A 144,179-nucleotide genomic window follows, 5' to 3' on the forward strand; every position below is an offset into this window, starting at 1 on the left:
CCGGCGCCTGACACGGGGCAGGCGCCACGACCACGGCCTGAGGAGAAGAAGAAGAACGGGGGGGGGGGGGGGGGTCACGGGGGTAGAAGGGGCCGCGCCCTGCGGCCTGGCTTCCAGCCCGGGCTCCCCCGGCTCTGTTTCCACAGCGACCGCGGCTCTGCCACAACACCGCCCCTACAGCCCCGTACACACAGGGCCCGGTAACGCCAGGCCCCGCCCGCCCGGTGAGCGCGGGGCCTGCCGGGAGGCGCCGTTTGAAGCGCGCAGCGGCCGTTGGAGGCGGGCGGCGCTGAGGGGCGGCCATGGGCAGCGCCGAGCGGGCAGGTAGGGGCGGCCGGGGGAGCCCCGCTCCCGCCCGCGGGCCCCTCCTGAGGGGGCCTCGCGGTGAGGTTGGCCTCACGGCTGAGGCACCACTAGGCCTTATAGCAGCGCCTTCCGTTCCATTCAGACGTCACGTCGCTTAAAGTTTTTTTTTTTTTTTTTTTCCTTGTGTCATGGGTTTTTAAGCATTTTTTAGCCTTCCCCCCACCTTTCTCTGGCGACAAGTTCAGACAGATAAAGCTGGAGGTGAACGGTAGCTGAGGCTTTCTAGGGCTTGCCCGGCTGATCTGGAGATGCTCCTCGAACCTCTCATTATTATTTTTTAAAAAGTTATTAAAATGTTACTGTAAAGTGATTTCCGGAACTATGTGAAGAGACAGAAAAGTTGTTCTTCTTGCCTCTATAAGAAAAACAGTACAAAGCAGTCTGTTGTAGTAACCCTGCACTTTCTTTTTTCTTCAAAAAATGTCTTACAACTTTTCTGGTAACTTGAAGTCCTTGACAGTACTTACTAAAAACACTGTATTGTTTGCAAAAGCAACAACTAGGGAAAAAATCTTAAGATATCATAGAGATAAACAGACAAGAAGACTTTTTCTCTTCCAAGGTGATATTTGAATTGGGTGGTGAGGAAAAAAATCTGTAGAGAAAGCATGTCCCTCAGAGCACTTTGAATTCAGTACTCAAAAGTTGTGGAAAAATCCAGCTCTATGTGCATCCATCTCTTACTGTGCTCACTGGAGTGAAGTAGCTCCATATTCTTGTAATCCTTAAACAGCGAGCTGATAAAAATGGTCCTTGAATTGAAACTTCCATGAAAAATACATACGTTCGTAGTGTTATCATAGCCTAAGGATGTGAGAAAAACTGGGTTTATAGGATGTGTGCTTTTTTTTTATAAGTGGATGTCATTTCTGATTCTTTATAAAGGAACATCCGTGCTTATTTTATCGTGTTGTACAAGGTTTGAAATTCCTAGTTACTCATCCAGATCAAAATTTGCTTTTCTTTATTTGGGAGGAAAAATGCCTGCCTAGTCTGTGGTACTTAATACATAAGTACCCTTTGGCTCTCTGCTCCAGCTGTGCTCCAGCTGTGTACTTGAAGCAGATAGTGGCGTGTGCCATCCCTCATGCTGTGTGTGGGTGGAGGAAATCGGGTGTGGGACAGAAAGCATAGCACTGGTTCAATACTTTGGGTGATCGAGGTAGTGTGATTGTGATCAACCATGTATGGTGGAGTCAAAACCACTTCTTTCACTGTAACCATGTATTTATTTATGTGTCTTTCAGTTCTGTTGTTAATCTGTTTTACTTCTTAATAGATTGGGTTGATGTTGCCAATGAACTTTTAAGGCGCTGTCACATAAACCAGAACATAAAGCATCTCTCGGAATGTGGTGCTGATGTGTTTGTTCGTCTTTATGAATCAATCTTGGGGGAAAAAGTACCAGGTGGGAACATTAATTTCTAAACATGCTTTTTCTTGTCTCTGCATGTTTTGTAATGAACAAATTCAAGTTTGCACAATGTATTTATTACATATATAGGGTTTTTAAAGTATTGTATCATTTCTAAGACAAACACATAAGACTCACTCTCTGAACAGATTTAAGTAACACTTTTTTTTTTTTACTGCTATTAACAGCAGCTGCAAGGGAAGCTCAGTAATACAGCTACAGTAGAATGTTTTCTAATGAAAATTATGCCTTAAAGCTAATACCTGTGAAGGGTGTGAATTGACTCATTTCTGTTAAAGCAGCATTACTATCAAATCCTGTTCTTATAAAATGCTTAGTACCTAGTCTGCTAAGAGAAACTGCAATTTAACTCTTATTTAGCCCACGTCCGTTTTACTACAGTGACAATTGTTCAGGAGTTATACATTTACATATTTGCTTGTTTTATGGTAAACTATTTTGTTTGGGGAGCATTAAGCATCTCCTTGCTGCAGGAGATTTAATAGCACTGACCTACATGCCAGCTGTTGGAGGTAGAAGTTCTGTTAATATAAGCCCAAAACTAAAAATAATTAATGTTGCTCCCAATTAAGTAGAATACAAGACCGTCCTGCTAGTTGCTGACAGAGAAGGAAAAGACCTTAAGGCAAACTGTAATTCAAATTTAATGCTGTTCACTAGATACGTGTGCTAGGAGTGAAGGAGAAAAACTATATAACTAGTCCCTATTTTTGAATTCAGTATCACAGCTGATAAAATCCTCACACCTTCCAGTGGATATTCCATGTTTGTGCTCAGTTTTTATTAAAGATTTCATACAACCATATGATTATTGGGCTTTTTCACCAAATACACAAGTAATTTTTACTTACAAGTTAGTATTTTAAAAGTAAAAATATTTTAGTAAAAATATAAGCAATAAACTATCTATTTATGTGGCCTAAAATGTATGCATTTGTTTTAAATAGATTTCATAGCTACTCCTAGAACTCAAGAGGATGATGCACATAATGTACAAGCAGTAATTGATTCTCTAGCACTGGACTACTTGCAGGTCAGCTTGTCGCATATCACTGGTGAGTACTCATTTTAATATTGACAAGCACTAGCTGAATGTTTGTTTTAATTGAACACTTTATAAGAACCATATGTTACAAAGCGTGCTATCGTACAGCAGGATCTTTTCACCTGCAGTGACTGTCATCAAAACACTGAATCCTTCCTGTGGACATCAGGTTATACACTTAGACAGAAAGTCAAGAATAAATATGAGTCCTCTTGTATAACACAGATTTGTAGGAAACATGAAAGTTAACAGTAATACTCACTTTGTCTGCTAAAGCACTACCTGAAGTTTTTACTGGCTCAATATTTTCACAGAATCATAGAATTTTACAGTTAAGCTTGGAAACTGAGCTTTAAAACCTGAGCCTTGAATTTCGAACTTGATATCAAATTCTAATATTTGATGTGTAAAAGATTTGGACCACATCGTGTCTATCCTTTACACACACAATCACTTCGAGTATTCATATGTATAGCCTTGAATAACATAGCCTGCAAAGAATGAAAACTGCTTGACATGCAGTACCTCTTTCTATCTTGGTAACTGTACAGTACCGTATAGCTGATATTTGTAATCCTTCTTGCCAGTTCATAGACGTGGTTGATGCTGTCGCTAATATGCCTAAGTGCATAGTAATAGCGTCCCTCTCTGAGAATATTCCTGTGTATTTTAGATATATATTTATGTGTGTGTGTGTGTGTATGTGCTATTATTATTTTTTGTGGAAGTAATTGTAGCATCAGTAAGCTTTTGATTAGTAGAACTGAAAATATGCAACTTTAGGATGCTTTTAAGATATATTAAGTTTATGCATGTAGCCATACACAAGTGACCAGCTTTTCTTTGAGCTGACACCTTCACAAGAATTTCCAGTCTTCAGAATTATTATTATTATTATTATTTTTTATTTTTTTTAAGAATTTCAAACTTATTTTTATTCTAATAATTAGTAGAAGTACTGATTATTAATGTGTGGCACTACCTTCTCTTAAGGTGAGAACATTGTGAAAGGAGAAAGGGAATCTATCAAAAACCTCCTTGAAATATTTGATGGCTTATTAGAGTATCTTACAGAAGAAGTCAGTGAATCCTCTTCTCAGAACGGAGGTGAGTGAATAGACAGATGTCCAAATTCAAGGTATCGTGTTCTGATAATACAGTATTATGGACAGCTGCTTACTTTTTTTTCTGTTTGTCTGCTATCAAGTCAGCTTGCCAAGGGCTTGAAGTTCTTGTGACCAGAGTTCTTCACAGTTCAGTACTCATGGACAGAATACAGCTCCCAGAGTAGATAAAAACCATTCCTTTGCTGTTCTCCTCAATAGCACCTACAGGGAATGATTACCACTGGAAAATGCAAGCTTTGTGAAGCCTTGTTTTGGGGTGCCCAAGATCAAAAAAAAAGTATTTCCAATGTAACAAAGATTTCTTTGGTGTTTTTGCCATCTTTATGACCATGGCAACGCAGAAGAGGAGAGAGACTGACACTGACCACAGGGGGGAGGGCTGGAATTTGGAGGCCAAACTGAGTAACTACATTCAGTGTTTTCTTGAGCAGTAATTATGAAAAAAAATATATTTTTTCCAAAAACTTGTTAAAAGGTGAGAATTGGAGAATGTAATCTTTCTGCTTCACTTGTGTGGTAGGGGTTCTGATTTTTCTAGTTATAAGTACAGGATTTAATTTTGAGGAAGAAGAAAGTTCATCATTTTAGATACCATCCTTATTATGTTTTATTACTCTTAAACTATTTTGATAATATTGGTAATAATATGTTAGTTTATGCATAGAATTAGTTTTCCTGAAAATTAATGCCTCTTTATTATTAACAGTTGAGATAAATGAGCCGCCCAATAACAAAATTCAAATCGTATCTCCAGAGCAGCTGGAAAGCAATGGTGGTCAATTTACGCTGCCTTCAAAACTTTCATCAGTTTCAGGGTAAGAATAACTTTGAACACTTGAAGTATTTATACAGTAATTGACTACTGTTTTTGTATATCTATAGAACAGCTAGTAGTTTTCAATACTATGCAAGTAGGAAATGTACTAATTACATCTTTCTGGTTAGGCAACAAGAGATGTCTAGAACTTTTTTGTCTATGAAGAATGCTGATGGCATTTTGTTTCCCTTAATCTTACTTTGCATGTGAAATGAGACTGGTTAAAACTGCGACAAAGGTTTGAAATGATCACATTTTAGTTAAACTGCATTAGATCTATCTTTATGACTTCTGCATTGGTTTGTTTTGTGGAAGCAGGCCTCTGATGTCCTGTGCTATAGAAGCTAACTGAAGTAGAGCTGGGACTCTTTTGCAGCTCCACCTTGTGGACTGAAGAGGCAAAGACTTTTAGAGTAAATATTTTACCACTTCATGTTCCTTTTAGTTCCAAGTCAGAACTTTTCATTCCGTCCCGTGATGTAGATGGATCAGAATCTACCAGTGAATTAATTAGACTTGGAGATACTGCTCATTCGTTCTCAGAGAGACGGGAAGGTGAGTTTGGGTAAATATATATTTAAAAAAAATAATCTATAGTAATATTTATAGGCTTTGCAGATAGTAAAACTGTTAGGCAGTTTAAATATGTCAATGAATCACAGTAAATAAGTAACAAAATCAAACGTCCCTTTCTTTTGAAACTTCCCTCAAATTTAAGTATTTATGCTTCTGATAAGTCATACTTATGCATATATAGAAATACACATTTAAAGAGCAATGCATAGCCTTTAAACAACTGTTATGTAGGCTTGAGGTACCAGCACTTTTCACCTTTTTATTTAATGTTATTCCAAACAAATACTATCTTAAATTCTTATTTTTCAAAAAATAAAAAATAAAAATCATACAGTAAGGAAAGTACCTACCTGCAGTTGATCTTGTTGAAGTTAGAATGTGGATTTCCTAGAGTAGGTATTTGAGACTTTTTCATGGCTGCTGAGCTACGTTACCTGAATAAAGGTTTTGTTGTTTGACTTCTAATTCAGTCTTCCCTACAAAGATTTTTTTTTTCCCAGAAGATTAAGAGATTTCTGAAGCTTTTAATTTGCAGTGTAAAGAGTATTATTTAAAATTGTAAAATGACAATTTTAAGTTCATTTTTAAAGGAGATGTTAGAAGTGTGGGTCACTTAGTAATATTATGGATGGCTCTTGAACAAATAATATGCACATCATTTAAATGGAGCCCATTCCTATTTCAGTGACATTCCTATTGGTGACTAATTTTTCCAAGTGGAAGCATAAAGAAATATTATGAATTAGTATTAGAGAATGAAGGTACAAGTAGACATTAAGTCAGACTTATTTTAATGCTTGCCATTTGGTCATAGTATGGATCGCTGAGGTCAAGTTACTAATTATACCTAGTAAGAAAGTTGTCTGTCTAAACATCTCATAACAAAATGCTTTATAGTTTTTAATTTGATCTTTTTCAAACACCATGTCTAGAATTCCAGTTTCCTGAATTGTTATCAGCAGAAGTGAGGAAGGATATAGAAGAACTAAAAAACTCAGAGGTTATTGCAACAGTATCTAGACAGTTCTCTCAAGCTGAAAAGGCCATTGTGAAGGAAAAAGAAGATGGTAAGTACCCAGTCTCCACATCTAACCTACCTGATTCTGACTAAGGGAACATGGAGAAGAGCTTTACTCATGGCTAGAAGCACTCTAGCTATATTTTTAAAAATAAATAAATAAATAAAGTTCTTCAGAAACATTATGCTTTATATTTTATTGTCCCAGAGGCTGAAGTTCACATAGTCTAGGGTATTTCTGCTTAGCTAGGTATCAGCTCAGCTTCAGCTCTTTTTTTTTTTTTTTCCTCCCCTTTTTGTGGTTCAATTTGTGAAATACAGAAAGTAAAAAGTTCTCTTGGAAGATTCTAGCATCCAAAATCATGTTCTACAGGGGGATTTCATGCTGTTCTTAAGGACAGTGATGAATAGGTTATCTTGGGTGAATCATTCTGACAGATGGCAGCCATCTTCAGTTGTCCCTGGCCTCTAATGAGTATGGCTCTGTCAATGCTCAGAATTCCTGCAAGTTGTTAGGAATTCCCCAGCATGTGTCTCAAATGACCATCTTTTTGGGGAAAATAACACCCAATCAGAAGGTATTTACCAGGTAGGCATATAGCTACATTCTGAGAACAATATGTTCTACAGTCATGGAAAAACATGATGCTCTTTGTGAAGTGGTAAAACAAGGAGGGCCTGCAGTATGCAACTTTGTAAACAGAGGAAAAAAAAAAAAGTACCATAGAAAGGCATAAAAATCTTACAGTGCTATTCTGTATAATCCAACAAAGATTGTAGTTACCATTAGATACTTAAACATCCATCTAATATATGTAGAATATATTAAAAATAACATTCTGCTTTAATAGATTAGATAATGCTTCAAGTTCTTTATATTTGTCTCTTAAGGATCAACGGAGTTTGTTCATACTGATGAACTTCAAAAAGACGGTTTGAGTTCCAGTGCTAAGAAACTTGGGGAGCCTATACGCCAGGCTATTCCCTTGCTACCACCGTTTCAGCCTGCTGAAGCCAGATCTCATGATCCTGTGGAGAGACGTTATCAGAGCTCAGACAGCCAGTCAGCAGCTTTGGTTAACTGTCAAGAACTGGAAACTCCTACTGTAAGTAGAAACCCATCCTTTGATTTTTATTAATTAATACTGCTTTCCTTTTAAAACTGTCTAGTATATTTGCAGAATGAGAATAATTGGTACCTGAAAAACATTTCTGAATGTATCTAAAAATGGGTTTTAAATTAATTCGTCACTGAGTGGTCCAGACAGGAAGTTAATTTGAGTGTGGGGGTGTTTATGTTGTATGCATGGAGATACATATATATGCACCTCCATAATCATACATGGAGTTATAAGTGTATGTCCAAAATCAATGTAACTGCACAGTTAACAGTGAGGTAAGCAATAAAATGATAGTTGCATTTTCTGTATGGCTACCAATAAAATGAGCATTGCTTGCCATACTCAGACAAATCTAATGTGCAGCTTTCCTGTCAAAACTTTCCTGTAAATTCATATAAACCAGGTCAATTTTTCTTTCAGCTTGAAACATCACTTACACAAAAAACTGAAGATGTTTGTAGTAGTCTTCCTCTATCAAGGAAAATCCCTGGTGAGAGAGAATTTTGCTTCCCATAGAACAACTCTGTTTTGTCAAACGTTGCTTTTAATTTTATTGGCACTATGAGAAACATGGTTTTGAAACTACTAGTGCATCTTTTTTAAATTCAGCCACAAGTTCATATTTCTATCTCTGTTTTATATAGAGAGAAAAAAATAGATTACTTTCAAACTGTTCATTCTGCTCAAGAAAAATAACTTGTTCCCAGTACAACTTCTTTCTTAGTTAATCCAATTAGATGTGCCTATGCTACAGAATTTGCTTCCAGCAGATAACTCCTACAGCTGAGCTTACTCTGAGCAGAGGAACATGATCCAAATATAAGCCATTTTCAGCTTGAAGAAAAAGTTCTAAACTGCTATTGTATAAAAGATTTAGAAACTGGTTTTCAGTGCTTATTTGCTCTGTTGTCTGGGAGACACCAGATGCCTCTTTAGTTTCCATAGCATTCCCATGGCACTGAAAATCCAGAAATTGAGAAATTACTGAAACGAAAGTCACAACTCTGTAAACACAGTTGCCTTGTTCATTATGTTCTCTTGGACTGATTTGGTTCAACAAGCTATGGATTACATCTTTTTTGTAGTTGTTTTACACATTAGTAGGCACAGTGTGGTCTACGCTATCAACTAACACTTACCTGTCATATGTTTCTGCAGCAGGAGACAAGATGGTCTCAAGTGGTGCTGAAAACAACATGGCAAAGGTAAATGTTGCATCTTTACCATCTTTGTGGAAGTTCAGTCAATGCATTTGGAATCACACAGTTCTTTTGTTATTTTGTGGCACTTCAGAGCTTTCTTCAAACCTGCTTTTGGGCTTCTCGCTTCATTATACAATTAGTAATGCAATGTTGTTATACTGCGACCACATAGTTTTAAGTCACATCAATTCTTTCAGGAGTTGTTTGCTCCAAGAGGTATAATTGCCAGTACCTATTGTGTTTCAATTCATAAGAAACAGCTACTAGTTATCTTGTTTTTATTCAGAGACATATAAAACACAAGAGGACATTTCCTTTCTCTGAAGCGTATCAGTATTCTAAATTAGTAAGAATTTTTGTTTTCTGGGGTTATTCAGATGCCAGTAAAATTTAGATTTTGACCCCTTTCTTAAGCTCACTGAGCTGCCTGTTTGGATACTTTTTATTTCCTTGTATTGTCCCCTGCTTTTCAAAAACCGAATGATGCAAAACCTACAAACTCATCAGCAGATGCCATTCTGTGCTTGTAGAAGCATGTCTGTGTAGGAAGTTGCCTGCTCTGGAAATTTTTTTTTTTTTTTGCCTTCTGCAGCCACAAGAGGTACTCGCACACTTCATTTGTTCCAAAGGCTGTTTTCAACAGTCTTTACTTTTGCATTGTCTGCTTAAAACATTGTCTTTAAAATTATTTTTCCATTGGTGCATTTCCATTGGTACAAGTGTATGTGTGCTAACCCTGAACATTCCAGTTTGAACAGATCAATTACCATGCAATACCGAACTGTTGTAATTAAATGGCATAAGGGCATAAGTACATAACTGATTTCTTTTGGTATGTTTGCAGCTTAGACCATACTCGGGGAAGTTCAGCTTACTTGCATTACTTAGCATTAGTTCCAAGCTAGTGAGGTAGTATACAGGGGTCCTGATATCTAGACTTCATTCTTCTGACAAGGTGGTTTAGCTCCAGATGATTCTTAAACTAATCTATATTTTTGCTAGCTTATTTCTTTAAACATCTAATTTTCTAAAACACAGTATCTTCAGTCAGGGGTCACGGACATGTAACTACTTCATTTATATTTATATATAGCATATATAAAATGCATATGCATATATATATATTATGTGATTATATGATTTGAGATGGTTCTTTTATAAAAACTGTTGTAGGGTCTCCCTACCACCATGATCTATGGTATTTTTGAGCATTATTGTGGAAACCTTAATAAAATCTTAAATAATCATTTTTCTAGGTTCCTTGGGTATATGGGACTTCTACATCTGCTTCCCCCTTAGATCAAAAATTCTCACTACATACTGAGCAAGTAGCACAAACTCCAAGACCTCAATCAAGGCATCTGCCTAGAAAGAAAAGGCAAGTTCAGTTTTCCTTTTACTGATCCAAGCAAGCACTTTCCTATACAACGCCCACCACTTTTTTTTTTTTTTTTAATGCAGTCTCTTCCTTGGCTGCACGACAGTGAAAGGTTAATTTTAACAAATATCCTTCCTACTTCTGTCACATACACATTTTCTTAAATACAGTTATTTACACAACCAGATTTTACTTAATCCTATAAAAATGTGCTCATACAAAAAGTGAACTGGAATTGTATGAGGTAATGCTTATCTATAAGTTTTTAGAATAGAAATGAAATCTCTGTTTTGTTTTAGCAGATATGAAAATTCTACCACAGATTCACTTGAAGAGTCTCTTTCCCCCAGAACAACAAAAGAAAATCTATCTAACCAAGAGCTTCATCAAGTATCAGAAAAACTTTCTCGCAGGTTAAATGAACTAGATTTAGTAAGTGAAATCTTTGTTGTATCCAAGCAAACTGTCCTTAGAAGTAACAGCTGGAAACAAGAATATACATTTAATATTAATGAAAAGAAAATCTTCAGTTAACACCTGACTTGACAGTTCTAAATTTTGAATGAACTATTGAACCTGAGTCCTGCCACACCCTCTTACCCCCAAATCTATCCAACAGATGTTAAAGAGAGCTTTGGGTGGGCATGCCAGAGAAGAGGAGTTGACAGACGAAGACAACCTGTCTCAGCACAGTGACAGTGTCATGGATTATTGCAGAAGGAAAACTAAGCAAGGTAATGTCTCTTATGATGCTTAAGTATTAGGATGGAAAGGAACATCAAAAAAAAACAAAACACCACAAATCCTTCTCGTCAAAGCCGATGCATTGAACTACACCTAGTTTCACTAAGTTTTGTATTGTGCTCTTTGACTTGTATTTTCTGTTTTAGATCCAAATCTGAGCAACAGTAATAGAATTACAATTAAGTTCCCATTTAATGGTTTAAGTAGCTATGGTAAAACTCCACAGAAATACAAGGCAAATACAGCTGCAGTGAAAAGCGTACAGGAAGTGGGGCAAGAGACAGAACACACAAGTGCATTTGACAGAACTGTGACTTTAAAGTGAGGGCTTGTTCACAATACTGTGCTTTCTTTGGTACTGAACACAACATACACATCTAGTTATCTTACACCAGGCAGTGTGTGTGTTGGTAGCAATACAGTTATATAACTACCCTTATAGGTACAGGAGATTAAGAAAAAAAAAACTATCACATAACTTGATCTAATCCACATGTACAACATCATGTTGCAAGATGAAGCTGTTTATGACCCTTGTCAGTCTCTGACCTTGAGTTACTTTCAAATGTTTTTGCTGCTTTATCCTTTCCTATCTTGAATATCTCCTGGCACTTCTGCTATTATACACGCCCCAACACATGTGATTCAGGGCAGGGATAATCCTAAAGGCAAAGGCTTTAGATTTTTATGATTTAATTTGTGCTAAACACTTGAACTTTTCTGCTGTGGAAAGATTTTTGGTGTGTGTGCCTTTTTTAAAAAACAAACCCCCAAGCTTTATTTTTCCTTACACATGGCTGGAGGCTTTTTCATTTCAAGTTAAATAGTTGATGCAACAACTCTCCTTACAGACACACCACATGCGAAGTACCCAGTCAGGCCACGATCCCTGTCTCCGTCCTCACCCTCATCTCAGCGTCAACTTTTTTCTGAGTTAGATGTACTTCACAGTAATGGAAAAGGGCAAATGAGGAAAATACGTAACCAACTGCAAAAAGAAAAGGATGAAAGAACACAAGAAGCAAAGGTAACTTCAGGGTTAGACCTATCGACTATTCTTACCAGTAGTTATACTAAAAGTATTAAAACTGAATGTCCTTACCGCAGACACTTGGGATTTTGTACTGCTGTATTGGTAGACTGCTAAGAAGAGATGTAGACCCCAAATCTTGCCGCAAAAAGAAAAAAAATAAGCGGAAGAATCAACTTTGACCCATACACTGAGAAGTTAATGACGTAGTCATATGGATTGGTCATTTGCTTTGCAAATCCTCTTATTTTTGCTTTCTAGGTGGTTGCTAAAGCTTATGAAGATGAACTCAGAATTTATGAAGCTAGGGAGAGGCTTAGAATTTCCAAACTCAGAGAAGAAGTCAAGGAAATGGTATGTAATGCACTGTGGTGCTCGTTATCTTAAAATTTGTCTAAATGCTCCATCTAGACACTGTGCATGGCATGAATACAGAAACATCTTGACTCTAGTGTCAGTTACTGTGCTGTATGCTGTTCAAATAGTGAGCAGAGGGACATCTTTTCAAGTTTCAACATGTGTAGGTATTATTCTTAGGGGTAACTTAACCACCGTACTTTTTACATGAAGTGATAACTTCAAGAGACTGATTTAAAGAACTGAAGCAAAGTAAGAAGATAGTTCAGGCTAGTCTATGGAAACTTCTCGTGATGATTTGAAAAGTAGTGTTAGTGCTAGTGATCATTCCAAGAAAACGTTTGAGTAGTGAGATATTGCAGGCCTTCTCAGATAGGTACTTCGTCATACCTGCCCCCAATCCCCTTAAGAGCTAGGTTGATCTGGTTGGATCCCCCATACATTACAGGTAATTACGGCAAAATATTGTCATAATCTTTTTCCAGCTACTGTAAAAATCATTTTTTTTTGTGCAAGGATGATTCTCTGCTGCTATGAATCTGGCAAAGGGGGGTCTTGCTACTTACTTGCATACTACTGGAACAGCAAGGAACTTAAGCTGGTAAGCTGTGTCATCCTCATGTGGGATGCACTGGCCATTTTCACAGCCTTTGCAGAAGTGATCCATAGGCTGCTGCGGTAATGCTAAGTGCTGCAGAAGAACTGAGGTTATGCAATAGTGAGATTTAACCTTTATTTGAACCCTGGCCTGCATTTGGTAAATTCTCGACTTCTGGAGAATCCAATTCAGTATGTCCAATTTCTCATTCTACAGTTTCAAAGCCATTTAAGTTCTGATATCCAAACTATGTGATCTATCAGTCTTTCCCTTCTCATACCTGTTCTCCATCTGTTTTACATCTGCTCCTAAGGAACAAGAATACAAAGAAAACATCTTTAAAGAACCTCCAAAAATGCCTCAGCCAGTGAAAGTTTATTCTAGAAAAACCACACCTCGGAATCCCAGATACAGCCAGTGGATTCCAAAACGAGGGACTGTGAAGCCAAAGAAAGCAGCTCCAAGTAAGAAATGCAAAACTATACTTGGTGGAAAACTGGCATCCTTTGAAAGCATTAGTTGAACTCCAAGAATAAAGGCATTGGTCCAACATATACCAGTCAGCTGTAGCATTTTCCCCTTCTTATGACCTCCATATGTCTGGATTTTTGTTAGGGAAGATAATGCTTTAAGTAAATGTAAACCACCCATGCACAATTCAAAACTGTGACCCATTTGCTACCTCCTTAAAATCCCCTGGATTACTTTCAATGCTTGTTTCCATTACTGCTACTCCTGTACTTGCTCCACTATACTCTGAGCTCAGTCTTTTTTTTTTTTTTTCCCCTTTTCCTTTTTTTTCCTGAACATGTATTAAATTTAAATTTGGGCCTGTAGCTTGAGTGGGCTGGTGCTGAGCCATGTGCAGGTAATAGAGCAGAATGTTTGGTAGGAAAAGACCCTACTGTTGTAGCAGTAACACTGCCACTGGTTTTGCTGAGCAAGTGATGTTCCAAGAACAGCCAACACAAATCACAGGCTCAGTCTGTCAAACAGCATTATGCATGCTTATATATAAGGTCACGGTATAATCTCCAGTGTACCCAAATGTTGCTCAGGTATACTGTTTTTTTTCTTTTTGAGTGTTTAAGAGGCATGTACTTGATTAATACCCAGTTGTTTCATTTCCCCATAACTTTTTCCTGCCACGAAGATCAAAGAAGTAATGAATGCACTGGTTGCAAAACAGTTTGGAGAATGACCTTTTACTCAGGCATATAATGATAGGACTAAGGGAAGTGGTTTTAAACTAAAAGAGAGGAGATTTAGATTAGATGTTAAGAAGAAATTCTTCACTCAGAGGGTGGTGAGACACTGGAATAGGCTGCCCAGAGAACTTACGGAAGCCCTATCTCTGGAGGTGTTCAAAAACAGGTTGGATGAGGCCCTGGGCAACCTGATCTAGTAGGTAGCATCCCTGCCTGTGGCAGGGGGGCTTGGAAAGAGATGCTTTTCAAGGTCCCTTCCAACCCAAGCCGTCCTGTGATGATTCGGTTTGTTTTCCACCTATTTATTTGATCTGGCTCTCTCACTGCTACTGCTATATTAGCATTAAGTTGCTGCAGCCAGTGAGAGATGGAAAGAAAGTAATTGCTAATTAGTGATCATCTGAACCATTTGAAAAAAGAAAAGGGTACCTGTCTAAATCAGATTAAACATGGTAAGAGGGAGAGAAATCAAGCCTGAGCTATAAAAGCAATTCTTCACCAGAAAAAAAAAAAGCCACTTACTTTCTCAGCTGCTGTTCTGACAGAGTGATGCTATGTCCTCCTGGGTTTAAGTTGACATCATAGTAACAGCATGGTAGTTGCATACAGTGTTCAATTTGAAATATTTTGTAACTTAGGCTGACACCGTCTGGAAGACTTTACCACTAAATGTATTCTCCAGGAATTTATTGTTTACATCTGTCTTTACCTTGTAGTGGAAGTAAGAGATGATGACCTCCTGCTTCAGCTACTGGAAGAGTTTCCCCACCTGCATATTTCCAACCACATGATGAATAAAATGTGGCGTCAGCAGCTTGCACAGACTGAACAACTTAAGGCAGCTTCTGGCAGAGCTAAGCTAAAACTCCAAAATGAGGTGAGCATTCTTATTCTTACCTTTTAAGTGTTAGCAAGGACAGAACTTCTCACAGAACAGTAGTATTCATCAGTTTGTATTTCATAATAAATGATATATGCTCTCTATATGCAGCATAGCTAGGGTACACACACATCCAAAGCACAATGTGAAAGGATGTATATCTGAGCTTTGAGATACAGAACGTGGATACTGCTTCTTTAGACTTGCATTTCTATTACAAATATGATATGAGCTAGGTGCATTTTAAAGTACTGTTATCAATGCCATCAGTAATGTAGACAAACTCTGCCTTGAAATCTGAGCAAGCTCAATTAACTGCGTACAGTGTCTAAGTAAAACTGCTTTTACTACTGTAACCACAGGTTTTACAAAATCTCTGCTAAATATTTCTTAGACCTATTTTCTGACAAGACATCATATGCAACTACAGTGAATAAAGTTAAGCCAAATAATACTCATTTAGTCTTAGAAGCAGTTGTTCAAGAAATATCTTCTTCCTAAGATGAGGAGGTTGGTTGAATAGGAGATGTACACACGTAGACAATTGGGCTCAATTTTTTTTTTTTTTTTTTTTTTTAAAAGTCTGTAGTTTTAAGTACAAATTCTCAACAGTCTTGTAGCTTAAAAGGTATCCACAACATTAGTTGTTTACCTTATGGCTGGTAACTCTCAATATAAATAGCATAGCAGAGGGGCAATATTTATCTTAAAACTCCTACGCACAAATGTCTGTTCTTCAGAATGATGGAAGTAACTGGTTGGTTTTGTTTGTTTGTTTTTTAAAAAAACACTCCAGGTTCAACAAGCCCTGAGGAAGCATGAGCTTCTTGTTGCAATTATTAAAAAAGATCAAGACCATAACAAGAGACTGGTATGTTCTTTGAATGGTATTTATTACGTAATTTGGAAACTCGCATGTTGAGCTAGCTAGAATGCATACTCCCTGGTCCATGAAAGTGGTTTCTTATTTTATAACTTTGTCTCTTGGGTAGCTGTGGTCTCAAATGCCACAATCTGCTGCTTGCTGTGTGGTCACTGAGGTCATGCGAATGGAATACTATTATTACATTGCGCTGTTGCCTTACAAGTATAAAATTCTGAGAACATGCAAGGAGGAAGAATTTCAGGCTCCTGGTATTGTTAAAAACACCAGCAACCACTGCAGCGTTGGCTGCTTAACTATATAGTACTGTTCATGGCAGCAGTTTGCTAAATCAGTGTTAATTACACTGCATTTATAGTTTAAAACTTTAAAATTGGGGTAGGGAGACAGTCCTTCAAAAGGGACCCAACTTATTAGAAATGATTAACAAAGCTTTGCTTGCAGAAAATCTATTAAAAGCTTGGTGGTCTTACCTCTATTTTCTCCACTTAGCAAGAATTTAAGCAACGTATCTGCCGACAGAAATGGGCTCAGAATAAGGTGAAAGAAAAACGCCAGCAAATTGTTAGAGCCAGGAAATACTATGAAGATTACCGGGTCCAGTTGCGTGCCAAGATGATGCGGGCTAGGACACGGGAAGAAAGAGTAAGTACAAGATGTCTGTCTTGCTTTTCAAGTGTGGAATTCTTCTCTATTGGTTGGACCCTGGTGCTGAGAACTGGCGTTATTGTAGTTGAGGTAATGGTACAAGTAGACAGAGAGCAAGTTAAGTGAACAGAATTTAGGAGCCTGGATTAAGTGGTTAGGTAGTCAAAGCCACAGCTGAAAAGGTTCCTTCTTTGGAAACACTGATACAGTTTAAGGCAGGCCACTGTAATACAAGAAAGGATGGTTGGTGGGGTTAAGCAAAGGAGAAAAATGGTCAGTACCCGTATGGAAAAACAGGGCTGGTAACATGACAAATTGGGGAAATGAAGTTTCATGAAACAGTACAATTAAGAAGTTCCTATAGCTACTCCCCAAAGAAAATATCCTAAATCTTCAGTTAAGGAAACTGATCAAAAACCACTCACTCATGTTTGTTAGACAAAGTGGACTTCTTGACAGATGATCTCTATTCAGGGCTGCACATCAGAGAGCTAAAGTAAGCAAACGGTATATTTTACAGGAGTAAATGCACAATTCTCACATTTTAAATTCTATAAGTTTAGTGCATAATCCATTTTTAGCAATCTGAGACCTGTGCCTCTCAAGCTCTGCAGTAGTGCAGCTGCTAAGTATTCTTTTGTATGAATGGAAAGCTTGAGTACAGGCTGGATTTCCTGTTACGGGAAATCTGGACGAAGGTCCCAAAGTTAGACAACAGAATACAGGGTGGGCTGTATTCACAGTGCACATTCAGAGTTGGGCTTATATTGTCATATCTTGTGAAGTACTTTTAGAACTCAATAAATATTTGCTGTTCAAGTCACTTTCTTATTAATCTAACTGAACAGATGAAAAATTTACTTTTATCTAAAAATTCCAGCTAAGTTAATACTACCAGTACAACTCAGCTTGTCTGTGCCACCAGTACAAGATACTTACTATACTTATCCACAGGCAATGACCCTATCTTGTGATCGTTCTTTCATCATGAGATAAAGCAGCTGAAAATGTTAATATATACTTAAAAGCATCTTATTCAAATTAAATTGGTTGATCTAAGCCTTATATTCAGAAAAGCTTAGTGCTTCCAAAAACAACCAAGCTTTTGTAAGTTTCTGGGAAAATTTTGTTTGCTTTTTTAATTGTTGGCAGATATTTAAAAACTTATTTGAAGAAGGCTTAGAAATTCAGAAGCAAAGACTAAAGGACCTCAGAGCATATGCTCAAGAGATGCGTGCTGAGCAAAGAAGAGAGCATCAAAATGAGTTAGAGTCCATGGAAAACTATTACAAAGATCAGGTAAGTTTAATCAGCAAAGATAGCCAGTTAGTATTTTAAATACTAAAAGCCGTTCCTTTAATTGGTTCAACTCAAACATTCTTTATGCTTAAGTTTTCCATGCTAGCAGAAGCTTTATCTCAAGAACGCCAAGAAATCCAAACCAGAGAGAAAGCACAAGCACAAGTAAGGATTTCAATTTTATAGTTACTTTCTTTCTTTCTTTCTGTGATATGGTTAATACTTGTATTTTCTTCAGATGCTGCAGAAAACAAAAAGAGAATTGAGATCAAGGATGGAAAAGGAAATACAACAACTGCAAACTGCAATAATGCAAAATGATGATGACACCTTTTTTCAAGAACTAGAAGCAGACAGACTGAAATCTCGACTTCAGATGGCTTCCTTTCAATATAGCAAAAGCAATTTCTCATAAAGCATGGTAAATATCACTGCAGCTGTCTGGCTAAGCTGGTGGGAATCTTTAAGAACTGCTGTAACAAGAAGATGGTGTATAGCTGTTGTTCTCTAAGACCAGATCTGTCATCTTGACGGGTCGGAGGGGTAGTTGCTGGTGTCTGGAACTTTGAGCACTTTTATGATCATCAATAAAGTTTTAAAGTACTTTCTATCTTCTTAGAAAGGCTGAGATAATGTTGAACTCAACACAGAAGTAGGATGAAGTCATCCTAGGATGGCTTCATCACAGGATGAAGGCCACGTGTTTTAGTGAAGCTGTCTCTGAAACAGTTGATGCTAACCTTCCTATATTCTTATGCTTATCCTACTGCTGGAATTAAAAAGCCATACTAACAGTATTGATCAGAAGTAACTGGGTTAGAAAGCTGACAAAAAAGACAAGTAGATCTCGAAAACAATATCAACACTTCACATTTCCTTTGGAAAGATGAGATAGAGAATGCTGCCATAAACCTGACAAACATCAGTAATTTTAATATATTACTCAAGGGAAGGCTACCTATATTACAGAATACTGTTTGCAATGAAGACCATATTTTATAATTGCTGTTATTTATAGCAAACCGTATAAAAGACTATTATGTAAACTATAAATATATTGGAAAAAACATTGCTTGAAATAGGAAACAATGGAAATTCTTATGAAGCAGTGATATACAAACTTCCGCAAGAACCAAATCCTTTGAGGGACCTGTGGATGGCAGTCTTAAATGGTATGTCCCCCCTTGAGTGTAATTATGTACATATTTTTAAGTCTCTGCAATTTTTTTCTTACAGTAACTGCTGGGAGAGGGCTACATGTTAGGTCACCTGTATTTGCTGTGCTGCCTTTTAAGGCCTTTTTGTAGGTGTTTTGATCACTGGATTTCACACCAGGGTTTCAAAACTACAAAAACCAAGGCACAAACAAGCAACATTTTGCTTCACTTGGTCTACTTCAAAAGGTGAGCATGGTAACCCTACATACAAATAGACAACTACTAACAACAATCATTTTGTTGTCTTAAAAGCTGATTGTTTGGACTAAAGCAATGTGTACTTACATTATTTTTCTCAAAAATACCCTATGATTTTGTTTAGGTGGAGGCAGAGTAATTCTAGTTCTGTCAGCCATAAGATGTTAGAGCCAGTAGCAATTTAAAATTCCAGCATTCAGCTTTTACCTTACTTCATGGTTATAAGGTCTGTTTTTAACATTGTCACTGTAACTATCTTCACAGACTCATCACTTACTTCTGCTCTAATACATTTAGTAGAAAATTCAGGTTTCAGCAGCTATACCCTATGAGATGGAAACATATGCAGGTGAATGCTTAAACTGAGAAGTAATTGCATAAAGACAAACTGCTAATTAGGAAAGCTGATTACTGATATATTCTCCTCTGCTTGAGGCAATTGGAATTTTATAATAGTCTCAGTATCGAGGCTGACCTAAAGAGTAGTTCAGCTCTAGTACAGGAGTTCTTGCTCGTAATTGCCTAGTGCAAAAAGTGATATAAACATAATGGAATGGCATTTTATAGTCAGAACCTGCCATGAGATGGTGTCTCTTACGGAACTGACAACAGAGTGAAGTCTCATGCTTGGAGGGAAAAAAAATCTGCCAGGAAAAAAAGACAACTGGACATGTTTCCTTTACAGATTAAACAAAACAGCTGGTAGTTTAAGCATGATATACTTCACGTAAAAAAACACACCCTGACTTTAACAACCATTTGCAAGGAGTTACTAAAAACTAGGTTAATTTCAAGTCTCTCTCTATTTAAGGGACAATATTTACCAGCTAGGTTAAATTTTAACAAGTATTTACAAGTTGTATCCTTTTCTTCCCATAAGGAAGGTGGTTTAGCTTTTGCTGACTTTTTGGAGGAGACATCCATTCACTAACACTGAGATGAAGTCCTTTCCAAGAAACACACATACCATTAACATGAAAGCCAAAAGTAAGACTTTTTTTCAACCAGGACATTCAGCACAATTTAGCACAACTGTAGGTAGCAGCCTGTAGAAAGACACTAAGAGTTGATTTTTTTTCTCCTGAGACAAAGCTGAGTTACTGAAAAAAGCTTTTGTTACATTTTAATGTTTAATTAAGAAACACTTAAAACTTTTTAAACCATTGATGCTGTGACAGTGCAAACAGCATACAATTTATTGCTCAACTTCTGCATGGGTACATACATTAAGTACTTAAAAACCATTTTATACAGATTTTTTTTTTTTTGTTAAAGCTCATGTAACAGCTGGGTGAAAATACAATGATATCAATGCTAAAACACTCTGTAATAAATACAATGGAAATGATAAACTAAGAACGGTCAGTTTGTGGAGGAGTAATTACACTTGTATAAACTAATTACAGCTACAGACAAAGCTCTGAGGATGTGGTAGAGCCAGAAACCTACTACATAGTGTAAAGTACAACAAATGGCACCTGTTAACTATATGGTGCTGTTTAAAATCTGAAGCATGCTACATTAAGCTGTATGATGCATACTTATGATATAGAAGCAAAGCTTTTACTTCCATCAATGCAGCTAGTTTAAACGCACCAGAAGTTCAATACAGATGTAGTGTTGTAGAACAAGAATTTAAAAACAGCTTGTGTGCTCTGGACTTTAGTACAACACAAAAATTTGGTAAAAATAAATCAGTTTAGGGAAACTGAAACTATGTGCAAAAAAATTAGAATACATACTGTACAAAGCACCATTACAAAACTCTTTACACCGAGAAATTAAATCCTCTGAAACTCAACTGTGTACTGTATATTTGAAATCTACAAAAGTCACTGTTCATAATTAAACATTCATAATGAAAAGCAACAGCATAAAACCATGATGTGACATCTCTCTAAAACAACTAAAGACTGGATAAAGTAAAACCCAGTAAGAGGGACACATTGAAATAAATATTCACATTAATCATGGGGTGAAAGTCCAAGGTTAAAATGCAATATTAGGCTTAGCACCTTTTTGAGGGGAAAGTAGTTGACATGATCTTGAAACAAAATTTTGCAAAGGAATGAACCTTTTAACATTTTCTGATAAACATGCGACTAGGTGATGAGGTGCTTTAAGTTAAAGCTCTCAGTCATGAAGGTAGAAAGGCACTCAAAATACTTGGTATATTCAACCTCATCTGTCAGCTATGGGAAGTCAAACGTAGATTTATCTAGTTTTGCCTATAATATATTAAATTTACAATATTTATCTGAGACAACTAAAAAAAAAATCTCTATGCCATACCAAAATGTTTGGTAGAACAAACAGATGAACTGCTAAGGCTGCTGTGAAAATGAATGGTATTTATCAGCTGATCTCCACTCCATTCTGCAGAGCGCATCTCCCCCCTCCTCAGAAATGCTTTTTTGTCACAAGGGTGGCCATAACTATGTGCTCAATACACTTACCAGCCTAAGCAGGCTGACAGGGAAAAGGTTCCTAGGAGGTGGGTACAGGTGGTGTGCTCAGGAGACACTTAGAGAGATGTTTTTTAAATAGTGCTGAGGTGGGCTGTCTGGTGCCAAGGGAACAGCACACCTTCTCCCTGGAACTGCCAACTGAGCCCTGACTTCTCCCAAAGCCTGGATCAAACTGAATTTTCATGCTTTCACGATCAGGGTGGCTGCAGCCATAGCCTGAGCAAGAGCAGAATGAAATCCCTTATGCAACAGTGGAGACTTTTAATCCTGTGAACAGTGGTAAAAAAAAAACAACTAGTCTCTGTAAAGAGTAATTCATGTCATACCTCCAAACTTGGGGTGATAAGAGGTCTGTGGGCATATCTAAAGCAGTGGTCCCCAACCACAGGCAGCAGTAACGAATAAAAACACACTGGGCAACATCCTACTTTGCTCTCCCGGGCAACCTGGACAAACATAGTGGTAGCTTCTCTGGTAACAGTATTACCTGAAAGCCTTGAATTAGGGATTCCGACTATAAGCAAAGGTACCAGCCATCGTAAGAGTGCAATAATCCCTTGAAATTAAGAAAGAAGGGTCTGATATATGTCAAATCTGGCTGTCAAAGCAAGTTTCTTGGCTTTAAGTTTACATCCCTAAGTAGCCTCTGCTCTGCAGCCAGCCCAGAACTGGGAAGCAACAGCTGTACAAAAATATATATATAATCAAATGAACATGTGGATTTGGCTCACCAGATTCCTACCACAATTCTAAAAAGTAGTCTGTTGCCCACTATTCTAATACACAACATCCAGTAGTAGTTTACTCACTGTGGCAGTCAGATTTGGCAGAACAAAATTAAGTTCAAGCTCCATAGAACAAATAGAAAATTAGCTAGTTCACTGTGTGGCCTACACTGCGGAACAGAACAGCCATTTACGTCCCATTCTTTCAGCATTTTCTGTACCCTTGACTTTCTTCTTATTGGCAGTGTAAAAAATAGTGCAGATTTGATGGTCAATTGTAACCCATGTTAAAAAAACAACACTGATTGGAAAAAAATGCTACCTATTCCAGATATTCTCACCACTGATAGGAGAATGCCACTCTCTAGTAAGTAGACTGATTCATCTACACACCATGAACAGATCACATAGACCTTAACTGAGAATTCCCAAACTTACTTCAAAATTCAGTTCCCTCTACTGGTAGTGCATTTTATTCCCCTTTGAAGAGATCAACCCATGTTATAATTCATATATATACTTACTTCCATCCCTACAATCAATAAATTATGTGCTTTTGAAGCCTTTTTTTCAAAGCACATCACACATTTCAGATAATACATCATTTTTTATCGCCTTTTTCCTTAGTTGTAACAAACCCACATGTCATGAGCAGCTAGACAAAGATTAAAATATGTTTTACCTGATAAATCTTTAGCATCAACAAAGATATAATGTGATTTGGCTGCATTCAAACAAACTTTGGTCGACTGGACAGGATGGGTTCTGAAATGAACTGCAAACAGGTTTCTGCTGTCAAATATTACCTCATCAACATGCTAAAAAAGTTGAAAAATGCAGTGTTTAAAGTCAAAAGCAACAAAAAATACTCTTGACAGACTTATTAGAAAAATGCTGTTTAAAAAAATCAGAATGTCTACTGTTCATTAAAAAAGGCCTATTCCACATGTTAACACAAATACTGTACCAAATACAGTATGTGTCGCTCATACTAGAAATTTTAAGGAATCTGACAAGTGATATAAATAGGACCCCAAAACATCATTATTTGTAATTCATGCTTGAAAAAATATAGAAAAAAAGCCCCCTGTGGTAACATTTAAGTTGAATTTACATTGCAGAATATAATGTTTTACTATAAGAAAATGCAGTTAACATGTAAGTGGCTTTAATTAAAAAGATTAATGATTCTTTCAGCCAATTTTATGCAAAGTTAGAATAATCCAAAATATTTTTTTTCCAAAAATAGCAGGTATAGATGCTGTTCAGTATCATACATTTAAAACAGGCTGAAACGTGACTTGTACCGACTGCTGAAGTTGTGTCTTGGTATCTGAGAATAGAAATCAGGTAGGCAAATATAATAGATTACCTTTTACAAAAATAGTAGTAGTCTTTAAGTATAGAATACTGCTTAACTGTTGAAATGTAGGAAAAGTCAGCATTCTGTATGTTCAAGATATTAGTTTTTAATAGCAGCTGAATGATCCTATGGCAGGAACCACAGAATCTATTTTCTTGAAGAAAAAAAAATTTCCAAAGTTGTTCTTTCCCTTACAGTGTCCTAGTGTAGAAAAGGGAAAGTTTCCTGTATTTCAAGCATTTCTTGAGTCTTGGCGAGGGAAGGGCTTTCTGGCTGACAGGAGTATAAATAGAGTCTCAGGTAAGCCTGTGAAGGGTCATTCCACGGCAAACCCACATGTTTCTTCAATGGCAGTTAGCAGCTTCTCATATAGCTTGTCATAGCTTTCATAAGGAGGAATGTCTATTCGGTTAAAGCTGCAAAGAGAAAGCAAAAGTTTCAATTATTTGGAACTTCAAGCCTCACCTAGCAAAGTTCTGCTATACTTCATTTTAACCTGGTTGAAACAAGGACAAGGCAATATTTAACGAGGTCAACTTCAAAAATCAATTTGCAGTTTTCACACCTGTACTACTCTGTAATGGACAGTATTTATGACATCAGAAAATTAAGTTCAAAGTATAGAGAGAGCAAATCTATACATCACAACAGAGACCTGAAGCAGTCTTACCAGGTATGAGCTTTTGGCAAATTGTTAGTGCTGGCATCAATCTGGTGTATTGTAAATAGTCGTGGGCCTGCAGCACCTGAAAATCCAGAAAAGGTATCTATTACTACTGTATCACATAATACAAAATTGCTTTGTTGCACTGCAACAAAAAAGTAAATAAAGCAAGAAAAAGAGAAACTCTGCAGAAAAAGTTGAAACCATGAACAACTAGCAAAAAAACCCCTCACAGTGTATATCAGACAATTTCTTCCCATTCACCCCCACAAAATAACCATGCAGTTATTTATGTCACTGGAAGATAAACAATAACAAAGCATCAATAAGGCAGAATAAAATACCCGTTTTACATTGTGCACTATATAATTATAACAGTTCTGAATCTAACTTTTCCCACCCTTCCTAAAGAAGGAAACTTAACACAGCTCTATTGGTCCCCATGTTGTAACAGCTGTTGAGTAGTGGACAAACTGGACAGAAGAGTCACAGATACCAACTTCTATATTTTTGTGAAATTATGACTGTGTAGCGATCCCCTTAATCTCTGCTAAATGAAAGACTGCAACACAGCAGCCTTTTAGACAAAGGCCAGAAGAGCTTACAAACGCCCTACCCTTAATAAAACCAGAATTTTTGCTTGTGTAGACAGACATTTAAGAATATAATCTACAGTTTCGAATCTTTCTAATGGGGATACTTTACTGTCAACTAGGAGTGTAAGCAAATAAAAGCGTACTACTGTGTTAACACAACTCCAGTCTAAAACCTGATAAGGTTTTATTTTTTTTCAAATATGTAGGAAAGCAGGCTTTGTTTTTCACAGTTTTTTTTTTTCCCCACTAGCATAGTCATATTAGAATATACAGTGCAGGTAAAGTTAAACTAGCATTACCATACTCCAAACAATTTGCTTCACAATACTAACAGCATTCACATTAGTAGTAGGGTATTCCTACATTCAGCTATTCTCAGGCCATTAACAGTTACACAGTTTGCCTGAAGAAGTCTCTCCCCAATATTATTTAAACACTTAAAGTAACGAGGGCCTTCAAAATGTCAATCTTCCTGAGCTTCTAATGCTCCCGAACATTTTAGAGCTTAAGAAGTGAGGAAAAAGAAACACGAGGGCTTCCAGGTGAAGAATGGATGATGGAACTTATTTCTATAGCAACTCACTATTGTTTGTAGCAGCTATTATCACTGAACGTGTTCTCTCGGGATCTTCTACCTATTAAAACGGTTCATGGTCAACACTTCCCCTGGGATGCTTTCTCTCATCTTGTGAGAGAGTGAAATACGGTAACTAGTGCATTAACAGAACAACAAGGGATGCAGCAGAGATCCAGAGTTTTGACTGAAGTTCAGAAAACAGGTCAATAACCAAATGGATTGTTTCTGTTGCCTGGGATGCTTGTGATTATGTTATTCTTACAATAAAACCAGTACAGATTACTAAGTGCATCTGCTGTCAGAACCACAAGAACACTCCATGTTGGTGTCTTCTGCCACAGAGCTGTACAGATGATGAAGGCTTACAGAAGAGAGAAATGAAAAAACAGGAAAAAACATAAGGAGAACCCTGCTAGATCTCCCCTGATCAGAAAGTATTGCTAGAGAAGGAAGGAAGTGCATAATTAAAACAAAAGAACCATTTACATCTGATTCAAAAGGTAACAAACGAACTGGCAAAAAGGGCATTTCTGAGATTGTTACTCATCAGACCATTAAAAATCCCCCTGAAAAAAGTCACAGTACAGCCAACCAGCCTTATATTTAGCTAATGTTTCTGTGATGTGTCTCCAAATACAGGCATTTGCAGTTAATCCTGGCAAAACATTACCTTGCAATGCCTTGAAGCCCTGCAGAGGCACTCTGGATGAGCCAGTCACAAACTGGAGAAGTCGTGCTCTCCTTTCTTCATCAAAGAATTCCACAGCTTTCCAGAACCATTTCACAATGTTGCTGTCTGGTGTACAGTGTTTTAACCTAGTATTTGCCTTCCAGTCATTAACATCAATTTTTCCAAGTCCACAAATGATGAGCTGTAAATTTAAAATATAATTAATGATTTCATAAGTGGGATGGGAGCTAGGAACTATCCATCTTCCATTGGGAAACGAAGCTGGGAAGGGTCTAAAGAACAGGGCTTATGAGGAGCAGTTGAGAGAACCGGGGTTATTTAGCCTAGAGAAAAAGAGGCTCAGGGGAGACTTTGCAGTGCTCTACAACAACCTCAAAGGAGGCTGTAGCAGGGTGAAGGTTGGCCTCTTCTCCTAAGCAACAAGTGATAGGACAAAAGGAAATGGCCTCAAGTTGCACCAGGGGAGGTTTAGGTTGGATATTAGGAAAAAATTATTCACTGAAAGGTTTATGCAGCATTGGAACGTGCTTGCTGACCAAGGAAATGGTTGAGTCACCATCCCTGAGGTATTCAAAAGACATCAGTGTAGATGTGGTATCTAGGGACATGGTTCAGTAGTAGACTTGGCAGTGCTAGGGTAATGGTTGTACTTAGAGGTCTTTTCCAACCTAAATGATTCTGTGACCATTAATAAAACAACAACAAAAGATTTGGAGCTAGACAAATGATGAATTACTGAGTCTGAAAAATTGACAGATTTTAAACCAAAGGAAAATTATAACTTCTCACTAATATTAGGCGATGTAGAAATGCAACATTTTTCTTTAGAAGAGCCTTCCTTACCTTTATGCACAGTCTTTCAAATATCTTAATTCAAATAAAAAAAACATTTCATAAGCTTATATGAAAACGTCTTGACCTGCCCATCAAATGCTAGAAGCATAGATTCCTCCCCTTATGTGAAAGTGCACACATGATTCCCATTTGAATTCAATGCTTCTTTGTGGAGCAAAACTAAGGGTGAAGTTTGACTCATTCAACTCTGGACCCCCAGAAATAATTTTGTTGTTGTCATACCATACAGGTAATACAAATAGGATTTCTCTCCTGAAGATGAGCTTTTGGCACTTCTAAACAGAGAACCACAATGGATTGGCTTAAGCTCAAAAGGGATATGATTATAAAGACGTCTGCTTGTGACTAACAACACCAGACCTTCACTGTTCTTCCTCTGTCTGCAAAACGATTCTGGATTAACGGGCTGGCTGGCTGGTTGTTGTTGAATGAGAACATTCAGGATTAAGGAATAGCACTCATTGACATTCTAGTACAGGGAACAAAAGAAAGCATTAATCATTTACCTTGTGGCCATTTTATATGGCAAGAAGCTCAGCTCTGCAGCTGACAGACTGTATATTAGACTTCAGTTTTAAAACAAGCTTGAGATCTATGGGATTTGAACTGATATTGTGAGGATGCTGATCTTGACATTTTATAGCACATTTGTTGGTGACAGCACCTTTCCTTATGCTATATTGCGGAGCCAGTTTAGTCTGGCATAACCCCGCTCTGCAAAACTGCATAGCTGTCTGACACCAATCTCAGTGCAGTACACTGGAGGGGCTGGGAACAAGGTGGGAGGGAGTGACAGAGCATTTTCCTGGCAGCACTTATATTTAATATCATGAAACTACACTGTGAGAAATATGCACCACTGCCTCTGCTGGAGTAACACTCAGTGAAATAATCCAAGGTCACTGCAGATCACACACTCAATGGGTTCAGCAATTTGTTTTTTTCTGTTTTGTTTTGGTATAGGAGAAGGTCTCCTCTTCTACCACTTACACAGTTGCTATGAAATGTCACCTTGAGAAGCGCTCTCCTAATTCTCAGTGGAAGATGCATGCTGTCCATCTCAGAGACTGCGTGACCTGGTAACCTCTTATGCTAACTGTATTTTTTGCAATAGCACACCTGCAAAACCCCTAAAGCACTGGGGATACAACTTCACATGTTCCTTAGTCTCAGAAGAATGCCTCGGGCTTTTATTATTACACTTGACGACATAACATAACATTAGTGTACTGACCTCTAACTCTTTCTCATCAAATGTCTTCAGCAGATGTTGTGGGATTACTTCATTAAATCCCTTCTGTAGAGCCAGAAACTGAGCTTCAATTCCTCGTAAAAATCGCCAGTTTACATAAAGCCTGTAAGCAAGTGCAAATTGGATTTGTGAAAGATGTATTCAAATATAATAAACCTGCAATTTATTCAACCCAAAAAATGGCCTCACTGACAGCAATATGTAACAACAAAATTATTACACTACCATTTAGGAATAAAAAAAAAACACACCATAACACTTAATTACTTCAAATAAATACCTGACATATTCCTTTTTGTTCTCTTCTGTCACTGGGATGCTTTTGCCATTGGGTTTCAGTTCATGTTGAATAATTTCCCCATATGCATTGTGTTCTACACAGAACGTATGGTCTAAGACTCCTGTGATATCATTCTCACTGGTGGAAAGAAATAAGTAAGTGACTCAACAAAAATCTATTCTGCAAATATATTACAGCCATAAGGCTTTTGACAGACATCATGATTTACTTTTTGAGTGACATTTAAAATTATTGCTTGGAAGCAAGAGATGAATACACATTTTTGTTACATTTTAAACCGATTATCAAACTTCCAATGTTATATTTCAATAACATGCTGTTTATAATAGGCAAAAATCAATGAACAAATACAACGGAACAACAGAATACTTTACAGCTCAGTAATCTTTCATTCCCTCCAAATTTGAATACTTTGAGCATGTTAAGCCTTTAAAGAAGACAAATTGTGCATGTAAGAAAGATGTTTCTTAAATCTGCCAGAGTGGGAGATCAAAATATACTTAATCTCTTTTCAACAGGATTTAGGGACATATATCATGTGTTAAACAGAAAGAAATCTAACATTGTAAAACATAATGCACAGTACATACAGTATCCAAACTAAGCTGTTATGAAGATCAGGGTCAACCAATTCCATATCATCCAAAGTAATTGGCTTTCCTAGCAACTGCTTATAGAAAGGCAACGTGAAGCCCCCGTCAATATAGTGTCCGTGAAATACAGCCATCCCCATTATCCGTCCAACAAAATGGAAATATGATAAGTGTTCCTAGAATTGAAAAAGACTAAGTCATTCAACTAAACAAGACTGCTAGATTGTATCTGCTGAATATTAAACAAAATTTCAATAAAACTAAAAAAAAAAAACAAAAACATAGCCAGAACTTTTCTTTTTTGTTTGTTTGTTTTTATACACAGTACATTTAGTATATTGCTTCCAGTCCAGAAGTCTTACTACTAAGAATCAAAACAAACAAAAACAAACTTCCAAAGGAAATATGAATTGCATCTTAAAGAAAATTAAGAACACATTTGGGAGGTTTCTTTGATCAGTTCTAAAAAGAAATTATCATATTGCACAAATTCAGTCTCTAGCAATACTAATGCGAGAACTAGATTCTTAAGTCTAGAACGTTCTCTGCACGCATTTAATTTCTAGGTCACAAAACTCCTGTTGCCAGTCATACCGGGTTAACTGCAGAGTCTGGGTTGATTTGCAGTGTATAGATATCATCTCGGGAATATTGGAAGAGACCGTAATATGGATTCAACATTTCATGTGACAATAGGTAGAGCCACTCCCTGAAGAAAAATAATAATAATTTATAGTGTACTTTAGACAAATGCATTCATACACTAAGAATACTTTCAATCTTTTCAAAAGGAAGTTGGCTATGAACATGTTTAGAGAAGGTTGAAATCAGAATTATTTTTTTACTGATTCAGTAACTGCACTGCTCCTGACAGCCAACAGAATTCCTAGAACTGGTTTAATACATGAAGGATCTCTTCATATAATAAAAAAAAGTTCCTTTTTATAAAAAAGTCAAGAGTAACCTCACAGACAACTGACATATTTTAGTTGCCTTCCAACTGCTAGTTCTTAAAATATTGCTTCAAACAGTAGTGGTAACTTGCAATAAAGCATATTTTTGATCAGAACTCCTCTGTAAAGTTGAGTGTTTAGTGGTGCAAATTCTCAGATACCGAAGGCTTTACAAACCAAAAACAAATAGTGTAATTTTGGTAGATATCAAAAGAGCATCTCACACGTGATAAGTCTTTGATGCAATCTGTAACGCATTTTGATTTATTTACAAGGAATTAAAAAAAAATCAAATCAAATCGAATCAAAACAAAACCAGAGCTGTTATAAATCCAGTCTTGGATTCAGAGCAGTGTAACTGGTGAGGCTGCAGGAAGAGACAGAGGATGCACTGTTTACCTGGCAACACCTCCATAATCAAGGCCTTCCTCCCCACGGAATTTTATCATTAATCGTTTCCACAGGTCTTTTGGCCTCATCTTCATGACTTGCCTGTAGGATTCCTGTTAATACACAACACGTTCTTTTATTAACTGCTATTTACAGACAAGAAGAAGCTACTACTGTTTATTAGAAATGAAGGGAGTCTCAGATTCTAAGTCCAAGGGGGATACTATTTTCCTAGATACTAACCACTGCTTCTCCGACCGCAGATGGCTACACAGTGTTCTACAAATGTGATAATGCTTGTCAAATAAAACAGACATGAGAGAAGAACCACCTCTAAACTTCCCAGGTTGTACAGTGATCATATTTTCTGTCATTCTCACATAACTTTACCCCTTCCCCCCAAATCTGTGTCAGTAAATTTTTGTTTTCAAAAAAATTAAAATAAAATAAAAAATCATAATAATGAAAATGATAATTTTCACTGCTGTATGGCAGCATTTTCCCCTTTCTTTTTTAGTTGATTATGAAGCGACTTGACAGTCTCCAAAGGGAAGGCCAACACAAATCTTTCTTGGCTGTAAAAACGGTGACAACACAGCGGGCTATCATGTTTGTGGGTGGGATAAAAATGCAACAGGGATGGGTGGGATGGCTGATAAAATTTTCAAGACATACTGTTCTTCAGAAAAAGTCCATGTATTATAACTGCATTTCATCAATTCAGCAGAATTTTTCTGCTAAGCAATCTCACAAAATAAGACGTAAATGACTCAAATGCAGACATCTCTGGTCATTCAGAAGCCTACTGAATGCATAAAATGTCTGATTCTGCAAAAATATCAGCCAGAACTGAGATAGGTGCTAAGCAATTTTAACTCCAAAGATAAATATTATTCAATAGTATTTTTACTTAACTTACAAAAACATCAAAGATCTTTTCAGATCGTTTAGTTTTCAGATTGCAACGTCCCCTCTGTAAGAGACACTGCCTTAAAGTGGTGGAAGAAGTGAGGAAAGTGTCCATCTCCTATCACAGGAGAAGCTTTCCTCCTTTTTCTTCTTCTTCACAGGGTAAATACATCTACTTTACATACACAACTGTTCTGATCACACACACAAAATGATTCCTGTCCTCATATACCACTGGTAAAATTTCAGCTTTAACTCCAGGCTTCAACATTTCAGCTACCTGAGTGACTTCTTCAGACACTTGCGGATAACCCTCCTCCCCTTCTCTCAACGTTAATAAATGGGTTAAGTTCTCAAATTACCTCAAAAATCTCTTCTCTGGAGACCTCAATACGACAGTGGCCAGCTTGAGGTTGCTGCTGTGACAGCTCTTGCCTCAGGATCTTGAGTTTCTGCACCAGGTCTCGCTTGTACCTTGGCACAGTGAGACACTCCGCCTCATCTGGAAGCTGACACAAGGACACTACCTGCTGCTGCTGCTGGTGCTGCTGATCTTTAAGTTGATTCTGGCGGCTAGAAACAAACACAGCTGTTTGCAGATATTCAAGTCATACGTCCCGTGTTTTCTTCAGATGTTTCTTAACGGTTAAGTTTTCGTAACTGAACTACTTACATTTTACTATGATTATTACTGTGATTACACTAAAAACATTCAGGTCCAGTAAAAAATAAATTCAGAGAGATTTTATCCTGACTAAAGACACATGTTTCTGTCTTTCTTGGCAACTATCAATTGTTTTTAGGGTTTGTTATTTCTATTAGTACTACTCTACAAAGTATGTAAAAGGTTACAGCACTATATAATAAGGTATTAGCCATACAATTTTACTACTAAGCTGCTGACACTGAATTTCTCAGATACCATTTCCATATTTCCCTTGCATGTTTTGCCTTCCTCCATTTTAAAATTCAGGGGTCTGCCAAACACTATGCCTCTAATCTACAGTCAATACCATAGTCTGTTTTAAATGGCTTGTCTGAAAAAGAGTAAGCTTACAAAAAGATGTTTGTACTGGCAGCTTGGCAAGGACCTTGTCCCTTGTACCTGGCCTAGTCTGGACCACAGGAATGTGGGGAGTTCACATGTAACTAATTGGCACAGATAAACAAGTATTTTTACTAGCAATTCTAAGAGATTTTGTAAATCTAACTTCTTACTAGAAAAAGAAAATTTATCTTGAGCAGAAATGCCCTCCCTCGTGTCATTTCTTGTAGACAGTGAGTGGATATTTTTGTATTTCGGTATGACATCTCCAAACAAGCCAGGATAAAAGTTGTATTTTACAAAAACCGTGGGGAAAAAAAAAAAACAACACCACCTCTCAGTGTGGGACACATGATAATGTCCTAAATTTGTTGGATAAATAGAAAAGGTCATAATTTAGATTTTTTTTTTCATTGGAATATATGTTGTTTTTTGCAACATAAAGGACCAAAAATATTAGATAGGACCACACACAACTTTAATATATTTTACATTTTCAGTCTTTTGCCTGTTTTGAAGCAATGTCTATTAGAAAGCTCTCCTGGCCAACCAAAATTCATTTCCAGCAGGCTTTCACCACAGCAACATTCAGATTTGGCAATTAAAAAGGGGTGGGGGTGTTCCCAGTTTGCCATGTGGTTCTGATAGCTATTTTGTTATTTTCAAACATTTTATTTAAAGTAATTTTGCATGAACTACCCTCAAGGGAAACTAACAGCAGTTGACTCGAATGTTTTACCTGTAGTCCTACAAAACCTACTATTTAGAAACCTCTACAATGGCACACATTTTGGATCACTTCAGCAATAATTCAAGGCTTACTATTAATAATATCTCTTTACTTCTGGACTAGAGGTAGGGAATAATGCTCACAAATCTTATTCTGTTACTGAAGCCCTGCATACTAGGGCATAGAGATTAGTTTAACTGATTTTGCTAGATTCACAGATCTTTGTGGTTTGTTTTTAAATAAGGCTACATTAACTTTATTCTCAAGCTGATGACATTATAGGTGATCAACTACAATAAACTGCAGTTACTTAAAAATTAACTCCCAAGAAACTAAGCCATTACAGTAACTCAGAGATACTTGATGTGGTTCCAGAGTACGGTTCAACATTTATCATGATACTTTCAAGTGAGATTCTTATTTAGAGCTAATCACAAGTAAAAGAGTATTTAATTGATACACAAATTAAAGCAGAAATCATAGAATCAGACAACCATTAAGGCTGAGAAAAGACCTCCAGGATCTAGTCCAACCAGCAAATGTTATTGTGCCTTCTGCATTTTCTGATTCCATAAGGACAATCTTGTGAAAATAACCAGAGAAGGTCATAATTACATACTAAAGTGAGCATACATTCATACTGCCTTTATGTATACTCTTTTAGTATAAAAACACAGTATCCTAGACATAAAACTAGTTAGTCAAACGAAACGTAGTCCCCAAAATGAGCATGAATTTAAGATCTGTGCATCAAATTAAACCAAACTAAAATACAGCAGCACTAGAAGAAGAAAAATAAAATGCCATCCTCCATATTAGACTAAAAATAATCAGTGTAGTATTAGCTAAACAACCTGCCGTACTTAAAGTAATTAAATGTAATTTATTAAATTTGTTTTCACAGCTGAATGTATATGCTTGATTGCATACTGTGTTTTGAGGATATAGCTAACTACTTTTCAGGTACCGTAACTATCAAAACCTAACATGAATTTTTGGCCAATATTTTAAAAACGGAATTGGTTAACAAGTTCGATTATTTTCATAACGTCTAATTTCATCACTGAAAGAACAAACTTCTTTACTCAGCCCAACAGAAGTCAGTAGCACCGAACATAAAACCTTTATTACAGTTTTGAGCCTAGAACTATCACACCCATTCCACCCAAATACTAAACTTATTTCTCAGATAATTTTTTAAATGACAAGCCTAAGGCGTATTGCCTGATTCTTTTTTTCTGTTGTTGTTATTGTTTTTTAAAGAACAAATGATGAGGTGGGTTTCATTTTTTCACATATCCCATTTTATGCAATAAAAGAATAAACACCAGAAAAGATTTATCAGGCAGCAGATTTTGCTGATGACACTGTTGGTTGAATTTCTGAAATCCTTCCCTAATGAAAGACAGATGTACAAATGAAAAAGAACTACTACAGTGTGCTTAAGTTTAAAAAAATGCGAAATGGTTCTGGAACTTGAAAGCCAAAGTGGATTTTCTAGATGAAAAGCTACCTATGTATTGTCCTTCACAACACTTGTTGACCTAGCCACTATGTGCCTACTACCATTTAAAAATAAGCATACCTGTGAAGGACAGTTTATTTCAAATACAGACCAGTTAACTAAATGTTCTACAGCTAGGAATTATGTTGTTGTAGTTAAGAGGGTCTGAAGTTTTTTTTATTGGTTTACATATCTAAATCTCATTAACTGTCCGGACGATGGGAACTTTTACTAATGTTCTGTAATATACAAAAATAAAATCAATGACTCTCTAAACAAATATTTGTCAATATCTAGACTTGCCTCCCTCTTGGGCTAGTAACTTCAAATGGGCATTGGGCAAAGGCTAGCCAACTTTTATGCATAAAATTACATGCAACTCCTGGATATTTATTCCTTGGTTCTGTCTTTTCAGTGCTTGCTGCCATTATTGTTTCCTTCAGCTTCTCTTCCCAAGGATTCACTTCCTTAAAAGGACTATTCCTCACATTTATTCCTTGCCCAGAGCTGCACATGACTTTCTATCTTACCAGTTCTTTATTGTTCCTTCCACTTAACACCTACTTAATAGGTTACAGGTGTTTCCCAAGAGTATTAAAAGGTGTTAATAGGAGAAACAACAGAAGCAAATTCCCGCAGAGCTTGGACAAACTGATAGCCATGTCGAGGCAAAACAGAAATGTTTGCCCACTTTTTGGTTTCCATTTTCAGTAGAGTTCCTCAGTATGAAGTGAGTACTTGGGAATGAAAACAAAAGCCAGAATCCTTTTTGAGTTTCCCTTCCTCTTTTTAAAATTGTGATATTAAAATGTGATATCTGCACTAATGCAGAGGAAAGAGTGTTTTTTATTGTAACAAATCCAATTTAAATTATTGGTGTCTTATTTTTGAGAGCACCTCAACTAGTCTTACTCTAAAACTGAATGTAGGGGCTGAATTATTTCTCTTTCTCTCAGCAAAATAGTTGGGCACTTCTGTACCCTTGCCTAACTCAATTGGGTATTGAATGCAATCTGATATTTTTAAAGCAAGCACTCCATCACTGAAAGTAGTACAAAGCAAAAAGAAAAGGAAAGAAAGTCCTCTCGCTGTTGGAATGAATTCCACAGGCCAGTCTTTTGCATGGGAAGGCACTTGCTTCCTCCCTCCCTCCTGGCCCCCACACCTGGCATCACAATAGCCACATTCCTGTCTAAATGCTGCTAGAGGTTTTTTTTGTTGTTGTTTGTTTTGTTTCACTTTTTTGCTTTGATTTGTTTTGTTGCTGCTGTGCTTCAAATACTACTGAATGGCGGAATACATCTTGATATAAAATCTAGTACCCCTTAAGAGTCACTTTCTTTCCTCTATTACACTCAACATGTGCTGGAGACTTTAGACTTACTTTAATACTAAATGCAAGTTAGCAGAAAGCCGTGGATCCGTAAACTGCGTTGTCCTGTTGTTATGGTCAACAAAATAAACTCTGCCTGTTGCTGTATTTCGGATCTCCCATCCAGGAGGCAGGGGACCAAGCTCTTCACAATTGATGTTGCTAAGATCCCTGTGAAAACAAATATAAAATGAAAAATACCTCAGCATTTGGCCTCCGAGCCAAACAAGCGTAAATGTAACAGAACAATTCCATGAAGTCTGAGAAAATGTATTGTTTCAGAAACTTGATCTGTTCAGCTGGAATCTTTGCTCCCAAGGTGCAAGCCCACCAAAGAAAAAACACACACCCCAGAACACATGCCGCGGGGAAAAAAAAATTCTTATCAAATAACCTTCATTTTTACAAACTAACTTCAGATGTTAAATTAATAGAGGCTTAAAGCAAAAATAAAGGCCACTGCCATATTTGCCAGAATGGAATTGCAGTTCTACACCAATTCTGACAGAAAACATTTTTAAAACAACATTAGTCATGTAAGGAACTCTGAATCACACTTCTAAAACTCCTACAAAACAAAAGTATATTTCTGAAGAGTTACACTTTCCATGAAGAACTATACATAGAATATGCATGAAGGCCACAGCTGATTTTTGCTCCCAAACCCCAAGTGCCAGTGGGAAGCAAACAGGTCTCTAACAAAAAACAATGACTCAGCTCTGCACTGAGCAGTGCAGAGAAACCTTAATTGGTCTCAAGAAAGTTCTGCTGAAATTAGGATTACACAGATTTGTTTCAGAGGCTCACTGAAGAAAAGTATTAGTTTTTTAAATGTCAATAAATGTATGCAATTCGCACCTTGGATACCTCACCCTGTCAAGAGCGTTATTTTTGAAGGTGCAAGTCTTCATATCATGCAGTACCATCAGAGTTGATGGGAGTAAAGAGATGAGCAACAGAGAGCCTGAAAAGATGCACTCTACAGGGACTCAAAAAGCTTAACAGCTACTAAAGGAAATACAGGCTCTGGGAATGAGCTTCAGCTGATATTACCCATACACACAGTGCTGCTGAACTGTAGGGTTTATTTTTACTAGCTAAATGTGGCATATTAGCATAAAATACAGTGTTTCTTAGAAATGACATAAGCTCTATCCCCTGTCATCGTGGCTGGTACATGCAAGCAGCCAAATTTTGTTCTCAGAGACACTCACACAGTTTGTTGCCACACCTAAAAGCAGTCCTAGCTTGGATTTTGTACAAAATCGTTACAAAACAAACTTGAGGAAACTTAACTTTCTTCATTCTTAATATGACTTCTTTTTAGAGAAGTCTAGTTTCTAGTTTTATATAATACGTAAATCATGTAAACAAATACTGCCTAATACACAACTGCCAACTCTATTGCACTCTCACGTTTCAGGTAATGCATCATAACAAAGGATAATTTTGTAGCACAAAAGGACTACTAAAAGCAATTAGAAGAATCATTTGAAAATGCAATGAAGTTATGGCTACGAGGCACTTTATCCTTCCCAGGAGAGTCAAAATCCATTTCCATGGGAATGAACACCAGCAGCAACTAACAGAGTTTTTACAATTCTCGTAAATGCCAATACTGGCTGCCAATTCCAAACTGCACACATTAAGAAAAAAAATCCTTTTGAAAATTATTGTCTTCTAAAATCTCAGGGTAGTATTGTAAAGAAAATCAAAAACCAACAATTAATTCCACGTTTTCTTGCTTTTCTTTCATATACATCAGAAATAATCATGTGCACAATCATATGCAACGTTTACACACATACACATTGTATAAAGATACTAAACTAAAAGGACACTTCAGATTTATTTTCTCCTAAGTGTTGAGATAACTGCAACAGAAATAGCAGCTTGAGTATTTTAATCATAGGTCAACCTCTTTCAGCTTCTCTATTTGCCTCTCCCCAGAATTCCCATTTATATAGTACTAATAAGATTCTTGAAAGCATACACAATTTCTCTATGAATATACATGCTAAAAGTGTATATAGTCTTTTCTGCTCTGTATAGGGAAAAAAGCTGTAAAAAAGCCAGTGCAGTTTTAGATATTTGCTACCATACCCAAGTGGTAAAAAAAAAAATAATTGTTGTTGTTCTGTCTTGTTTCAGTTGGTTGGGTTGTTTTTTATTTAAAAAAAAAAAATAAAAAAAAAATCCCCGCACTTTGAACATTGCTCACCATTTCAGCTTCCAGGCTTTTTATGACCCAGTGTCTCCAATTAATTTCTTCAAAATATACTACACTTCCCATTCCTTGAGTTAATTATATTTGGTAGTCTGAACATTGGACAATAATTCTCACAGCCAAGTAAAATTAAGTGAATTTTTAATGATGAGTGCTGTTCAGTACAAATGCTGCATCTTAAATATACATGACACCCACTAGATTTTCCAAAGTTTTCTCCCTTGTCTGCTCCCTATCTAAAATGATCACATTTTACTATCACATTTGTCACACAATTTGTTCCTCATAAACTTATATTGCCAGTTTCTCAGGTCTTGTTAATTTCAGAGTCTGACATTAAAAAAAAAAAATCTCTACATCACTGTAGTTTGTTTCTTGATTCTCCATTGCATTAAATTAATAATCTGAAGAAGTGAGGAAAATAGACCAATTTATTTTGACGAATGACTTGTTAAAATGAGTTTTTTAGAACCAACAGTAAATATTTATATATTAAATACTATAGAGACAACTATTAGAAGAGCACTGGTTAAACTATTTTAATTTGACACCTTAAGGATACTTTCATCATTTTCTTACCTAGGTACTCTTGGATCATGCCATGTGCTAACACCAGTCTGAGTATGCAGAAAATAGACCTGACCTTGCTGAGTCGTCCTTTGCTCTGTGAAATCAAGACAAATTAATAACAATAAGAACAAAACATGCAGCACAAAAACTCACAAAGACTGATTCTCCCAAACTAAGTAATCAAAAGCATTTAATATATGATGAGATATAACCCATTTTCCCTGCTCCCCAGGAGAAGTACAATACATTATTTTTAATTTACATACCATAGCCTTCAGGTAAATCAGGAGGAGTGTGCAAGTGTGTCCTGCTCATGTAATTCCTGTGCCTCTGTGACCTGACTCTCCTCTCTGCCAGCCGGGGATCTGATGATTGCCCACATGTTGCACCGTTTGTTCCCGTAATTGGAGTGTTCTCATCCACAAAGCAGCTCAGCGGTCTGCCTGGACTGGAGTATTCAGATGCTGGCCTGTTGGGAAAAATGTGAAAATTATGTGCTTCCTCTACCAGAAGCTTCTGTCACAGTTATCCGTGGAGCAGGATGCCCTGACGATGGACAGCAAGCTGCTGTTCTGTTCAGCCCAAAGCAATCACTAGACCTCCTCATCTGTGCTATGGTCTGACCTGACACGTTAGTACATGATGCTGCAAGATCAAGATCATATCAAATGCTCATGTGAGCAGTTCCCACCCTAAAAAAAACAATAGTAAAAAACAGAGAGTGAAACTTATTTTATGAGCAGCATATAGCTCAAGATTTCTCACTTGCCTTCATATGGCTGAAGAAGCCATAAGGTCTAATTAGTCCTTTTAACTTTTAAGGAAGGTTATTAGGCGAGGATGGTGAAAACGGGCTAAGTGAGATAGAAACAGTTGTTCTCAAGAGCTTGACAGCAAGAGGAAACACTGAATGTTATGGTTTCATATCTCAGTGCTGCTTTTAAAAGTATGTAAAATGGATTAGAGGGATTGATAAGAATGCAGGAAACCCCCTAACCAACCTATGTATTTTGTATTTATTTTTCTATGGTGAACATATCTAGTGCTTAGAATAGGTGTTTTAACATACCAGAAAAGAATAGACAGACATTAAAAAGCTGTTCAGTACGTTCAGTCACTTTAAAACTGCTAATATATATCAGAGCTGGCAGCATTAACAGTTTACATTATTTTAAGTCAAATATGGTTACATACAGAGACTGGAATAATATTTATCGAGGGTGCAAGAGAGAGTTACTAGGCACAGACAGTCTGCAGAAGAGTGAAAAACATGCACTGACACTGTCCACAGTTCAGATAACAGCAAAACTGGTTTGAAGAAACGCTTTGCAATGCATATTTTTGGTTATCAGAGCAGGTGATTGTAACGATTTTAAAACATGTTCTGTAACAACCATTTTTTAAAGTTCTGCTTTACACCGTCATAACATGCACATAGCTGAGACATAGATCACGATCTTTATTCGCCTCTTACAATGTCAATGTCTCCACACTATAATGGCTGTATTTATATGGTTCTACCATAGCAGCTATACAGGAGAACAAAGATGCTAGTATTTAGGGAGAAGAAAATCTAGTCAGAAGGATTATTCTGAAATAAATACTGGACAGGATGAAGAAGTAAGATGTTAGAAAATAAAAGCACACGGCGTTTGTACAGGGACTCTAAGGAATGCTGAATACTTCCTGGTAGAGACACTTAGACTCCCTTGCGGTCAGTGCTCCTGGTCAGCAAACAGACTTCACCACATACACAGTCTCCTGAACAATTTCTTACCGTGTTGGTCGTTCCCACTGAGTTGTTCGTGTAATATGATTTAAATACTGGATCCTTCCAGAAGCAGTTCTCCGTTCCTCCCACCTAGAATTCAGACATTGAGAGATAAGGCAATGAGTGGTATTTCCAGGAAACCAGGGCACTAAATGTTTCCAACATAAATGCCAACTCAGGAAGACGTACACTATTATGAATCATATTAGCTGAACAAGGTAACAGGAAACAACTGAAAGTTCAACTCTCAATTAATTTTACATGCTTCTCTCCCTTGGAACTAGGCATATCATTAAAAATATCATACCATGTTCAATAAATATTTGAATTCTAATTAAATCCAATTAACCATAAACAGAAACTTTTTGGAAACATCATGTTTAGTTTTCTAAATTTAACTTTGTTTGTCCTTATAAGTCCTCTTGTAGTGTTTTCACCAACACTTGCTTCACTGAAAAAAATCACTTTCAAATAACAAGATTTTTTTATTCCTATTTTTGCACTTCAAAATACATGAGACAATACAACTGTGAAGTTACGCAATTATGTAAGCAATATTTACACAATTAACATTTTAAAGTGAAAATGCAAAAGCATTTTCAAATATGCTTTTGACTTCCTCAAACCACAAACTAAAAAATTGCTGTTTAGGACTTGGATGATAATTTACAATTTAAAGCTCATCACCTGAATTATCAGTTTGTCTTGTCTTTACCTGCAAAGAATCACATTCAAAGGTTCTATGTTTGCTCTGAAAAAGTTGATGACAGCACCACAACCTAAAATAAAGAGTTTTTCTGTATTTGCAAAACTTTTTGCTAGGTGTTAATGATGTCATTAACTCTCACAGGGATAAATCAAAATCCCAAACCCAGCATTTGGCAGGTAAATACAGCAAGAACTCAGGCTCCATTAGCTCTTCCAATCATGTTTTATTCACAATTTACATGGAAGAAAAAAAGTGATCCATTTTTTACACGGCTCTGTAGAAGACAGCTAAGCCTGTGTGCTCACTACATTGCTACAAAACTACTATACGGATGAAGCCAATCAGCCAGCAGTGACTTAAGCTTATAGTAGCTTATCAATTCTATAATGTGGAAAAAAAAGTGTATTTTAAAACTGCACTTATGTTTATATGCCACCTCTCATTTAAAAAAAAAAAACAAAAGAGAGAGTGACACGGGTCAAACTCTTAAATACTCTGCATAGCCTGGCTGGCTTATCACCTGTTCCTAAATTTAAAAATGCAGTACTCAAGTGTAAGAATAAAAATAAATTAACCTATTTTTACTTTGACTTCTCATTACTGCAGAAGTCTGTTGTCTGAGCTGTATTTGTATTGACAGTGGAGTCAACTTACCCATCTGGCAAATCATTATCAAATAAACGACTGCAATCCACAACTTGTCCTCCTGTGCCTATTCGGTCTCTGGACTGAAGACTTACTATTAAGATAATAAAAGAATTATTAAAGATATGACACCTGCATGTGAATTACAGTTACAGTTGAAAGAGAAACAGCAAAGTTTGGAGGGCTAAACTGAACCACGTTCTGGATATTTTTTCCTTCCCACCAATCAAAATTATACAGCAACAACACATTTTCACACACGTAGTTCTCTACATACTACTTTAGGAAGCTACCTCAAAGAACATGAATGCAAGTTAAGGCAGGAAAAGAAGCTAACTCAAACTGTCATTAGCTTTTCCCTGTACGAAGCAGACTGTAACGTAACAAGCTGCCCTGGTAGCACCTCATGCAGAATGGCCCCAGCGGCAAGCGGGACAGTGCTAGCACCAGCACTGCTAACATGAAGGGAGAACTGCTCATTGGAGGCTCTAAAACAAGAAATTCTTTATAGTTTTGTCTCCTTACTATGTATTTTGTGTGCACATTAAATTCTACACACACAAACACACAAAATCAGGCAGAAGTTAACCACTTTTTGTTTGCTTTTGGCTTTTAAAGAGCTTTTAATTTGCTTTTAACAACAAAGTGATTATTTAAGAACTCAGTACGTGCTGTGGCACACATTTCTTGAAGTGGCACTACTCTACCTCTGGACAACAAAGCCGTGTTTACATGTAAAGTGAAAAACTCAAAGACCTTAATCTAGACACAAGCAAACATTCATCCAGATCACAAAGTTGCAAACAGATGTAATAGTACTGGTAACTTTTGCCAGAGACACCAAACTTTCAACAACAACAAGTTTTGAAGCACCTGACTGCCTTATTCCTTATTGGTATTTACTCCTTGTCTTCCATGAACACTAACATTACCCTGCACCTTTGTAGAGTGAAAGACACTTTAAATTTAATTTCAAACAAAATGAAATCTTAGACGATGTATTTATTCTGCAACAAACCCACACAAGTTCACACTGCTGCATATAGGTAAGGTTTGGCAAGCAATACACACAGAAAAATGAAACTAAACAAAGGCAATTACCTCCTCTTTGCCTATGTGTGGACCAAAATTTGTGTACGGCTTCATTTTGTAATGAGTAAGGATTCATTTTTTCTGCGCCGCCACATCAGAAATAAAATGGTGGCACAGAAGACAGCTGCAAGATTAAGACACAGTTCAGGTGCCCTTTGCATCTACTACTCACAAGAGTCCCCTTTTCTTTCCCCCCTTTGAAGATAACCTTAGGACTTTAAGATAGAGATCCCCTTGCTCCCTGACCCAGATTATGAAGTCATGACACTGTGCACTTGATTTGTAACATTATTATCCTCTGAAGGTATCACATTTGAATCTTGTTTTTCAATTTCCCATAGCTTCTTCATTTAAGTGGGTTTATCATTAAAAGTACTGAGAGTACATTTATCTCTTATTCTATTTTGTTACTTATTTTTAAACAGCATTTTCTCACCATGTAACTGCAGTAGAATTACCTAGTTCTACTCAGGCTCATTGACTCATTCAACAAAACTGCATTAGTGAAGAAATATTAAAATGTAAGGAGATTAACAATGAGAATTTCAACAGAAGGGACAGAAGTCTCTGCAGTCCTACTATACATGCATCAAATTCAAACACAGCCATGACCGAGGAAACCGTTCAGACAGTAACAGCATAAAGTAGAACATACAGATGTGTTCTAACTGTCTCTGCTGTAACCTAACAAGCTGTGTTTTTCCTAGGTTTAATGCATGACCCAGCAGCTCCTGCTAACTAGGGACGCAGCCTAAGAAGCATGCCAAATGAACAAATGCTGCTTTGGCTATACCACTTCTCATGACCACATCAGGTTAGGCCAGCTGGTCAGGCTGGTTTCTGGCCACATCACTGACAGTGAGTTATCTCTGACACATCTGAAGTGTATTGTCCATGCCCACACTGCATAGTATTTGACCCAGGTTTCCCATTTGGCATCCCAACAGCCTTGAGAACTGTTTGTTTGTTAGCTTGTTTTGTTCTCTCTTGTTTGAAGTGCCCAAATTAAGACTATTATTCTCAGCTTGTGACAACAAGGATGCACGTTGCATACTCTGGAGGGCAGCATGAGAGCACATCACGGTGTGAGGGTACAATCCCTGCTAGTATCATGTCTGAAGGACTGCTGTGGGCAGAGGGCATCTCTGCTGTTTGGAGCAGGCCCTGAACAAGCTCCCTCCTCAGCTGTGCTCAGTCTTTTTAAAAAGCACTCCACAAAATAAAACAAGCAAACAACAAAAACCTAACAATAAACCAACAGAAGCAAAAAACAAACACACACACACGCGCAAAAAAAAAAAAAAACAGGATATACACAGCATGGGTGATCCAGGGACCAGCATACTGGAGCACAAACTAAAAAGCAAGCCAAACTGACAACACAACACACCCTGGAAGGATGACTGTTTTATTCTTTATTCCTCTGTGCAAGCTCAAATGGAAAATTTAATGTTCAAGAATGGTCTGGAAGCGTCAGCAGTGCACTTACAGTTCCACATTTCTACCATCATTTGATCCTATTCTGCCACCTTACTCTTATGTGAACACTGTGCAAACACTTGCAGATCGGATGCTAGACAGATGATGAAAGCAACATGAAGAGAGAAAGTCTTAGATATTAACCAACAGGACTTTGAGGAAAACAAAGATGTACAATGAAGCCCCTATTTGCCAATTGTTTTTTCAATAGCTTTCTCTGTTTGACTAAATAAGGATGATGCCTGGATATTATTTGAAATAAGAATTGAACTAAATACTGAACATACAAACTCACTTTTTAAACTCCCGTCTCCAAAGACTCTAACACCTTGCCATAAATATAGACTTCTTATCCCGATCCACATCTTTTTGACATCTTACGTTACCTGTTTGAAACACTGTCCTCTGAAACAACCAACAATGCACCAAAAGGAGGTTTATGAAGTTATTTGTGGGATGCTTATTTTTCAATTTGCCAGCCTCAAGAAGTTTCTTGTTTGTTTGTTTTTTTAAAATATAATTATTTAACATTTATGAAGTAGCAGAACAACAAAGCGCAGTTATCAAGACCGGTGACAGGCCTCTTAATAACCCTAAATGAACTGACCATTTTAAAAATACTCTCCTGTTACAGCAAGATGTTCTATCCTTGCACAAAACCTACAGGAACCACAGCTTTACTGGAACTCTCAATGGCCAAGACATTTGTACTCAGTATTTCCACAGGGGGTTCAGGCTTGAACTGCCACCATTGTTTAGAGTGGAATTCAACACTTTCTAAATACATTTTGTATTATATGTGTATGGTCTTAACTATCCCAACAGTTATAATTTTATACATACACACACTTTTGTCTTGAGGTCAACGGTTTTGGCACTAGACACTGAATTAAAAAAAAATGATTTCTAGGTAGTGTATTTCCACAGCTACTTTTAAGCTCTAAGTGAACTAAAAGATTAAAAACCTACTTTTACCTACTTACCTACTATCTGTCCTCTAACAGTATCATTATCATTTGGCCCAAGTTTGCACAGATCCAATCTCTGATCTATAGAACAAAGAAAAAAAGTATAAATCATACAACATTTTGTTGCTTTTGAAATGCAGGCTGAAGTACCATCAGAACAAAATTCATCCTAGCATAAAATACTTAAGACTTCAAGATATGGGGGGAGCAAAGGGGAGGAAGCAGGGAAAGAAAATTAAAGATCGTAAGACATCATCTTCTGTAATTCTGAAACAGAAAAAAAGATTAAAGTACGTTTTCTTCCTACTATATGAAGCTCCATCAGTTGACAGAAGTTTACATTATGCTAGTTTAGATGGCTCAAACGACTCTCCAAAAGCAACTTGAACTCTCACCCCTTGTGAAATGCCACTGCCATCCCTATATGTCATCTCATATTGGTACAGCACAGAGCTAGCCTACAGAATTTGTTCCACACTATGTAGATAGAACTTCATAAAACCAAGCAACACGTAATGCACTGAAATGTTTATCTACTAACAAATATTTAAAAATGAGAATTTCATTTACGATTGTCACCAGGGAGCCTGTTACTTGAAATAGAATCAGAATGCTTCTCTGCCAGCAGGTTACTTTTTTTTTAAAGTGATCTTTATTGGCAACCACCAATTTTCTATCACAAATGGTGTGCCAAATTTTGTTCAGAAGTAGGTGTGCATTGTGACCGATCACTGTAAATGGCATCCAACAGGATAACAAGAAAACTTCATCGTACATGTTAATTTTTTCAGGAGTAAATACAAAGAGCTGTGTTATAAAACACTTAATGTTTTATGACAAAACTTACTAAGTTACTTTTGAAGACCCAGACATTTTAAAATGTAACTTTCACTTGAAGAGATACTTAGTTTTCATCTACCCTTTAATGCACCTATTTTTGAAGGTAACCTGAATCTGTCTTCCTTTAAAATTCCAACACATATAAGTTCAGTCTTAACAATCTGCAACCAGACTGCCGCACTGAAGTTACCACTGTCTACAGGAACGGGGCCAAGAGAATTGAAAAGCCAAAGGCAAGTTATGTTCTCTGACCTGCCCATCCTACCTATAGCAGTGCTTTGTGGCAGAGGGTAAACTACCAAACCAATTGGAATATACAAGCTTCATAAAACAACAACAACTCAATTATGTGTCAATCTTCAACAATTCTGTGCATAAAAGAGGTCTGAAAGAGATGAAACAGTAGTGTTGAGCTTACTTACAACCAGTGTCTTTAAGGCGGTTGATTGCGTTTGAAAGAAGTCTCACACAACCCAGAAAACCAGCTCCCTGCTTTTTATGAATTTTCTTGTGATTCCACACGCTGATTGTTATTGAATCTGACTTCCCAATATATCTGAAAAATGTGAAGAACAGTACTGTGAGTGGCACTCATTGAATACTTTGAAGATGCTCCAGAAATCACCTTAAGGAAAAAAAAAAAACAACAAAGATCATCAATCATTACATTAAAAATTGAACATACTGCAAGAGAGCACAACTCATCTGCAGAGATAATGTACACATTTAGTGAAAGTACATCTTATGAAGGAATTTACTTGAATACAAAGTAATCTAAAATCCCACTTATGGAAGAAGGCTACCAATATCTGTTTAAAACAGTAGCATTAACAGACTCTGGACTGTCCCAGGTGAGCACATCTCTTCAAGGCTGTAAGCATGCTTTGATTCATGCCTATGTTCAGCCTAACTGAAAACAATGGTGATGCTTGTGGAAGATGTAGTTATTAGCAGCGCTAGCAGGCAGAGCACTTCAAATGCCAGGACAGAAAATAATAGTTTAGCATCCTTTTGCAGCACTCTATCTGTTGCTTCTTTTCAGGCTACTCTTCCAAGCACTGGGAATGCAACTCACCCTAGTTTCCATGCTCTTTTAAGCGCTCAAGGGAACCAGAAGGTAAAGCTATTTACACACCTGCAGTTAATGAACCTTTGGGAAGCTAGTTTAGTACTAAGAAAGCTCAAGAAAGGCCCAGTTTGAAAAATACATTACATTACAAGTGTGACTCATTTCAAAACGTTCATGTCATATCTGTTGGGAAGTGCCATGTTCCCTTCCTACCCACTGCTGAAATGGGAATCATGTCCTGTCAGCATTACCATGGGAATACACTGCAAAGCCTAGATCTGCATCTCACCAGCTTCAGGGAACATGGACACTATAGGCTATTATATTTTTACTTTATTGCTTCAAGTTTTGCTCGTCAGAAGCAATTACTTTGTGAGCTAGTTTTGGTTTTCAGAGGACAATTTCAAAGCATCTAAGATACGTCAGCCAATGCCAACATTGAATAATATAGTTATTTCAAGTTGAGGAAAATTAATTTGTAATTAAGGCTTGGGGCCTGAGAACTGTTTGTAGTCCTCCATTCCCAGATCACAGATTCTGGCCTTCTGTAATTTAGTTCCAAGAGTTTTTTTGTTTCATTTTGAAGGAAAACTAATCAAACAGTTCAATTAATTTCTATATACCTTTCCCTCACTGACGAAGGCTTTACTGGCTTTAAAACACCTTAATGTTTTCATAAAGGTACAAATGATACTGTCAAGGTTGGCAAACCAAGCAATTGAACTAGCACTCATAGTTTAAAATTGCATTTCCGATCACATAAGCTCTCAATTAACACTTCTCCCTTTTTTCCTTTATTGTATAAAACTCAAAGCAGAACTTTGACAACTTTTTTTTTTTTTTTTTTTTTTTAAATCACCTACAGACAGGGACCGATCCAAGAAGTAGGAGACAGAAAAGACTAACTATAGGCACATACATTAGTTTAGTTTAAAATAACCAATGCACAATTTAAAAAAGAAAATAATAACTTAAACAAAATCCAAGGTTTTTGGAATAGTAAGCTGATTACATAAGATATGTAAGATTTCTGGCCTTACAACCTTGACAATGCCAATTTTGTATAGAGAAACAAGAGATGACGATGGGTATTCACGTGCACAGTTGCAGTCTACAATGTTTCATGTACTTAAAATAAATTCTTATGGAGAACAAGTTAGGTGCACTTAAAAATAAAGACTTATCATGACCTGTCTTGAATTTTCCAGTTTTCCTTGTTGCTTTAAAAAAGTCAAAGGTATATGGTTAAACACAATTTCATAACGGAACAGTTTGAATAATACGTAGAACAGCTGAATATACAACACAGTTTCCAAGAATTACTGTAACATTTCAGGGTGAGGTGCTCATGGTTGAGCTACAGACAGCAAGCTATCCGTACCAAACAGGTGAAGACTTCTACAGAACTACTAGAGCCTACTCAGTTTTTTGCACCTGAAAAACTGGCTAATTCACATTTTTAAAGGAAATAAGCAAGATGCTGCATTTTCAAAATGAAAACGTCCTTTTTTGTTTTTTTCCTAAACCAAAGGAAGAAAATAAATAGTTCATAACTGCTAGTTGGCTTTACAGTGAAATGCTTCATCTATATTTCTGCATAATTTCAGGCATGAAAATATATGGTTGCATTTAGAGAGTGATGGTAGGACAAGTTGACATTTCCAATTCGTTTGGTGGATAAGTTACATTTGTTTTACATCATCTGGCAATAAAGTTCCAACATAAAACCTTAGCTAGGAATTTTACTTGTTATTAAAAAAGAATGTTCCAAAAATTTAAGTGAATAAGTTAAATAAACAATTTCATTTTATTGGATGCTTCTTTCTTCCTCCTTACACTACTTATTCAAGTTCTTGGAGGTTCTTTTTTATTATTATTTTTATTTTTTAAACTCAATCCCATCAGCAGTATCTATTTCACAGCTTAAATCCTTCAACAAAGATAATAGGATTAGCGAAGTGGTAACCTGGAAATTCAATTTCCATATACATTTTTTTAACTGCAGAGCATCTGGTCTATTTTCCTGTATTTCCTGAATCTGTAAAATTAGGGCTTTGGATAAGAATTGCGTGTTTGGAAATTTTATGAAAACTGCCTATTCTTAGCACTTTCACTTCTAGACAAAAATCAAGTAAATGCAATACTGGAAAACTCTAAAATATTTTAATCAAATTTTAAAACATAGGGACAATTGTTAATTTGTCATCTTTGCTAGGGTAGTATTGCCTTCTGAGCCACCGTATCACACTCAGGAAGGTTTGGTATCGAGCAACTTTTCAGCCCCATGGCATTATACACATTTTCCCTGAAGAGTTCAGCTTGGTAGAAAAGCAGAATGAAGAAAGTGGAAAAAAATTACCGCTGAAAAAACACATCTCTTCCTGATCACAAGCCAGATGTACTCCCTCCAGAAAGAGAAAAATGCAACATCAAGAGGTATGAACTCAGGCTTGGAAGCCAGGAATTCCCTATTTCTAATCCATGCTGTCACATAGACTCTTTTTTACGACCTGGACAATTTATTTAGTTAAGTTCTCCATTTTCCTATTTATATATTGAATATATATATATGCATATATATATTCAATATAATGGTAGTGTTATGCTTTGAGGTATCAGCTGTTTTCATACTAGAGAAGGAGCAGAACAAAAAATATCATCCCAATTTTTTCCTCTTCTCCCCACCCTGACATAGCTCTCATCTCTGGGAGTAGCTGAGGGGTATTTTGAATCTGCAGGATGGTGAAAAGAACACCAAGCCAGGGGCTGTGGCTTAACACAGGAATACAGCACACACATGTGGCACTGGCTGGCTGCTCCATTCTCCTCCCCAGTACTTCCCAGCCCAACGCTGAATTAAACCTAAAAGACACTGTAAAATCTAGGATCGTTAGCAATAACTAAGCAGCGGCAAAGCAAAGTTGGACCGTAGGAAAGTGTGGTGATTCTGCCAGGGCACTGCAGTGGCTTGAGAAGGCAAAGGCACCACACAGCACTAGAACCCGCAGTGAGATTTTGGGAAGCTGCAGAAGCTGGGTGAAATTACAGCAAACCAATTGCATCTGAGAGGCGTAACAAGGAAGTAAAGCCATGGGTCCTTCCTGGAGCCGGGGGGTGCAGATTGGCAGGCCACAGAGTAAAGATGGGACCAGGAACTAGGTTTCGATGGAGATTTTAGATCCTTTAAGAGGTAAATAGATGTTATGACTTGCTATACCTTAAAGGCAGAGGCTGAGAGGGAGGGCTAGAACAGGCTAGAGAGCACAGGTGAGCATGGGAAGGTTGTAGGAGAGATCAACACTATGACAGAAAGGAAGAAAGGGGAAGGAAGAGAAAAAGACTATTTGATAAGTTTCTAAACTACTGGTTTAGATAGTGGTTAAATGCTTTGGAAGCAAGAAGACCTGTAAATGCATTAAGTCTGGTTATCCAAAGCTTTGAGCAAAGGCCTGAACAACAGGGAAAACACAAACAAGACTGAAAATAAGGAAGGGGAATACATCCAGGGCAAGCATGGTATTTTACTGACATTGAACTGCATCCAGACAGCAACTATTTGGCAATCTCTTTCTGGACAGCCTCCCAGATTTCCCCCTCTACACACACCCATCTAGACTGAAGAATCTAAGCAACTAATTCAGCTGCTTCCTTTCACACTAAAATCTGAATTAAGGGCCATGTAAGGCAAAAACAAACCCTTTTTTGTTCTTTACAACACCACAGAAATATATGTTTTTTAAAATCTTATACAACAGAGTATCTATTATGCTGAATCAGGTTAACCAAACAAAAATTCTCTTTGAATTAGCCACCTAACTGAGACATTATTCTGTAAATATACCGCAACAGATCCATCTTATTATGCCATTTACATGATACACAAGATTAATTAGCCACAGTGTTAATCCAACATGGCTAAGAGACAGTTTTCCTGCACATCAGTCTATTACAATCTGTTAAAGAACAGCAAAATTCTTCATGGATGGAAAAAAAGCAATGTTTTGCTTAAAAAAAAATTAAATCTATATAACCCTTCCTCTGGTGGATTTCCTACACTTTGTGGTGACAGAAGCAAGCAGGCATTCTGCCACCGAGACTCTATCGGTTATGCTTGGTGTGCAAAGTATTTCCTGTAACAGTGGAAGTGTCGTAAGTCAGGCTAGTGTTCCCATGCAATGGTGTGTTGTTAGGGTAAATATTACAAAGTTGTAAGAGTTGTAAAATATATGATTATTTTCAAAGAAAGGGAATATTAAGTCCTGTAGGCTATGAGGTCTGCCATCAGGTGTTTAGCAGTAGGATGGTAACTATTACTTTTTTTTTTTTTCTCTCCAAAAGGAGAAGTTCGTTATCTTATTACCTGGTTCAGATAATAGGTTCAGTTGAGACCTGACACTAGGTATATTACAGTAAAACGTTATCCTAAAATAAAAGCCAAACAGTGACTGGCAGACAGACTGTTGTATTAAAGACAAGTGATTGTCTCTTGCTGTTTCAAATAGGAATTGAAGATTAGTGAACTGGTGCTTATAAATGGAAATACATTTCCATAGAGTTAAGCAAGGAATGACAGGTAAGACAATAAGATGGGATAAACGATAATAAAGAAAATTTTGAGAAGGAGGGGCTTATTTGAAAATTACAAGGCTTGCCAGAACACTGAATTGTAGTTTGGATTAGAAATGCTCTGTATACTTGCATGTCATAAAACAATGTAAAAATACCTTCTATTCGTCTTTCCTTGAAAATTATAACCAGAAAGGATTTTTTTTTCCAAAAGTTTTTACTATCTTTTCCATTACTGTCATTGCATATTAACATCCTCCCTTGTTTCCCACGTCCTCTGCTCCCCCTCCTTTCTAAAAGTTACCCAAGTCTCCAAATCATGAGAATGTGGAGCATTTAAAAGCCCTCATAACCCATTCCTGTCAACTGCTCATTGGCATTGCTACCACAGCGCTTCAAACATGAAGTAACAGCTGGCAGATACTGGGGGAAAAGTGGGGAACTGCTGACAGTTTCGACACAGAACTTAGCAGCAGATAACCACAGAATTAAGGTCCATCATTCCTCCTTCGCAAGCAACCCTTCACAAGCTGTCCAGAGGTTACAGGAAGGCTTTACACATAAAGACTCCATCATATTGACAGCACTTTCCTTTCCATCTTACTCTCCTTTTAACCCTGTAAAGCTATGCATTAATACTCATTAATGGGCCCACCTAGCTAAACAACAATAAAAGCATATGCTCGCTTTTCAGTGATTTTTCTTTAGACTAGATCTAGTATGATTCTGTCGACTCCAGCTCCTGTGAGCAGCAGACCATCAGTGACAGTCAAGGAATGCAGCTTGTGGTTCAGCTTCATCCAGGGAGATCCAGTGCAGAGATGCTTGATGCTGGAAGCCAAAGCACAGCAAGTGGAGATGACCGAGAGATTTACCTCAAGAATTTGCTCCTGATGCAAGTTAATACAGTAGCACAAACACACTGCTGCTGACCCAACACAGCTGGTTTAATTGGCAAAAAATACACACATAACTTCCCCCATCCAACTGCCTTCTTGGGGGTTACGTAAATTGAATCCATTTACCCAGAAGTCAGATAGAGCCAGTGCAAGGGATGCTGCATGTGCATACGCAGTAAATTGGGAAAGAGGGTGAAAAGGGACAGAAAAAAAGCCTTCCAATACAGGGGGCAGCAGGCTGCAAGATCAGGGCAATCTACTCTAGAATTCCACCGTAAATAAAAGTCACTGTGCAGACTGTTAACTACTGTTGAAAAAGCTCAAGCTAAATCTTCACAAATGGATGGCCAGTCTTGGAGAGGGTGTGGCAGGACAGAGGTCTGAAATCTGCATGCATATGTCTTCAGGTAAATTCTATACAAATCAGCATTTAGGTTAAGTAACACATAAAAAGAGGTTTAAGAGGTTTAGCAACATATAAAAACAAAGTAACTTAGAAGTCTTTATGAAAAAGATCCATGACTTATGTGATCTTAAATTGATTTTATAAATCCATTTTTCTGATCAATCTGAATTATGGTCTCATGCAAAATCCAATATTGGAGTGAGTTTCAACAATAAAGATATAATTCAGAGCTTTCCTCGGTGAAAATTCTGTTATTTCACTAAACTGCCAATGGTATTTTGTTAAGTACTAATGAAAACGTTTTGTGTCCTGCACTGAATTAGGAGAAGTGACTTCACCCATTTAGTCTTGGATACTCAACTGCAGTCTTCCACATTCTGCTGAAAGACCTATCAGGCTGCTTCTCTCCATTAGGAAAAACAGGGACAGGCAATTCCCTGTGTACTAATACTTGATTTAACATAGGTTTGCTGATGTCCAAAGCTAACCTTTAAAACAGATATGTTGCTGTACTACAAAACTGGGTTATCACTGTATAAACCCTTGTCCTGGTTTCAGTTAGCACAGAATTAATTTTCTTCCTAGTAGCTGGTGGAATGCTGTGTTTTGGCTTAGAATGAGAAGAGTGCTGATAACACCCCGATGCTTTAATTGTTGCAGAGCAGTGCTTATACTAAGCCAAGGACATCTCAGCCTTTGCTCTGTCCTGCCAACGGGCAGGCTGGGGGGTGCAGTAAGAGCTGGGAGGGGACAGACCCAGGACAGGTGACCCAAACTAGCCAAAGGGGTATTCCATACCATCTGACGTCATGCTAAACAATATATAGGGGTGGCTAGCCGGGGGGAGGGGGCCGGACTGCTCGGGGTTAGGCTGGGCATCGGTCAGCGGGTGGTGAGCAATTGCATTGTGCATCACTTGTTTGTACATACTATTATTACTTTCGTATTATCCCCATTGTATCATCATTATTATTATTGTTATTATTATTTTTGTTATTTTTTTTTTTTTTTTTTCCTGTCTTATTAAACTGTCTTTATCTCAACTCACGGGCTTCACTTTCCATTTCTCTCCCCCGTCCCAGAGAGGGAGGGGGGAGGGTGAGCGAACGGCTGCGTGGTGTTTAGCTGCCGGTCGGGTTAAACCACGACAGTCTTTTTGGCGCCCAACGTGGGGCCCGAAAGGTTGAGATAACGGCAGATCTGATCAGAGTGTGTTAAACTAAAATTGGTGTAAGGATTAGACCTGCTTAATAGTCACTTGTCATGATGCTGATTGCTTTAATCACAACTCTGCTGCGCCTGTTTTCCAAATTGAGTATTATAGTACATTATTTTCCGTATTTGCTCTCTGTAGTGTTGTTTCTCCTCTCCGGGCCCTGGTTTCAGACCATTATGGTACTAAGTGTTATAGCAATGGCTTATGAGACGATAAGATATCTGGTCATGACTCTAACTTGGTATTTATACTCAGTAACATCGTGGACTCTGTACTTTGGAAACAGCATCTTGGGAACTATTAGCAATTATACCTATTGTTTTTCTCCATTAGAGAGTCAATCTGTGGAGGGGAAAGGGGAGGATATTTTTCCTTACTTGCTTACTCTCCCTTTCTCTTTCACCACCCCTGTATCCTCCTGGGTCACTCTGCCTTCCTCCTTCACCACCCTCTTATCCCCTGAGCTTGTCACAATAGCTCTCCAAGATATTGAATATTTCTGGAATACTCAGAATACCATAGTCTTGTTGTTCTGCCTCATGAATGCACTTCAGATTCTGCTTAAAGTTAAACAACTACTTATGAAGCTCATCCGGAGATCTGCCCGGAGGCAGTATAGTTGTGGGTGGCAGGGAGTATGGGTGGATATGGGCAGGCATCTAGAGCAGTTGGCACCCCCAGTGTGTTGGAAATTCACCCCTGAACAATGGCAAAATCCTCAAAAACTGGCAGAATGCTTGAAAAAAAGGTGTAATGATTCTGGCAGTTCCAAAGTAACACAAATCATTGTAACGTGCTGGGGCCTGGCTCATGCCTATCGAGCTGCCATTGATACTGCTGTCAACTTAGTGACAGACCCTGCGGCCACTCCAAACCCTGTGACAGATCCAACGGCCACTGTGACCCCTACGGTGGATTCTGCAGCCGCTCCAGTCCCAGCTCCTGCAGCCGCTCCAGTCCCAGCTCCTGCAGCCGCTCCAGTCCCAGCTCCTGCAGCCGCTCCAGTCCCAGCTCCTGCAGCCGCTCCAGTCCCAGCTCCTGCAGCTGCTCCAGTCCCAGTTCCTGCAGTCGCTCCAGTTCCAGCTCCGGCCGCTACTCCAGTCCCAGTTCCTGCAACTGCTCCAGCTCCAGCTCCTGAAGCCGCTCCAGCTCCAGCTCCTGCAGCTGCTCCAGTCCCAGTTCCTGCAGTCGCTCCAGTTCCAGCTCCGGCCGCTACTCCAGTCCCAGTTCCTGCAACTGCTCCAGTCCCAGCTTCTGAAGCCACTCCAGCTCCAGCTCCTGAAGCCGCTCCAGCTCCAGCTCCTACTGCTGCTCCAGTCCCAGCTCCTGCAACTGCTCCAGCTCCAGCTCCAGCTCCTGTAGCCGCCTGTCGTGGTTTAACCCGACCGGCAGCTAAACACCACGCAGCCGTTCGCTCACCCTCCCCCCTCCCTCTCTGGGACGGGGGAGAGAAATGGAAAGTGAAGCCCGTGAGTTGAGATAAAGACAGTTTAATAAGACAGGAAAAAAAAAAAAAAAAATAACAAAAATAATAATAACAATAATAATAATGATGATACAATGGGGATAATACGAAAGTAATAATAGTATGTACAAACAAGTGATGCACAATGCAATTGCTCACCACCCGCTGACCGATGCCCAGCCTAACCCCGAGCAGTCCGGCCCCCTCCCCCCGGCTAGCCACCCCTATATATTGTTTAGCATGACGTCAGATGGTATGGAATACCCCTTTGGCTAGTTTGGGTCACCTGTCCTGGGTCTGTCCCCTCCCAGCTCTTACTGCACCCCCCAGCCTGCCCGTTGGCAGGACAGAGCAAAGGCTGAGATGTCCTTGGCTTAGTATAAGCACTGCTCTGCAACAATTAAAGCATCGGGGTGTTATCAGCACTCTTCTCATTCTAAGCCAAAACACAGCATTCCACCAGCTACTAGGAAGAAAATTAATTCTGTGCTAACTGAAACCAGGACAACCCTTCATATAAACATGCTCAAACAATTTCTAATATAAATACAGAATGGAGCGATGTAAGGAAAAAAAATAGATCTGAACAATGCCTTAGAAAGAAAGAAGGACACAATGAGGTGGAACTGTTCACTTCTTTTCCTCATCTTTCGTACCAAGGAAAAATAGAAAGACACAAGGATAAATGGACAGGGAAAATAAATCATGGATGAACACAAAGAAACCTACATAAAAAAAAATGAAAGCTTTAACAATCATATTGTGTGGAATATTATATGCTTTAGAAAAACGAAGGAAAAACATGACATATACATGCTATACTGATTATATTGCTCAACAGCACTGAAAGATGATCAAGAGATCATGACACAAGAATTTATAGTGAAAGAACATTTGAGACAGAAAATGATATAAAAGAGAAAAAACTGTCGAGGCAGACTGACGGAAAGACACTGTAATACTACAAGACCAAAACATGAATTGAAGAACAGTCCTGAAGACTGTGAAGAGGGAAATACTGTCAATTACTTATTTCATTTTAGAGAGGTGTCAGTATGAAAATATTGCAATAAAATAATGCTTTAGTACATGTAAGGCATGCGGCAGACATCCCTAGAAAATCAAGTACCATGTTTACATTTTGAAGGAAATGAGAAAGTGGAATTTTCATGCAAACTAATAAACCCTGGGACATTTTCCAAGCTGTAAATAGGTCAGCATTATGAATATTGGAAAATTTCTGTGTACTTTAGAGGATTGTACTTCAAACCTTTGGCTATCACTGTTACCACCTACAGGTCATAATGCTGATTCCATTTTGGATCAAGCGTATTCTTCACAGTATCTGTAGAATGGCATTGGCCAGATCCGTCCACCACAACTTTAGCAAATGGATCAGGAAGTCCTAAGAGAAAGGAAAGAAAAAAAAATATTAGCAAACAAATCAGAATGCTTTAGACTCCTAAATCATTGCACTTTCAAAAAAATTTAAAAAAATGTATTTGAAGATGGCTTTTATTATGAGTCATATTTCATGAATGGGTTATAACAGAATTAAATTATGTATTAAGCATGGGAAAAGGCTAAATTAGCAAGTTACTCCATACAACTTTTTCTTGGTCTGTATCACTAAGTTGAATGTTTAGAGCAGGGGGTGGGTGGATGATCCTCCCATAAAGCCAACAAACACCTTAATTTTCTTAATTCATAATTGAGTAAGTTTTCAGTATATGGAGAATTCAGCAAAAGGCTTGGAAAACAGAACTGAATTCTTTCAATTTTTAAGGTTAATTGTAATCAATATTTTAGTAGTTACTTGTATTAATGGAAACTACCTATAGCAATTCACACTTCTGAGGTCTACTTTGTTTTCTACTTCATTTTCTCTTATCTTAGTACCTTAGAAAATCTTACAACAGGCTCAGCTGCTAACAAAACTCCGTGAAAAAATTTGTGCTGGACTACGCAGCTGAGGATGGGAAAGAAGCAGGACCAGCGCAGCAGTCTACAATTAGCTCTACTGCAACTGCAGTCCAAAGCTCTTAACTGCCCCTGAAAGAAATGGTCCCACCACTAATGCCTTTTGCCCTCATACTAATTCTTGTCCTCATCTGCATGCCCAGTGAGTCAGCTGCAGTGGTGAAACATTATTGACGTTTTCTGTAGCGTAAGGTTTGCACCAGCACTGCTTCCTTGGCTGACTCAGGATAGAGCCAGTCAAGCACCACCATCCCAAGGCTGCTGCCAGCCAAGGCAGGTGGGGATAAAGCCAACACATGTGGGGCAGGGAAGGACAGGACCTTGTTGGATATGTGCTGCCAACTGTACAAAACTGCAGCACAGATTGCACGTTGGGTTGGTTTTAGGCATTATTAAACTGTTCAACAACTAAAACTTATAATCAACAACAAAAAAAATCAGATATAAGGCAAGGTTCGTAAGCATCGTAAGCTACAATATAATTGTGTCATCCTTCTTCAAGGTTTTTCAAAGTTCAGGTCTGATCTTTTGAATTCTCCTACTTCCAAATGGAGGGCAGCAGGCAGGTGATACATGCGCACATGCCCACATAGCCAGTAACATTCCTTTCTGCCTCTTTCATCCCCCTTATTAATTAAAATATAATTTTGGAGTACATAAGTATTATGACATGATCATTAATAATGGAGATGTACTTATGTCTGCTGGACAGAAAGCTCTTATGAAAAACATTTTAATAAGTACAAGGCATTAATGCTGAAAAACATGTCATTTGTGTGAGAGTAAATTTGTTTCCCACTCCCATCAAAAACAGAGGGGAGCAAGGAAAGGAGACAGCATATTTTGTTTTTAATTACCATCATGAATGTCATGAGTGTCACCTAAGAAGAAATTAGAAGCCCTGAAATAAAATGTTCCAAAACCTCAGAGCCCCCAACCCATGCTAATGCAACCATCCTAATACATGTGCAAACAGGGATTTACAGAGCTTGCATAATATTTATCCCAACTATAAACATATAAAACTTTAACAGCTACTTACGGAAAAAGTCCTTTTTCACCAAGTTTTTTGCACACAGTACTGTAGAAAAACAAGAAATGCAAAATGAAGTTACTGAAGTTATTAACAACAAGGTTAATTTACCTGTGTAGTATTCCAGAAAATCGTGCTCAAAAACCCATGAATGAACATAAATGAATTGTGCTCCTACATCATTTGTATTATCATGTAAAATGATTCCTGAGAGCAGAGCCAGAAGTGTCGTCTCTTTTGGCAGTTTACCTTTAGGTAGATTACAGTAGAAGTGATATGGCAGCATTTCCTCAAACAGTAGGTTTCACATGCATTTTTTTCCACTACTGCCAACTTTAGCTGTTCCTGTGTTTGCTTATTTAGTGAGCCAGATTATTTCTAACTACCTCACCACATGGTGGCATGAACAATTGTTCCAGTAGAATTAGTGGTGCTTCACATGCAGGGTCTTATGTTCTGTTCTACAGAACAAGAAAAGCTTTCCAACCACAAAGAATAGTGCACTAGGCGGTCTAAGCTTCTCTGCTATCCTACATTGAAAATAACTAAAATTTTTTACCTGAAAAACACTGGGGTAGAGTAGACTAACTTCTAACACCAGAGTTTTGATGGCTCCAAAGATATGCTTTATTTTTGTAGAAGCTGAAAATTGTTCCAGGCTTTTTTGATTAAAATAAAAAGAAGGAATATTTGTATTTGTCCACCAAAAACACCAAGGGAAAAATAAGAATGGAGTAAATAAAAGTTGGGGAAAAAAGGAGGGGGGATAAGTTTCATATAAAGACGCCAAAGTACACAAAAAGACTTCTCACAAAATGCATTGCTGTTCAACTACATATTCTTATCTATTACTGCAGGTACTAAGCAGGAACTATTAGATTTCCCTTTAAAACACTGAAGCATTTATTGGTAATGCAGAAGGATTCTCAGATATAGAATGGAAGCATGAATTCCCACAGCTAGTAGAAAAAGAAGATAGAGGTACTTTGTTGTAATCAATGCTGTAGAAGACTCTTCAGTATCAGATTCCTTTGGATATTTTTTCCGTGAGACCTCCAATATTAATTACTACCAGGAAAAGCAAAGACAGAAGAGAGCATCCAGCAAGTGCATCCCACAGACACCACCTCAAAACAGTCAGGCTTTGCACTACTGAATATCCTCAATGAGATACTGCAGAACACGTGATTTTCCATTTTTTTCACGGTATTTTGCCAAATAAAAGCAAGCAAAGATAGTCCATGAACACTGTCACAAAGATTTCCAAAGTCAGGGCAGAGAAGCACCATCCCAAATAGTTTTGTATGCTAGCCCAGTCCAAGTTATGTATTATTCTAAATCAGTGGAATGAATGCTTTCCCAATTCTCATGTGGCCATGTTCATGAAGATGTTGATTTTAGTGAAAGCACTTTCCAGGCAAATTCACCACTGTAAAATCTAACTAAAACTCTAGTCAGGTCTAACAAGTCTTGGTCCTCCATAAAACAGAAAGCTATACTCATTAACAACTACAGGTAATCATAAAACAATGCATTAACATATACATAGAAAAGGCATATATATATATAAGCTCCCAGAAAAGTTTCAGTGAATTAATTTCATGCAACAGAGTCCTAATAACAATACTGTTAATGCGTCAGAAAATTGCCTGGTACCAGGCTGTTAGTTGTTTCTTTGTAAGGAATAAAAAAGGTCAAGAAATAATTTCTCTCAGTTCAAAGACACAATGAGAATTCCAAAGCGTAGCTGCACTTAAGGATTTTCAGCCAATAATTTGACTGTAAATGGTCAACAATGGTAAAACTGTAATAATGCACCCAGCATTTTAGGTATTTCTGATACCTGGAGATCAAGCATGTATAGCAAACAGACTGTCTCATCACAGTCTACTCCACAAAACCTTCAAATAAAGTCCTTAGGATCACGTAATAAAATCCACTAGAGACCTCCAGATGCCCAGCAATTTGAGAACTAATTAATCCATATACAATTCACAACTTAACAGATATTTATGGAAACAGGTAATAACAAACTTTGAGAAATGCTTCTGCAGTTCCTTAAGATTTTATGACAACGGGAATATCCCTGGCTTGACAGCTAGCTGTCAGCTAACACCACTCACCCAAGAACAGAAAGAGATTATTATCTAGCAGCCATCTTTCATTTAGAGGTAAAAAAAATAAATAAAAAAATAAAAAAATAAGCAAACAAAAAAACATTCAAATAAAACAGATGCTTGTATAGATGGCCACTTTCTTAAATATCTCAAAAAAAAAAAAAAAAAAAAAAACAAACACTATTATAATGGATGAAATTGTGCAAATAAAATATGGGAACTGCCAAATGAAGCTGAAGCTTTTAAACCTGACAGTTCAGGCAGAATTCATCTACAACACAGAAGGCCAGACAGTATGCTCCTGAAATTGTGTAATGTCAAAAATAAAAGAGGTTTGATTAGTCTTTTCAGAAAGAAATCATAAAGTTAATTCATTATGAAAACTTCCTTTCAAAATATTAATCAAGTCTGCCACTGCAATTTAACCAAAGTCTCACGTCGCACAATATACAAACTAGTAACTGTTTCCCCAACAATTAGCCACTAGTGGACAAATTAATACTTTTGGCTTGAGATTTCTCCTTCTAGTAACCACATTTAAGGACACTCAGATGTCATCCAATTCCGGCTTTGTCAGGTTAACAAAACAGAAGAGACGCTGGGAAATCATCTATTAAGAACAGCCTCTCTGCCAGGTATTTCTAAGTAAAAAAAGCCCAGATCCCAGGAGCATAACCTCAATTCTAGATTAAATGATTTTTTCCACACACAGCTCTAATCTATCTCAGGACTTTTTTGCACAAAACTTTTCCCACTGGCGGGAAAAGTACCACAGTTTATGTTCCATTTTTCTAACAGTTTCAACACAATTATATCTATTCTCAATATTCTGATAACCAACTGATTAATAGTTCCTTTAGAATTAGAACTAAGGAAGTTTGGTTTCCTATGGATTTATGTTTTATGGTTGACTGAAAGCTAAAGCTGAAGCTTTTCCCATCGGTTGGGCCTTTACACGGACACTCTCCCACGCAGGCTCTCCAGTGGTCTAGCAACACCTGATCTCTCCCTGAAGTTTGTGCCTCTCATTTCAGGTCACTGCTAAGGCTCTCCTCCTTATCCAGGCAGCAATTCTCATAAAACTCATGGGGCTTAATTATCTTTGAGATTCTATCCTACGTCAGATTTGAGCCAAACATTCAAAAAAACAGAAAGAACCAGAGCGAGATCATTTTTTCCCTGACAAAGCCAAGTCAAAATGCTGATGATTCTGGAACCAAACCCACATCATTACCAGACCTATGTGGTTGTACCATTAACAGATCCTCTAGAGGCACACAAGGCCACAGAAGGATGTTATTTGTTCTAAAACAAACATGTACAAATAACATTTTTATTATTTTTTCTTCCTAAACCAAAAAAAAATGTTAAGCTATTTAAACTTGCACTGAAGGTTTTCAGAAACTAGAAAACAAATCAACGCCTGGATATCCTGACATTGGTTTGAAAAAAAAGAGGGAGGGAGGAGCATTGTACTGTAAGTACATCATCAAAAGACATTAATGGTTTCTAGTACACATAAGGAGATAAAGCATTTATTACAAAATATCAGTGACTCAGTGGATATCTATGCTTTATATTCATTACAGACTTCCTGGGTAGTCTACAGAGAACATTAGTATTCCAATACAAAGGCACAATGTACACGTGCCAAGACAAACACACACATCAATTTTACATACTATACGTTCATTAAATATCTTTCTATCATGTCTTATGATCTCATTCTAACATGTGCTACTCAGGTCAGCTCACAGAAACATTAAAAAAGCAAAATGGTATAAACCACACAGTCTCCTTCCATGACAGCTTTGCTATGCGCAGGTCTCAAATACTGAAAAATAGGAATTAAGTGAATCACGTTTGCCAATTTCTTTCTTCCGATTACTCCAAGGACTGACAAAGAAAGGTTTACTGACGATTTTACTATTGCAACTAAATGGAAAATATTTAATACCTCCAAACTTTTGTAATCTAATTCACATATTAGCCATTAAAATTTATGTGCTATTAAGCAGCCATCATTATTGAAAATTAGATTATTTTTTTTTTAAGAAAGATAAATATCATTTTCTGAACTCATCTCCTTCAGTAATTAGCAAAAAAAGTAACTTGTTACAATCGTTTTTTTTTACTTTGGAATTGTATTTACAGGCAAATCAAACTTCTCATGACTTCAAACAGTTGTTATGGAAGCTATCCTATGCCACACACTAACATTTTATTTAAATACTAAAAATTATGTTTATTTCAGAACAGTAAATATATATAATGCACGGTCTCCATACTTAAAGCGCAGGAAAATAAGAAAGCAGGGGAAAAATGCATTTGAAAACACACAGAATGAAAACAAGTGGAAAACAAGAGAGATCATCAGATTTCACAGAATCAATGAATCTTAGAAATGATCTAAGGGTTTTCAATGATCCCAACCACCTTCAAAAGTAAGACAACAGATCTCAGTTGAGTCTGGAGGAAGGCACTGTTCAGAAAGAAAACATTCGCTGAGCTTATGGAAGAGTGGATGGTGCTCTCACTCCCTGGCCACCACTAAAGGTATCCACGTGGTCTTTTTCTCATCATGGCTGCTCAGGTGCAGATGACTACACCAACTCCTTTCTAGCAAGTCCATAGGACACTACAAAGAACGAGACAAAGGCAGCACGGGTATGTAATACTCAGTCCCACAGGAGAGTTCAAGTCAACCTAAATGCCAGTGCCAGCACCAGCATGACCCATCACTTCACAAAACCCATACAACAAAATAACTAAGTTTTTACTTTTTTGTGTGTGCAAGTTATGTTTTTAGCTGGATCTATTTTCTGAACTGTCTTACTGCACAACCAGGCAGACAGTAATGCTAACCTAAGGCCAGGAGCAACAGGTGAAAATGTGCAAGGCTGAAGGAGCCCAACTTGGATCAGCTGCAGCCGCCACCTGCAACATCTGAGCACTGATGGGCACTTAAACATAGAGACCTGGTACTCAATCCTCATGGGCATATCCAGCCTGTATCAAACTGTTTATGTAATCTGTATCAAACTCTTTACATCAACATTTCCTTTCACCTGCAAAATAGGAATACTAATACTGTACCTCACACGTACAACATGTTTTATTGGTATGCTCGTACTCTCATCTGTTAGAATGCATCTCCTGATTTATGACAAATTAAAAAGGATTGAATAAGTGTTTGTACCCAGCAATGAGTATCTAAGGACTACAGATGTAGATCAGCACAACAGAAACAACGGATTAACAAAAAAAAAAGTATTAAAAATTAATATTTCTTAAGCTATCCTGTAAAGTTAGTAATTTTAAATGTGTGTATCTAATACTTTGATGGGAAGATACAAGAAGAAAGGTAAGAAAATAAAAAGTAATCAAATGCCAGAGGAACTGAGCACACAGGCTGAAGCAGCAGAAGGAAACACACAATCAACACATTTACAATTCAGTACGTGACTTAATAAAAAAAACAACCCCCATTTCATGTCAGGCATTCGCAAGCAACCAATACTGTGTCAACGGACAGCCCGGGGTTTACAGGAGGAAGAAAAGGAGCGGGTCCAAAAGTTAAGATTGTGTTTACTGATCTTCTGGCTTTTCAGTGTCATCACCACAGAGAAACTGATTCAGCCTTCTGAATCCAACCAGCCGCTTTAGCATTACATTTTTGTTGTTGTTGTTTCACCCAAGGGTTTTTCTCCCCCAAAAAGCGCTTGTTCCAGAGCATATGGAACACACGGGACAGTGAGCAGAAAGGCAGGCTGCCTATCAATTTTTACCACAACAGCTCATTTTGAAGACAAGTCTTTCTTCCCTCTACAGAAACACCATCTTTTAATGAAAGCCATTAGCATTGCTTTTTGTGATCAGATCCCAGTTGTTTGCATGTAATACGCACTGCAATACAATCACTAAAATAAGTCCCAGCTGTAGAAACACAATGCTGTGCTGTTGCTAATGCGTGTTGTACTGATAATGAATGGTCGTCTATGCTTTAATCTGAATAAAGCTCCCAACTGCTCTGTCTCTTCTTGCCAAAAATTCCCCTTCCTCCTCCAGACTGTGGTTGCATTCCAATTACACTGCTGATTGGAATGAGCCTGGCTGGGGGGGAGGAGAGGGAGGGACACAACCAAGCACACGCACGCCCCTCCTGGCTTTCAGATTGCTGCCCCTGGGACCCAGACACTGTTTGGGGTGTTCTGAACCTATGGCTGACATTGCATGCCTTCGTCCATAGTGCATAAAACTCTTCAAAAGTTTGTTTTCTTAAATAAAAAAAAAAACATTTGAGAGGGGCAAACGATACACCATGCACAGGTTCCAGCAGCATAGCTCAATACTTTAAACATTTCTAACAAATTCCTACTGTTTTCATCCATTGTTGGCATGCTGCTGAGCAACTTATATTTTTCTGCTTGCACTCCCTCCTTGGACCTGCCTAAATTCCCACATGGGAAGATATAAAACAGGAGGTCTTTGACTAGTCATTGAACAAAGAGAGCTGTAAATAACGCCATATAGATTTACAAATACTGCTGTTCAAGTAATAACTTTCTCAATTAAAATTTTAAAATAATATTGTTTATCCCAACTATTCACATTAAGTTTTATTTTACAATTATTCTGAGGATTTTTTTATTTTTCACATCCGATTTTCATTTCCTTTGAAAGGTGTTTTTTTTTTCCCCTGCAGCTGAACAAGCTAACTGAACATGATCATAAAGAATTTACTTTTAAGTTAATGAAATTTGTGCATTTTAATAAGATGACAATTTATTATCATCAAGAAGGGGCACACAAAGATACATAAACATAACAAATGTGTGCTTTACAGGTGCACAGGGGTTCTGAGTTAAGAAGGTACTGAAACATGAAATACCTAAGAGCACAGCAGCTGACTATTATTCTAACCATGATCACTAATCAACACGAGCTGGAAGGTTTCATGTTGCACCTAACAATCAAGAGGGCTGCAGCTGTTCCTCTCTCAAATCAGGTCTAGCAATCATATGGATGCAAGGTAGATCAGGAAGCTGAACTGGCTTAACAGAACGTTAGCCCTCTGGGGAGGTGGATTCATTTTCCATTGGCTCCAAGAGCTGCGCTGCCTTATCCTGCAGCCGCGCCATCAGTAGAGCTATTGCAAAGGAAGTAGCAGAAGCACGTGGCTGCAGAGGAGGTAAGGAGAGACCAAACTACCTTTCTGACAGCAACTTGCAGTTGTCCTGTAAAAATGCACTCCATACCAGTCAGTATTGCAGCTCTAAAACTGAAACAGTACACTCCCATATTTTTCATTTTAATATAGACCGATAGTTTTCCTCCTGCCTCTGCTGTGCAGTTCCAGACATTTATTAAAATATATATATAAACATATTTTTCCATTAGGCTATCAAAATAACTACCCAACACCCTCCAGGCTTTCAGAGAAACAAATTGAATCTTAAAAATTCAGATTAAGTTTTATTTTTTATTTTTTTTTATTTCCTAAAGCACACAGAAGCAACAGAATCCAAGGTATTTCTGAACAAGGTATTTCTCTTGAAAGCATACACGCTTTATCGCTTTAAGGGTGCTCCAATTTTACATCTTAGCAGCTTCTCTTTTGAAGTCTCACAAATCACTAGAAATTAAGAACAACCTACCAAGCACTAAACAAGAATCAGCACCAAGTATATACAAACACAGAGGCTGGCATGCCCTTCCTAAAAAGGTTTAACTACTTTTTCCCCATACTTAACTGGAAATCCAGTGCTACCCCACTGAAAACTCCTAACACCATCCTCTGAAAACGTGAGCGAGCTGAAAGGGTCACCCCGGTTCTGTTCTGTTGCAGGGAGCAGTACGGAGGCAGCACGTGCTGACACAAAGGTGCCAAACGACATGAAGAGGGAAGTCCAGCTCAGCTGGGACAAACTGGTGATGATTTCAGACATACCCTACTCCATTAAATTAGATGGGAACCCTGCACCAGGGAAAACCAACATGAGTACTACCTTGTCTTCCTAAAGCAGAAACAGCCAGGTGAACCTCAAATCACCATCACTGTTTCATCTGCATTTCTTTTACTGCTGTGAATTAGGAAATGCATACCAGACACCCTTCTGCCCCCAGAGCTACAGCAGCCAGGACAACTTGGAAGGGTGTTAGCTTCTTCAACTGGCACGGTTACCTAAAGAGCTAACATCTGGCCATAGGCTCACCACATTCACTTCCAGTTCATACTGGTGGAAAACTAATTTCCAACTCCTTTTCAGAATTATACACGTAATTTTAATCCAATGTAAATTTAGAATCACATGCCAACTCCAATTGACTTGGAATACACATTAGAACAATTCAGAAGTGCGGACACACTTTTAAAGTGCTAACCCTATTAAAACACAAGGTGTTTTAATACAACCTACCTTTTTATTTATTTAATACGCCAAACACAAGGTAGACAGCTTTTAAGTAAACTCTTCTTTTTTAAATACATATTAGGGTAATCCCAGTATTAGAAAAGCACTTTTATCAAGAATTTCCTTTAATAATGGTTACAATTCTAAATTGTCCCATAAACACATCTCTGTAAGCTCAAATTCAACACAAGACACATATTTTCTTATCTGTCTTGTGTTGTGAAAATCTCAAAAATGAAACCCATTTCAAAGGATCACATGCACCTGCTTATATATACTGTCAGTTAGAAGCTTGTGTCTCCACAAACTGGGATTAATCCTTTTGGACAAAAACAAAACCACCATAACCTGCATTCAAACTACAAACAGCAATATGGATTATCCAAACATGACAAAAAAAAATCTTCGAATAATGTAATTTACAATACTGCAAAATACAGGAGAAACTAACACAGTAACAGTGTATTTTCCTTTCTAGTAGATTCACTGTATCAAATTCTGCCTATAAAGGTAGGTTGTGTTTTAACTCTTTAGAATTCTAGACCCAAATTACTTGCATGTAACTCATGGAGATTAAAGTTCAAGATGAAAATACCCTACATTTATCATGGAAGAAATGTTAATAGAGATGCATTGCAACACTGAATATAAGCAGTTAAACCAATAAGTCATTCATCTCATGCAATAATAAAATTCTGGGACAGAGTCTCCAGGGCTACTTTAAATTCCAGTAAGGGGGGAGCGACCCGACAACAACTCACAACTCCAGCAGTCTGTGCCTGGCATGTCTGAATGACTTGTGGACACGGCCAGATGGAGTCTGCTGAGATTTGCCATGTTTAGACTCCTGTTTTAACATCATGATGTCTACTTCACAGCATTGTTTTACTGTAAACAAAAGGCTTCCTTTTCCACTTCTCCTCCCTTATTCCACTCTAAGCCAAAAGTAAAACAAAACACAAAAAACCCCACACCACAGAATTCTTCGTTCGAGCAAGTAATGAATTCACATTTCCTAGATTCATTCAGTGATGGGCTTACTGCCACACACGTCATGAAGTCTATTCAAGTGTCCAGTTTGTTTGATACGCCTGTCAAGAGGTAAAGGAAAGAAATTATGCTGCCACTTTCGCAATGAAGGTAGCAAACCCTCCCCAAGCATTTTAAATCTTACCATGAAGGCTTACAAGCCTTTTACAGAGATTCACGTTTAAACCAGCAAAACTGAGTATGTTGCAAAACACAAAGATTTTTTTTTTTTTTGAGCTATATACCAAAAAGGCAAATCAGATCTGAATATTACAGTACGAAACCATCCCCATCAGGGGGATGTGTAAGCTAGGGCTTCAATCAGAGCCTCAAACAGCAAAAAAAGAAGCAGACATAACACGTGGGAAATTTTAAGAAAACAAAGGGTTTACGAATATTTGCATTTCCTGGTTTAGTGTGGATGGAGCCTCTCAGACCAGCCAGGATGTTTCTAATGCATAACTTTCATACACTAGAAATTCCACTTAACTTCTCCACCCTGCTACAAAATGGCCTAGCTCTCACATCTCATCCATTTTTCAACATTTGAAAAACACTGTTGTATCATGAATTCATCATAAATACAGCACTTACAAACACTAAATACGACGCTGGTCCATTAGGGGGCAAAAAATCCATAGCTTGAAATTAAAAGCTATTAAGATACTTTCAAAAAAAAAAAAAAAAAAAAAAAAAAAGAGAGATGTCAGCAGTCAAAAATCAACTTCAAAGTTCTCTCTTTTGTTTCTCACACTTTAGTACATATAAAATTGTACAGCAGGAAACAGGCTGGGAAACAGAAATTTATTAAATACCAGCAAACCAACCAGCTTTACTGTTTTATTTTCTGTATGATCCTCTCTGTTGCAATGAAATGTAATTCACCTTTCTGCAGGTGAATTTTTTTACTAAAATTCAAATGTAAGCAAAGTAAACTCTTTTATGAGCATTACTTCTATTATCCTAGAAATACAGAAATATTATTTAATATGTCAGGAAAAGGGGATGCTCTCATCTCAAATTCTTAAGAATCATTATGCTAAAATCTTACCTCAGTTCTCAAAAACACGTTTGAAATCCCAGCAGCTAGTTTTTAAAGCAAGACCCAGGTTAGACTGAAGTGATTAGTCCAAAATTATGAAGTCGCATGCCCCAAAATACTTAGCAAACATAGGATTCTTCCTCTGAGGATGAGTAAATAAAAAACTCAACACGGAAATTTACCCATATATTTCTCTGCCCCCATAGGAACAAGAGTTGGGAAAAAAGCTAACAAGAAACAAATTATAGCTCTGTTCTGTCTGATGTATTTCACGTACCTATGGAAATGTACTGAGGGAAAAAACACGCTAACAAGAAGCAGAGCCCTCAGATTTGTCTCACTGCAGTGAAACTCTCCACCCTCTGAATGAGCTATAGCAGAGGCAATAACAAAAGAAATTCATGATCTAATTACCAACCAGACAAAAATGCCCTGAATTTTAAAAAGGGCTTCAGACAAGAGGCACCTGCAGCTAACCCCGGCTCCTGGGTATGAGGAGCTGTAGATACCAGAAGCTTTTCAGACTTCAGGATCACTGCTGTCTGTCAGTACACAGTCACAAACTTGATTTAAACAGGAAGTCTCAAAATTCTCTCTGCTACAAACATGATCCTGGTGGGACACTCTGCTACTGCCGGGGCTTTTCTGGGAAGAGGCAAAAGGAAAAAAAAAAGAAAAAGGATGCATATTATTTACCCTTCATACTCACAGAAATTCTCATGTCACTCTTCAGTGAAATACTGCAAATATCTCTATACTAATATACTAATAAAAGAATTGTCAGCGGCTTTGTAAGAAGCAATTCCTAAAATGTGACAATAGCTAAGGTGAGAATTTTTCTGGGAAAAAAAAAAAGCAGTCGATTCTGGCATTTCAAAAATAAAAAAGTATTTGAGTGCATTTTTTTTTAAATAATTTCCTTTAAAAAAAAAATCAATGTTAAAGAGTTAATGAGGATCATGATCTCAAAACTATCATTAGTAAAAATCACTGGTTAAGGATCTACCCTAGGTATTTCACAAACCTGAACTCCACATTCAGCACAATTTTGTTTTACTACTACACCTGATGTACTGAAATCACATTGTATGGGGAAATACAGATAGATGATGTACTCTTCACATCTTCGTACTGTATTACCAACATCCACAACTTCAGACATGGATTGTGATTTATCTCACTGATAGAATGGGGATCCTTCCTCCTCCTCCTTCTTTAATGTAGTTGAAATATTTAAGCACAATGTCCCTCTATTTACTTTTGTGGTGAAAAGCCTTTTAGTGGAGTGCTTTCAATTCTGGAAACTGACTCTATTCAGCTTGACAGTTCAATTTACTCAGAAGTATGGTCTTGCTCTAAATAATATTTATTAAAGGCTTCTGCCAAAAAATATGGTCAGCAGAAAGATCGGTGGACTACATATACCTTTACCTGGTTTTTAAGCTGATGACTCTTACTACTTGGTGTCTCTACCTACAGAAATGTAATACCATATAAATGGGGAAAACACCAACTGCTTACAGGAAGTACCTACAGAAAAGTAAGACTGTATCACACACCCATACCTTGTTAAAGATCTCACGCACCTCAGTTCAGCCTTCCCCCACAATCAGAAAACCGTGACTCCAAATCTCAAAGAGGTGATTATAATCAATGCACTATACAATTTATAAATGGATGTAGTTACATCACTGCAGTCCTTTAATATTAACAGATACAGTTTAGTTTCTCTGCATAAACAGATGTGTTCTACAGAACAAATCCAAACAGTTTAAGAAGCTGTTGCTGTTAAACAGAGATGAGCTAATTGGATGTTTAATCCTATTTACTTCAACAAAAGTAAAGAAACTTACATTAAAGCACCAACTTTTCATTGTTTTGCTTTGCTTTTACACAAATTGTTTAAATTTAATCAAATCAGTACAATTTATGTACTACTGTAGGAAATAATATGAAAGGGATTTTAAAGAAACAGAACACTAAGGGATTTGGAAGAAATAGCTTGACAATATATGGAAAGAAAGAATCCTGCCACCAAATAAGCTTACTATGCAATTTAAACTACAATTTCAGAAATCTTTTGGGAAGATGCAATGTTCAAGTGGTGGAAAAAAAAGAATTTTTTTTTTCTTTTTTTTTGAGAAAGGAGCGCACATGGCAGATACGCAGTACAGTGAAGCACAAGAAAAACAATGGCTAGCAGGTGAGACTGAAAGAGGAAGGAGTGTAAAGCACTAATGTAAAAAGTTTAACACTGTGAATCAACACTTCTAGCAAAATAGCAAATGAATAAAAATCCAGGTATTTCCAGGAAGCTGGAGGAGATTTTATTACCAGGCATCTACAAAGACAGAATGGCTTTCAAACGTAACAAGCAAGTATTTCCATTGACCTCAAACACCAATTATGAGCTTCAGAAAGTCTGAGTGGACAAGAAGGGGATTTTGAGGGGGCACAGAAGTGGAAGGACCTCATTTACTCTCGTACCTTTCACTCCAGAAACCCTCAACTACTGGCAGCTGTGCTCACAAAATATTTTACCAAACATTTCTCCTCCTGATTCCTACCATTTCTTTCTTATACACATATGCATACAAGGGAAGAGGCAAGGAAGCCAGACCCCATTTTCCAGAGGAATTTTACATTAATTTCCTAGGCATACTGTTCCTTGGATATTTCAACTGCTAAACCCAGTGCTATCCCAGGCATGAAAAATATAGAAATGTATTAACCTAGCAAGCAAAATCATTTTTCCTCTTGCATTTCAATTATTTAATAATAAACAACTTCCATGACCTAATTGCTTTAGTTTCTCTATCATCTACATATCTTAAAGCTGATACGATACCTTACATTAAACAATAACAGAGACATACTGAAACTCAGGAACACAAGCCTTTTCCAACCTCTACATCCTTTCAAATAGCTTTGCACATTGTACCTGCTTTTTGCACTGATTATTACCTAAATTTAAGAATTCACAAGTATTTCTCCTGTTTGTAATATTGAGAGGCCTGGCCTGTTCTTCAGGTATTGCAGAATACTAATGGCATTGTCAGTGTTAAAGAAAGACAAGTTTTTAAAATACTAAAAATTAAAATGCAATGGCCACCCTCAAACTAGCACGCTACATTAAACTACATCTCTAGCTAATCACGTATTTTCACTAAACATAAAAACAACAAAAACAAACAAAAAAGCACTACACTGAAGTCAGTTCACCAAGTCCTGCCAGGGTCCCTCATGTCATGCTTGCATTCCAGATGCATAACAGTCCTCACTAAAATGTAATATTGCCAAAAAGGTCATAAGATTGGAGTATTTCTAGGATACATCCAAATATCTTATGGTTTAAAGTTAGAAAATGTACCTATACATGTCCAAACTTACAAAAGAGAAATTAGAATAATTAAGTAAGTCTAGTAGATTTTGATGCTAAATATAGGCTGCTGTTCAGGAGACAATAAAAAACACAGGATTGGAGGAGATAAAGTGTTAATCGCATATTTGGTGGTTTATGAGCCAAAGGAGTCTGAGGTTTAAACTGCTTCTGCTCAGTGCTCATCCCATTCAGAGACGATGAATCATTTCCCATTTGGCAACACTTCTGCCTACAAGGCTGTCTTCTGTGAGATTTCTCCTGTATCCTTGTAATAGATTTGCTAATTTAGTACACCTGACTTTGAGCAAAAACTATTGTTGCCAGCTGTCAGACTAGACCTCGTCCTGTTTATCAGACACATCTAAACCATCCTGTTCTGCCCCAATCATAGAAACAGAACACTCTTTACTAATCCCAGCGCAGTAAATTACTTTCTAATATCCTTGTTTTTCTTACTCTGCCAAAATACCAACACATCATAGATTTAAAGCAACAGCAAAATCAATTTATCCACAGCAGCTGGGCTCATACCAGTTTATCCAATAACTGCTTTTTTTATATTTGCTGTAATATTTGCTGTTCTGGTCATTCTGTCCATGAATTCCGGAGTCTCAGCAATAGAGTTTAAATGAAGGTAATATAAGCTCACAGGGAGCATATTCCAGCTTTTTAGGCAGACCTCCACATCTCTTTGAAAGATAAATCAGAGCAAAAGAAAGTATTAAAAGCCTCACACACACTAAAACATTTCCTCATTTTCCCCAGGGCTTTGTGCATGCAGAAGAGACTGCTTTACTTTCTGTTTACAAATATTTGTCCGGACAGCAGCTTAAAAGGGAAGGGTAGGGTAAGGGCTAAAGAGAATTTATTTATTTATTTTTTTAAACGAACAAACAAGAAAACCCACCCTACCTAAAAACATCAAAAAACAATTTGTGTATTACACTTCTGTTCCTAAAAACAAAAACAACAACAAAAAAACACACTAGAACTTAACTTTACATTCTACATTACATACATCAGTTTTGCAGATGCAGGAAGTGGACTCTTTTCAGGTGCCCAGACTTCCAACTGCACTTTAAAAAGTTTACTGTGTATACTTGTCTATATTAGATGTTATGATACTTTTCGAAATATTTTAAAACAGCATAATCAACAAAAATACAAGAACACATCCACTCCACTAACAAAAGAAAATATGAAGTATTTACATTCCTCTCTTCTGTTTTCAGAGGGCCATGGAACTGCTTACTCAGCTCTAGCATTTAAATCTGGCTCTGTGAATGCCTGCTGAATACCCGAGGAGCTGCACCTGAACTCCTTCACCTGCGACTGACTTTGAAGACAACTCAGAAACTGCAATTCAATGCAGAGGCCATTAACTTTGAGCTGGTTCTGCACCACCCTATGGCTGGCTTCTGCTGCATTTGCTAACAAAACTAACCTGTATTTGCTACAAATACATAAAAATATATTAAATACGTAAGAGTAGTCTACAAGTGTAGACTAGCTAAGGATCCCCACCAATGTTTTTCTTGATGAAAATAGTCATACAATGTTCAAAAACAGGCCAATGTCTTGATTGACTTCACAGCAAAAAAAAAAAAAAAAAAAAAAACAACAACAAAACAAAGCAATAGTAAAATATGAGAAATTAAGAGCACTACCTCCACATAGGAAAGAACTGCAGGCCGTTTACACTACAGGTAGCTTGGCACAGATTGCTTTTACATTACAGATAGCAGGGAGCAGTGCACAGAAAGACACAAACAGCATTGCTACCACATGTTCAGAGTGAGAAAAGTTGTAGCAAGTTCCTAAAAATGGGTGCAGGGAAAAACAAACAAACATAATTCAGAGCAGTTGACAGCAATTTAGCAAACATATAGGAAAAGATTGCTATGATGTAGTTACATTTAGCGTGAGCCCACCTACAGGCAACCAACACAACTTTGTGGGTATGTGCAGACAACAGAAGAACATGAGGGCTGCAACAAGAGCTTGTGATGGCTGTGAACACAACAATTGTCCAAGGTCCCAATTCAGGGACTTTAACAAGCGATGCCATTCTCACACAATAACCCCCATCTCTACAGACCTACCTGAGGCAGACCACCAAGTTATAACACTTCTGAGAGTGCTGATTCTAGCATACAGAGAAATGACAGTGTTTAGTTACAGAAACTGGCCCCCACTTCTGGATGCACTTAAGAAGCACTATTGTTTCATTGCCCCACAACAGCTACAATCAGTCTAGTCCCCTGTAAAGCTATTGTTCTTGCAATAAAAGGCAAAAGGTCTGTATATATTTTTACAAGGTTCCTCATTGTAGCATTTGCAATGATGAATCATACTGTATTTCAAGTGTTATTCATCTGCACAATTTAAGCTATCCCCAAGTAATCATTAAAGAAAAATATTTGCCAGGAAAAAATATCCCAGAATATGATTCATTTACTTCTGAAACAATAAAATAGTTCACTATAATTAAAATATTTACAATATAGTTATTTTTGTTAAGAAATTTAAATACAACCCAATAAAATGAAGAAAGCATGCCCTTAAAAAAAAAGTGTTCAAATAACAACAACAAAAAGGTTAGAAAAAGGTAATTCCATAACATACTGTTAACACCCTATCTGATACAAACTGCACTCTATTCTTTAGCTATTTAGGTTCATATTCGTAACAAAGATACAGCTCACCTCTCAAACACTGGCAACTCACTATTAAACTAATAAACAGATGCTTATTTCAGCACAAAGGTGATGCATGCAGTATACCTGAAAATGAAACAGACATCTAGCTCTGGAAAGTTCAAGACAGTAACATCACAGGGATTGCTAAACAATTCCCCAGGAAGTAGTTAGGGCTTTCACAGACCTTAAAACATGAAAAAGTGGATCAGCTGAACATATCAAGAATTTAATGTCTTGATAATTGCGCAAAGCTCACAAAGAAGAGAAATAGAGCAACATTTTGGGAAAGAGGTCTTCATAGGACAGACTTTGTTTTGACCTTTTGTCAGTTAAACACTGAAAGAAAAAAGAATCACTGTAGGAATTAAGAAGTAACGCTGTACAAATATGAAAACAGTTTAAAAAAAAAAGCTGCTCTTCTTCATGGTTAGACCTTCATGGTTAAGTGCAAGTTTATTTAAAGTGAAACATAGCAGTTTCACATTCTATCAGTTCATTTATTTTTAGTTAACTAAATAAAAAAATGCATCTGATATCATTCTTAAAACTTCTCCTCACTTTGTCTATATATAGCCATTTTCGGAAGAGGTCTCTAAGAGATATTTAACATGCAACGCAATGCTTTTCTGTTGCTGGAAATACACCTGCCCTACATTTAATTTCTGAGTTCCTCCTTCACTGTAAATATTTTCAAAAATGTATGTGTTAAATAGATAATGGGAGCAAAGATCAAACTGTTTCACAGCACAGGCCACTCAGTATAAGCAAAGCACAGTGTATTATATCACTCAGCTATCACAGCAAGCTGGTCCTGTACAAATCTGGTGGCAACACACTGTAAAATTAGCAGTCCCCCCCTCTTTTATAGACGTATCTTTACACAGAATGCAAAATCCATCAGGAAACATCAGTGATAAACCATTCAGGATCAATACAAATGCATTATCAAATAGACAGAGAAAGATAACTAAAAAAAAAAGGTCAAATCTTTCACACAATTAATTCATCATCAACAGGTAACTCTTTAGATGACAAAAAGTATTATCTGTAACTCCAAAATCTTTGCAAATAGGTGTCACGTAGATTACACAAGGAAACATCGCAATCTACAGAATAGAAAGTCTTCTGACCCTTTTTAAGCAAGAAAATACTAGCATTAATGAAGTAGCCATTACACTGCATCATTTCTTAGAATCAAGGATTTAAAAAAAATAAACAAACCACGCTTCAGCTAAAAGCTGAGGAACTCCTTTTGTTCTACATGTAAGAAGTAATCCTGATCTTATCTGCAAGCTTTTCTTAGAATTATATTATGAATCATGGCCCCTTATATGTTAGCCCTTAATTCCCTACTTCTACATAGGATCAAGGTGATGAACACGCAGAGCAAAGTAGCAGGTGGGAGATTTTTTTTTTTTTTTTTTTTTTGAAGAGGAGTGTGGAGTTTCTTTCTTGCTGTTTGTTCTTCAACTTCTGTCCTCTATCTACCTTTAACTGCTTGCATTCTTTGCATGTTATATATCTTTAGTTCTCATAAAGCACCTCTGCTATATGAGGACAGCTTCTTGTAAGACATATACTCAAATCAGTAACTGTAACATTGTAGACACAGCATTATAAAGCCAAGCATTAAAAACTTCAGAAAGGTGAGAATTCATGCTGTCCCTGCAAGCTTGGGTCTTGTTCACTGCTGCAACCTTAGAGTCCGGGCACCAAAACATTCCCAGTGTCTTGTCCTGCCAAAATCAGTCTCCACCTCCTGTCCATTAGTCCCGGGTGGTTCCTTGTTTCAGGTTACGCCCTTCTCCACCCTCACCCAACTTTTGAACCCTCAGTGTTCTGGTTATTGCCCTTCTTCACACCACCAAGGTTAGCATTAACAGGATGAGGCGGTCTCCCCGCATGCTCAGCTCCTGTCCCCAGCTGTTTGCTGAATCAGATACTACTTCACTGACTCAAAGACATCTGCCTACTACCAGAGCCCCGCTTGATAATGTCCTGCCCAAGAATACAAGATCTGAGACACAATTTTTTTTATCTCCTTGAAAAGGGTTAGATTTTAACAGACACTTCCCAAAATAAATTCAGCCTAATTTAAGCACTGGGCAAGAAAAATGTCTGTTAACAGGCTGCTTAACTTAATAGCAACTGAAAAAAAAATGAGAAGCACCAACTGTAGATGGTGTCATGGGCTTCAGCTTGGTGTTACAGGTTCAACTATAGTTCTAAATTCCACTGACAGTGAATAAAAAGCAAAGATGCTCATACAGACAAAGCAACGCAGAACTGAATTCAAGTTACATGAGGCAGAAGCAACTGCAGGAACCGTCGCTCCCCACACTGCTCAAGTGCGGATGTAACACTCACAGGGGTCAAACTGTCCAGGGCCATTTTTTTCCATCTACTGCTACTCCATCAGTGATGCAGGCGGGTGCAGAACATGAGTAAATCCCCAATCTTGGCCCACACCATTACAAACTGTTTAAATGTGGAGAGCAAAGTCTCTAAATTTCAACAAACGTACGCAAAATATAAAGCTTTTGAAGGGGTCCAAAGCACTATCCCTGCATAGATTAAGTTACATTATGCTGATACACAGGAAATAGCTGACTTATTCTACAGGATGAACAATTCACCAGAGGAAAGGAACTTTCAGGAAAAATGATAAATATTGTAATGAGGAAATCCGAGGCACATATTCACAATGCCACATTCAGATCTCACAAATGAATAGAAATTTCTTCATGATCTCTTGGCCACAGAAGCAAGCGAGACATGGGTAGATTGGGATATATTGCAGCTCCCCAGGCAGAATAACCATTTGCTGTTAGGGAGGGGTACCAAAAGCTTTGTCTTAAATAGGACTACAGAAATTTTAAACTCCTATTAAGACAGGTATGGGGAGGGCATTATGAACGGCAGGAACAGACAATTTAAGGAGAGGTGAGAAACTACACAACTATTTTCTGACATGCCAGGTATGATGTTTATACCACTGATAATTACTGTAAGCCGCTTTCTCCTTAAAGGCCTTCTCTATCCCTTTTACAGAATTAAGTAGAAACCAACAATATTTAAAATCATTCTTCAACCCAGTTCTTAAGTAGAGATCCCAAACGTGAAAGATTCTCACAAAAAGGCTACCATGGAACTTGACATCACAACTTCAGGCTAAATCTCAGCCAATCCTTCATTAGTACAATCACAAAAATTCATAGCCTTCAACTTTTTAACAAATACACAATTATATAAGGCATGCCCAAATTATTGCCTGGCATCTTGAATTTACAGATGGCATTTGCTTCTATAAGAACGCATGGGCATTTCACACGTGCAGCAGCATTAATTAGTTTGACCAGAGGTCAATAGCAATTTTCCCCAATCCACACTTTACCAACAGTTTCTTACAAAAACGTGTGATATATACATTTGAAGATTCTGTTCACCCAGATTCCTAACACCTTGTACTGAACATCCAGAATTGCTAATTAGACATTTGGGAACACTACTTATATGACCCATTTAAAACTCTGAAAGACGGCACTTAGAATTTTTACAGTTGTTCACAGGCTTTGATTACTAGGAAGATTCTGTAATAGCAGCATGAAACATTTGTTAACTTTCTCCTAGAATTCTCTAAATAAAAGTTCTAGAAAGTTTCCATTTTAACAGGCATTACACCTGTCTTGAAAGTTTGGTCATTTAATACCTCATACACTGTGAACTCTTTCTTAATCAGTCTTTCTTAATTTCTTAAAGAGTAAAGCTCTACTACCATTTAGATGTTGTACTTCACAGCATGAATATATTGTCTCTCTCTTAAAATGCATGCCTGAATATTAGCATGATCAAAATGCGATCATCACTACATGGCTAAGAGCAGAATTTGTAACCAGCAGCATGAAATACGATGGAGATTTCTGTATGTTTTACCCAAGTACAGGACCCTACTTTTGTTTTCTGCTTCCACTCTAAAATGACAAAACTGTATTGCCCCTCCACATCCCTCTGTCAGTGCAGCTCCTCCAGCTGGTTCCTGAACACATCTGCCTTTCCTTGTCCTGTTTCACCATTACTAGTGACTCTTTTCCCCTCCAAACAACCACTAAACACCTACCTACACCAGCTCCATTTTCACAAAGTTTCTTAGATCACATCTGATATCACCTCTTATAAACCATGACAGAAGTACTTATGCCACTAAACAACAAAAAGGACACCTTAATATTTCTACACCTAGGCACAATGCTACTACCCAGAACAATAAAAGGGTAAAAAATATCTGTTAAGAGTCAAATTGAAAAACTATTTGCCATAAGGACACCTAAATGTTTGGCATAATTAATATGACAAATTTCTAATCTCAGGCAGTTAAGCATGAATGTAATTCTATACATTTTACCTGGACACGTTCAGTTCTTTTAAACACACATTTAAGGATGTATTTATTTTTTAAACAAGCCATAGTCATAAACACTCTAACCCAGATATATCTTTCTTCCCCCACCAAGAAAGATGATTCATTTACATTTTTCCCCAAAAACACTTGCATATAGCTGACTACCTTTTACTCAAATGAAGCAAACTTTTACTGAGTACACTCCATCTATGCTCCTACGATTTGCACAAAGTAGCAGTTTTGCCACATGCAGCTTTAGAAGCACACAGCCTGGTCTTTATTTGTATTATTAAAAAGATCACCACGTTGGCTCAAGTTTTCAGGAAGCATCCCTACTATTACTGATACAGATTCTCACCTCCAATTAAATACGAGCATGATTGCATCTATAATTGCATTTATTTATGCAGCTATACACCGAACTCCGCATCAAGTAGCTAGGTATGTTAAAAAGAAGCATCATTACAGATATAATTAGTTCTGACTCCACTTAACTGCATTAGTAATATTAAAATCTGGGTCAAGGCAGAACAAAAATGAATGTATGTCACTGGTTTAAAACTGTTTCCTGCGATGGGTAAGGTAGGCCCCCAGCCCCACAAACAGCGTGCTGTTCTGCAAGCACCTGGCTGGCTTAAGTCACTGCTCACCCACACACAAGCCCACCCACAACAGACCTCCTCTATGCCCAGTTAAAAAGAGGGATGAGAGGAAGAGATTGATTTTAACTCGGATATATTCCTTGGCCCATCCTGTGTGCCAGCACAGCACGGAACAAGCACAGCGTGCATCCTGAAAATGGTGCTATGGGTGGGAGTGCTCGCACCATGGCATTGTCATTCCGCATCTGTGGCAGTACGGCACCACACATGCTAATTTAAGCAGGAATAGTAGAACCTGGGTACATATTTTTACTGTGACCTGTAAATAACAGTTTGTAAGTGCTCTGCATATTTGAAACAACTTAAATGAATTCATTATAGAAAGTACACACTGAACAGCAGCAAATGACACCACCAAAGCCAAGGTTGGAGCAACTCTCGCTTTCTGCAAGAAAATCCTTGTCACTTGTGTTAAATACATACTACTCAACTCATTCCAGAAAATTAACAACAGGATACAGCCATATAAAATGAAATATTGCTTTTTCTTTCACTTTCAGAATTTTGAGGATATGAGTAACACATCAGCTGAGCAATACTTTTACACACTTCTGGAGAGATCAATCCTTTTAGTTTAATTTCCCTGAGCAACAACCAAAAAAAAAATCTCTTAAAGTAGTTTGAAGTATAAAAAAGTAATTGCCAAGAACCCGCAGCATGCTAAAATACAGCTGATAGCGTAACACAAATATACTGTGTGAGAGAGAACTGACCCTGAATCACCCCAAATGCATAGTCCCAGAAGGCCCAAAACAGAACCACGTTTTCTGTGGATTTACATTCAAGAAGAACCATGTCCATGGGCAGAAAGTCAAAAGATAATGGCTCTAAATCCCAGCTTTACCTGGTTTATCCTTTTTATGATCTCAACCATGTCAATTCTCCATTCTGGGCCTGTTTCCCCACTTAAACTGAGATGATAATGCTTAGCCAATTTAGTCCCGAGCTTTGTTATCTACAGATGAAGATTTCTTTAAAGTTACAAGCATTCTTATCTATGCTTTCTCTGAGAGTATTTAAAGTTTAAGTACCAAGAAAAAGTCAACAGTTTGCTTCCTTGAATACGCTATCATCAAACATCCCACAAAATTTTGATCCTCTTTCCCCAAGAGGAAATGTGCTCTGCTAATAGCAGAAACAAACAGGAGCTGCTCCTGTATGCATTATCTAATATTACTGACATTAATCTTCACCAGCCTCTCAGAAGTCACTAAAATGATCTCAGACACCGCATGTGTCATGAATGCTTAAATTTTATGTAATAAAGCACGCACAAAACAGCCGGCATAGCAATGTACACGTGCCATGAAGTCGCGTCAGAAGTCCGGTCATCTCATTATTGCGATGACAGGAGGGAAGACACCCAAAGAAATTACCCACATCTTCAAACACATGCAAGAAAGATGTGGCCCAATGGCAAGATGTCATCTTAGGTAAGATGGCAAAGCAAGGATAAAGATACACTTCAAAGGCCATGAGATAAAACAGAACAAAACATTAAAAGCTGTCTTCTTTTAGGGATCAACTCATTCACCTTAAGGACACAAAGATAAAATGTCTTCATCTTGGGCCTGATCAGATTTTCAGTGATTACCAAAAAAGAAAACAGAAAAGAATTTGTCACTGATAGTTGAGTTACTCAGCTACGCAGACAGACATTATGGTATAGCTTAAGCTCTTTAAATGTAACTGAAAAGTGCAATTCTGAAAACTAGTGACAATTTTTCCAACCCAGAAATTCTATTTTATTCCCCTCCCAGCTTTATTTGTTATTTTCTAAACATGAGAGCTGTCTGTGGATTTCCCCATCTGTCTCCTACATATGTCCCATACATTACCTACAAACATAAATCCTCCACTAGGCTTTCACTCGATGCTTTCCTGATTCTACAACTAAGGACAAATATCGGGCCTTCTTACTCCTTTAACTGGAAATTTGTGTAGGATGGTTTTCCTACTATGATTGCCTTCTCCAAATCCTTTTTGATCTTTGCCACTATATCTCATTGCATATCCTTGATCACAAATACCTAATTTTATATCCAGACGAATAAAACTCTGTCATATAAGCTGATCCCACTGAAACAAGCAGTTGAGAATGCTCTATACAGCTGCTCAGTTGTTTACTGTAATTCTACGGAGTCTGATTTATATGTATATAACTATCTACAACTACACACTATATATATATACACATACACAAAGTATATCTCTCTATATACTTATATATACATACAGAACACACACTTAACACTTTAATGAAAATATGGAGCACCCCTCATTCCCTATACACTCTTACTACTAGATACATGCCTATTGACTTTGTAATAACTGGACTAGTTTCATGCAGCTACTATGTAATTTATTGATTCCAATCTCTTAAATGCTAGTTTTTAGTAAGTCAAGTCATTAAGTCAAATACACCTTACGTGAAGGAACCCCATTGTTTTACTGTTGACTAAAGCCCATCTAAATACAGGCTGCTGGTCAAAGCAGCAGTCCTGCCCTCCCTTCAGCTTCTCGTGGCACATCCCTTCACCGCAAAGAACCATTTCTTCTTGGTAAGATTAGTTTTCAGCTCATTACACAGCTAGCTACATAGTTGCTGGAGTCAACACAAGGGACAGGGGAGGAAAGTAAAACCAGGGTCTACAAAGGGAAAAGAGACAGAATTCTGATTTTAAGCTGATCTAGACTTGCACTACCATTTAAGTCAACTACGAAACCAGAGCCTTGATGCTCAAAAATATAGGTAGCTACTTTTATCCATCAATCAATAATACTATTCCTAAAGTGAGACTCCGCGATCCATAAACCTCAGCCCTGCCTCTAACAAAATTAAAAGGTTTGGACATTCCACATTATGTTGCAAAACTTAGAGAATATTCTGGTTTTTATCTAACTAATATATACCTTTCTCAAGGAATATTATTAGTATCATAGCAAGACTTCCTAGGAAGTGATTAAAAAAATGTAGCACTTTCTGCCTTCAATAGTATAACCTTATAGTAAAGTACAGTACCACCTTCCTACTGTAAGAAATTAAGATATAGTAAAATCAACAAGAGAGAAAGGAGATGAGAGGCTACCCATTTTCTCCAACACACAGATCCAGTGCTTTTTATTTCCTCGATTAGCAAACTGTCAGGCAACCTGAAAGCCCACTGTAAGGAGAAAGCCAGATCTAACAGCTCTTCAGGCCTGCCTCCGACTCTTTACCAACAAAACTTTCCCAGCCCATTCCCACTCTATCTGTGGGATATTTATTACAACCTCATTTAATACAGCGTAACTGTGCTTTGTAGCTATCAGAATATCTTCACTTGTTAACTCTTCTGACAACAAATGCTAGCTGGAAGACCTAAACTAAGTTTAATTATGCATTAGCCTTTATTTAACTCAATATAGTTTAGTGTTCACGTAGCTTTGTGGATTTCAAAGTGACTTTGAAAATATCTTTCTGCTTGATAAGGACAGCCTTATAGACTTCATTCAGATAACTGTCACCGTAAATGAAAGCAGGCAGATGTAATAGTTCAACATGAGAAAATTCACAGGTTAGGACATACAATATTTACTGAGCAACTGGAAGCAATAGTCATTGCTTGGTTTGAAAAATAAGAGATTAACATAGTCTTCAGCAATGAGGGTGGCTTTAGAAAAGAGTATAGTATATTTACAAATCCACAAATTCAATAAAACACCAGGAAAAATCACAGTAAAAATGCAAGGGGATGACTGCACTTGCAGTTCTAATAGAATTCAGATATACTCAGAATTGGACTAGATAAAATAGTGGTAAAAAAAATACGGAGTTAAAGGAATTTTCCTTACATTACAGCTTCCTTGGATAACATTATTACAAGCTGCTAAGATAAATTTTGGAGAAGACCAGCACGACTCTAGGCTTTAGCTAATCTAAATTACACTGCCTATATTTTAATCATAAACAAACATTTATACCCCCATACTAGAAGTTTCATCGAAGGTATAATTTTTGTATTTTAACAATAATCTAGCATAGTTCAAGACTGTGCAAAATGCATCAATATACACATCACTAAAGACCTGGGTGATATTTACAACAGACAACTAAGACTACAAGCAGAAGAATAATCTTTGAAGAAACATATAACACAGATGCACTGTAAACTAAATAAAAACTTACTAGAAGTATGCCACCGCTGTGGTTTTTCTCTGTTATGGAACCCAGACCTAAATAAACTGTTAAACACTTAGTGTAAAGGTATGCCAAACATTTCTCAGAACTTTCTTAAGGTCCCAACAAAGAATCAACCTTTTTTGCAAAATGAGGCCTAGGTTAAATATTTTATTTGGCTCCTCAAGATGGACTGAGAAGTTGGGCACTAGCTCCAGATCAGTTCTTGGACTCACATCAAACATTACCCTGTCATTTATCCAGTCAGTCAAAACAATGTTTTCCATCTAAACCTTTAATGTTTATGTCCTGAAAAACTGCTAATTGAATCCAGTTCTTGAAATCCATTTTTAATCTATACCATCTAATTTAGAGATAATGAACAGAAAAGATAAGTATTACACAACGTTTACAGAATTAATCCTATAAATATTCAAGCCAAAACAGAAGACTGCTAGTGTCATAAGGCCAAAGAAAATTAAGATTATATAGCATTTGTAAGTTTGAGAATAAACTTTTAAAAACACTGAGATATACAGATTCTTTTAATTCCAAACAGTTTTAGAATTCAAGAGTTCTCAAACTGCTTTTCCAATCAAACAGGGTAATAGAAACCACACAGAATCCTTAAAACTATTCCCAGGCAAGAACTGACAACATGTCAGCTCAATTAATAAAATTAAATGCTTATAACAGCTTTCCTTAGACATGTAAAACTTCCTTACAACAAATGACTTTATACAGAACAACATACAGTTAGCTAAAGCATAAAATACCTCAAGTCTTTCTAACTTGAGAAATAGGCTAATATTTCATATAAGCTTCCAAATAACAGAAGTGGTACTCGGCAACTGCAAAGAGCTGCTAAATGGGGCATAGTCCCTTTAAAGACAATTTTGCTGCATCCATCCCTCTGAAAATATAAAACGATAAAAATCTCAGAAACATTCCTCAAGAACATACCTGCTTCTTTTGGGGACTGATTGCTCAACTACACAGTCTCCTCAATATATAAAACCACAGCCTATTTCTGGCTTACAATCACATTCCCTATAACGTATTTATATTGTCAAAGACAGGATTAGATGACATGCTTAATCCTTAATAAAAATAATATAAATATAAAACAAAATAGAACACAAAATATAAAGCTGAAATGGACAACTGTGTAAACAGTATTTTCCATATTTTTACAAAAGGCTCCAGACTATTTTTAATGTTTCAAAGATAAGCATGTCTGAGCACTCACGAAAAAAAGCATTAAAGTACTGCATCAATAAAGCAATAACCTGAACAGAAAGCTACAAAACACTCTGCAAAAACAAGGCAGTGCTGTCTCCTGCTATATCCCAGCTATGCTTAAATGAAGGGCTTTATTTCTAAGTGCAACATATAGACAACCACAAATCTCAATGAAAACTAAATTATAAATCGAGTCAAAGTACTTCCAAAGTAAAACATAAGCAGATGCATTTTATTTTTCCCTATGAAAACAGCATACCTTGAAAAATATGTAGGAAACCACCTCTTTTTATTAAGACATTAAACTAAAAGTATTTCAGATGCACCAAAAGTAAATACATTGATTCTTTCATTTTTTTTAAAACACATTTGTTTTGCAAGCTGGCTAAAAACACTATTTGCAGACCAGAGTACTTGCAGCATTACCCATTATCTTCTAACTGCTTACCTTCACGCGCTCACAAAACACAAAATATGGTTTATCTTATGGGGGGAGGGTAGGGGATTTACAATGGTTTTAGGTAGCTCTTTTCTATAAAGCATTCTGTATTTTTTTAAATAAAGCTCTTGTAGAACTTCTGTATTTCTTCTCTGAACCTATTCACCCAGGTTCTTACACGTAAAACAAGATACTTTAAGTACATAGAAATAACTTATTTTTCTTCCGACCACGTAGATGAGCAGTTTTTATGATATTTTCAAATATTAGAGGTCAAGTGACTATTAGACAGCTTCTGAAATAGGGCTGGCCCCATAAGGCACTATATCAAACGAACTGTACACAATCTCAACTAAGGAAGTTGGCTTGAAAAAAAAATAAACAAACAAAGAGATCAAAACAAAGCGTGTGACAGTTTCTTTCAAGTTCGCACTGAGAAGACGAAGGGGGGGGAAAAAATAAAATAAAAAGAAAGCGGGGTTAGCCGGGAAGCAGGCTCAGCTGCCCGCTGCCTCAAAGTTTCCCCCAGCCCCGGCTCTCCCGCTCCGGGCAGCTCCGGGCTGCGGCAGCCCCGGGCAGCCCCCGGCTTCCCCTCGCCCCGGCCCCGCCGAGACTTTTCGGTGCCGAGGCGCGGACCCCGCGGTGCGGGGCAGTGGGAGGAGAGGGTGGAAGGAGAAGGAAGAGTTCACTTCTTTTTTTCATTCCTTTTCTTTCAATTGTCCCCCTTCTTCCCCCCCCCCCCCCCCCCAACCTTCTCCTCCTGAGGCCTGAGACTCCTCCAACCCCAGGTTCAACCTCAAATACACATGGAGGGAGGGAAGGAAGGAGGGAGGGAGCTCCCCGCCACCCGCTCCCCGGCCGTTCTCCCCGCCGCTCCCCGGGGACCGCGGGCTTCCCCTCCCCGCGGCCCGAGCCCCGAGCCCCCGGCTCCGTCCCGCTCCGTCCCTCCCGCTCCCCCCCGGCCCAGCTCGGCCCTGGCGGCGGCAGGCCCGGCCGGGGCTCCCCGGCGCAGCGCTCAGCCTCACCTGTCAGTCGCAGCTTGACGGGCCCGTTCCTCCGGGCCCCCGGGTTGGACATGGCCCCGGCCGCGGCTCGGGCTCGGCGCTGCCCGGCCCGGGGCTGCCCCTGCCTCTGGGGCCGGGACGGGGGCCGGGGGGAGGGGACGCGCTAATGGAGTCGGGCTGGGCGCTCAGGGCAGCGGCGGCCGCCGGAGGAGGAGGAGGAGGAGGAGAAGCCCGGATGTGCCCAGCGTCGCCATGAGCGGGGCCGGCGCCGAGGAGGAGGAGACGCGGCTGCCTTCCCTTCCTTTCCCTTCTCTTCCCTTCCCTTCCTTTCCGTTCCCTTCCCCGCCCCCTAGCCCGCAGCCCGGGCGGCGAGCACAACAAAGCCGGGGACGGAGCCGCACGACCGACAGACGGACAGACAGACGGACGGATGGACGGCCGTCTTCCCTCCCTCCCCCGGCCTGCCCTGCCCTGCCCTCGAGGGAAGCCGCCGGCAGCCCGGGGTTGTCGCTCCCGGCTCCCGCTCTCCTCGTCGGGGCCCGGCCGTGAGCGGAGCGCTGGGGGCCGCGGCCGGGTGGCAGGGAGCTGCCCGCTGCTCCTGGGAGAGCTGGGGGCGGCAGGGGGGGGAGAGGGTGAATTGGCACGGCCTGAAAGGAAAAGAGAAAAAAAAAAAGAAAAAAAAAAAAAAAAGGAGAAAAAAATAAAAGAGGAGGAAGTTGATAATGAAGTTGCGGGGGGGTTGGGCCAGGAGAGTCAAAGGTACAAATGAGAAACGAGCACACGGGTGTGAGTTGCAAGCCGGACTGAAACAGGTACAGCCACGTTCGGGAGCGCTTGTGGTCTGGGGCAGTACTTTGCGCAGGGAGGGTGGCACAGGCTGGCCCTGGAAACTGTAAACTTTGGACTGATTCACTCGTTATCTGTGCTTCTTCAAAATTAGCAGTTAATTGTCATTCTCAAAACTGAACATCGTCAACAAAAGGCCTTGTATTCACACTGTGTGGCCTAATTCAGCTCTCAGCCTGGAGGAAAGGTGACTCCTTCCAGGTCTTCCCAACCCTGCGTGCACCTCCTGTGAGCACCACGCTGCACTGAGTCTCAGATAGCTTTCTGTAGTGCCCAGCACAAGTGCCAAAGGGGCCTCTGAAGGCTGGGAAAAGCTCCCAGAAAAGCTGTGAAGGTTGCCACAGTAGTTTAACTTAGAAAACTCTGCTAATAAACCACGCACCTATGTTTTACTATCAACCTTACTAATATTCTATACGTTTGCATGCAACTCATTCGGTCCTGTCATTGTACTGTCTTCTTCCTGTTGAGGCAACCTGTAAAGTATTATCATACAGGTAGTCATAGATTAGGATCCAGGCTATGAAACACGATCCAGACATGGGATGAAAAGATGACCTATGCTTCATAGGTCATATGTTTCATAAAGTTTATAATGTAGCTTCTGCATGGCCCAGAAGGTTTACCTTCTGGAGTTATACACAATGCAGAACTGAACTAGCATGTCTAGAGTTGTCCTGTCTTGACTGAGCTCAGGTCTTGGGCCTCATTAAATCAAATTTGGGAGCAGGAACTGTTTTTTTTTTTTTTTTTTCCCACTGAAGGCCTTGAAAGTGGGATATGATTCTCAAAGTTCTCCCCCTTAAAATGAGAACGTGTCCCCTCCCCACACTGGGTATGTGTAGACTCACATCTCCTTCCTCCCAAAGCGTTTCTTAAGAACCAGGTTCTTCCAGGTGGAAATTTTCAATGCTTTCTGTTGCAGTAGCACCACTGCTCTGATGTCACTTCACCTGGGAATGGAGAAGTCCTGGGATTGAGCCTCTTCCTCAGCCAGGATTATGTCTGTTTCCTGTGCAATAGCCTGTTGAGTATAAAGATAGCAAGTGTTAGCAAAGAATCTTTCTTTACAGTATAGCTAGAGCACAAGAGATAATGCCCTGATTCATTCATTGCTTACCCAGTATTTCAAGCAAAGAGAATTTGAAACAAGTCTAACCTTAATTTACTACAAAACACAGACACAATATACCTGCTGATTCTATGGTTTATATGCTGCACTGAAACAGTTAAAAGCTGCTTTATCATAGTTACATAAATTCACATGTACCTCAAAGACATTCCAGGTGTCCTGATTCTTGCATTAAAAAAAGAAAAAAAAAAAAAAAAAAGGAGGAAGGAAAATCAGCCTTAATAATTGAAGGTCATATTATTAAAGTTTCAGTCTGCTGTAAATTCACATAGCCAGGTCATTATCCATTTCCAAAACCACCTATATAAAGCAAATGGCTGATGGCTTGCAAATATTGCAACATTACCTGGCCACTGCTGAACTGAATAGAAAAACAAAATACAAAGCCACTTTTCACATGCTTACCATCTTTCTAGGTTACTCTACATTTTCCTAATGTGATGGTTATTTGTTTTTGGGGTCTTGGGGTGCACTTGGGATGTAGCATTCAACAATTCTGATACGATTTGACAAAAGTATCTCAGGTTATGTTAAATATAGTACTCTTGCTACGTGATCTTTTTCTAAAGGATAGCTAGTGTGTCAGACATTCATTGCAATGCTAATATTTAAAAAACAACTATTGGGATTAAATAAAGTGTTTCATTGTTTAGTAGATATTTGGACATTTTATTGCTTTCATTAAAACTGTTTTTTAATGAAGTTTCCTAGTTTTTCAGAAAGCAACTTGCTGAAGTATACATTTTTCAAAGATTTTTGAACAGGCCTTTCAATGAAAATCCTGTGATATATTGCAAGTGTTAGAGCATTAATTGAGAATTCATGCATTTGGGTCACTATACAGAATGCAGTGGCTGCAAGATTACTGTTACTGCCATGCACACAAAGATGTGTAGTATTTGATTATACTTATTTATTTTTTAAATAAAACTACATGACTTGAGACTATTTACTGATATATCCAAAATGCATCAGTGACACCTAAGAAAGCCCTGTTCAGTGGGTATGTATTTAATAGGGGGCTTTATCCCTCATTAGCATCTCACAGACAATGCACATCCCATTTAGGTCAGGACTATGTCCTTTCTTGACTAAAGTTTGTAGAAATGACCTAGATTATGTTGCACTTGGATAGACAAATGCACCAGATGCAAAATGCTCTTTTCTTCCCTTCTGGCTTTGTGCAAGCATTACAATGTCTGTACCCTGGATGTTCTACAGATGTTTCTGTCCCATGATGTCTCACAATTTTCTGTAGGGAAATCGACGTTTTTATTCATTGCTCCCCTTCACTAAGTAGGATTGCCAAGCAGCAGAATTTAAGACGAGCAGCTCAGTGAAGGATCTGTGCAAGATCTGCAGCGAAGAGAGGTCAGGGAGCCTTGCAAAGTGCCAAGAACTGCAGGGAATGTAGGAGACCAAAGATACTGACAGCACCTGATGATTGAAAGTGCTACTTTTCCAACAAAAAAATTCCACATGAATGTTACGATCCAGAGAGTTTCTTGTGCCAGTGCTATCCCCCAAGTTCTCAAAATATTCTCAGATTAATGGAACAGATATCTCACTGATCTAGCTTTAAGTTTTATAAGCCAATGGGTTACAGTAAATGTTGTGTTTCTGTAGTTCCATTTCAAGAGTGAGAAGAGGTTTCACACCTAATAGTGCTGATCTTGTGAGGTAAGCAAGTAAATATCATCATTAACTGCTGACAAGTGATCTGTGTTTCATTCTAACTTGATATCATTGAGCAACAAATCCTTTCAAGATGAGGTAGCTAGCTCAGATCCAGAGGGAAGGGAGTGCCTTGCATCACCCCACAGCTCACTTTTTGGATGTCAGCCTTGCTGCTGGACTTGGGAGGAAGTCCCATCTAGTCTTCTTCAGCCAGAAGTTAGCAACTGAGACACAGTTGGAGTCTGTGTACACACTGGAGACGGTGTACAGAGAGAGGGTGAGCTCAGACATGGACTCTGACAGCATTGTAGAGGACTTCAGAAGGACAAATTTAACAGTTGGTATTAGTGAAATTTTTGAATATGTAGAAATACAAAATCTTTTGTTCTATGGCTGCACAAAAAGGGGCCTTGATTCTTGAATTTCCCAGTAGGAAGAAAATGAAGGCTTTGCATTCACAGATAGTTCTCAAAGGATTTAGTGGTTTTGGACACTGGAAAATGTGAACAAATGTCTTTAACCAAATAGTGCTCATTTTCAGAAGAGGATAGTTGTTCATCTTTTGGAGGTGAGGTCCTCTGCATTTTTAGAAATGGAAGAGCACACTGGAAACTCATTCCTCAGCATATGTTCAAAGCAAAAGAACATGTAAGAATTACATTCCATTTCTTTCAGTATAGAGGTTTAATCACACCACATTCCTTTAGCAGTAATGAGAGCTGGCTGGTGTTACACTACATTCTTCCCCAGCCTCTGTGATGATATCAAGAAAGCAAAAGAGTCCTGCCACTATTGTTAAGCTTTTCTGAGTAAATCGAAAGGTTAAAACAGTATTTTCCTCAGATAATTCTGAAAAATGCAACCATTTAAAATTTTCTGGACTGTATTTCTTCCTACTAGCTCTTCCTTTACTGGGCAAACTGTCTTTCAAAAGAACAATGACCTAAACAAGTTGTTTCCTTAAGTATAAGCAAAATACTTACTGTCCTGAAATATGCAGTAAGAGAACAATGAGTGTAAGTGATCAGAGTGGATATCACAGCTACTGTGAGAATCTCAGAAGAGGATGCGTTTGGACCCCATATTGCTTCATTGTCTGAAAGATAATGAAAAAAAAAAAAGATATCTTGATTTTGCAGAACTGACTTGCAGAATCTTTCTCCTCTTCACTGATTTTGCAGGTGATGACTTCCCAATGCCACCTAGAACACTGCTTTCTGTGATCTCTCTCAGCCTTGACCTTCATCAACATATTTGCCTGCAATGGGCACCATTCCCCTTGTCTGCCTCTCTAGTCACCTTTCTTTTAATCCTTCTCTAATCCATTCATGACATGTTAAAATAGCAAACCTACTTCCTAGATTCACTGAAGATCCATTGCATTTTTGTCTTGTTCCTAAATGGAATTCTGTCCGTTGTGAGCCCTTTTGTTACCTTCCCTGTTGCTATCCTGTATGAAAAGATCAAACTCTACTGAAGTTACATATAAAATGCTTGTGCATTTCAGGAAGAGAAAACTAACGATCAATACTTTAATTTTGTACAAAACTACTTATTATCATTTGCAGATCATAACTATCAGACTGCATTGCTTTGGTTGTTGGTGAACTGAATAAACTACATTCAAGTATTCAAATGCACATGCTTAAATATCTGGTTTAATTCTGATATTGTTACTACTCAGAGACAAAGAGAGTTAACCCAGCCATGGAAGACATACCTATCAGAGTTATATGATGAAGAAACATGTCTAGACAGAGGCTCTGGTTCTCACTAAGATTCCCTTTGGCATGCAGAGACAATGTTTATGCAAGAGGTCAAGATTCAATCCATTTCTCAAGCTGGAGCTTGAGATGAAACTTTTCAGGAGAAGAAACTAGGAAGGAAATCTCCACCCATATGCTGGCTACTGAAAAAGGGGGCAGAAGCTGGGAGCAGCAGACACCATAGTCCTCTGAGACAGGATGTGTCTTGGGGAAATGATGTGTCTCTGAAGGGAAATGACTGCAGCTGTGGCTACAAAAAAATTCATGAGCTCCCATATCACAGGATTTTCCAGTGGTTAGTCACTAAGATAACTTCTAAATCCATCCATCCAGAGCAGATTAGTAACTGATGCACAGATATTCCATGCACTTCTTTAGCCATGTTATTTCCTCCTCATCAAGGTCCCACTGGATAGCACTATCCTAATGTGACTTTAGATGAAAAAGAAGAAAAAAAACAAACAGATTTTAAAGACAGGTTATTAACATATCATAAATAGAGATACTGCATTATACTCTATTACTATTACTAGCCAGAGTCTAAAATTCACTTTCTGAAAGAGGTAAGTCCATTGTTCATTTAAAGTGAGAAACCATGTTATGGTGCTTGGGCAAATGACTAGAAATTAAATGGGGTTTGTTCTAATTTACACTAGTGTTCTATCTCCAGCACTGTTGTCTAACTCAGATCAACACCATTCCCTGTTGCTGAACCTGCATTGACCCAATGACAGACTTCACACAACATTTTTAGCAGCCCAGCACAAAGGGCAGAGCCTAGTTTCACAGTCTTCAAGCATAGTGAAATATCTTAGGCCTAAAGATTTTCCCTCATTTGTCTTACCTTCAATATCAGCAGGAGTGCCAACTCAAAGTACAAACTAGGTCTTCAGTGACCTGGGCCTAAAGGGTAATATGTCTGAAAAAAAAAAATATTCCTCCTCCCTGCTCCCCCCAACCCCCCCCCCCCCCCCCCAAAAAAAAAAGACAATTTTTGCTTGATTTCACCTTATTTATCCATGAAATACTGTTGATAACACAATGCCTTTACTGGACTCTTTGAAGGCTAGCTTTGTCAAGTGCCTTGAGAGCTATGTGCTAAGTATTCCAACTAATTACTAAGGTTTCCCTGAAGAATTGCATATTCCATCATGCAATTATTCTGCAGGACTTTCTCATGTTGCTTTGTGAATTTTATCCTTGGATTTATTTGGCTAATATAAATAGGTTCATAAAAGACCTTCCTGAATAAGACAGTTAGAAGCAATCTCCTCTGAGTGACATGTATCAAGAATTTACTACCGTACTACAACATCTGTCTCTAGATATAGTCTGATTCAACTTGACACTGTGTATTTGTCCCAGTGGTATGCAGCTTAGACAAATGAAGTGTTATTAGGAAGACTGTCAGCCCAAACTATTTAAAACAGTTGACATGAAGCACTGTTTTCAACCAAGCCATAATATTTAGCCACTAAAGGAATACCAGGCCTTCTCTAATCTTTCCTATCCCCCGTGGCCCAGCATCAATTTGAAACAATAATTCTGTTGTCTGCAAAAGATGAGCAGTAAAATCTCCTATATTGTAAGTCTCTCCAAGTCTTAATTATGCTAATGCCGAGAGCAGGGTGCCACTGACAGCAATGCCAAAAGCTGACTCAGTTCTGCTTCTACAAATCCACCCCTTAGACACCACTGATCAACAGTGATACGTTGGAAGGTAGCCGCCACATTAAATCTCTCTCTTAGCCTAGTTAACATCAGGCTTGTGCCACAGCCAATATATAATGCCTTCGAAGAAGTAAAAAAAATGTTCTATGATGTACCTTCCGTCCATGCAGCCAAGGAAAGAAGAGATGCTTTCCTGACCCCCAAACTTCTAGAACATTATCTGATAAGCCATAATACTTTGGCATAATTAGCTTGTTCTCATTGCCCATCATTACTTATCTAGATATTCAGGTATTAAAAACCCATGTTTCTGGCTTTACAAAATTGCATACATGTCAGGGGTTAAAATGAGGTTTCAAGAGGGCCAATTTATCCCATTCCAATCTCTTGTGGAGACACAAATACTGATATGGATAGGCAACGAGGCTAGCAACAGACTTCTCTGTCTATCTAATGTTGGCAGAGAAAGCAAGCATCTTGGGGCAGTGTAAATCATTTAAACAAAACAGCTCTCACATTATAGTTCTGATTTTCTGTGTTTCTTCAACAAAGTGGAAGTTTTTCCATGTGTCTCATACAAGTTACTTCCAAACATTTTCATTCAAGAAATGAGTTTCATTCCAGGAGAGCTATCAAACTGTAACAATATTATGTACTTCTACAGGTTATTGAATCTGCAAGGTTCAACAACAAAAATAGCTAACAAAGCCTTAACCCCACAAGATTATTATTTTCTGCCATGGGTAAGCAGCTAGAATGAGCTGTCCTAAAGGGTGTGTAATGCATATAGTCATACAGTTTTCTGAATTACTGCAAAGAACCTAGGCTAACCAGCTTTCGAAGCACTGAAAGCATTCCCCTTTGTCTTACATTAACAAGTTTGTAGACCTTTATCAACAAAATGATTTAATCTGAAAAATAATAAAGCAAGGTTGCAAGCTATATAAGAACAGCCCAGATATTTAAGTAGGTTAGTAGGCCTAGTGAAGTGCTAAAAGTAACCAAAACCTGTTGACATGTGTCTTGAATTGTTCTTTTATTCCACTCTTGAAAGCCTTTAAAATAGAACTGGCAGAATGGTGGTTTTTTGTTTGTTTGTTTGTTTTTGCTTTTATTTTTAGCAGTAGAATTCAGGGCCAGCGTGTCTAGCTAGGTAACTTGTCTAATAAAATGTGAGATCTTGCTTCTGCAATCAGGTGTAATCATCCTGCAAAGTGATGCATCTAGCCCCTAAACGCATATATATGCATTCACTGACTACAAATTTATTTATTTTTGAGTGAATGCTATATCTCATTTATTCTGTAAAGCACGTTGCACAGTTTGGTTGCTACAAATTTAACAAGCATTTGGAATACATTGCTAGAAAACATTATGTTCCAATTTGAGTCTAATCCACAGTCAGTTGGCTATGAGGAAGTAAGCTTTCCGTTTAGTTAAAATGTTTTTTTTTTTAACTTTTTTTTTTTTATTTTTTTATTTTTTTTTGTTGTTTGTAACTATGGCACACTGAATTCTGTTGACAGCTGCAAATCCACTGTGCAATACAGCAGATCAAATTTTGTATTTTGCAGCAGTTTAAGATATCTGCATATGCTATTGGTTATACTGAAAAGTTTTTAAAGGTAGTCTGGACAAAAGGTGGTTGTAGGAGTGGGCCAATCTAATTTTTCTTAAGTTAATTCCAGGATTATTTGTTATTAAAATAGGTTTTATTGGAAATGATTAGATCCCCATCACCAGTCTTCCTCAAACACCTCTGTTTCTCCTTTCTGGCTTAACTTAAATCTTGCATACTTTCTGCCATCCCGCTTCTGCTTACGTTTTCCTTTTCTAATCCATGTCTGGCCACAGTCTGCAGGTGTTGATATGCACTTATGCACAGACGGGGTAATAGCTTCAGTTTTAGGAACTATATAAAACAATTTTTCTACACAGAGAGGAAAGATTTCTGGTTAATTCACGATGAATTTAGCAAAGCGATTTTTAAGAAATGGAATGTGGATGTCCTGTCACACACCCCGCCCCTTTATTTTTTTATATTGGTAATGTGCTCTCTATTGTAAACTATACAGACTACAACAATGTTATTTTTTTAGCCATTAGGGGAAAGGAAATGACATATGGAGAGAATTCAAGTCCCTCCTCATTCCTAGAGAGTCTATCCAGAAAGTCAGTATGCTGAGCTGCGTCCAAGTGTCGTTTCCTGCTCAGAATTGGGAAGGGGAGTTGGGGGTGGAAAGAGAGAAGGATACGTAACACTAAATTGCTGCTTCTGATTAACAGCAACATTCTGCAAATGATTTCACAGTGTTGCTTTGAACAGAACTGAACCTCTGCAGCCCAAATATGTGTAGCAATCCACTGATGAAAGAGCTATTTTTACATCTGTTTCATATAGTGGGTAAAAATGAAGTGATTTGGATGATGGAAATGTTCCTTGGAGATTATTCAAGATTTTCTGATAACTTTGTACATCCATTCTTCCACATGCCCACAGAGCATAGCTACATACTCCTGGTATTGTAACTATTCTACCACCATGAACCTGTACACAATCCAATCTGTTACAGATAACAAATCAAGCAGCTTTCCACTACTTATATAAATAAGAAAACATGTTCAAAAGCTGATTCCATAATTTTCATTTAGTATTGCAATACAAATTGAGAAAGATATGAAATAAAGTAGAACACTTTCCTAGTATACTGACTCTTTCACTGCGCTCAGGGGTGTAATCCAACCTCTTCCCCAGTGAAATCAGTGCCCTTGATTTTGCTTTAGTGTGTCAGTCAATTGAAACTCCCTTCCTGACGTATGATTTATACATCATTTCTGGACTTGGCCCATTGTTTTGTTTAAACGATAAGCACAACATTTTAATGTGGTCACGTTCTGCTTAGTAAGAATTAACAGGATTTTTCTCCACCCTGCTTTAATTTTTCTCTCCTTTCCTCATCACTTTAAATCCCAACTTTACTTTCCTCCCACTAATGACACTCCCTAGGGTAGTGGGTGAACTGCAACCTGGAAACAGGCCATGGCTCTTCCACGAAATATTCTGGCTTCAGCGGAAGAGTGTCCATTTCCTGGAGCCAGTCTGAGACAGACAGTGCTCTGCAGTCAGAAACAGGACTGGAATCCAGTGACACTTATTCCACATGAAGTGCTGTGAAACTGAAGGCACATCAGTTCTTTCTTAGCCGTCAATATGTAGAGCTCCTGCCTGACTTGTATCAGTGCCATGTTATGGATCAGTAAGAAGGAAGTGTTTTCCAAACACAGTGAACACCGTTACAGACTTGCAGGTTGAATGTTCTTCTGAAGTCTGCAAGAGGGTTAGGTACACCCTTCCCAGCCCCAGGATGGCTCACCTAAATTCCCTCTTACACTTCTCTAACACGTTTCCTAACATTATTAACATTATATATCTAACATTATTTCCTCTGAAGGTGAGTTGAGCTTAATTTTTTTGCTCAGGCCAAAGAGTTAACACTTAAAAGACTTAAAGAGTTTCCTATTAGGTTTTAAGTGAGAGTGTCAATGTTTTCCTTTCTAGGCCATATATGACCAGTCACAATTAAACTTCATTAATTACTTCTGTTTTGAATAACAGTACTTTTTTCACAAATTGTATACATTCCCAAGATTTATTCCTATTCTCAAATATTATTTCATTACCTTATCACAGAAGAGATTCAATACTCCTGGGATAACGCTATATTCAGCAAAAGGGTAATTATAACCAGAGGTCCCATGGGTTGACTAGAGGAATGGACATGAGGATTCCCAGGCTCCAGGTTAATTCTACTTGCTACTTTCTGGATGTCTGTGGATAACTTTCTTGTATCACAGTTTGCTCTGCTGCAAAACAGAAGAGACCTGTGAAATATTGTTGGTTAGTGAATTCCTTTACCCAGAAACCTACAGCTGTTCCTTCTTGCTGATACACTATCACGTATTTCTGTGCAATTTAAATCATTTTGTATGGAGCAGCAAGAAGCAGCTTCACTCGAGAATATTTTAGTTTAAAACACAGGAAAAGAAGAATAGATTTCAGCTAATTTAAACACTTCTGGCTTTTCCATGCTTTAAACCCTTCTTCCTTTATTGAAATGTGAATGGACACCCTACTGAAAATCAGGACCGCAAAGCCTCTGCTCTTCCTTCAGAGACTCACATCTTAGAAATCAGCAAGTGGAAGCAATCCCACAAGCAGAATTTCCTAGCACCAGAATTTCAGGAGTGGCCATGTTTTCTGGGATCTTGGACTGAAATCCTGCCACCAGTCCACAGATAAAATAGCGCTAGCAACAACTCCATTCAAGGCCAGTTGATGTCAGCAGGGGTCTGTTACTGTTGCTCTCAGCACAGCAGAGTCAGCAGACTGGCACATAAGCCACCAGGCATTTATTCCAGCCCTTACCCTGAATTAGGCATTTACCAAATAAATAATGCTGGCTCTTAAATCTGGCTAGATAACATACACGTACAAATAAGTACCTCTCGCCTTTTGCTCCTACTATTTTTTAAAGCAAGAAACACAGCCTAATGAGTGACTAGGAGCCTAACCTCAGAAATAGTTTGCATTTTCTTAGAATAAGGGAGTGACTCACCCCAGTCACTTACTCATAATCACTGTAGTTTGTTGCTTGTGGAAACACATACTGCCAAGAGCAGGACTTATTGGTGGATAGGCTGAATACACTTTTCTTGGATAAAAACGAAGTCTTGATCACCAGAAAGTTAATTATTAAGCCACTGAGCTGACAGGCATCTAGAGAAGAATTTGCAGTGTTCTATCATTAACTTAGTATATTAAATAATTCTGAAACCAGTATATCAGGAAAGAAAAGTAGAGATAACACTATTCAACGAGCATTCTGCATTCTCATCTCCTTTTCTACATAAAGAGAAGTCAATTTGACTTCATATATGCTAAAAAGCAATTAAAGTAAGTTGTATGTTTTAAAGTAACAGTACCTGATATAACACTTTTAAAAGATTATGCCTTACATTAAATATTTAGTCTGGTTAAATACTCAGGAATTAGCACATGGTCGTTTCCTGTAACTACAAGAGGTTGCCTAAGGGATTTTATCTCAGTATTTTCTTAAGAGGAAAATCAGGTGTGTCATACCTGAGCGCCCCACGCTGGATGAAACTTCACAACAACCTCTTACAAGCAAAGAAGAAACTGCAATGCTGTCTGTAGCACCCTCTAGCGGAAGATGCATTATTTTACAGAATTGGATCTCTAATATTACAGAATCCCGAATTATATTTCACAATCCACAAGCATAATTATGTGGTATCAATGGCTTTATGCTGACTTTGCATAACTGTTTTTCTATAGATTAATTTCTTCAACTCTTTATGGACTATTTTGTAGCTTACATTTTCATGTTGAAGTTGGAGGTTTAACAACAAAGCAAAGGACACAACAAGGCTTTACTACTGAGGTAATAAGAGCCCTTTCCGCTCGTTGTCTTTTGTTGTGTTTCCCCAGAACATTAAAGGCTTCAGCACTGCAAGGTCAATGGTTCCTTCCACTTTTCATGGGTACCACCACTATGGTAACAGTGGAACAACAGCCTAAGGGTGTTGCAGCATCTATGATGCCAGACATGCATTCTGCCCTCAGTCCAGCATTGTGCTGCTTCACTACCGCCCTCCCTACAGCTTCTTGTGTCTTTCTTTAGTGCAGAAGATGGGCAGGAGTAGGAACAGGCCATAAGCATGTTTAATTTGTACCCATTTAGCATCACCCCACTCTCTCTCTCTCAAAAACAGGCAAAGAGATTAGCAACACTGAGACATCAACTTCTTCAGCAAAAGATACAATGGAATTACAGTACTCACTGGTCTTAAAAATTCCTACAGTAAAGCTTCTTACCTTTATCATTTTTTTACCTCTATCATTTTTTTTATCATTACCTCTATCATTTTTTTGATTTATTTTGCTTTAAGGAAAAGCAGCTAACAGTGCAATCTGAAGTATTAAGAAAGATTAGTCAGTTCAGGACAGTGTAATTTTTGCAAGATGTCTTTTGTGATGAAAAAGTTGCTGGGCCTTGTTGACATACCAGTGACAGCAATGTGCATATATGGCCACCTTCTGAGTGCACTAAGGAACTACCATGGCTTACAGAGTTCTGATCCAATATTGCCATACAAGTGATTGCTGTACAGGAAATACTTCTAACCATAAAAATAGATAAGAATGTTACAAGTAGCCATTGTCCTGTACATTGCCTTCAAAGAGTATATAAGGTGTAAGTGGCTTTATCAACACTTATGAGAATTACCCATATAGTAAGTTAAAACAATTTTAAAATGTGAAAGAGTTGTGTACTATAAGTTTGGCTCCCTGATTTCTGTAGTGTAAGAAGTGTTTAGTTCTTCTTTGGGTAGTACCTCACATGTATGAGAACACAGGTAGTAAAGACTTGTAGAAGCAAGCTTATCTATGTAGAATATCAGTCTTCAGGTACGGAGGGTACCACTTTTGAACATGTATAATAGTAATGGAAGTGCGACTGATATCTACCACTCCAATTAAGTCATTGCTAAAGAAGTCTGTGGTAACAGTGTGAGAGTAAGGGTAATCTAGGTATAGAAAAGACTGTCCTTTTAAGAAATTAAAACAACCTTAACATATTTCTTCAAAATATAGGAGGTAGTTTTAACTCTGTTATAAACAAGGTAGAACTAACCAGATTTCTGTAAGATATCTGGAGAGAAGCAGCAATTCATTTGCTCTTTAGTAATACAAGGCTACTGTACACAGAATTCAGAGCTTGAAATAACCAAGCTGTTTAAAAACATTTAGAATCAAATCTCAATATTCTTCACATTATATATTGATTAATGATATTTACCATAGCAATTTCCTTTCAAGAGAGCAATTGACACAGCTCAATTTGATGCATTGATACCACTTTATTGAACTTGAGGCAAATTTTTTAAAAGCCTACTCAGTGTTTTGAGTGTAGTAGTTTATAAGGAGGTTACACAGAGCAAAGTTACAGAGCAACGGCTCATGCTTTGAGAGAAACGTATATTGCCTACCTGCATTCTTATGCAAGACAGGGACAGTAAAAGACAGAAATCAGAAAAGAACACGTATTTACAAGCATCTCAGAGAGTGAGGTTTACAGTTAACAGTTAAAAATTCACATATGTACAGTTTTGAACTGTTCAAGTATGGTTCAGTTGGACAAAGTGCTACAGGTCACAAAAAACAAAGAGGGGCTATTAAGACATAGAAATGGCAGACACTTGTGTGCCAAATAACTTGTACATAGTTACAGTGTATGCAACGTCTAGAAGTTGAAAGTATTTGGAGTATTGCCCTGAATTTGGAAAGTGTAACTAGCAGCAGTAGATTCTGGTACAACATTTTGGTCTTCCTCCTCCTAGAAGAAAAAGAAAAAAAAAATTGAAAGAGCAGTACCATTTCAATCTAGTAGGGTAGTGCCAGAATACAAAATCAGAGTGAAGAGTTGTCCTGCAGCGACTTACTTCTGCTGAGAAATATTTCTCAATGAGGGTAGATGAGGCTTTGTACACTTGTTCGTTTTCATGCGACTGAAGAGCTTCAATTTTGTCTAGACCTCCACACTCCTCAATCATGAGGCAAAGTTTTTCAGTCTCATTAATCTTCTCAGCAGCCTGCAAGGGATAAGCATAACCTCAGGAAAGATGTATGGGACTAGCTACCGGAGAGCCATTGCAGCAATCTGGACAGTGATCAAGTATACTGTGTCTACATACCAGGAAAATATTAGAAATAGCATCCAAAATTACTAGTACAGTCTTGCTGTCTTTAGCAGAGAGAAGATTCAGGAGAGGTTCAACAACACCAGCCTGAACGAGATAGACGACCTGGTCAATTGTTCCACCACTTGTATAGTTAGTCACAGCCCACACAGCTTCCTTTTGAGATTTGAAATCCCCCTACAAAGGTAAAGGCAGGATATTTGAACACAGACAGTAACAGTAATGGTGAGAGCACTAACAGAATATGTTTTTTGTTTACCTTCCTCAGAATACCAATGAGATAAGGCACAAGACCATGATCTACAACTCGCTGAATCTGGTCTTGACGTCCTGCAGTGATGTTTGACATTGTCCATGCTGCTTCTTTCTGAATGTTGTTTTTATGATGAGAAAGGAGACTTGGAAAGACAGACAGTGCTCCTGAATCGATAACAATCTGGGTCTGCTCATCAGTACCAGTAACAATATTTCCTATGGCTCTTAAAGAGGGAGTCTGAAACAGATGTGAAAATAGTAATTAAAAATGGTGTTATCTAAGCTGTGCTTCAACAAATATAGCCATAATTGAAGTTCCTCTGCTCTAGCCTTCCAGTCAGCAGCGGGATATACTATCATAACTATTACATATGCAGACATTAAGCATCTTTAGACCACACCCCTTCAAAACCAATGTACAAACAACTGCTAAAAAGAAAGCTATTTCCTAAGCTCTGTCAAAGTACAATAGTTTTGTTTCACTGTAGTTACTGTGCAGAAGTCACTTCTAAATGCTATTCCTGGAACTTGAATTTCCAACTACAGTATAGAGTTAAGCCCAAGATTTAAAGTAGGTAGACAATCATGTTGGGCTGGGTGCTAAATATATTGTTTTAAAGAAGCTTGATAGCCATTGACAGTACTCCATGCCTCAATTAGGACGGTCTTCAGTCAAGACAGAAGCTCAAGGCTCATCTACATAAAACCTGGAACAAACATCAGATTGCTGTCTCATAAGAACCTTCCACTTACATGGACACTATTTTAACTAGTGTTCTCCATAAGTTCAGTCAAGCAATGGCAGTTTGCAGGCTTGATAGCTTACCACTATTGGCAGTTCACTACACCCCAGAAGTTTTACAAGTTGTGGCACCAATCCAGTTTTCACAACAACTTCTATCCTGTCATTGGAGCCATCTGTTAGATAGGAGATCGCCCAGCATGTGTCTGCTAAAACCTCATGATCATCATGGTGCAGGAGTCGAACGAGAGTTGGAAGAATCTGCTCAATAGCTTCTATGGGTGGTGCAGGATTCTTATTACGACACAAGTTTGAGAGGGTCCAGGTAACATTGCGTAAATATCCAGACTGCAAGAGTTGAAATAAACCATCAATAACTGTTTAAGTTACTTTAGCCCTTTTACTTATTAGCAACTGTAACTTGGGTCATACTATAAACTTACAGCCAGAGAAGAGAGATCAGGAACAGCCAGTAGAGTCAGCAGTGGTTCAATTGCACCAAATTTAATAACCAAATCCCTATAGGTAGAACCATCCCCTAAGAAAGAAAAATAACCAGTTAAGGGATAGAAGTATGTGTGCATACAAAATCATTACATGTTATATTGTGAATGCTATTTCTGCCTAATGGCTAGACAAAAAGTAGTAATAAGAGTTGGAAAGGACTACTACCATGGGTAAGCCCTGCGCCAAGCATGTGTTTCTCTAATCAAACCAGTGATGTTCAACATTTGATTTCTGAAGCAAAGAGTTTAAGGAAAGCTCTACAGAACACACAAGTTTATAACTAAGCAGGGACTTGCACATCTGTGAAAACATACGTAAGCCCTACCATAAAAACAGCTTTTCCTGTAACAAGGAACCCAAATCTATTATAATTATTGGTTGTTAGTGTTCTACATTATAATATTGAAGGATTTTCAAAATTTAATTAAATTATTCTATTGCTCTCCCCAAAGGATACCTTATAACCAAGTTTAAAAAAAAAGAGAAGCCACCCTTCTAAATACAAGCTATAAGAAATTCTAGTCAGAGAAGCATTTTATTGAGCTGACGTTCTCTGCATGAAAATTCACTATTCTCTGCAAGTCACAGCTGTTGCAAAACATAATATTACAGCTAGTAAGAATACCAATGAAAATAATGTAGTTATAGTATTGTTCTGAAGAACAGAATCTAACACTGGCAGATCAAACAATCCTGACAGGTGCACGAGACCCTTTAGTATACTTAGCTACTAATACAATACACTCATATCAATGTTTCAAAGCAAGTAGTTGTAGGTGTGATGGCCAATGTGCCACGAGCCTTCTGCTTCCAACCCCCTTCCAGTAAACAGAGAGAGCAGAGCTCAGAGTTAAAAACCTCTAGTGAAATGTGAAATAAGGGTAGTCCTATGCTGTAACATGTTTATATAACTATTTGAAAAAGGAATTGAAATATGAAAGCAGTCCATTTAATAGAACCCACAGGTTGCCAGATTATACATGAGATTAAACCAAGTCCAAAGACTTGTCCATAGCATATTCTACATGGCAGAGCACAGCTGTACTCACAAAGAATTAGAGTTCCAAAAAGCTCAGCATGCTACACATAACATATTTTTTAATATAAGGACATTACTAAGGGATTAGGTTTGAAAGTTGTGTATTATATTGACATACCTGCAATATTTCCTAATGCCCACACAGCTTGCTCACTGATGTGAGTATGAGGAGAGGCCAGTAGCGATATAAAGGCTGGAATAGCCCCACCATCTACTACTGCCTTTGTTTGTTCAGATGTGCCCGAAGCAATGTTGGTAAGTGCCCAGGCAGATTCAAACTGAATAGGACTACAGTCTGCTCTACCCAAGAAGGAGACAAACTTTGGAATCAAACCAGCTCGAATTATGTTGTCTATGGGGGGCTGCTTCTCTCTTGAAAGGAGTTTCCTAAGGAGGAACAAAGAGGAAGCATTATTTTTGCCTGCAGAAATCTAAACAGATTCCATTAAGCCATTCTAAAGAAATCCATGCTTAAAAGAAAAAAGAAATGGATTAAGGTCTATTAAGACCTTAATCAACATAAGAGAAAATTCAGCCAACCTAGACATCATGAATGCTAGATTCCTAAACCTCTAACATTGTTTTGGCATGTCTTCACTTATGAGTGGTTCTGTTCAGACTGCAGAAGTAAAGTAGACCCTACAAGAACTATAACGCATCTGACTTGCTAGATATTTCTCAGCAGACAGAAGAGTAGTGCTGGAGTGCTGCTTCTGGCAGTCAGAGTAAAAGGAAGTTAGGCATATTTTGAATTCTGGTCATACTATTGACCACATTATTGTAATGTAGATTGTTGCATTCAAATATTGTGGTTAAATGTTAACACCGTTTGAAGATATCTTATTCTGATATAAGGCATTTACTGCTCCTACTCCTAGAACTCTGAGACTGACTATTGTTTACTTTGCTACCACCAAACCACTAGAACTACTATTCAGGGAAGGGTTCAAGCACACTAAACATCCAAAAGCCACATGGCTTCCATAAAATTCTGACTAAATTAAATGCAACTGAACATTCTATATAAAGCCATCTCAGCTGTTTATTGAACTACTGTCTGATAAGAGCCATATTTGCTGCCATAAGAAGGCATTTAATCATAAGCCAAGCCTTTGTCCTTGCCTAGGCTTACAGAGCTGAATCAGTTACCTCTGAACTCCTTACCTGGCAGCTTGAGTAGCCTGTAGCTGAAGCTCCATGTTATTGCTATTAACTCCTTTGACAATTTCTTCAACAGACCAGTGTGCTGAAACCTGTACAAGAAAAGTCCCTTGAGTGCTTTGCTAAGAGATCATGCAGCTTCATGACCACAGAGGCCTTTACACAGTACTATGAAGAGGCCATAATTTACAACTCTTTGCTTTAATGGAAGCGATACCCCTACACAATACTCTAAAAAACTCAGCCACAGCTTTATCTACAGTTATCTGAACAGCTGAAAACATTTTGTTTCACACAGTTACACAGAGACAGTAGGTTTAAAGACAGCTGCCTAAGCCCTCCTAAAAGGTAGCCTATCAACACAGAGAACACTTACAAGCTACTTGAAAAGGGATCTACAATGTATTCCATTAAAGCTGATAATGCATATGTAGCTGCGTTATGTCCCACATGAGAAGGGATTCAAACTGGTGTGGCTTCCTTGATTGTACAATATAAAACTTTCATGTGTATCTGTTCTGGGGACCTACTTACCTGGTTGTTCCTGTTTTCCTGAAGGGGAGAAGTGGCATCATCTGGTAAAGTGCTAACATTTCTTCTTTTAAGCATCTGGTCATCTTTCTTAGCTTTCCTCAGCTCTACATTGACTTCAATACGCCGCCTCCTCATTTCCTGGAGAATATACATTCACCATAAGTTCTTGGCTTTTTCAACTCTTGCTTAGATATGCAACAGCTAACTAAAATACTTACTACATGAAAATACTTACTGTGGTATCTTTCCCTTTGTTTTTGAACCTGTTCAAGCGAGCTGCTGCTGCATTGGCATTCTCATTAGTAGACATCTTGGTTATCAGTTAGATTTCAAGAAGCACAAACTAAACCACAAGTCTAAAAACAGAATAAGAGGTAAACACCACAAGTTTACTCCACAAGAATGCAAGTTAAAATGCTAGGATCAATGTCCAAGACCAACAGGTACTAGTTTATACTAGAAACTTTAACCTCTAACTTGTTTAAAGATACCAGTAACATAACAAACTGCCTCTTCAAAAGCTTAATTGTTACAGCAATTTCAAACGTTAATAACAGGCTAGCAAACATATCCTTTTAAAACCCCTTCAGACAGAAACACCAGAATCATTATTTTTAGGGAGCAAGATGCGTATTCTTTCCCACAGACAGTATCTGCTTACTTTAAAGCGCTACTTCCACTGCGCCCCACCACTATATCGCACAGACATTCAGCCCACCCCCACCCCTTTAACACAGAGAAGGCAGCGACACAGAACCCCAGGAAGCTCCAGCGAGAGAGAAATGCCGGCCGGCCCTACATCCGCGGAGCGCGGTCCCTTGTGACAGAGCAGCTCACGCCGCGTCCCCGCCGCACGCCACCACAGCCGGCTCCTCAGGGCCGCAGGCTGCTCCCCCCGCCCTGCCCCGCACCTCGGCCGCAGGCCCCACTACCTCCTGCCGCCCGCAGCACGCTGCCACTGCGCCGGGCCGCGCCGGGCGGGATTTAAATTTCCCGCTGCCCCGCTCTGCCATTGGCCAGTTCGAGCCATAGCAACACCCTGATTGGTCGGTTTGAAATACTGCTCGTCTCGCGATGGGACCGGGCGAACCTCCGCCGTGCTCCCGGAAGAGCGGCCCAGACGTCGCGTATTCAAAGAGCCGTCCTCGCCTCGGTACTACAGCTCCCGGCATCCACCGCGCTACCCGCCGGGACGGTGCCCGTAGGACTAACAGCAGCCAGGCTTCGACAGGCCAGCGAAGATGGCGCAGGGCATGCTGGGGTTTGTAGTTTCCTAGGGACCAACATCAGGGAGCGAGATTGGGATGTATTGCGCCCTGGGTGGGCTGCGAGCTGGGGGTTGCTCACGCTCAGGCCCCTCGCTCTGAGCATAGAAACATCAGGGTTGGAACAGACCTCCAGGATCATCTGTCCAACCATCCCCTACCACCAATGTCACCCACCGAACCATGCCCAGAAGCACCAGGTCCAACCTTTCCTCAAACGCCCCCAGGGACGGTGACTCCACCACCTCCCCGGGCAACCAAACCAGTACCTGACTCCTATTTCTGAGAGGAAATGTCTCCTCATTTCCAACCTGAACCTCCCCCGGTGCAGCTTGAGGCCATTCCCTCAAGTCCTATTGCTAGTTATTTGTGAGAAGAGGCCGACCCCATCTCCCCACACCTTCCTTTCAGGCACTTTGCTTCAGTCACAGATTTCCTCACACACAGACTAATTTTTTGGGTGGATTTGTGTGGTTCCAAGAGGTGGACTCGATGATCCCTTCCAACTCAAGATATTCTCTGATTCTACGATTCTGTGCCACTAACCATCAGATCACTGAGAGTTTTCCTGAGATCCTGTGTGATCCCATCGTAGAAACGTGTACAGAAATTTAAAGAAAATGGGGAGGGAGACTGCAATTTAAAACAACTCAGTAGCACCTAGGGCAGACCAAAATTAAATCATACAAAATAATAAGAAAGTAACCTTGTAGCAAGCCCAGAAAATGGACAACTTTGGGATTGTCTCACATAAGAGGCTGTTTACAAGGGATGGAGAACAAAGGAAAAGTGCCCTATTTCACAGGAGATTTAATTCTAACCATAAAACCTGAGGAAAAAACATGATTCTGCCAGCAAGTCAAGCACTTCAACACCTAAAATGTACAGCTCAGGGTAAAGAAGTGCCAAAGATGCACATTGCTACCTGGGGATTAAACCACTGTGCTAAACCGATTACACTCCTCTGTAGATGCATGCAGCAGTTAACAAGAATGGATCCAGAGGAGGATTTACCAGAGACAGTTTACACGGCTTGTTTTAGCCCTACCATTAAGGTCTTTGTAAGATAAAAACATCACAAAACTTTTAAGCAAGAATAGTGAAGTTAAAAGAAGAAAAAGCACATCAGTTGCAAATGAAGATACTGAACAGGACTAGAGTTTTGTAGATGGAAAAAAATAGCAGCTTAAAAGTAGAAATTGAACTAAAACACCTGGCTTGCCAAAGGATCGAAGAAGTGCTGTGAAGAAAGCCTGCCGGGTCATAACTTGTTGGAGCACGTGCAGTCCAGAGCCACATACCTTGGCCAGAGGAGCCACGGAGACTGCAGGGCCGGGTGTTGCAGGTCAGGGAGAGGGATGGGGAAAACAGCCGAGGCTGCGTGCTGGGGACCTACAAGGGATGAGCATGCCTTGGGATGGCAGCAGGGTATCACAGCTGGAAGGCCTCCTAGAAATACAGGAGAGCGGCCAACAGAAGGGCGGGCTGCTGAGGCAAGCTAACATGGCACTCCAGAACAGTAACAGGGCACGAGGCACGGGCTTAGCTGGGGCTGAGCTAATCCCGTGGGGGACAAAATTGTGAGGCGAGGACCGGGGAAGGGACGGCAACGCCCGGGACGTTCCCCTCAGGCAGCGCCGCTCGTCAGGGGGCAGCGGCCGCGTCCTCGCGCCGCGCTGAGGGAGCCAACAGCCGCCGCTCGCGACTGACCGCCAGCCCTGCCCTGGGGGGCGGGGCCGATGCGCACGGTGGGCGTGGCTTCGGGCCCGGCGGGGAGCCCCGCGCCGTGGAGGGCGGGGCCCTGAGGGGCGGTGCGAGAAGCGAAGGGGCGGGGCCTTCTGTCAGCCGGGGGGCGGAACCAGCGGCAGCCGGGCGGGGCTCTTACAGCACGGCGCTCGCAGCTTTTGCTGGGTGACCCAGTGGCCTAATGGATAAGGCATCAGCCTCCGGAGCTGGGGATTGTGGGTTCGAGTCCCATCTGGGTCGTACCGCAGTCGTTTTGTAGCGCCGCCGTACGTTGCGCGCGGGGCTCTCTCGGCCATCCTCGGCGGCTGCGGGCTCGGAGTAAAGCCCGATTATTATCAGACCATCGGAGCCCAAAACACTTTTAACGGCGCCGCCCTCTGCTGGGACCGGCGGGAGGGAGGCACCGAAAGGAGCCAGCGGCTCGGTGCGGCGATGGCTGCGCCCTGTCACGGGGGAACCCGCCCGTCCCGTCCCGGAGCCCTTCCCTTCCCTTCCATCCCCTCAGGTACACGGGGGGTCTGCGGAGGGAGAGAAGCGGCCCCAACCCGGGGCCTCCCCGGCACGGAGGGGCGGTCGTGAGGCGCTTGGGGCGGGGGTCGCCGCGGGTCTGTGGCGGATCCTGGGGCTGCCGAGCGGCTCCGGGTGGTCCCGCTCCTCGGATGCTTTGTGAGCTGGACTCTGATGCCATCTAAATCGTAATTTAGCCCCGTGAGGCGAAGGCATGTGGTGGGAGGCAGGTGAAGGCGGGTGGGACAGTTGCCTGGGGAGGTAAAACCCACACCCGTGTGCTGCCGCTGTGGTAGGCACGCAGGGGAAATAGCCTCTGGTGCGACTGATGCCACAAGAGCCAGCCCGCAGGCTCTTTGATGAGGTTGTGGCCATTAATTATGCTGAAGTCCCAAATTTGTCCAAGAACAGGGAGTCTCGCTCTGAACGCTTTCTTCCCTTCCACTGCCGGTATCATACGTGTTAGCTTCTTGAACAGCAGAAATACTCAAAACACAACTCCTGCCCTTTTAAGCAAGATACTGCCCTGGTGAAGGTCCTGGAGAAACTCGTTGATACAGACGTAGTCATGCATTTGTGCAGGGTGAATTACACTACCAGCTAATTTAAACAGAAAACCCCACCGAGCACAGAGCGCCTGCAGGACACTTGCGTGCAGCCATGCTGACCCTGAGGTAGGGGAGCAGACACGGCCTGCTCATGGCTTCTCTCACCTGCTGCGGGTCCACACGCAGGCAGGGCAGGGAGCAAGGTGCATGAAAGCCATCGGTGGCACCTCCGCATCCTCTTCAGGTGCAGCAGTGCTGTCAGGTACAATGCTGGTTGTTCCTCAAGTTCCTATTTCCATAACAAGTATTTTGGGATACTTTCAAAATTTAAATAACGGAAGAAAAGAAGGATTTATAAATGCTGCAGTAGGAACATAACACACTGTATAACGTGTTAAAATTTGATTAGTTTTGCGTATTGTTCTGGTTTATTTTCTGTGTCTTCATATATAGCTGCTTGACAAAGCCCTGTACTTGTAAGAATTTTATTATAATACTTAGTTAAAATAGTACAAAACTGTTTAAGCTAGGCAATAGCTGCACTATATGATACTGGCATTACTACTGGATAGATTTTATCAGGGGAGGAGGTTTCCAGAACTGGGACATAGTGTTTTTGTAGGGTTTCCAACCTGTTTGTTACAATTCTAGCGGCATGACTAAATCCACAAACTTTCACAACATCCAGCAGCAGCTAGTGAGGTAAACTGTCTCAATGGAAATCTTGTCTAGTAACAAGGTCAGCTGTTTCAGCTGCAAACATAGGAGTAAGCCTACTTAATTCAATAATCCAAGTCAGGGTTGGCTTAGTGTGTACAAATATGCAGAGTTCTGCATGTTAGCAAATACAGATTTTAAAAAATAAAGCAGTCATCATTCCCTTTTAGTCTCCGTCCCAGCACCTGTTAACTCCAAATTTCTAATTTATTTCATCTTGCTCTGCCCTGTCTTGTGTGCATGCAACAAACTGTCCACACCAGATTTTCTTTAGTTACAGAAGATATACCTCTGTTCCATAACGAAGGAGAAGTCCAGGACCTAATTATGGTGCAGTTGTATTTCTTAGGTTGCAAGAGCTAGACAGGAATATGCTGCTGTAGGGGAACAAGCCTCAAGGTCCTGAACAAATTGAGCAGAGAAAAATGAATGGTTTCTTGTTACATTCCATGACTGAGAAGAAATGATAAACTGGTAGAAAAGCGTATGTATAAAACCAAGTCCAAAACACCTGTTCAGAGTTCACAGCTTCGTATTGAAACATCTCCAAAATACCCTTGCCTATTGCTTTGTTTAACTGAGACTTCTTCCACCCCTTTCTTCACGGGCATTCTTTTGACTTTACATGCGGCCAGCCCTAATATCAGGGAATCTTTCCCATGACAGCAGCTGGTGAGAGCAGAGGGGGAGAAATGGCAAGGTCAGCACATGAGAGGCAGTTAGGGAAGATAAACCAGGATGTTGTTCATCTGTGTGTGTCAAATATCTCTTTTCACATAAGGAGTCAGGATCAGCCTCCTACACAATGCTAGCCACAGACAGAGAACATCCAGACAGCGGCTGTGTGTGGGTGAACTGTTTTAAAACTGTGCTGGCTAGCTGAAGGCATACAAGGGAGGGCTAAAGCAAAGGGAAAATGAACTGCAAGAGGCAATTTCTCACTTCCCAGACAAAATGGGAAGTCATTTTGCTTTGTGAGGTCTAAGTGATCAAGGTGAAGCCATAAACTTAGGCCTAGGTAACTCTCTGGCTTGCATAAACAGTGCCATTAAGCCTTTCCATTGTTCACTAGAGTCCCAGATGCTTTATGTCTTTTTCAACCCTCGTTCTCTCAACTTAAGAAAAGGCTTGAAATAATCGTTACTCAGCAGCAATAGCCTAGCTACCAGCCAGTGTCTTTGTGGACTCCTGTACAACTCTGCAGTGCAGAAGTCAGAGATCCAAAACTGCGGATCAAGATCTTTCCAGTAGCGTTTAAAGCTGAAAGCCACTGAAAAGTCCAGATGACATTGTCAATACGGCATCCCAGGGATAGGAAAACCAAATAGTTCTGTTGTCACGGTCTTTTAAATAAACATCCCAAATGGCAATGTGAACCTTGTTTCCATAGATGCTCCCTGGAAATTCAGGCTTTTGAGGAAAGGGTTTGTTTATAAGTCATGTTTTTAATTTACAACAATAATAAAGTAAAAATGCAAATCTCCTGTGTTTTGCTCACACAGCTGCATTCTCTGTACTGGACTTTCCATATTTGAGTACAGAGGAATGAAGAGCTCTGTTTTATTTCATCTATTGGACTGTTCATCTGTGTCGTGGTTTAACCCGACCGGCAGCTAAACACCACGCAGCCGTTCGCTCACCCTCCCCCCTCCCTCTCTGGGACGGGGGAGAGAAATGGAAAGTGAAGCCCGTGAGTTGAGATAAAGACAGTTTAATAAGACAGGAAAAAAAAAAAAATAACAAAAATAATAATAACAATAATAATAATGATGATACAATGGGGATAATACGAAAGTAATAATAGTATGTACAAACAAGTGATGCACAATGCAATTGCTCACCACCCGCTGACCGATGCCCAGCCTAACCCCGAGCAGTCCGGCCCCCTCCCCCCGGCTAGCCACCCCTATATATTGTTTAGCATGACGTCAGATGGTATGGAATACCCCTTTGGCTAGTTTGGGTCACCTGTCCTGGGTCTGTCCCCTCCCAGCTCTTACTGCACCCCCCAGCCTGCCCGTTGGCAGGACAGAGCAAAGGCTGAGATGTCCTTGGCTTAGTATAAGCACTGCTCTGCAACAATTAAAGCATCGGGGTGTTATCAGCACTCTTCTCATTCTAAGCCAAAACACAGCATTCCACCAGCTACTAGGAAGAAAATTAATTCTGTGCTAACTGAAACCAGGACATCTATCCACCCCTTATTCCATACCATTTATGTCATGCTCAGGTTACACTCTTTTCCATACATTCTAATTAGTCACCTATAGTAATCATGGTAGTGATAACATACAGTATAATATACTATTTAACATGGTGCAATTCAGTTCATGGGCTATTCTCACCCAGTATTAAATCTCCTTGAGGTACACACCGGACCTCTCCGTTCTTTTGCATCACCCACCAAGTATATCCAGGTCCCTGAGCGAAAACAATTCCACGAATAGGTTTGCCTTTTCCTGAGGCAGGAGTAGCCCAGACTGTTTTACCCAGCATATTTTTTACATGCACTACAGGAACTTTATCCCCATCTACAGTACGTAACAGGTTTGATTGGGCAGGTCCAGCTCGGTTGGTAGATCCCCTAGTATTGACTAACCAGGTGGCCTTTGCCAAATGCGTATCCCAGTTTTTGAACGTCCCAGCGCCCATTGCTTTCAAGGTAGTCTTTAACAGGCCATTGTATCGTTCAACTTTCCCGGAGGCTGGTGCATGATAGGGGATGTGATACACCCATTCAATACCATGTTCTTTGGCCCAAGTGTCTATAAGGTTGTTTCGGAAGTGAGTCCCATTATCTGATTCTATTCTTTCTGGGGTGCCATGTCGCCATAGGACTTGCTTTTCAAGGCCCAGGATGGTGTTCCGGGCGGTAGCATGAGGCACAGGATATGTTTCCAGCCATCCGGTGGTTGCTTCCACCATTGTAAGTACGTGGCGCTTGCCATTGCGAGTTTGAGGGAGTGTGATGTAATCAATCTGCCAGGCCTCTCCATATTTATATTTCAGCCATCGTCCTCCATACCAAAGAGGCTTTGACCGTTTGGCTTGCTTGATTGCAGCACATGTTTCACAGTCATGAATAACCTGTGCTATAGCGTCCATGGTCAAGTCCACCCCTCGATCACGAGCCCATCTGTATGTTGCATCTCTACCTTGATGGCCTGAGGTGTCATGGGCCCATCGGGCTATAAATAATTCACCTTTATGCTGCCAATCCAGGTCCACCTGAGCTACTTCAATCTTAGCAGCCTGATCCACCTGCTGGTTGTTTTGATGTTCTTCAGTAGCCCGATTCTTGGGCACATGAGCATCTACGTGGCGTACTTTCACAGCCAGGTTCTCTACCCGAGCAGCAATATCTTGCCACAATGCAGCAGCCCAGATAGGTTTGCCCCTACGCTGCCAGTTGTTTTGCTTCCATTGCTGTAACCATCCCCACAGGGCATTTGCTACCATCCATGAATCGGTGTAGAGATAGAGAACTGGCCATTTTTCTCGTTCAGCAATGTCTAAAGCCAGCTGAATGGCTTTCACTTCTGCAAACTGACTCGATTCACCTTCTCCCTCAGCAGCTTCTGCAACTCGTCGCGTAGGACTCCATACAGCAGCCTTCCATCTCCGATGCTTCCCCACAATACGACAGGACCCATCAGTGAACAGGGCATATTTCTTTTCATTCTCTGGCAACTGGTTGTACAGTGGGGCTTCTTCAGCACGACCCACCTCCTCCTCTGATGATATCCCAAAGTATTTGCCTTCTGGCCAGTCCATGATCACTTCCAATATTCCTGGGCGACTGGGGTTTCCTATTCGAGCCCGCTGAGTAATCAGTGCAACCCACTTGCTCCATGTAGCATCAGTTGCATGATGCGTAGAGGGAACCCTTCCCTTGAACATCCAGCCTAGTACCGGTAATCGGGGTGCTAGGAGGAGCTGCGCTTCAGTACCGACCACCTCCGAAGCAGATCGAACTCCTTCATATGCTGCCAATATCTCCTTTTCAGTTGGAGTATAGCGGGCCTCAGATCCTCTGTATCCCCGACTCCAAAACCCCAGAACACCTAGGAAAGTCTGTGTTTCTTTTTTGTTAGTTGGTGGAGACATAGCTGTTATTTTGTTGATCACATCCATTGGGATTTGACGACGTCCATCTTGCCATTTTATTCCTAAAAACTGGATCTCCCGTGCAGGTCCTTTGACTTTATTTTGTTTTATGGCAAAACCGGCTTTCAGAAGGATTTGGACTATTTTCTTCCCTTTCTCGAAAACTTCCTCTGCTGTGTCACCCCACACAATAATGTCATCGATGTACTGCAGGTGTTCAGGAGCTTCCCCCTGCTCTAGTGCAGACTGGATCAGCCCATGGCAAATGGTAGGGCTGTGTTTCCACCCCTGGGGCAGCCTATTCCAAGTATATTGGACTCCCCTCCAAGTGAAGGCAAATTGTGGCCTGCACTCTGCTGCTAGAGGGATGGAGAAAAATGCATTAGCGATATCAATTGTGGCGTACCACTTGGCTGCCTTCGATTCAAGTTCATACTGAAGTTCCAGCATGTCCGGCACTGCAGCACTCAGTGGTGGCGTGACTTCGTTCAAGCCGCGATAGTCCACTGTTAGTCTCCACTCGCCATTAGACTTTCGCACTGGCCATATGGGACTATTGAAAGGTGAATGAGTCTTGCTGATCACTCCTTGGCTCTCCAATTGACGAATTAGCTTATGGATGGGAATCAGGGAGTCTCGGTTGGTGCGATATTGCCGCCGGTGCACAGTTGTGGTAGCAATTGGCACTTGCTGTTCTTCGACCCTCAGCAACCCCACAACAGAGGGGTCCTCTGAGAGACCAGGCAAGGTAGATAATTGTTTAATGCCCTCTGTCTCTAAGGCAGCAATACCAAAAGCCCACCGGAACCCTTTTGGGTCCTTGCAGTATCCTCTTCTAAGATAGTCTATGCCAAGGATACATGGAGCATCCGGACCAGTCACAATGCGGTGCTTTTCCCACTCATTCCCAGTCAGACTCACTTCAGCCTCCAATACAGTCAACTGCTGAGATCCCCCTGTCACTCCACAAATATAGATGGGCTCTGGTCCTTTATAGCTCGATGGCATTATAGTACATTGTGCACCGGTGTCTACTAAAGCCTTATACTTCTGTGCGCGTGATGTGCCAGGCCATCGAATCCACACAGTCCAATAAACTCGATTGTCCCTTTCCTCCCCCTGGCTGGAGGCAGGGCCCCCCTAATCCTGGTCAGAATCTTCCTCGTTTCTGTGTTTGAAGGACTGTCTGCTGGAAGTTGGAGCAGCAAACTTTTCGGAGAATCCCTTTTTCCTGATTGTTTTCTTTTGCAACTCACGTACCCGTGCCTCTAGGGTCGCGGTAGATTTTCCATCCCACTTTCTCATGTCCTCTCCATGGTCTCGTAAGTAAAACCACAGGGTGGCACGGGGTGAGTACCCACCATATCGTCTTCCTTGTGTGGGTGAACGCCTACCCCTGACAGCTGAGACACTGCTTTGTACAGGTGCGAAGGAGAATAATCTCTCTTCAAGTTGGTGAACCTTTTCAGAAAGTTTCTCCCAAGTGTTCTCCTTTGGTCGGTGGGCACTGGTTGGTTCAGGTGGGGAGGACAATAGATTCTCTTCAAGTTGGTGAACCTTTTCAGAAAGTTTCTCCACAGCTGAGACGCAGGCCTGTAAGGAAGAGGAGAGACTTTCTTCGTACTGCCGGAGTTGTTTAGCCGCTTCACCCACTGTGGGTTCCTCATCCTCTTTCCAGGCCATTATTGCCAGTGAGCTGGCATATGATGATGGTGCACTCCGTACAAACTTCCGCCACATGGGTCGTGTACACTTGACTTCATCTGGATCTGTGGATGTTTGATTGAGGTCTGGATCCTCATAAATCACTTCCCGTACGGCTAATTCCCTCAGGTACTGGATTCCCTTCTCCATAGTGGTCCACTTGCCTGGTAGACATAAAATATCTTCCTTGAAGGGATACCTTTCCCTCACAGCTGAGAGGAGACGCCTCCAGAGGCTGGTGGGTCGTGCTCCATCTGCAATTGCTTTGTCAATGCCGGCGTCTCGAGCAAGGGATCCCAGCCGCTTGGCTTCCCTGCCGTCTAATTCCACACAATTGGCTCCAGAGTCCCAGCACCGGAGCAGCCAGGTGACAAGCTGCTCACCTATACAGCGACCAAAATCTTTTCGCACATCTCGTAGCTCGCGCTCGTTTAGGCTTCGGGTAGTTACTGTTGCTCTTTCGGCATCCTCATCTTCCTCCTCCTGAATCCTTGACGGCCCAGCGTCGTCATCATCTTCGTCATCTCTATACTTAGTTTTGGCAGAAGCCTTACCTGGATTGGCAGAAGACTCTCTGCGTTCTAAACGACTTGAATTTCTGTACCATATTTTCACCTTCTCTACAGGGGCAGCTTGCACTGCTACTGCTCGTTTCTCTGACTTTGTTACAGGGTCTGCCACAGGGGTTGGAATGCCCTCTGCAGGGTCAACTTGCACTGCTACAGCTCGTTTCTCTGACACGGCCACAGGAGCTGGAGCGGCTACAGGAGCTGGAGCAGTTGCAGGAACCGGAGCTGTAGCGGCTACAGGAGCTGGGACTGGAGCGGCTGCAGGAGCTGGGACTGGAGCGGCTGCAGGAGCTGGGACTGGAGTGGCTGCAGGAGCTGGGACTGGAGCGGCTGCAGGAGCTGGGACTGGAGCGGCTGCAGAATCCACCGTAGGGGTCACAGTGGCCGTTGGATCTGTCACAGGGTTTGGAGTGGCCGCAGGGTCTGTCACTAAGTTGACAGCAGTATCAATGGCAGCTCGATAGGCATGAGCCAGGCCCCAGCACGTTACAATGATTTGTGTTACTTTGGAACTGCCAGAATCATTACACCTTTTTTTCAAGCATTCTGCCAGTTTTTGAGGATTTTGCCATTGTTCAGGGGTGAATTTCCAACACACTGGGGGTGCCAACTGCTCTAGATGCCTGCCCATATCCACCCATACTCCCTGCCACCCACAACTATACTGCCTCCGGGCAGATCTCCGGATGAGCTTCATAAGTAGTTGTTTAACTTTAAGCAGAATCTGAAGTGCATTCATGAGGCAGAACAACAAGACTATGGTATTCTGAGTATTCCAGAAATATTCAATATCTTGGAGAGCTATTGTGACAAGCTCAGGGGATAAGAGGGTGGTGAAGGAGGAAGGCAGAGTGACCCAGGAGGATACAGGGGTGGTGAAAGAGAAAGGGAGAGTAAGCAAGTAAGGAAAAATATCCTCCCCTTTCCCCTCCACAGATTGACTCTCTAATGGAGAAAAACAATAGGTATAATTGCTAATAGTTCCCAAGATGCTGTTTCCAAAGTACAGAGTCCACGATGTTACTGAGTATAAATACCAAGTTAGAGTCATGACCAGATATCTTATCGTCTCATAAGCCATTGCTATAACACTTAGTACCATAATGGTCTGAAACCAGGGCCCGGAGAGGAGAAACAACACTACAGAGAGCAAATACGGAAAATAATGTACTATAATACTCAATTTGGAAAACAGGCGCAGCAGAGTTGTGATTAAAGCAATCAGCATCATGACAAGTGACTATTAAGCAGGTCTAATCCTTACACCAATTTTAGTTTAACACACTCTGATCAGATCTGCCGTTATCTCAACCTTTCGGGCCCCACGTTGGGCGCCAAAAAGACTGTCGTGGTTTAACCCGACCGGCAGCTAAACACCACGCAGCCGTTCGCTCACCCTCCCCCCTCCCTCTCTGGGACGGGGGAGAGAAATGGAAAGTGAAGCCCGTGAGTTGAGATAAAGACAGTTTAATAAGACAGGAAAAAAAAAAAAATAACAAAAATAATAATAACAATAATAATAATGATGATACAATGGGGATAATACGAAAGTAATAATAGTATGTACAAACAAGTGATGCACAATGCAATTGCTCACCACCCGCTGACCGATGCCCAGCCTAACCCCGAGCAGTCCGGCCCCCTCCCCCCGGCTAGCCACCCCTATATATTGTTTAGCATGACGTCAGATGGTATGGAATACCCCTTTGGCTAGTTTGGGTCACCTGTCCTGGGTCTGTCCCCTCCCAGCTCTTACTGCACCCCCCAGCCTGCCCGTTGGCAGGACAGAGCAAAGGCTGAGATGTCCTTGGCTTAGTATAAGCACTGCTCTGCAACAATTAAAGCATCGGGGTGTTATCAGCACTCTTCTCATTCTAAGCCAAAACACAGCATTCCACCAGCTACTAGGAAGAAAATTAATTCTGTGCTAACTGAAACCAGGACAATCTGTTATATTGTCATATTGTTGAAGTCCTCAGTTATGGAGTAGAGCCTCAAATCTGCCAGCTACTTCCCATTCAGACATATGTTAAATGAAAAAAAAAAAAAGTAAAATTCTGATTTGCTCTTTTTTTTTTTTCCTTGTATGTAGGATCCCTGCTCTATGCTGCAAAACCCAGTGAGACTCACAGCAAAGATGCGTGTAATTCAGCAGACTCAGCACCTAGCCAAGTTGGTCCCTCGATCAAGTAAAGACCCCTCGAGCAAGTAAAGATTTTGACCCTTGCAAGCGTTGGGACAATATACACCGAGAGGCATTGAGAGATGGGGACCTGATAGTCATGGCCTTTCCAGTAACAGTACAGAATAATGGGCCAAATGAATATAATGCTTTTCAGTGGGACTTGATAAAGGAACTGAGAAAAACAGTCACGACCTACAGATTGCATACACCTTTCACCCAATCATTATTAGAAAACGTGATGACAGGTCAGTTGCTGGTTCCGTAGGATTGTCACCAAATAGCTGCTATGATCCTCACCCCGACTCAAAAATTGTTATGGGAACAGAAATGGAGAGAACTGTGTGAGACAGTGGCACTGCAGAATTTAGAAAGAACATTAGGCGACCCTCTTATGGGTGCAGGGCTTCCTCAGTTTATGGGGACTGAGCCGTTAGTAGATCCACGATTACAATCCACGATTACAAGCTCGGCTCAACGATGCCATCTTGCGACAGTCAGCCCAACTAGCATTACAAGCCTTGCTGAAACTGCCAGAAGCAGAAAGGAGCCAGCTTTCTTTTACTAGCATACGACAAGGAGTCAATTAACCTTATATGCAATTTATAGACAGACTGAGGGATTCACTGAACAAGCAAATAGATAATCATGAAGCTAAAGAGGCTCTCATGTTGAAACTGGCGATTGAAAATGCTAACACAGATTGTAAAAAGATTCTGCAATCCATGCCTAATGGGACAACCTTGGTGCAAATGATAGAGGCTTGCAATTGCATGGGGTCTGTTGAACACCATACGACCGCACTAGCCAGTGCGTTCGCTGCAGCATGAGTGATGGGCAATGATCAGCGATGTTTTCAGTGTCAAGAGATAGGACATTTTGCCACTAATTGCCCACAGAAAGGAGGGGGCTTTGCGCCGGCGAGTAGTTCGGCTCCTGGTGTCTGTCCTTGCTGCAAAAAGGGATGGCACGGGGCCAGCCAGTGCTGCTCAGAGTATAATGCAGAGGGCCAAACCTTACAACCGCGGAAGGGAAATGGGAAGCTGAGCACGGGGCGCATGATGACACAAGTACCCTGTGGGGGCCGGCCAACTCCAAATGGTATGTGAGCCACCTCTCGAGTCATGATGACATCTGCAGAGGCTCCCTTGCAAAACCCCCTGAATGCGTCCCTCTCTGCCAAAACCCGAGGAAGTGCCGGAGTGGATCTCTCCACAAAAGTAGCTTGCACTGTGTGGGACAACAAAGTCCAAAAAATACCATTGAATGTCAAGGGACCGATAGGGGAAGGATGCAGTGCTATATTATTGGGATGATCCAGCACCACTCTGACGGGACTTTTTATGCTACCAGGGGTGATCAACTCCGATTATGAAGGCATAATACATGCAATGGTTTGGACACCCTCCCCTCCAGTACATATCCCTGCTGGGACACGGCTAGCTCGACTGATACTATTTAAAGCTATAGTGCCCCATACAGAAACTAATACATGGGGTGATGCAGGGTTTGGATCAACAGGACAACCAGAAATACTCCGGGCAACCACTCTTGCCACCTCAAGGCCTATGATGACTTTAACATTTTATTATCTAAAACCGGCACAGACTACCCAGGTGGTTATTTTTGTGTTGGTGGACACTGGGGCTGATGTCACGGTTATAGCCATGAAGGACTGGCCGAAGGACTGGCCTTTAGAATCGACCACAAAGGGACTTGTAGGAGTAGGAGGATCATCGCAAACCTATCAGTCCAAATACATGCTAACAATCAAAACACAAGAAGGCTCTACCTTTTCTATATGTCTGTATGCCGCTCTCATCCCAGTTAGCCTTCTTGTCAGAGACGTGATGGCACAAGGAAACTTCACTGAGATGCCCTGAAAATTTTCGGTAGCGGCCATTGAAAAGCAACCGATAATGAAATTCACCTGGAAAACTGAAAATCCAGTGTGGGTGGATCAGTGGCCACTCCCCGCAGAAAAGGTCGCAGTGTTACAAGAACTTGTTCAGGAGCAATTGAAAGCAGGGCACATAGTCCCAACCACCAGTCTGTGGAACTTGCCCGTGTTCGTAATTAAAAAGAAGAGTGGGAAATGGAGATTACTACATGACATAAGAAAAAAAAATGAGGTCATGGAAGAAATGGGATCTTTCCAACCAGGTTTGCCTTCTCCCACCATGGTTCCGCGTAACTGGAATATTATTATTGTTGACCTCAAGGACTGTTTTTTTTACCATTCCACTCCACCTTAAGGATGCACTGCGATTTGCATTTTCGGTACCAAAAATAAACAAAAGCAAACCCATGGATAGATATCACTGGACTGCTCTTTCACAAGGGATGAAGAATTCTCCAACCATATGCCAAATGTATGTTGCTAAAGCTCTGGCCCCTATTAGAAAACAATATCCTGAGACCTATATTTATCATTACATGGATGCTGTATTGGTAGCAGCGCCTACAGAATCATTAACCCATGAAATAATTCAGAGGCTGAGACAAGAACTGCAAACGTGGGGGTTGCAGATAGCCCCCGAGAAAATCTAAGTAGAGGCACCATGGAAATACCTGGGCTGGAAAGTCATACAACAAACCATTCAAACCCAAGCCATTACCATCACACAAGAAGTTAAGACATTGAGTGATCTACAGAAGTTTATTGGTAATATTAATTGGATACGAAACTATTGTGGAATTAATAATCAAGTACTATCACCATTGTTCAATCTCCTGAAAGGTGACAATGATATCAACGCGCCTCGGCAACTGACAAAGGAAGCAAAGACAGCACTGAGTCACATAGAAGGAGAACTCATGAAGCAGCAATGTCACCGACGAGCAGAAGGATTGCCTATTCAACTTTATTTGTGTAACCAGGACCCGCAACCCCTAGCTCTTATAGCGCAATGGGATCCAAATGCCCCCGATCCATTACTCTTGTTGGAATGGGTATTTCTGCCACACCAACCCACAAAGACACTAGCAACAAGAGTGGAGATGTTTGCAGTCTTAGTAAAAAGAGGCAGGGAAAGAATTGTGGAAATAGCCAGAATTGAGCCTGAAACCATTGTAATACCCATTGTGAGGGAATATCTTGATTGGTGCCTGCAAAACAGCCTGGAAATGCAGCTGGCTCTCACAGGCTTTACTAGATGAGTGGACATACACCTCCCTTCTCACAAATTGATCACATTTTACACATACAGTGACACTTTCTCCCATCAAAAAGTGCCCCCAATGGAAGCCTTTGGTACATCTGAACTCCCCAGGGGAGCCTTTATGCAGCCCCACATGCAACCGGACTCTGTGTCTTCGCTCTTTCTGAACAACCCTAAACGTAACCCCAACCGGGTTAGGGTCTGCCCTGTCCCAGGGGCAGAAAGCAAAGACATGCAGAGCGAGGACAGGTTGTCAATTTTCAAACTTCACTCTTTTCCGTTTACCTACCAAACCTGCTTCCAGACTTAAACCTAAAAACATTTATTCTTCACTTACTCGGGCTGTATGTGAGCAGTTTTCTGCTTATAGCGTGCTGGCTCAGCAGCTTCCAAAGGCAGCATGGAGATGCTCCAGGCAGGATGTCACCACCAGCAGCTCCTCAGCCACAGCAAATCTCATCCTCTTTGCTCTCCCGAGCATGGGGCAAATCCAAGCTCCCCAGCTGCCTCCCCTTCCCACTGACCACATCCTCCAGCCAGCTGTGTCCTCAAGGCAGGCACTGCCCTTGCAGCCATGTGCCAGGGGGATGGAACCCCACCAGAGGAGGCATTTTCTAACCTTACCCCAAAGCTGTTGCCACCTTGCCTGTTGTAATCCTGGAGGAAAACAGCCACACCTGAGCTCCTCCAGCTGCACCGAAGTTTAACTCTTTCTGTCCTTGTTGTGGCAGGGCAGCTCCGTGAGGAAGCCACCTCCTGAGCCACCACAGCCTTCCCACTCCCCCCCCGGCCATTGTGCTTCCACCTGCAGCAGCTGGAGCATTTTTCTCTTGTTTTAACCTGAAAAACAAACAAACAAACAACAACAATTTTCCTTTTCTGTCTCTCTCTCTTTTATTATTATTATTGTAAAAGTGATGTTCAGCAAAAGAACATTTTGGCAAAAGGTTGGTTCTCAAGCAAAGTTCATCCCAGCTGCACAGATGGGGGTTTGCTGACTCTCACCACCAGCCACTGGCTCCGACACACTCCTCACCCAGGCAGTCCTGGGCTGGGGACGGCTGCAGCGAGGTCTGAGGAAGAAGCAAGTCTTGCCCAATAATCACACTTAATGCTTTTGTTTTATTTTGGAAACCTTGGCTGGTTGTGGCTGAAAGCAAGAGGCAGGCGATTTCAGCTGCTGAAGGAAATCACGCCCCACTCAGAGGGTGTTTTTCTGCATAAATGACTGGGGAAAGAAAAAATCTCCCTGCCTTTTTTTTTTTTTTTTTTTTTTAAAAGCCAAGTGCTTCCATCACCCAGGGCAGCGATCCCATGCAGCGATGTGTTTTGTTTGCTGTCCCATGCTCAATACATTACCCCATCCTGAGCAGGGACTTGCTGCCCAGCTACATTTCTTCAGCAATCACTTCTTCTCTCCAAAAGCCAAAGCTGAGCAAAACTGGTTCTTCTGCAAGTTCACACAGCTGGGGAATAAAGAAAATAAGTCGATAAGCATCTCTGATGGCTTCAGGATAAAGTTGTATCTGATCTTTTCCCTGAGACAAAATATTGCTGTTTTTTTTTCTCTCCTCAGCAACTGTACATTAAAATAAAAGTTAATGAGTCCAGGATTAAACGCCCTCAAGGAAGGGGAAATAAACCTTGACTCCTGGCAAGATTTGAGAGGGCCTTTACAAAATAAAGTCATGTGAACAGAGGTGTAAACGGTTCAGCACGAAATTTCCCACAACACTGTTTTACCTTAAAGCACGTTTTACACGCAAGGAAACAGGAGCACTCGGCCGTCTCTGCTGAGGCTGCTGGACATCCCATGGCCTTGAGGGTGTTTTAGGGGGATTCCTTTAGGGGATGTTTTAGGGGGATTTGCTCAAACTGGGCTGGAACGAGAGCACCCGTGGTCTGTGGGTGCCCTCCTGTGTGCCAGTGACCGCAGGGACAGGACCACTCAGGACATGGGAAGGTCTCTGCTGGGGTACCCTCTGCCCTTGGTGACATTTTGGGGCATGGGGAGAGGTGGTTTCACCACCTCATCTGCAGCAAGGGGCTGAGTCCACATTGGGTGAGTTGCTGAAGGAGCAGTACCAGCCCCAAGTGCCAAAACTGGGCTGCTGTCACATCAAACAAAAAGAAAACAAACAAACAAAAAACTACCAAGGAGGGGGATGAACAGAAAGCAATGCGGTGGTCCACTGCCAGTCAGTGTCATCTGTCACCCCCAAATGGGTCATCTCCGCTGTGCCCCCACGGAGCCTTTTCCAGCTCCTGGTTCAGAGCAGCATCAGGAGATGGAGCCACACATGGGGCATTGCCAACACCCCAAATACACTCACTCATTGAGCCAGAGGGCAAAAACATTAGGGCAGGGCATAAGTTGACATTAATAAGCATTGCTCATCAGCAGGTTGAACCAGGTTGTTCTAACAAGGGAACGTCCTGCTTGGAGGTGACCTCTGGGGATCTGACCAGCAGCTCAGACCAGAAGCAGGATAAAGGGGAGAGCACCCCACAGAGGAGCTACCACTACCCTCCCACCCCACACAGCTGCCCCATGGAGCCTGGAGAGGACACGTCCCCAGGGTTCCTTATTCCCTCCGGCACCTCCATGCCCATCAAATCAGGGGGCACTAGGCTCGGAGCAGTATAACACCCCACTGCAAATGCATTCTCCCACCCCAGCTGGGATTAATTTCCAGCATCTCTGCCCGAAAGTATCCATCAGCACCAGGCTGCAGCCCCCCCTTGCTGGTGGCCAGCTTCTCCCAGCATCCAGATCTCTGCCACCAGCAGCTTTCCCTTAGTGCTGTGCTTGTTCTGGGACTGCTATTTCCCCTGCTGCTGAAGTTGAAATTCCCCCAAAACACAAGTTTTCCACTGGGATTTGTGTGCCAGGGTCTGGCAATGGGGCTGCCCTCAGTCCCCCAGCTCCAAGAAGGGAGCAAGCAGGGTGAGAGAAGGGGACAGCAGGAGGTGCCACCAGTTATCCTGTGGGAAATGGTGAGATGTCCCCAGCTCTAGCGCTATTTTCCCCCGATTATAAGCCTGAAGGAACAGTGCATTTCCAAAATTACTTTCTGTTGCAATCACCAAACCCCACAGACCTCCCTGCTCTGGCAAACCCTGTTTTTTGCTGCACACCCAGGTGGGGTCAGACCCCCCAAATGGGGTGCTCCAGCCCCCACCGAGCTCAGCCCGCACCCCAGGGCTCTGCAGAGGAACAGGAGGAAGGTGCTGGTGCCTGTTTGGCTGCAAAGAGGGCAAGAAACATTCCAGAATGTCCCATATCCAAACCTCGGTACCCTGCGTTGCAGCTTTTCAGACACTAGATGTCAGCAGAATAATAAAAATGATGCAGAGGAGCTTTGTGCCCGAGCATAAACCTGACAGTGATTTCTACCGTGCTGCTAAAACTCACTTTTGTACAAACTGACTCCAATAAACCCATTTTCTGCGGCAATAACCAGAGGGCAGCAGGGAAATGCCTCTCAGAGGAGACTGGAGGCTCTCTGGGCATCCTGAACAGGGCAAGGTGCAAGCTTGGCCTGACCCGTCTGTGCCAGCAGAGCCCCCTTGGACACTCACACAGCAGCTGAACAGCATTTATTTTGCATGTGCACTTCTTGGGGGGGGATTTTGGGGATGTATGCTACTGGCCCAGCTCCTCTGCTCGGGCTGATGAAAGCTTCCAGCCCTGCTCCTGGTGGCACTTTGGGACCCGGGACTTGCGCAAGGTGAACCTGGCCTGCAGGTACAGCCTGCCCGTGCTCCACCTGCCACATAACAGCCTCTGGAGCACAACTCACCTTTCCCTGTATCAGGAGAAAAGGTCCCGTGCAATCGCCTTCTGTGCCTTTAGTGCTGCAGTAATAAAACCAGAGTGCAGCCCGTGCAGCAGAGGGCACAGATCCGTGGGGCAGGTGAGCCCCCGGCTTTGCTGCCCTGCCCGAGCTGGGCTGTTACCCTCCTGGCAGCTTTTACCCAGTTTTTGGGCTGAGATCTGAAAGGGCTGGGCTCTGTGCTGACCTCTTTGTACAACAGCAGGAAATCGCTGAGCCCCAGGAAAATGTCTGCCCCCAAAATCTGCCCTCACACCACACCGATGCGGAGTGATGCTCTTTGCTCTTGACTTTGGGCCACCTGCCCGGTGAACAGCTAGCTTACAGCAAGCCCTGGAGCATCATTGTGGGGTTTCTAAACCCAGAGGTGAGGTGCAGCCAGGGGGCCCCAGTGCTTTGGGGACTTTGTGGTTTTCTTTCTAGACCACATTTCCACCCAAAACTGGGCTTGCATTTAGGGAAGAGCCAGCCTTTTAGAGACAGAGCACCCCAACATCGACTTTGCTCTCCTCCTTCAACCTTCACTCCAGAAGACATGGGCCACTACTCGGCCCCAGATCCCTCCTCCTCCCATCTAATCCCCCAGGGATGGATGGGCTCTGCACCGATACTTCTCCCAGGCGGTTGATCTCCCCTTTCCCAGGGTCTAGGGTTTCAGACCCTCCCCGTCCAAGCCTGAGGTGTCTCCCCACATGCTGACCCGGCAGGACACAGTTCAAAGCCTCCAACAGGAAAAACAGGAACAGCCGCCCCGCTCTCCCCGTTGACATAGTTTCGGTCTAGTTCTTGGTGTCAAAGGAGGCATTCACCACCTCGCCGCCCGGGAGGCCCCGTGGGACGACAGCCCCCAAACATGTCCAGGTGGGGCCCGGCTGGGGCATCGCCACCCTGCCCTGCTCCAGGCTGCAGATCCCGATTTTTCCTTGGGATGTGCAGGGGGAAATATTTCTGCTTCTCCTCTGTGCCTTGCCCTGGAGAGCTGCCCGCACCCGTACACAGGGTTTGCAGGCAGGAGCTGGTGGCTAGGCCCACACAGGGCAGTGGTGGTTGGGGAGCACAAAGCCTCGGTGCTGGTGGGGCCATGGTAGCACAGGGAGCCCAGGAGCTGGGCACATCCCTGGAGAGCATGGACCCACCTCCACCAGCTCCTGGTTGTGGTGAGGGACAAGGAGGAACCCAAATTCAGGATCCTCCGTGGTGTTCCGGCACGCAAGGCCTGGTGTTGCGGTTAGGCAGATGTTTGGGAGCTCCTCCTGCAGGAGGTCTGTCACCACCCAGTGACAACAAGGGCAAGGACTGCCCGTGGTGTCCCTCCTTGTGGCATCACTGCTGCGTCTGCTAATCTCCTCCAGCCCAGCCCCAGCCTCTGGCCAAGGGGTGTGAGCAGATTTCCAGCAGATAGAGGTGTCAGCCTTTCCTGCTCAGCAGGTTCGTGGCCAAGCTCCTCTGCAGGGCATTAATTAGCTGGGGTGCAGGACGGAGCAGGGCAGCTCCCCAGGAGGGGACCCAGCCCAACCTGTCACTGCTGGGCCATGGGGAGGTGTGACACATTGTCCACCTGCAATAAGACACACATGGTGCAGGGCTGAGTGTCCCCACAAGCATGGGTCAGCTCAGCATCCCAGCCCATGCCATGCCTCCGGTGATGGCTTCCCATTAAAAGTGTCCCAGTGCTGCCCCACTCATCCCTTGAAGACCAGGAGCTGTGTCACCTCCACCATCCCAGCAGGGACACAGGGGACAAGAAGCCCTCCCCAGCACCCTGCGAGGCCCTGGGCTCTCCAAACCCCATCCTCCAAGGCTGTGCTAAGTGCCTTGTTAACACCCGTGCCAACAGATCCCAACCCTGCTTCTGCTCCCTCACCTACCAGCTGCTCTGTGTGTGGTTTGCAAGGAGCCCTGCAGATCTGAGCAGCACAGGCCTGGTTTGCACTACTGAAAGGGAGAAGGATCGGAGCTGGTGCCATGCAGCCCATCTGCAGAGCAGGGCCGTCAGGGCTGCCTTTGAAGAAGCTCACTGACTTTTGGCTTCCCAAAAATGCAACCACAGAGAGGAATGTTTCTCTCCAGGCCTCATCTGGCAGGGTCCTTGCTCTGAGGTCTCAGCTTCCAGCATAAAAGCAAGAAATTCTTCCAGATCTAAGTCCATAACTCCCAGGGGCAGATGTCCCCTCTGGCTCCATCTGCCATGGCCTCCCTACATGTCATGTAGCTCCCTACATGACACCAGCCCCACCTCCCGAACACTCCAGACATTTTCTTGAGTGCAGTTGCCGGCGATGCTCCAGATCCCTCTCTTGAACCCATCAGCTCTTTCCCACATCTCCTTCCTACTCCTAATACTGCCATTTGTGGGGTTTGCCACCAAATTCCCCCCCATCATGAATGTATGTCTCCTTAGAGTCACAGACAGCCTCCTGACAGCCTCCCTGGCCAAACATGTCCCTGCAGTCAGGGCAGTGCTACAGAAACGTGCTGCTGTGGGCACATCGAGCACCTTCTCCAGACTGGAGCAGAGCTGGGCACAAGCTGGGGGCAGCAGGGACCTGTTGGTTTGCCGTGTCCTGCTCTGGACCCCACACAGGCAGGTGGCAAAGGGGAATGTCCCTTTGCCCTCCCTCCACCATGGGGCAAGGCACCAGCCGCTTCCTGCCTTACCATGAACCGGAGTTGGTAAATATAATGAAATCATAAAAAGAGGGGGGATCTTGCACCAAAGGCATTGGAAGCTCTCGCATGACTGTACTTTCCCCTCAACTAAACTGGCGTGAGTGGTGGATAGACCGATTCCCATGGGAACTCATCCACTCTCTGTTTATCTTGAACGCAATAAAAATGATATTAAAAATAGATTGTGGAGTAGGAGCAGCAGAAAATACTCGACACCTGATGCTGTTCCTCTCCGTTGTCTGAAATCTAATAGCTGAGTTCTGGGAACAGGCATGTCAGTGCGATTACAGCTCAGACACTCCCAAACCTTGTCTCGAACAAGACTGAAACCCAATTACACTTCTGAAGGGCTGAACGGTTTCTGTTAGACTGTTGGAGCAGCAGGCAGGGCGCTGCCGGCCTGGGTCCCAGCCGCAGAGCCCAGCTCCCCGCTGCGCGGAGGGGGAATGGCAGAAAATAAACGGGAGAATAAAAATACCAAAAACCACAAGGCACTAAGATATCACAGTAAATGACAGCCTTATAAAAAAAAATACTAACTGCTGCAGAAAGGGCTATATTTTAATACCCAAATGCTGTCCAAACTACCTCAAAGAGGGAAGCTGCTGTGGGTTTTGAGCTGCGGGCCCCATGCAGCCCCACGCTCACACCACATGCCCAAGCTGCGTCGAGACGCAGGCGTGTTTGTAGGCTGCTCTGCTGGAGGAGGTTTGAATTAACACTGTGGTGATAAACAAACAGCAGGCCTGGAAATCACTGCAAAGCAAAGGTGTGGAGGGAGCGAGGTGCTGGACTTTTCCTGCACTCCATGGTCAGGGGTGGACCAAGCCCTTTGTGCTGCTTTGCTGGCGCCTCTGGCAGGGCAGTGCCTCCGCTGCCCCAGCGGCGGGCTCTCTTCAGCCATCATTCACTTTTACTCCTTTCTACAAGTCTTAGTAACACTCCCATAAACAGGTTTTTAATGCAATCCTTTTCCCCTCGCACGCTGCATGTTAAAGATTAGCAGAGGCATTTTATTGCAGGTAATAAAGAACCCTGATGTCAAAGATTTTAACAAGCCAAGCGCTCCATGGGAAAAGCCCGGCGGGCTCCAAACACACTTCTGCTCTGCAGCCTCTGTCAGGGAGAGGGGGAAGAGATAAGGAGATTTCTGGGAAAACATCTCAGATTTTATCTGTTTTGTTTTTGCTTTTATTTTTTTTTTTTTCCTGACATGAACAGACCCATGGTGACCTCTCCCAGCCATGCTCCCTGGCCTGGCATCTCCTGAGCTCAATGCAGAGCGAGCTGGTGCTGCACATATCCCTGTGGACTTGTGCAAGGGAGACATTACCCCTTAAGAAGAGCAACTTCAGGTTTAAGTCTTTTGGGAGCTACAGTTCATTCTCCCCAGCAAATCCTCCTGGGCAGGCCTGCAGCCAAACAGAAGCAAGCAACAGGTGGGTGCTGCAAACCCCACAGGACCCCACAGCACCTCCAGGGTGCTCTCACCCCAGCCAAAACACAAAGGTGAAAGCGAGCAGCCCTTAAAAAACACCAAGGAAAGTGCCACCCCCAGGGGCACCTCAGTCTCATGACAGTCACAGAACAGAGTCCCTGTTCCTGCCTGCCCAGGGCACGTCAGGCTCCTGGTGGGGGCACTGGGGGAAGGACAGAATCACTGTCCTGCCACCTACTCTCTGCAACCTCATTTTTTAACCATTTTCTCTGCTCAGTTGCACAGCCAGAACCCCTAACGGGCACCATGTGTGGAGCAGCACTCGCTGAGCATCCCACACACCCCAGCACAGGAGGGAATGGGCTGTCCAGCAGCACTCTGGCTGTGCAGAGCAAAGTGCTGCCAACCCAAACCCCTTCGAGGGCACGCACACCACCCCATACAGGGCTCGGTTTCCACACCTCTGCTTGCTGTCAGAGCGTGGCCACAGCCTGAGAAACCAAGGGAGGACACGTGCACGTGAGAGCAGCCCACGCTGTCCACAGAGCAGCTGACAAAACTATTCCTGCCCACAAATCAAAGCTGAAAAGCCTCGTGATACTCTCCAGGAGCCCAAAAAGCCTTTTTCCCACTCCCTTTTCCCTCTCTAAGTGGGTGGAGTGGGAAAAGGAAATCAGAAATTCTTTGGAATTGGTGATCTTGAAGGTCTTTCCCAACCCAGACAACTCCACGATTGTCTTTGCCCATTCCTCCTGGCTGTGTTGTGTCCCCCAAAACTTACTCACGTGCCCATGGTTGGTTTGCACCGCTGGCTGCAGCTGCACAACGGGGCAGGGGAAGGAGTCCTGCAGGGCCAAACATAAGTCCACAAGCAAGTAATGCCCCCTGCAAAACCCAGGCCAGCCCAGGGCTGCAGGATGGGCCCACAGAAGCAGTGCTGCTCGTGGAGACCCCCGGAGCCACCCTCCTGCCAGCCCCCTGCCAGGTGCAGGGTGCTCTCTTCACTTTCCCATGACCGGATTCAGCAGCAAACAGCAGAAAACACATATCCTGGTGGTAATTAATCTGACAAGAAGTCAGGAGATGCTGATTAAGTGTCTTGTATCGCAGAGGATCACAGGTAATTGGGAAGATAAGCTCCTTCACAAAGCTGGCAGGCTGTGCACTTAGAAGAGATCAAGGAGGAGATAGCAGTGGCAGTGCTGGGATTCACCACGTCCCACAGCCAGCAGGTCCTGGTGGCTCCCTGCCACCAAGGCAGCACACACAAACAGGGGCAGCCTTATGGTCTGCCTGCAGAGCCCTTAACCCCAGTGCATCCCTGGTCCAAGCAAGGTAGGTGATGGCACCAGACAGAGCAATTTGGCTGCCAGGCACCCCCAGCAATGCCCCCAGGAGCCATCCCACTCTCTGTGACTCCCCAGCAGTGCCCCCCCCCCATTCCTCCCTGCTCAGAAGCACCTACCTGACAGCTTTCCAGCCCTGAGAGACCAGAGCACTCCCTGGAGGGTCATGGCTCTAATTCAGGCACTTGTGTTAATGCCATACCTACACGTGTACACGCATGGTTTGTAGACACACAGCCAAGCTTCTTTGGGAAGAAGTCAGCAGCCACCAGATTCTCTGAGTCCTGCACCACAGATCCCTGCAACTGGCTCCAATTAAGCTGCTTTCACCTGCTTTCCCAGGTGATGGACATCACCTAAATCAGCGATGCTCTAAAGGTGGACAAGGAAAAATTGGGCTGTTCATCTACCACAGCAACACTGTTCGTCTAACACCACCTAGGAAATATTGTCCTTGAAGAAGAGCAGACCATAGGTAATGGAACATTTCCTTAATGAATGTGAGCAGAATTCAACAAACATCCCTCAAAGGAGCAGAAAATCAGAAAGCTTCTCTAGGGAAAGATTTTTCAGCAACATGAGGGAGTTGCATCCTGGAAGATGATCACAAGCCGGGGCTGGATGGCAGAAACAGGACAGCAGTGCTTGCCAGAGCTCGCTGCAAGGCCCAGGGAGCTCGTAGGAACCACAGCTGATCCCAGCTCCATCACGGACACCACAGAGATCTCATTCTTCATCTCAACCCAAAATGCCTGAGACAACAGGGACACCACTGCCTGCCAGTCCTGCTGGAGCAGATGGCCCTTTATTGTGCTGTAGAGGCCACCACTGTCCGTGGGACAGCTCATGCAGCCAAAAAGGACCTGTCCTGTTCAGACAGACAAAGCATTGTTCTGCTCCTCACCCACCTTTCTCAAGTTTCCTTCCACTGGTACAAAGGCAGGATTTCCACACTCTCTCCAAACCTGCTAAAATAAGCACCAGATGCATCATCCAGCTCCCAGCCACCCTCGCTGAAACAGATCTTGCTGGTAAACTCTCGCTAAACTTGTCAGAGGCAAAAATGCCTTCCAGATGGGCCTGGGAAGTGAGGGCTTGGGAATTTCAGCATTTTTTTTTTTTTCATACACAAAATTCTGCAGAAAATATCAACGCTGCCCTACTGCAGAGCCAGCCTCGGCCTCTGCAGCCCAGAGCTCTGACATGGGGGCTTGGGTGATTTTCATCAACTAAAGTGGTTTTGAAGATCCAGTACCAACCAGTGTCACCCAGTCTCCCACTGGTGCTACGAAAGGACGTTTTTGTTTCCTGGCAATAAAGCTGGTGGCCGGGCTTTTAATTGCCAGCAGATGGCAAGAGGAGCAGCACACAAGCTTCCCACACCGTGCTGCTCCTGTCACTGCAGGGACAGGACCCAAGAAAGATGCAGTTGGTGAAGGTTTCCCCAGCAGGCCAGCACCTCCATGCTGCTCACTTACTGGATCTGAAAGCCCTTGCCACACACCCAAGTGAGGCACAGATGTCCCACATATTCTTTATATCAGCTCGGATGGCTATGACTTAAACATATTCTCCCCAAGGCTCAGGCTGATGCAAAATCCCATAAGGTGTGCTGGGGTCAGACCCAGCTCCCCCTGATTTCAGAAAAAAAAAAAAAACTTACTGAATTTTGATCTGTTCCCAGTCCTCCTCTAAGCAGAGGGGGCTTTGGCACGTCCTGAGACCTGCTGCTGGCTTTGCAGCCTGCTTTTCACTGTGTTTGATAGCTCAGCGTGCTCCCAGGGTTGGGAGGGTGTGTGGGGCTTGAGTCACAGCTTGCAGCTACCAGAACAAAATCAAGGCCCAGCTGCCCACCTGAGATTTAGTAGATATTCTGCTTTTAGCTGCCAGCATGACTTTTTTTCTGATCATTTTTCTGGCAGCAGCAGATGCATGACATAGGCAGTAAGCCCTCTGCAGCTGCACATCATCCTTTAATGACAATTCACAAACCCATGAAGACTTCACAGACAGCATCCCATCACCCATCCCCAGGGCATGCAGCAACCCTGCTTTGGCTGCATATTTAGGAGGAATTTTCTTTTCTTCTCTTTCTCTGATTAGAGATTGGAGAGGCTGGGCAGTCACACCATGCTTTACTGAGGTTACACAGGGCAGCAGAAGTAGAGCCGTGTCTGCCAACATCCAGGGCTGTGGCTCCTTTTCTGAGCACAGGGGATGGCTACAGCTGGCTGGGGTTTGAGACCGCTCCTTACACCACAGCTACTGATTCCTGTTAATCAGCAGGGGATGGGCTGACCTCCCTGCAGGGGCAGGAAGGGGCATTTTCATTGCAACGTTATTAAGGGCATCTGCTGCTTGGCACCACTGCAACCTACCGATTTTCTTTGCTCAGTGCTATCAACACCTCTCGTTCTTTCAGATCTGTGTCTGTGAAAGGCAGACATTGCCCAGCCAGTGGATCGGGAAGGCAAGCCTTGGGAGGGAGGGATGGGAGCTGCCCCTGTGCCCAATGCAGCTGGATGAGTGTGCCCAGCTCCCCAGGCTGCAGAGAAACCCCTTTGCATCCAATTCACCGTTTCTCCCATTGACACCCCAAGGACAGGATGAAGGCTTGATCTGAAGCAGAAATTAATAAAGGAACTGGGGGGGGGGGGGGGGGGGGAGTCTGGGTGTTGCACTTGTGCTCTTTCAGGAGCATAAATACCACTTTCTTTCCTAACTGTTTTATAGGAAACTCACACTGAACATTTCCAAATCATTCAGAGCAAGCAGGGGGTGAAGTCTCTTCCCTCGAGATGCATTCACCCGTTTTCTGGAAAAATACATCAAAAAAGCAGAAAGCTGCAGATTTGCCCCAGGTCACAGGGAGCTCTGCTGCCCCACCAGGCCCCCAGCACCACTTTCTGCTCCCAGAGCCAGCACGGGAAGGAGGAAGGCAAAATAACACTTCATTTGAGACCTGACACCAATGTGGGCTGAGCACGAAGCAGTTTCCCACTCCGCACATGAGTTCCTCGGGGTCCCAAAAGCTCAGAGCGCAGCACTTTGATTTACCCAAGCAGGAACAGCCTCCCCCTGCTGCCAGACCTGCTCAAGGTGCCGCTGCCCGCTGGGGATGGCACAAGGGTCATGGAGGCGATGCCACTCAGCTGCTCTTTTTCTCCAGCTCTGCAGCCTCATGGAAAATTTCCCCCAAAAGCTCTTTTCCAGGCTGGCCAGTAGATGGGGATGGAAGAGCAGCCAAGGTGTGATGTGGGGGGACAGGGGTCCTCCAGCCCAGCTGCCCCCAAGGCTTCCAGGGCTCAGTTGGCATCGGGTGCTGCAGTGGCAGCAGGCAGAGCTGGGCCAGGGTGAGCAGCTCCCAGATCAGGCTGTGGGCTCACATCCCTGTCCCTAGGGCAGCCAGGGCAGGCGATGAACCCTGGAACAACTCTACCTGGGGTCTGCCTGCTCCCTGTTTCTCTTATGGCCTGGGGCAGGAGACCCGTCCTCACCGTGCACGTCCCCCCTGCCACATGGGGAGGCAGGGGGCCAGGAGGGCCAGTCTGGGATCTCATCCTGCCACAGTGCCCCTACCCAACAGAAAGAACATGGCCAAGTGTGGGCTCTTCCTGCAAAATGACCCCAAGAAGCCCACCACGTGCCTCCTTTGCCTGAATGTACATGCTGTAACCCCCCAGCGCACACATCCTGCGCCTCCAAGTCTGCTCGTGTTCAACCAAGAGGCTGCGTGGAGGGGAGGCCATTCGGAAACCAGGACAGAGCCCAGAGGGGCAGCTCAAACGGCTCTGCCAGCCTCTTCCCCCTGCCACGGGGGACCAGCTGGGCTGAATTCCCAGCAGAACATTCCCTTTGGGATTTACCCAATGGATGAGGAGGGCCAGTGAGTGGGGCAGGCAACAGAGGATGCCAGGAGGCTTCCCCGCAGAGCAGCGGCGCCTCCTGACCCTGGCACACAACGCTCCTGTCGGGAGCTGGGCAGCCAGCTCTGAGCAGACCCCGGAGCCAGCCGCCTTCCAAAGTAAAGGAATGGGAACAAGCAAGGAGCAACGCCCTGCCCCCGAGCTCCGCAGTGTCAGGAGCCCTCATTATGCCCATGTGTAATTATACCGTTAATTACTGACCATAAAGCTCTAAAGAAAACAGACCCAAAGTGAATATAACACCGATGCAAAGCCCTAAGAGATGGCTCTGTGGCTGCTGAGCTAATGTGGACCAAGCTGCGTTTTCTAAACCCAAACTGAATTTGCAATTAGCTCTCCTTGTCGCCTAAATCTGACAAAAGACCTTCCTGCGCTTAGTGCCGAGAAGGGATGTCTCCGAGCTGCCGTCAAACGACAGGGGCTTACAAAAAGCCAACCGGAGCAGAGCGGAGGGACCAGAATCCCAAACGTCTCTTTGGGCTGAGCAGGGCTCTTGTTTGAGTTTGGATTTGCTGCACACTCAATGTATGTCGCTGAGCAAGCCACTTAATCTGACCCTGGCCCAAAGTTTAGCTGTCTGTCAAACGTTAGAAAAGGGCTTTGTCTGCCTCGCAAGGGCTCGGAGGTTTAATTACCGCCTGTGCCAAGATGCCCTTAGGTGGAAGCTGCAATGCAAATGCAAAGTATCATTATTGGGGCTTAGCAAATAACTCAAATGTTTTTCTGCAGCAACTCCCTCGAAAAGAAATTAGATTCCTTTCTGGTGCGCTCGGGCACCTTTCCAGGCTCTCTTGTTGTGACACTGGCGGTGAACGGAGAATGAAGAACATGAAGGTAATTCACCAAAAGTCAGTGCCCGGCTCCTAAACCTGCGCCTCGCTCCAACCGCACGCCCCAGCCCGGTGCCAGGACAGGCGCAGGAGGGAGCAGCACCCCGGCAGGGTGCAAGGCACAGGGTGTGGGCAAGGTCCCTTGGGGACCCACAGACATCAGCTGTGACAACCCTATACCAGGTCCAATGTGGGCATCCCGAGGATGGCAGCCCCAGGGGAGCTCATTGGGCCTTGCCGAGCAAGGTGTGCATTGAAGAAATGGAGATGAGGGAGAAGGGGGGGTTGCTAAAAACATTTTCACTGGAAAACACACATCCCGAGCAGCTCAGGCTCTGCAAATCCTGATGATTTATACCATTTCACACTCACCTCTGAAAAGTCTGGGGCGAACACTTGCATCATAAATTCCTGGGGATGGCCAGGCTCTGGGGCTAAGCGGATGACAGAAAGCACCAGGAGCTTACGAGGGTCTGACAAAAGCTCCCGGTTCCCACTGCAATCCCTCGCTGCCTCCTCTCACCACTGCACGGGGGCGGCCAACCCCGACCCCAACCCCATCCCCATCCCCACGATGCACAGGAACCCCGCGGAGCCCCGGCCCCCACAGTGGTCTTGTGTGAGTGGGAAGGGCGCGGGGGAATATTGGCAATTAGCTTTACAGAAAACATTTGCCTGAAACTGGATGCTGTGTGAAACTCCTGAACTCCCCTGGTGCTTTCGGAGCTGGGGGCGAGCGAAGGGAGGGGGGAGGTTGGAAGAGCTTTTTGTTGTTTCGGCTGCAGAGCACGCACGGTTCGGCTGGCCGGAGCCAGGGTGGGATTCAGAAGCCAGCAGCTGCCTCTGCACATCCCACCCCAGCTGGACACGGTGCTGGGTGCAAGCAGAGCAAAAATGCAATGGGAGGAAGGGACCCGAACCCACCCAACAGCTCCTGTACCCACCCCACTGCTTTCTCCTCGTCCCCAAGCTAAACCTGCCCCAGCCACAGCCAAGCTTGGCCACCAGCAAGCCCCACGGTGTGGTGTATCCCATCTGCTTCACTCCTCCTGCCCTCTGTGGCTGCTTCCTGCCCTAAGCCCATGCTCCAGCCTGAAAGGGCCGGGTGCTTCAGCGCCTGCCTGGCCCCACGCAGAGCACAGCCTGATTTGATGCAATTCCCCCCAAAACGCAGCAGCGTCACTAAAACCAGCCCGGTGTGTGATGCACACCTCAGCAGAACAGAGCTCCTGCCCCACCACAAAATCCTTTGGGGCTTTTTTTTTCGTGTTGTTTTTTTCAAAACTCTGGCAATTAGCAGCACAGAAAGAGCTCCTGCTTAATTTGCTTTTCCTTCTCTGGCCGGGCGTTTCCTCCCCACCAAGGCTGCTCCAGCCCCAGCTCCACTCTGTGGGCTCTGAAATGTCTGCGGCCCCCATCCCGGAGCAGAAACTCTGCTAGGGGAGGCAGCCGGGTGTTTTTCAGCTGCAGCTGATGCCTGACTGCAGTGTTTGGGACTGCTTGGGTGTGATTTTTCAGCAGAAACGAGCATCCCTCTGCTCGCTAAGAGCTCCCCGCACCACTTTTCCCTTTGGCGTCCCCCATGCGCGCCCAGTCCTGTGCCTGCAGGCACCCCAATGCCTGTGTGGCCCCGCGCCTGCGCTCCCAGCTGAGCCCCAGCCCTCACAAATCCCTCGTGGCCGAGGCACGTGGTCTCTGAGGTGGATCTGCTGCGCAGGCTGCGGCAATGAGCAGAAGCAAGACCATTCGTAATTAAAGAAACCCGTTGCAAATTAGTTAACAGCAAAAGCTCGCACCGAGGCCAAAGCTATTAAAAGTCTGAAGCTGCTCAGCCAAGCCACACTCAAGCTACGACTAGTTGGAAAAAATAAAGTTAATAAAATATCCTTGAAATGAAACACAGATCATGTACTCGATCTGCATATTTATAAAAGCCCAGCGTAATCCAGCTAAAGCCTCCAGAAAAAAAAAAAAAAAAAAAAGGTTTCGCTGGCCTTTTATCCTGCCTGTGATTCCTCAGGGAATATCAGTTTGCCTTCAGCAAAGTCAGACGGGATGAAAATTCACCTTAAAAGGGGCGAGATCTACAGGGGGAAGGGGCCGAGAGCCACCCCTGCGAAGCACAGCGGGAAGGTCTGTGGGCACGTTCAGGGCAGCACTGGGAGGGGAGCCGGCCCACGTGCTCACAGAGCTCTGGGCATCACAGCATTTGCCCCGTGCTGAAGTCCCCAGTCACACCTTAGAAGCTCAGGGACTCTGGGGACAGAGCACAGAGGCCAGCCAGGTCTGCACAAGTCCACCCTGGAGCCTGGTGGCAAAACACGAGACCTCCTCTTGGCAACTCGTTGGTCCAGCACTGGATATCGAGGTTTCTGCAAAAATCCCATGTCCCCCCTTTGTTTCAGGGACTCCTGCACTCACCAGCCATGGGGGAGAGAGGATGAGGAGCATCCCTGGGATTTCGCACTGGGATCAATGCCGCAGGATGAAGCAGCATCCTCCCGGCTCAGATTAATCCCTGCTACCACTAAAATCACACTCGCACAATAGCACTGCACTTGGCTTCCCAAAAAACTCTGCATGGGCATGGCTCGGGACCACAGCCCCCAGGGACCACAGCATCTGTGTCCCCCAGGGAGCAGCAGGAGCCACCAAGCCCCACTTTGCCAGGGCACCTGGGTGGCTGCAAACACTGCAAGCTGTCAGCGAGCTCCTGCCAGCACGGCGAGGGATTTGGCAGGGGGGGGTTGAAGGAGCACGACGCCGGCTGGGAGATTTATGGCTTCGCCCAGGAGGAAGAGCTGGGGAGGGCAGCTCGGAGACATCAGGGCTTGGACGGGAAGGATGATCAGAGCTGCTTTGTGCGAGTGCATATATAAATACTTGTGCGAGCACAAGGGAAACCACAAATAATATCCACCCCAAAAATTACCCAGGAAGTGGCTCCAGAGATTATCGTCTTGGCTACAGGGCAGTAGGAAAAAGTGATTTCATGCCAGCAGAACCAGTGGGCTCATAATGCATTCAAGAGGTCAAACAGGGTGAGCGAAGTTGGAAGGACCATTAAGACCAAAACTGACATTTACATTAAAACCTCATCTAGACTGGGGTCCTGCAGGGGGCGGCTTGAACCTCTCCTCTTCTTCCCAACCAGCATCAAACACCAGTGCTGCAGAGCTCTGCGGGAACCCTGGCAGCAGGACCAAGCCCTAGTCCAGCTCCCCAGTTCAACCAGTGCTTTTCCCCAGTCTGACCCATGCACATCCCCAGTGCAAAGCTGACCCTGGCAGGAGGTACGGGCCGCCACTCCCTCCAGAATTAAATGCTCTCTGCACCTTGCTACAAAGGGGTGGTGGCAGCTGGTGTGTTGCTGCTGCCCTTGTCCCATTGCCACCAGCCCTAGCACCAGACCCCCTCTCAGCACCTCCTGTCCTGTCTTGCATTGCCCAGAAGAGCCGAGTCACATCCAGCTTCCAGCCAACATCCCAAGGGACATCTCACTCCAGCAAACACAGCCTGAAACTCTTTGCAGCCCTGCAGGTAAGGCAGGACCTCTGGCTCTCCTCCTGACTTTGAAATCCCTCCCCCATCACCCAGCGCCTTTGTGTGAGTCAGTGCCCGCACTTAGGATGATGAAAACAATCCTTCATCTCTCTGGTGATTGCCTTTGTGCTCCGGAGACAGCGGGCTGCATGCTGTCACCCTGCAAATATGTGAGTTTCTCACTCTCTTGGCTGCCGAGAGCACACGCAGCGAGCAGGTACCAGCGCTGCTCAGAGCTCAGGCAGCAGACGCGAGGCGAGGAGCACGCCTGCACCCATGTCTGGTGCTTGCAGGGATGAGGCTGTCTGGGCTTCCTGAAAGTTGCTTTTTGAGCAGCCCAGCCTCAATCCAAGCTCTGGTCTCCACTCTTTCCCACTCCCTCCTCTCCTCTTTCCTTCCCTGTCTCAATGAGGCAGGGTGAGGCTCTTAATCACGAGGCCACGAGCTCCGAGCCCCCAGGTGGCCACCAGCCCAGCCCCAGCTCTTTGGGCCCCAGCCCTGCTGGCACATGGCTGAACAAAGCATCGGCTCCACTCACTCACGGGGGAGAGAGGAGCAATGGGGCATCACAAGGAGGAGATGAGATTTGTCACCTCCCCCATCGAGGCTCAGGACAGCAGTGACACGGGGCCACCAGGGTAGGACGGGGCAATGGCACCCCTGTGACAGGCAGTGCTGGCGCCAGCTGGCAGTGTGGGACCCGGCTCCATCTGGGACCTTGGCCAGATGGGACAGCAGTCAGGAGACAATGGGACACTGCAGCCACCTCCTCCTGTGCCCTGTTGCCAGCAGGGATGGTGGCACGGGCACATGGGTGCTTGGAGGGCAGTGCAGGGAAGAGCAGCAGCTGAAGGGCTTCAGCTCGGCCTTGCTGCCCGAGCCAGGGCACATGTGGAGGCTTCTCCACCCAAATCGGGGCTTTTGGTGGGCTGGAGTACTGCATCCGTGGCCATGGGAGGAGGCCAGAAGGAAGGCAAGCATCTGCCTGTAGTTACACAAGAAGTTTGTGGAGAGGAAACAAGCCCAATTTTCCCAAGTCCCGATGATGCTGGGATGGACAACGCTTCCCCCGCGAGCCACAGGGATGCTTGGAGGTGCCAGGAGCGCAAGCGGACCCAGCTGGGTCCTGACTCCCCCCCAAGGTCAGGGCAGTGCCGGAGGAGACAGCTGCCTCCCCCTGCTTTCCCACCTCCTGTCCTGGCCGTGGGCAGGGGGCTGCCCCACTGCACCCCCAGGAACCCGCCAAGCCCCATCCCAAGTCATGGAGCGCCCCGGCCCCAGCGCATTATATGGGGATGAATCACTCGCTGACCTCTGCCTTCTGCAGTGTTCGGTTTCTAATTTTATGGGCTGTATCAGCAGGGTTATTGAATCCAGATGTCCGCAAAATGCAACCGCAGCATACAGAAACCCACAAGGAACGGGGCTGGTGGCGAGGACCAGGGTGCGTCGTTCAGTTTTCATAAGCAAGCCCTGGCCTAGGAAGGAGAGAAAAGCATCTCATCCTCCCGCTGCCTGGGGCTCTGCAGGAACACCTGGGAGGCTGTGATCTCGGCACGCCACCTCCCATCTCTCCCGCTGACTGCTCCTCATGCTCCCATTTTATGGAAGCATCCTCCCCCCTGCAGCGGCTGCACAGCTGCATCAGGCTCAGATGTGTCCCAAGTGGGGGAGTCTTGGGGGATGCTGAAGGAAAATGGGTCCCATGGGGCCTCGGGTGCCTCGACTGGCACTGCCCTGGGAGGAACAGTGGATGGGAGCAAAGGCTCAGCCTCCCCAAGGCCACCCCTCAGCACCACGTGGCCATGGCACAAGCAAGCGGTGGCAGCGGCACCTGACAGCCCTCAGTCACGGGCATCTGGTTTGCATAAAGCACAGCTGGCTCCGAAACAACAGGAGCACATTTGTCCCAGCGAGAAGTCAAGAAAAAAGAGAAGGGAGGAAGAAAAGGTATCCAGCCCTCGCCTGAGCTTCAAGCAGAAACCTGCCTGCAGCAGGGCCATCGTCCATGATCAGTACCTGCGGCATCGCCCTCGTGGCAGGGCCTGGTCCTGAGTCCTTGGCCACAGCTGAGTTTGGGTTTGGGTAACTAGGAGAGGCTTTGCTGGCCCTGCTGGGTCTGCACAGCCGCACCTACAGCATCATGGGGAGAACTGGCCACATCCCTTCTCCAGTGCCCAAATGGCCGAGCAGGAGAAGGGGCCGATGCGCCAGCCCCACAGCACCAGCCATGGGCCCCAAAGAGCCCACAGGCAGGAGGTAGCTGATAGCAGAGGGCTAGGGCAGAAGAAAAGCTGAGTTCGGCATTTGAAGCTTTCGCTACCACCTGCTAGCACAGCTTGGAAAGGTGTTTTGGAGGGGGGTGGGATGTGGCAGGGAAATCTCTCGCTGCTATCTCCATGTGCCTGAGCAGCAAGGCAAGGCAGGACCAGAGACCCCAGGGGGGACAAGGATTTATTTTAGGGAGCTTCCTGCCCCTTCCCTCTGCAGCATTGACTTAGCAGGTCAGATCAGAGCCCCTCTAAGCCAGGATTCCCAGGAGCTGTGTGTGGACGCAGCGATGCTGCCCAGTCCCCTCTGCCACCAGCAGCAGTTCCCCACGGCCATGCAGACCCAGGTTCTTGGTACAGAGACAAGCCTGGCTGTGCTAACAGCATAAGGTGACCCCAAAAAACACTTCCACTTCCAGGCTTTGGTTCGCCTGACGACGTGCAGTGACACAGCTTCACCTTTACAGCATGCGCTGAGCTCCAGGTGGGATATTTCCAACACTGGCTTCATGCTATCTGGAAGAAAAAACTACTTGCTTCTTGCTAACAAAAAAATGACTGCAAACCATTTTCAGGAAATGAAAGATTTGGCCACCTTGTCCACACCTTGGCCTCCACAACGGGCCCCAGGAGGCCATCCGCCTTCTGCAGGGAGGCCAGCGCTGGTGCTCAGCACAGCTCACATGGGGCAGAAGATAGGAACGTGCTTTGTGCTCAGCTTCTCCCTGATGGTGCTGGGATGACAGGGGGGAATTTCTCTGCCATCCCCCTTCTTTGCTAATGCTGCACATGCTGCCATGCCCTGCACAACCCGAGCAGAGACCTGCCTGGTGAAGGCACCCCTTGCTCTCCCCTTTTCCCTGCACTTCCATGTCTGGCTGCTTGGGACAGATGGAAGGCGTGCAGAGATGTACAGATGCAGGAACACATATGGGTTTTCTCATTTTCTACCTTGTCACCTCAGAAAGAGTGAAATATAATACACAGAACAGAGGGGGAAGGTAATGAGGCAGCTGACCTTCGTGCTGGTATTCCAGCTCATGCA

The 144,179-nt window shown here is 41.6% G+C and overlaps 3 protein-coding genes across 6 annotated transcripts; 1 reads left to right on the forward strand and 2 right to left on the reverse strand.

Moving 5' to 3' along the window:
• Positions 1 to 230: 230 nt before the first annotated feature.
• CEP95 (centrosomal protein 95) lies at positions 231 to 18,884 on the forward strand. Its single transcript, XM_084298215.1, has 22 exons — positions 231 to 324; positions 1,646 to 1,774; positions 2,749 to 2,856; positions 3,840 to 3,953; positions 4,680 to 4,788; positions 5,236 to 5,345; positions 6,299 to 6,433; positions 7,276 to 7,490; positions 7,926 to 7,995; positions 8,664 to 8,710; positions 9,964 to 10,085; positions 10,388 to 10,517; positions 10,705 to 10,819; positions 11,681 to 11,856; positions 12,121 to 12,213; positions 13,128 to 13,278; positions 14,739 to 14,899; positions 15,699 to 15,773; positions 16,278 to 16,430; positions 17,586 to 17,732; positions 17,826 to 17,897; positions 17,971 to 18,884. Exons 1-22 carry the CDS (start codon positions 303 to 305, stop codon positions 18,145 to 18,147), a joined length of 2,631 nt encoding a protein of 876 aa, XP_084154341.1. The 5' UTR covers positions 231 to 302; the 3' UTR covers positions 18,148 to 18,884.
• A 1,330-nt stretch (positions 18,885 to 20,214) lies between these two features.
• On the reverse strand, positions 20,215 to 87,973 carry SMURF2 (SMAD specific E3 ubiquitin protein ligase 2). Of its 4 annotated transcripts, none has more exons than XR_014618989.1 (20): positions 87,679 to 87,973; positions 59,080 to 59,118; positions 57,354 to 57,462; positions 46,859 to 46,992; positions 45,612 to 45,677; positions 42,067 to 42,151; positions 40,710 to 40,793; positions 39,199 to 39,401; positions 38,942 to 39,026; positions 36,148 to 36,306; positions 31,847 to 32,057; positions 30,585 to 30,688; positions 29,827 to 29,941; positions 29,230 to 29,408; positions 28,619 to 28,756; positions 28,321 to 28,441; positions 26,211 to 26,412; positions 24,374 to 24,449; positions 23,713 to 24,119; positions 20,215 to 23,115 (listed from the first exon to the last, which is right to left on the reverse strand). XR_014618989.1 is itself a non-coding variant. In XM_084298605.1 (19 exons), exons 1-19 carry the CDS (start codon positions 87,728 to 87,730, stop codon positions 24,020 to 24,022), a joined length of 2,262 nt encoding a protein of 753 aa, XP_084154731.1. In that variant the 5' UTR covers positions 87,731 to 87,973; the 3' UTR covers positions 20,215 to 24,019. The 4 variants fall into 4 exon arrangements, 2 of the variants coding, with proteins under 2 accessions (XP_084154731.1, XP_084154732.1); XR_014618990.1 differs by having other exon boundaries at positions 20,215 to 23,158; XM_084298605.1 differs by having other exon boundaries at positions 20,215 to 24,119.
• Positions 87,974 to 101,890: 13,917 nt separating this feature from the next.
• KPNA2 (karyopherin subunit alpha 2) lies at positions 101,891 to 107,127 on the reverse strand. Its single transcript, XM_084298498.1, has 10 exons — positions 107,005 to 107,127; positions 106,770 to 106,907; positions 106,239 to 106,327; positions 105,193 to 105,461; positions 103,972 to 104,066; positions 103,613 to 103,876; positions 102,791 to 103,024; positions 102,526 to 102,708; positions 102,274 to 102,423; positions 101,891 to 102,167 (listed from the first exon to the last, which is right to left on the reverse strand). Exons 1-10 carry the CDS (start codon positions 107,077 to 107,079, stop codon positions 102,075 to 102,077), a joined length of 1,590 nt encoding a protein of 529 aa, XP_084154624.1. The 5' UTR covers positions 107,080 to 107,127; the 3' UTR covers positions 101,891 to 102,074.
• Positions 107,128 to 144,179: the final 37,052 nt, after the last annotated feature.

The sequence above is a fragment of the Netta rufina genome (assembly GCF_964035555.1).
Source record: "Netta rufina genome assembly, chromosome: 19".
NCBI classification, from domain to species: Eukaryota; Metazoa; Chordata; class Aves; order Anseriformes; family Anatidae; genus Netta; species Netta rufina.

What these genes read in the sequence shown, in the direction of transcription:
- SMURF2 (XM_084298605.1), bottom strand. Translation starts at nt 87,730, where the DNA reads ATGTCCAACCCGGGGGCCCGGAGGAACGGGCCCGTCAAGCTGCGACTG. An exon ending in CAGTGGGAACGACCAACACG is followed by an intron (nt 39,402 to 40,709) that starts GTAAGAAATTGT and finishes TTTTCCCAACAG; the next exon opens with GCCAGCATCTGAATACTCCA. An exon ending in CAGACTCTGCAGTTAACCCG is followed by an intron (nt 29,409 to 29,826) that starts GTATGACTGGCA and finishes TTTCAATTCTAG; the next exon opens with GAACACTTATCATATTTCCA.
- CEP95 (XM_084298215.1), top strand. Translation starts at nt 303, where the DNA reads ATGGGCAGCGCCGAGCGGGCAG. An exon ending in TCTATCAAGGAAAATCCCTG is followed by an intron (nt 7,996 to 8,663) that starts GTGAGAGAGAAT and finishes ATGTTTCTGCAG; the next exon opens with CAGGAGACAAGATGGTCTCA. An exon ending in GAGAAGAAGTCAAGGAAATG is followed by an intron (nt 12,214 to 13,127) that starts GTATGTAATGCA and finishes TCTGCTCCTAAG; the next exon opens with GAACAAGAATACAAAGAAAA.
- KPNA2 (XM_084298498.1), bottom strand. Translation starts at nt 107,079, where the DNA reads ATGTCTACTAATGAGAATGCCAATGCAGCAGCAGCTCGCTTGAACAGG. An exon ending in GGCATTAGGAAATATTGCAG is followed by an intron (nt 104,067 to 105,192) that starts GTATGTCAATAT and finishes TTTCTTTCTTAG; the next exon opens with GGGATGGTTCTACCTATAGG. An exon ending in CTATTTCTAATATTTTCCTG is followed by an intron (nt 102,424 to 102,525) that starts GTATGTAGACAC and finishes TATCCCTTGCAG; the next exon opens with GCTGCTGAGAAGATTAATGA.